General features: G+C 57.2%; 2 protein-coding genes and 1 long non-coding RNA gene across 16 annotated transcripts; 2 read left to right on the top strand and 1 right to left on the bottom strand.

Annotated features, from left to right (window-relative positions):
- The first annotated feature begins 9,847 nt into the window (after nucleotides 1-9,847).
- On the top strand, nucleotides 9,848-95,534 carry SPECC1L (sperm antigen with calponin homology and coiled-coil domains 1 like). Of its 10 annotated transcripts, none has more exons than XM_086346121.1 (17): nucleotides 9,851-10,033; nucleotides 32,932-33,121; nucleotides 36,880-37,033; nucleotides 40,429-40,464; nucleotides 40,546-42,065; nucleotides 43,024-43,231; nucleotides 53,906-53,979; nucleotides 55,115-55,290; nucleotides 57,882-58,045; nucleotides 59,255-59,346; nucleotides 60,788-60,878; nucleotides 66,986-67,069; nucleotides 69,157-69,313; nucleotides 71,578-71,680; nucleotides 90,807-90,923; nucleotides 92,814-92,873; nucleotides 93,922-95,534. In XM_086346121.1, the coding sequence occupies exons 2-17, from the start codon at nucleotides 32,969-32,971 to the stop codon at nucleotides 94,009-94,011; spliced, it is 3,279 nt and encodes a 1,092-aa protein (XP_086202247.1). In that variant the 5' UTR covers nucleotides 9,851-10,033; nucleotides 32,932-32,968; the 3' UTR covers nucleotides 94,012-95,534. The 10 variants fall into 10 exon arrangements, with proteins under 10 accessions (XP_086202243.1, XP_086202251.1, XP_086202247.1 ...); XM_086346122.1 differs by lacking the exon at nucleotides 9,851-10,033 and adding an exon at nucleotides 10,338-11,090; XM_086346123.1 differs by lacking the exon at nucleotides 9,851-10,033 and adding an exon at nucleotides 32,678-32,853.
- Nucleotides 56,490-65,852, bottom strand: LOC147355872 (uncharacterized). The gene is made up of 2 exons (XR_015144080.1): nucleotides 62,449-65,852; nucleotides 56,490-58,170 (listed from the first exon to the last, which is right to left on the bottom strand). It is a non-coding gene; the product is annotated as an uncharacterized LOC147355872 (long non-coding RNA).
- Nucleotides 95,535-99,393: 3,859 nt separating the features above from the next.
- ADORA2A (adenosine A2a receptor) lies at nucleotides 99,394-114,952 on the top strand. Of its 5 annotated transcripts, XM_086346111.1 has the most exons (5): nucleotides 99,394-99,991; nucleotides 100,364-100,549; nucleotides 100,653-100,821; nucleotides 106,872-107,439; nucleotides 113,378-114,952. In XM_086346111.1, exons 4-5 carry the CDS (start codon nucleotides 107,114-107,116, stop codon nucleotides 114,255-114,257), a joined length of 1,206 nt encoding a protein of 401 aa, XP_086202237.1. In that variant the 5' UTR covers nucleotides 99,394-99,991; nucleotides 100,364-100,549; nucleotides 100,653-100,821; nucleotides 106,872-107,113; the 3' UTR covers nucleotides 114,258-114,952. The 5 variants fall into 5 exon arrangements, with proteins under 5 accessions (XP_086202237.1, XP_086202241.1, XP_086202239.1 ...); XM_086346115.1 differs by lacking the exon at nucleotides 100,364-100,549 and having other exon boundaries at nucleotides 99,394-99,451; nucleotides 100,762-100,821; XM_086346113.1 differs by lacking the exon at nucleotides 100,364-100,549 and having other exon boundaries at nucleotides 99,394-99,906.
- The last annotated feature ends 11,178 nt before the right edge of the window (nucleotides 114,953-126,130 follow it).

Here is a 126,130-nt window from a genome sequence, read left to right as displayed (position 1 = left end):
GTGGTTTGCCATTCCCTCCTTCAGGGGAGTCTTCCCGAAAGTCTAGTTGTATCTCTCTACTCCTGCCTTCCGGGTCCTATTCAAAAACCTTTGATGAAAAGCTCCAACACCTCTCTCTCATGAGGAATCGATTTGGGGACAAGCTGATGGTTCCCCATTGTTGCTGAGAGCAGGGGCTTTGTCCAGCCCGGCCCAGGCCCGTGGCATGGCCAGGGAGTGGGACCGTTCGCTGCTGTGGGGTCTGAGGCCTTAGACCTCAAAGACCCTCGGAGTCGATCCCTTTGCTTGGTAGGTGGGTAAACGGAGGTTGCACGGAGGCCCCCCGCCGCTGTCTCTGCTGTTTGAAGAGCAGAGACAGGCTGGGGACACGAGGTCTCCATGTTCCCCACAGGCCAGCTCCCTCTCTCCATCTAGACGCTAGACGTGGTCAACCATGCTGGCCTCGAGCCAAGGCCTGGTGTCACGCACGTACCCCGGGCTGATGAAGACGGGCAGTATTTTGTGTAGAGACCTCAGGAGAGCCTGTATACCCCTCAGCCCCCCAAAAAAGAAAAGAAGGCCCCAGTGGCCTTAAAAGGAATTATTTCCATGATGGAGCAAATGATGGGCTGTTCCCAACAACTCTGAAAAGATAAACAGAAAAAGCGAGGGGCGACAGACACAGCGGCTCTTGAGGCCCAGACGGCCTCCCGGAGCGAATGCCCTGGGTCAGCGGGCAGGATGGGGCCCGTGCATCACCCCGGGGCGGGGAGCCCACAGCAGGTAAAGCGTGGCCGGCAGGCGGCCACAGTCATGGTCCCATAAGACGGGGCCCTGCTGCATCTGAGATGTCCCAGGCTGGGAAGGGAGACTGCTTGTGGGCGGCGGGGGCAAGGCTGCTCCTCCGTGTGTCCCGGTATCACAGGCCACGTGTCTTGGGACAGACCTTCTGGGAGCCTCTCTGGCCTGTTCAGCCAGACCACTGAGAGCTCGATCTGCACACCAGCTCCCTTCCGTTCCCCTCCTGTGGCGGACCTGACCGGAAACTCTTCCTTGGGATTTTCAAGTCCCTTCGTCCACGGGGATTTTCCAGGCAAGGCTGCTGCAGTGGGTTGCCACATCCTCCTCCAGGGCCTCTTCCCAGCCCAGGGATCGAACTTGCATCTCTTGCATCTCCTGCGTTGGCAGGCGGATTCTTTTACCAGGAACACCAGCTAAGAAGCGCAGCTGCTGGGGAAGGGTAGATTCAGATGGGATTCTGGCCGAGGAAGGGGCCTGAGGGGCGGGGTTTACAAAGGAGCAGCCCACCCCCACCCCTGGGGACGGGGTGGTGGGGGGGGTGCCTGGATGGTGGTCGGCCCAGACCTGGGGCCTCCCCAGGACTCGGGGGTGTGAAGCTGTGACACCTGACTTTTGTCTGTGTTCCCCAATTAAGATAATGCACCCCTGAGGGGCACTCCCCACGCAGGGTGCTTTACAGTGACCGCCAGGAAGAGACTCCGAGGGCTCGTGGTCGGTGGGAGGCAGCCGCAGGAGCCTATCCACCAGGCAGGCTGGCCTCTGGCCGTTTGAGTCTCAGGCCACCTGGTGTAACCCCGCCTCCAACACCCGCCCCAACCCTGCACCCCTCCCCGGGAGTTCCAGCCTCCACCGCTCCAGGTGGTTACAGATGGAGCTGTGCTCCCAGCTTCAAGTGCTGAAGCCCTAAGGCCCAGCAGAGGTTAAGGGTGAAGCCCTGATCCACAGGCCTGATGGCTTCATAAGAAGAGGACGAGAGAGGGCTGCCTGGCCGTCCACTGGTGGGACTTTCAGTGCTGAGAGCCCAGGTTCGATCCCTGGTTGGGGAACTAAGACCCCATAAGCCATGAGGCATGGCTCGAGGGGAGAAAAAGAGCGTGAGAGACCAGAGCTCTCTCTCCGCTGCTCAGAGGAAAGGCCGTGTGAGGACACGAGAGAAGTCGCAAGCCAGGAAGAGATGCCGGGGGAGGAACCAACCTCGACGGCACTCTGACCCTAGGCTCCAGATCCATGGGACACCCGCCGGCTGCGCGAGCCCCTGGCCGCAGTTCTCACTGTCACGGCCGCCCGGGTCTGCCCGGGCCCACCGGCCGGAGGCCTTTGGCTGTTCTGACCCCTGGCTGCGGACCCAAGCCTGGGACCCGTGTTCTCCCCGTGCCGCGCCGGGAGCACGGCCGTCTCGCCGGGCCCCAGGGTGGGCAAGTGACCGAACTGAGCTCGAGCAGTGCTCACCCCCACCCCAGGCCTGGGCCAGGCCAGCGAGCCTCATGGCCAAGCCCGCTGCTCCCCCAGCCCCTCGCCGCCACGGCCCACTTCCCTCACCAGGCCCAGGCCAGCCTGGTTCTGGCTGGAACCCCGGGCCTCCCGCGGCTAAGCCAACCCACTCCCGGCCCCTCTTGTGGCTACAGGTGGGCCTGCTGACCCAGTGTCAAATGAGCCCCCCAGGGTGCCTTATGTCTCCTCAACAGGCTGGTCCTTCCTCCGGGTCTTTCCAGAACTCCTCGGAACCACCTTCAGGGCTTCCTGCAACCCCGGCGTGTTTACACAGAGCCGTGCTTTGGGTTCCACGCGGTGTAAGGGGCTCTTACTCTTAGGTCCGCCCTCTTCACCCCTTTGCTTAACATCTCCCCAAATTGAAAGCTACCCTCGCAGGGAGAATTTTTCAAAAAAAGGCCTGTGAGCCTCGAGATTGATTCTCAAAGAGGAGACACGGGTGTGTTGGGAGCCTTGGGGTGTGTACAGGCTTGTTGGGAGGCTAGTTTGCAAGGCGGGCCCTGGCGGCTGAGGGAGGGGCTCCGGGGCCCACAGGCCGCGGCGGGGGCCACTCACATAGGTCCTTGGGCCCCACTCTCCTCACCCGCAAAGCGGATTTGTTTTGGGGTTTTTTTGGCCGCGTGGTGGCTTGTGGGATCTTAGTTCCCCAACCAGGAGTTAAACCCAGACCCTCGCAGGGAACGCGCCGAATCCTGACCACTGGACCGCCAGGGAGCTCCCTCCTCACCTGTAAAATCGGGATTTAATCAGACACTTTGGCACGGGAGAGGGCCTCAGCCGGAGGAACAGGAGTGGAGGCTCAGGCCCATTTCGACGGAATCCCTTGATGCAGTTCAATATCCCTCCGCCCCTTCCATGTTGTTGTTTCTCGGGGTCTTCGTGGAGGTGGAACGGGAGGCTGGACCAGAGTGAGTGCTTCCTGTGGACGGGGACCCAAAGCTGCGGGCAGTCAGTTCAGTTCAGTCGCTCAGTCGTGTCTGGCTCTTTGCGATCCCATGGACTGCAGCACGCCAGGCCTCCCTGTCCATCACCAACTCCCGGAGTTCACTCAGACTCCCGGAGTCCATCGAGTCAGTGATGCCATCCAGCCATCTCATCCTCTGTCGTCCCCTTCTTCTCCTACCTTCAATCTTTCCCAGCATCAGGGTCTTTTCCGATGAGCCAGTTCTTCACATCAAGTGGCCAAAGTATTGGAGCTTCATAGCATCAGTCCTTCAGTGAACACCCAGGACTGATCTCCTTTAGGATGGACTGGTTGGATCTCCTTGCAGTCCAAGGGACTCTCAAGAGTCTTCTCCAACACCACAGTGCAAAAGTATCAATTCTTTGGCGCTCAACTTTCTTCATAGTCCAACTCTCACATCCATACATGACTACTGGAAAAACCATAGCCTTGACTAGATGGACTTTTGTTGGTAAAGTAATGTCTCTGCTTTTTAATATGCTCTCTAGGTTGGTCATAGCTTTTCTCCCAAGAAGCAAGCATGCGTCTTTTAATTTCATGGCTGCAGTCACCATCTGTATTGATTATGCAGCACCCCAAATAAAGTCTCTCACTGTTTCCATTGTTTCCCCATCTATTTGCCATGAATTGATGGGACCAGATACCATGATCTTAGTTTTCTGAATGTTGAGCTTTAAGCCAACTTTTTCACTCTCCTTTTTCACCTTCATCAAGAGGCTCTTTAGTTCTTCTTCGCATTCTGCCATAAGGGTGGTGTCATCTGCATATCTGAGGTTATTATTTCTCCTGGCAATCTTGATTCCAGCTTGTGCTTCTTCCAGCCCAGCGTTTCTAATGACGTATTCTGCATATAAGTTAAATAAGCAGGGTGACAATATACAGCCTTGACGTACTCCTTTTCCTATTTGGAACCAGTCTGTTGTTCCATGTCCAGTTCTAACTGTTGCTTCTTAACCTGCATACAGATTTCTCAGGAGGGAGGACATCTCTTTAAGAATTTTCCATAGTTTGTTGTGATCCACATAGTCAAAGACTTTGGTGTAGTCAATAAAGCAGAAATAGATGTTTTTCTGGAACTCTCTTGCTTTTTTGAAGATCCAGCAGATGTTGGCAATTTGATCTCTGGTTTGTCTGCCTTTTCTAAATCCAGCTTGAACATCTGGAAGTTCTCGGTTCGTGTACTATTGAAGCCTGACTTGGAGAATTTGGAGCATTACTTTGCTAGTGTGTGAGATGAGTGCAATTGTGCGGTAGTTTGAGCATTCTTTGGGATTGCCTTTCTCTGGGATTGGAATGAAAACTGATCTTTCCTAGCCCTGTGGCCACTGCTGAGGTTTCCATGTTTGCTGGCATAAAGGAAGCATTTTCGGAGCCCTGGTGTGTGCCAGGTTCTGCCCGTGGGATGCTCTCTGTCTCCAGGGCCGCAGACATTACTATTCACTAGCCGTGTGACTGCGTGTGCAGAGAAACACAGTGTGCAGGGGGTGCTTTCTGAGATGGGGACCTATTATTTAGTTCTCCAACATCCCTGACCGGTGTGGGAATACCGGTATTCTTCAGAAAAGAACTGGAGGTGCAGAGAGGTTGAGGGCCATGCTCGAGGTCACACAGCTGTCCCAGCCAGAGTTTGGGCTCAAGTCTGGGGGCCAGCAGAGCTGTTACATAGGCCCCCTTCTTGCTGGCATCAGTCTCCCTGACTGTGAAGTAAGGGGCCTCTTTCTTTTTCTGGCTGCGCTGGGTCTCAGTGGGAACACTTGGGATATCTTCGCTGCCACGTGGAGGACCTTTCGTTGCGGCGTGGGGCATCTAGTTCCCCGAGCAGGGATCAAACTCAGGCACCCTGCGCTGGGAGCATGGAGTCTTACCCTCTGGACCAGCGGGGAAGTCCCTAAGAGGGTTTCACGTTCTCTGATCTTTGTGGGCCATGAGGAAGGGGGGCCACCTTGTCCTGAGTCGCTGTCCCTCCTGTGTCTCCTCTGGACTGCCCCCCTCCCCTCCCCACCAGGCCTCAGAGCGTGGCCGCCGGGACGTGAGTCCCTTCCAGGGCCAACAATGCAGCTGCGGAGGCCAGGCAGCCCGTCTCGGTCTGCAGACACTTCTTCGCTCTGCTGACAGCTGCACATTTCCTGGGACGCAGAGCACCCCTGGCTTCTGGAGAGGCATGAGCGGAATTCCGGGCTTGCTGTCCTGGCATGCTAGGAGCCGACGATTTGCTAACTGCTAGGGACACCTGTTTTCTGATGAAAACTTGGCCTGTGGGCCCTGCCTGTTGGCCCCTCCAGCTGTGGAGCAGAGGGAGCAGCTGGGCCCCAGTAGGGTGGGCGTCTGGGGGAGCCGCGTGGTCAGCGGGGAAACTAGAGCACGGGGCTCAAGGGCGTTCCAGGTCGCAGAGCTCCACCCATCTCAGCTGCAGGGTTGACAGGGCCTGACCAGGGAGCAATGTCCGCCTCTGAGGCTGGTCGTCACAGCGTCCCAGATCCCGCCACTTGGTGGTCGGGGGCAGTGGAGGCTGGGCCCTGGGAGGGGTTCCCATGGTGACAGATGTTCTGGACAGCCCGTGCTGCTGTCCAGCAGCGGCCCAAGTTGCCTGCTCTTTCTGCCCACTCCATTCCTGGTGAGCCGAGGAGGAGGAGGGGACAAGGTGTGGTGAGGCCCAGCCACAGGCCGGGGTGAAGTCTGGCCAGGTCTGTGCACCCCACCCGCAGACCTGTGACCTCTCCTCTGACCCCAGCGCCCCGCCAGGCCTCCCGGCCTCTCCAGGTCCCCAGGCTCTCAGGGCCTGCCTCCCAGTCTTCCTGAAGACGATCTCACCGCATGTCACTTCCCAGTCCCAAAGCTGCAGTGACCGGCTTCTGTCCACAATACAGAAGCCAAGTTCGAGATCTAGCGGGGGAAGCGCTCTCTGCCTCAGATCCTCCTCAGTTGCCATCTCCTCCTGGAACCCTGCTCATGCCTCCAGGACACCTGAGCCCCATCTCACCTGATTCGGGACCAAGTTACACGGCTGCCTATCCGGAGAAGGCTGTTGGAGACTAGGGACCTGGCCAAAGCCCTCTCTCACGCCCTCCCACCCCCTGCACAGGTGTGCAGACCTGGTTGCTACTCAGAAAATGTCAGCAGCCCCTTTTACTTTGGAATTTCAACGGCAGAAAATCTAACTTCGTAGTTTTGACTCATGAAAAGTAATTTGCTGTGTATCAGAAGGTTCATGGGAACTTGATTCCTAATGTTAACGAGTAATTTTTTTAAAAAGTAAAATCGTGACTCTTATACAAATATAAAATAAACATATATCAAAGAGTCTACTGAACTCATTCATTAAGTGAGGGAACCGGCAAGATGTTACCATCAGTTGAAAGGAGACACAAGGTCAGACACATTTACGGAATAGAAATGTTGAAATGAACTTGGAGGCAAAACTGGTTTTTCCACTGTGGGGGAGGGTTGTCCCAGGACGAGAATTATTTGCATTGCTATCAATCTTCTATATTGCAAAGGAGCTCAAAGACAATACAAGGCCCAGGAAGTGAAAAAGCGAGAAAATGTTAGTGGCTCAGTCCTGCCTGACTCTTTGCAATTCCAAGGACTGTAGCCCTCCTGGCTCCTCTGTCCGTGGAATTCTCCAGGCAAGAATATTGCATTTGGTAGCCATTCCCTTCTCCAGAGTGTCTTCCAGACTCAGGGATCAAACCCAGATATCCTGCACTGGATTGAACCCAGATCTCCTGCACTGCAGGCAGATTCTTTACCACCTGAGCCACCAGGGAAGCCATAAGGCCCAGAAACCCCAGAAATCAGAACCAGATAACCTAAGGGTGTGTACCAAGGATGCATATAGCTTCCCATTGGCGACACCAGGAATGGTTTTTTTGCTTAGCTCAGTGTTCATTCCACAAATAGCTCACAACTGGAGACAACCCAAATGTCCATCGATAGAATAGATAAACCATACAGGGCAGTGATACTCATTTCGCATGCCACAGATGCATGCAACAAGACGGATGCGTCCTGCAGACTTAATGTTGAATCAGAGTGACACAGGAGGATACTTGCTACAGGCTGAACACTGTCCCCTGAAGATACCCAGAGCTTCCCTGGGACCTGTAAATGTTAGCTTATTTGGAAGGGTCTTTGAAGATGTGCTAGATTAAGGATCATGAGATGGGGGGTTTATCCCGGACTATCTGGCTGGGCCCTAAACACCAGCATGAGTGTCTTACCTAAGAATCAAAGGGAGGTCTCACACAAACACAGCAAAGACCACAGCCCAAGGCAGAGGTTGGAACGAAGCAGCGACAAGCGAAGGAGCATCAAGAAATGTAGGCAGCCGGCAGAAGGCAGAGGATACAAGGACCTTCCAAGGAGACTCAGAGCTGCTGACTCCTAGGGGTTGGTACTTGCCGCCTCCAGAACTGTGAGATGATATGTTCCTGTAGTTGTAAGCCACCCAGGTTGTGGTAACTTGTTACTGCGGCCCTTGGAAATCAATACGATAGAATTTCGCATGTTTAAAGTTCAAAATTGGCCCATATTCATCCTAAGTTAGAGGTCAGAATGTGGTGAGCCTTGGGGAAGTTGCAGTGTTGGCAAGGGAGAGGGGAGACTTGGCAAACAGCTCCACTTCTTTTTCCTGACCTTCAGATTTTTCTATTTCATTGATTCGTATGCTTATTTTGCATATGTTTATATTCAGTTCAGTTCAGTCGCTCAGTCGTGTCCCCGACTCTTTGTGACCCCATGAATTGCAGCACGCCAGGCCTCCCTGTCCATCACCATCTCCCAGAGTTTACTCAAACTCACATCCATCAAGTTGGCGATGCCATCCAGCCATCTCATCCTCTGTCGTCCCCTTCTCCTCCTGCCCCCAACCCCTCCCAGCATCAGAGTCTTTTCCAGTGAGTCAACTCTTCACATGAGTTGGCCAAAGTATTGGAGTTTCAGCTTTAGCATCATTCCTTCCAAAGAACACCCAGGGTTGATCTCCTTTAGAATGGACTGGTTGGATCTCCTTGCAGTCCAAGGGACTCTCAAGAGTCTTCTCCAACACCACAGTTCAAAAGCATCAATTCTTTGGCGCTCAGCTTTCTTCACAGTCCAACTCTCACATCCATACATGACCACTGGAAAAACCATAGCCTTGACTAGACGGACCTTTGTTGGCAAAGGAATGTCTCTGCTTTTCAATATGCTATCTAGGTTGGTCATACCTTTTCTTCCAAGGGGTAAGCGTCTTTTAATTTCATGGCTGCAGTCACCATCTGCAGTGATTTTGGAGCCCAAGAAAATAAAGTCTGACACTGTTCGCACTGTTTCCCCCTCTGTTTCCCATGAAGTGAACTACAGTCTAATATATTTGTCTTTTATATTAGATTGTCCTCCTCTGCGCAGTTCTTACAGGGCTGGCATTAGGTCTAAATGATGTTGAGACCTGTTTGAACTGTAAAGGCCAAAACGGATGCAACGCGAATGCTCTTCATGGTCACCAGGCATTTGCTGGCTGCTGGGCATCACACCAAGCTCCCTTCATGCATTATCCCACTTAATCCCCAAAACCTGTAACAGCTCCCATTTTGTAGATTAAGAAACTGAAATGCAAAGACAAATGGTTCGAAAGTGAGGAAGCCAGGATTTAAACCCAGGCTGTCTGGTGATGAGGACCATGAGTCAAGTCCTACCCACATGTTGGATTATCTCCAGGCTATTAAACCGTCGTGGCTATTCCGATTTTTTTTTAAAAAGGTACAGATCATCATGTAAAGTAGGCCATCAGGGAAGCCCATAGTAGACTACCATTTGTGGTATATATAAAGAGAGAATCAAAATAACCAATCTGGTTATTTTGGATATTTGCTTATATTCATAAAATTTTTTTAGGAGGGTATCAAGAAACTCAATGCAGTTAGTTGCAGCTGGGAAGAGCAACTACAGCAAGGGAGTTGGGGTGGAGAAGGCGCTTTCTGAACTTTTAAACATGTGAATGTATTAGAAATTTATTCAGAAGCAAAAAAGGAACAAAGATTTATATTAATAAAAACCACCAGAGAATTACGTGAACAACTTTACGCCAATGGTTTTGAAAACATGAACACTTTCCTGCAAACATATAACTCTGTAAAAATGATATGGGAAGACATTGTCTAGACTTAGAACGGTTAATGTTGTGCTTATTTTAAAACCTGCACCCCATCTCTTCCAAGACCTCCGGGGGGTACCGGGAGGGCAGGGCTTCTGTGTTTTTCTCACCACTGTCCACCTCAAGCCCAGCTCTGTCCCTGGTACGCTGTAGATACATGCTGCATGAAGGCTGGACCTTTGGGCTAAGCCGAACCTTGGGACAGGTTGGGGGGAGCGCTAACGCATCACTGGGCCACACTCGGAACAGCCGCCAGGAGAATCCAGCGCCGAGCGCGTCCATCACCCGGAGCGCCCGCGAGAAGCCTTACGCATGCGCACTGCTGCCCGAGGCCAGTCGGACGGTACGGCGCCTGCGCGATTCCGGGCCGGGGGGAGGGGGGACGCGAACGGGGCCGAGCGGCCGGCGCCTGCGCAGCGGTGCTTATGGGCGGGACTTGCGCTGCGCCTGCGCAGTCCTCGGCGGCCGTGGGGGGACGGACAAGAGGCGGGCCCGGGGGCGGGGGCGCCGTGAGGGAGGCTGGGCCGGGCCGGGCGGACGGCGCCGCGGGGTTGGCTGCCGCCCTGAGGCCGGACTCAACGGATTCGGGCCGCGCCACCGGGCGAGCTCGCCGCCCGGCCCCAGCCCGCGGAGCCAGCGAGCGAGCGAGGCGGCGGCGGCGCGCGGTAAGAGCCTGCTCCGGGCCCCCTCAGCGCGAGCGACGGCCAGCGCGCCTCTTCTCCGCGCCGCCCGCGCGGCCCGGCCCCGGCGGCCCCGCGGACCCCGGCGGCCCGCGCCTGCCCGCGCCTGCGCCGTCCCCTCCCGGGCCCCCCGGCCCGGCGCGCGCCTGCGCCGGCCGCTCCCCGGCCCCGGAGCCGCCCGCGAGGCCGCCGCGGCCGGTAGCCTCGCCCCCCGACCCCGGCCGCCCGGGGCCAGGCCGGCTCCGCGCGCGCGCCCGCCGCCGCCCTCCCCTCGCGCCCCAGGAGCGGCCGGGGCCACCACTCCACAGCCCGCGGCCAGCAGTGCTCTGGCCCCCCAGCCCCCGGCTGGCTCCCTGGCCCGGGCCTCTTGCGGGCTCCGTTTCCGTCGGCCGCGCGCCTCCCCACCTGCGCCCCGCTCTGTGCTGGCAGGGTCAGCCGGGCGGGCGGAGGGTCCTTAATTCTCCAAACCCGGTTCATTGCCTCCGGTTGAACGTGAATACTCTTGTTGCCGAGGACATCTTTGCATTTCCTGCAATCCGGTCATTGTATGGCTTCAGTGGTTAACGCTTAAGGCATCGGAGTTGGTCTCTGGGCAGCTCCCCTGGAGATAGATGACTTGGGAAAAAGAAATCAGTGACCACATAGTTTCGGCCTGCTTAACAAAACCGAGGAAGAATCCCTGTGATCAGTCAAACGCAAGAGAATCTGGGTTTGCTGATGCCCTTGGTAATTCTCCGGCAAGCACGCGAGGACCCGAGGGAAATGACCATAAATTCGTCCTCCTGTATCGATTATGAGGGAAATGTCTTTTTTTTTTTTTTTTTAAGGCATCTCCAGACATTGACAATGTTTCGTAAATTGGCAAGAGATGCAAGAAACTACAGATAATGTTTTGCTATCACCCCGGGAGCTGCATCTTGAGATGAAATCAGAGCCTGGGGGCTTGGTAGATACAGCAGACATCAGTACCTATGGATAGCTTATCAAATAAAGACATCGATGAAGGGTGTAGGCTGTGAGGAGAAGTGGGGTATTGGCCTGGGTAAGATTTTTTTTTCCTATAAAGAGATAGCTGGTCCGCTAATTTTTTTTCCTCTCCTTTTCTCCTTTGATGGCACTCCAAGCAGCCTTTAAAGACTCAACTTGAGACAGCTGGAGGATGCTCTTTGCTCAATTGCCTGTGTGCATTCTTGATATGTAGGGATTTTCTTGACGTTCATTTTTAGTAAGACAGTGAACATTGTGCCGTGGTAAAGCCTTATCGCCACGCACCTAGGCAGCAGTCCAGATACCTGAGTGTCCAGTTCAGCATCGTAGTGAGTGGAAGGTGATTACAGTGGTTGTGGCTGAGGTGAGGCCTGTATCAGAATTTCTGTTTTAAACTCAGCTTCTGGGGGTGCGTATCTGCCTTGCGTCGTCTTGAGACGGGGTTTCTGTGAGGCACAGGCTCTCTATAGCTGACTCGACCCAGCGCATCTTGTATTTCAGATCACGTGTGCGCGCTCAGTCACGTCTGACTCTTCACGACCCAGTGGACTGTAGCCCGCCAGGCTCCTCTGTCCGTGGAATTTTCCGGGCAAGAATACTGGCACGGGTTGCCATTTCCTACTCCAGGGGATCTTCCCGACCCAGGGATAGAACCCCTGTCGCCTACATAGGCAAGAGGATTCTTGACCACGAGCGCCGCCTGGGAAGCCCGTATTTCAGATGACTCAGGTGGTAATACTGCTTTGGTTCAAAGTAATTATCAGGGTTGGGTTTCGTAATGCATTCAGACTTGGTGTATAGCCATACACATTCAAATCACGTGGCTCACTTACGCGTGGTTATTACGCAGTAGAGGAAAGGCGACAAGGCGTTAGGCGAGTAAATGCTCTTTGTGGCTTCGGGCAAGTCAGCTTTCCTTTCTGGGTGCCATTTCCCCACGTGTAAAGGTGGCATTTGGAAGTGGAGATGGAAGGGCTCTGCTTGAGGTGTCGGCTTTAATGTTCAGTGGCTCCTTGGCTACTTAGTCCTCTCCAGCCAGAGGTAGAACTGGGCCTTCTCACCAGTTCCATGACACTGTGGTCCTTAAAGATTGGAGAGGTGGGGTTGGAAAGCTGCGGTGAACAGACCGTGGTCAGGCCATGAAACGAAGTGTTGAGTGGGCTTCAGTGTGTTAAAGAACAAGGACAGTGTAGAGAGTTCTTTGTAAAACTAAATTTATTCGGTTAAAAGGCTGTTCTTTCTAAAAATGTCATTTTCTGGGTGTTAAAGCATCTTTTATGGCATGATGGGGATAGTAAACGGTGGTATATGGGATTGTAAATGGCAACTACCAGGTTCGTTTCCTTATCACAATAAGATTTTTTTAGAAAAAAAGAGAACCTAGAATCTATTGTTTTGCTATTGCAGTAAGGGAGTTTAGGAAAAAGTTCCTGGGGCTTTTGCTGCTAAGAAGATTACTTTTGAAGAGTAAATGTGAGTTTACTTTGTGGTTTGTCACAATCCACAGGCAGGTAAGAAGGCTCTGTTACGTATTAACGATACTTCTATTCTGATCACCCTTTCTACCAGATATAAAATGTCAGGATATTCGTGGGTGTGTGTGTGTGAGCCCAGGCAGGGGAATTCCTCCCGGTGGTTGGAATTGTTCTATTGAATAGACTGGCTGCTGAGGTAAAGAACCCCTGTGGGGATTCGCAGTCAGCTGGGAAATCTTTCAGTACGGTGGCCCCAGTCTTTGGCTGTGAAGCACCGTGACCATCAAGAAGGCAGGCTGTGCTGCTGGGAGACATGGCCGGCGTCATCCGTTTTAGAGTGCGTGTGTAACCGATGGCCTTTGTGTCCAAGAAATCTTAAGCATTTTTAAAGATTTAAAACTCTTAACAGATTTAGAGTTATCGTAAATTTTTTTTGTACATATAAAACTGCAATGTATAATGTGTATCAGACATGCATTTTTAAGGTGTCTCAAAATATTATAATCTCTAATTCCTGAAATACTCATTTTCTCCTTGGAGGACGGACTGCTCTCACTCACCTCTGAGTGCTCCAGTTTCGGAGGAGAACGCGGTAACTCTGTAACAGACATTTGTCCACAGAAAAGAGGGCAGATGTGTTTTTCCTGACCTTTCCTCACGTCCTCATTGTCCTGGCTTTATTTTTTTGGTTAAATCCTGAGGTTTGCTCCTGCCTGTCTTTCTAAAATGTTAATCTGCTGAGTTACTGCCCCACCCCGGCATAATTTAAAACCCTTCAATGCCGCCCGCCCCGCCGGTACTCACACATCTCCTGCTGGAACGCTCTTCTTTCACCTCGTCCTGCAAACTCGGCTCAGAGTCCCTGCCTGCAGGGCCTCCCTGTCTCCCGCAGGCCCGTCCAGCCCCCTCGCCGTAGGGTTTGGCCCCTGGTGCCTGACGCAGAGCAGGGTGCAGAGACCCTCGGGCCCGGCCCCTCCAGAGGTCCACTGGCCTTGCCAGCCCTGCGACACCTCCCAGCCACGCACGCCAACTTGCGGAGTCCATTTAATTGTGTCTTAGCGTCTCCTTCAAATCTGGCTTCTTGGTAGAGGAGACTCGGTAATGTCTGTTTTATCAATAGAAATGAGGCGGGCATCATCTTTACTTGTTGCATATTGTCTCTTTTCCCCTCCTTGCGAACCTTCTGCCTTGTGATTTTTAAAAATCTGATGTTACTGAATGGTAAAATTTTAAGAAATGAAGATGTCAAATTTCAAGTTTGTCTTTTGTGCATATAGCCCAGGGAAAACAGGAATGTTAAAGGGGAAAAAGTACTTTGTCTTTTAAAAAAAAAACAAACCAAAACCCATATTGCACTACTTTTCAAAAGAACTGAGTTTATACCAAAGAAAAAAGAGAGAGAGATCCTGATTAAGTTTAGAAAACAGGCAAAGAAACTGGCAACAGGGTTAAAATTTGTCAAGAAATACTTGTTAAAAATGAAAGTTGTCCCTTTCTTCCTCTCTCCCTTCTCATGTTCTTGGAGAAAGTCCCAACTCAGCCATTTTCCCGGGACACCTTGTCCCCCAGGAAGTCTTGAGGCAGTTTGTTAAAGCTGCTTTTTCCACAGCAGTCACAACTGGACTCCTTTCTCCCATGAGGGACCCTTTTCCTCCCACGTAGGAGACACCAGTGTCCCGAGTCCCACTCCTTTCTTTCCCTGGAAGCGTCTCCCGGTCACAGCTGTTGTGCTCACCAGGCCCAAGAGTTCTTGAGCAGGAGAATACAGAGTTTTCTCCTTGCATACTTTTTTGGAAAACGGAAAACAAAACCTTGATGGGTTTGTCTCAGTCTTTCCCTGGCCTCACAGCTCGCCAGATCTTAGTTCCCCAACCACAGATTAAACCTGGGCCCCCAGCAGTAAAAGCACCAAGCCCCAGCCACTGGACGCTGGGCAGTCCCGTGGTTCAGGTCAGTCTTCAATCTTCCGTCCCGGCTTCTAGTTCTTCTCTCTTCCTGGGGTCGGCGTTTTCTGCAGACCCCATCACTCCATTGCACTTGCTCAGCTGTGCTTCACCTCTCCTGTTACACATTATCTGCTGGGTTTTTCAAGCCTGGTTCCTTCATTTATATTGTGTTTTTTGGCCGCGCTGCGAGGTTTGCAGGCTTAGGTCCCCAGCCGAGGGTGGAACCTGCACCCCCTGGATTGGAAGCTCAGAGCCGTAACCGCTGGACCACCAGGGCAGTGCCTGGTTTATTCCGCTTTCGGCTGTTACGGGTGATGCTGCTGTGACCTCCATGTACAGGGTTCTGTGTGGACAGATGTATTCTCTTGTCTCAGGTGTGTGCCTAGGAGTGGGATCGCTGGGTCTCATCGCAGCAACGTTAAGCCTTTAGCGTCATCACCAACTGTTCTCCACAGCTGCTCCATTTTACAGCCCCTCCAGGCCACGTCACGTTCTGAGTTCTCCACTTGCTAATCAGTGTATGGGTATTCAGGGGGTACTTTTAAAAACATGGGACATTTTTGGTCCTTCTGCTTTTTGTTTTTCTCACTCACTTGATACTTCTGGAAATTCTATTAAATTAGCTCGTACCAGTCTGACTCACTATGATGAATAGCTTCATAGTCTTGATAATATTCCATAGTGTAAATATACTGTGTATTCATTCAGTTCAGCAGATAGTAAGAGGCTGCTATGTATCAGGCACCTGTTTAGACTCGGAGGCGATGAAACATGATGCTCTGTGCTCTTAGAGTTTACTTTCTAGTAGGGGTGGGGGTGAGACCTCAAGAAATAAACAGGTAGCATAGCCTAGGGTTTCACCAGGGCAGTCTGAGTCTGTGGCAGCTTTCTGAGGAGCACCTATGAGCTACCAAGGCTAAACGGCCCTAAATGTTGTTGCAGGTTACTTTAAGGAGAAGGTAGAAACATTTTAGTAAAATAAAAAATAGGAGAAAATAAATAAAAGATCTAACTGCTTAATGTGGCTGAAGAGTTCTGGGCGATCCACTGATCTGTGGTCGGGTGGTCAGGGCAGGAGTCCTTGGTGAGCAAGTTAGCACGTTTATGAATTGCATCCAAGTCCTCGTACTCCAGTGCTTTGGCCGCCTGATGTGAAGAGCTGACTCACTGGAAAAGACCCTGATGCGGGAAAGATTGAAGGCAGGAGAAGGGGACGACAGAGGATGAGATGGCTGGATGGCATCACTGACTCGATGGACGTGAGTCTGAGTGAACTCTGGGAGTTGGTGATGGACAGGGAGGCCTGGCGGGCTGCAGTCCATGGGGTCGCAAAGAGTCGGACATGACTGAGTGACTGGACTGAGCCTCTTACCCTGGTGCCGAGTAATAGATGCCCCTCCGCGGGGGCCAGGTGAAGGGCGTGGGGGTGCTTTCTGAAGGGCGCCGCTGAGAGGACTTTGGGGGACGTGGCAGAATTTCGCACCCCAGTCTTGTTTTCTTCCTGAACTTTCTGTACTTACTATGTGGCCCTTTGAATTATTGAGGTTATCCCTCCAGTAAAGCCTAAATTACTCGTGGTGAAGCCTAGGGAAAACAGTTTGGATCATCTGAAATGGTTAGGCCTGGAGGGCATTCCCTCCAGCGAGGGCAGCTTTGTATTGATATGCAGCCTAGCTGGGCCTGCTCTGATCTTTCTGTGTTGGCCCTGGGGGTCACGCAGGTAAAATAAATGTTTGGTTCTGATTTTGGTTTTTTATTTGACTTTGAAATGAAGTTAGAAATGCACACCTTCGTGTTACCCATCCAGGTGACAGGCCAGCTCCATCATCAGGGGATGCTGGTCATCATGAATAATCAGAATGTCACTCTAATGAGTAAAATATTATCCTGCAGAAGTTTTGGGGGGCAGTTCAGTTACTAATGAGCCTCGTATTTTGAAAAAGCAACAAAACAAAACACGCCTGCAGGCTTGTGTTGCAGTAATGTTCCCGAAGGTCTGGTGTAATGTCATATACTGTACTATATATAAATGCCAGCCTGGTGCTGCCTCGCTGCGCAGGGTCTCCCTCTCCTCCTCCCCTGGTTCTGCTTCTGGCCCTCCTTCCCACCCCCAGCACCACATGTGCTTACTGGGGTTGGGTTCTAGCACTTTATTTACAAAACTAGTTTAATTCATATGATTTATGAGGTTTAGGTTATTAGTAGGTGGAATCTAGTGAGCCTCCACGGCAGCGTGGTTGAAAACCACACATCCCACCTGTACCGTTCGTTATAGGGTCCTCTCACAACACATTGTAAAGTAGTTAGCATGACTGTTATTTTCCTTATTTTATAAATGAGGAGACGAGGTTAAGAATGCAGAGTTCACCAGGGGCCACGCTCGGCTTTGAGCCCAGGTTTCCCGTGTTCTTTCCACTGTGATCTGCTTTTCAGCTGGAATGCTCTGCCCTGCGGTTGAAGGAGCCGCAGCGCCCTCCCGCCTGGAGCACAGAAGGTGGGGCTGGGCATTGTTCCTCTTGAGGTTGTACTGTTTGAAGAGCCTTCACGTGGAAAGAGCACTGGATTGATTTTGTGCTGCTTTGGCAGGTCCCCTAGTAAATGGCAGTCACCGTCGCACTGACGTTCGGCTCCACATGTGAGAACCTGCCCGAGAACTGAAGGGGCCCCTGGTGACGAAGGCTGGCGGGCGGGGCTGGCCGCGGTGCCCCCGGCCTCGCAGGCCCACCCTGCTTCCCCTCCTCTCCCGAGTCTCGCCTCTCCTCCCTGCAGCCCCTCAGAGCCAAGCTCTGCGTACGGGACTGTCGTCTGACAGTTACTGGTGACTTTGGTTCATTTTTCTCACGTATGCAGTCCGTCTTCACTCCTTCCATGTTTTAAATACAGTGACAGGTATTAATTTGGAATTTGTCATTTTTTTCTCCAATGCTGTTTCTGTAGGGATTTTTTTTCTTAAGCTGGAAATAAAAATTGAAGGCGGGGGATTTATTGCATGAGAGTCTCTGCTGAACGGCTAACAGAGGGTTTCCTTTCTCCCCCAGGGTTTAGTATCCTCAGAGCTAACCCCTCAAGGCCGCTGTGCTGTCCCAGTCCTCGCCGCACGTGGCTGCCCATTGCGTGGGCGCTCTGTCTGTCCGGCCAAGGCGTCCCGCAGGTGTGGAGAGGGTGCTCAGCCGCGGCCGCGTCTGCATCGAGGCCACAGAGTGGCTTCAGACAAGGGCTCCCGTCCCTGAACTGCCTTGCAGGTGAAGCTTCAGAGTGTGGTGAGGTCAGGGAGAGGCCTGCCCCCCTCTAGCCGCTGGTTGCTTTGTGCACAGCAGTTACTGTTTCGTCTGCCGTGCTGTCGGGAGCCTGGAGCTTAGACCTGTTAGCCCTGCTGCGTCTCAGGAGGGAACCGGGGCGTTCCAGGTGACTGGGGCTGGAAGGGGTGACGGGCAACTGCCCTGAAAAGGAGATTCTCTCAGGAAACAGGCCAGTGGGAAAGTGAGGCCGGCAGACTCCCCTGCGAAAAGTTCCCTGCGATGCTCGTGAAAGCCGGTGACGTTCCCCCACTGTTCCTGGGGCCCCGAGAGCTGCATCACGGTGCCTGTCCGAGGGTCTTGCCGACCCAGCCTAGTGCGGGAAGCCCCCGTTTACCTGGTGTCTGCTGCTGACCTCCTGGCCCGGCCCCGCGCGAGTGGGAGCCTTTGCTGAGCGGAGGGCCCGGCCGTGCGGTTGGCGTAGGGGCCTCGCTGATTGTTAGCTGCCTCGGAATCTGTTGCTGGGTAACTTTCACTCACTACTGCTCTTCCTGCTTTCCTGGACCTTGTGAAGTTTGAAAACGGCTGTTTGGAAAGAGGAAGTAAGAAGTCAGGATGAGGGAATTCGCCTCTGTGGGGCAGGGAGGAAGTGTGTGCAGCTCACCCTGTGGTGGGACTCCGGGCCTCCACCCAGAGGTGTGAGAACTGACTCCTGGACGTGAGTAGCGTGTCCAGAGTCGTGCGGCTACTGTGTGGTGGAGCTGGCACTTGGACCCAGGTTCCGCCTGAATGACCCACGTCCTCTCCTGTAGTGCACGGTCTCTCTTGTGTTCTGGAGTCCTTAGGAGGGATGATTGTTTTTTTAAAGCTGAAATAGTTAAATTACTCATTTACAGTAAATCAGGTTAGATAGGCAAGGTTCTCAGAGATAGGATTTGGTCCTTGGGGGAAATGTTTTGAATTTAAGAAATAGTTTTGGAGGGATAGAATCCGAAGACCCTCCCACCAACTTGAGTTTGGGGTGAGCTGCTGTGCCCTTTGTAGGGATGTCTCTTGTCCCTGATATTTGTTACTAGTAGCCCAGAGTCTGCTAAGTCAGGTAATGTTGTTTTCAAGTTTTACTTGTTAAGAATTAGAATGAAGTACTAGGAAGAAAGATTGATCTCACGTGTTCTGTTTTCTTGACACACGATTGGTTGTGTCGTACTGAATTTCTGATGCGTGATTGAGTTTGGAGTTCGGGTGTGAGATCGTTACTCACGCAGTAAAGACAAATGGTGTGACCCTCGGTTGGCAGCAGCGGCCGGTGTGCTTGGGTACACGGTGCGGCTCAGCGTCTCACGCGGAAGCATGCGCCGTGACATTTGGATCTCAGAAGGAAGTGCTTGCCTCGGCCTTCCTCTGTCCCTCCTGCATCCTCATCCTGCCACTGATAAGCGCCCAGCAGAGTCCTTCACTCGGTTGCAGGACGTGGTGAGGGGCCGTGCTCTGTGTCACAGGGGTCTGGAGTGCGCTTCCAGGATTTCCCCTGACACGCAGGTCCCTCCAGCGGCGGATTGGGCCCCTCCGGTCCTGGCTTCGATTCCGCCTCGGATATTCGGCTCCCCCTCTCTGTGTGGTCCTTAGAAGATGCGCATGGCACTGGCCCTGCCTCGCCTCGGGTGTGGGGCCCGGAGAGGCCTGCCCGTGCCGCCCTCGTGTTCACTGTGCGGGAAGGCGCGCCTTCCTGCCGTCCGGGGCCTCTGAGCCACGCCTGTCCTGAGACTGCTTCCAAGGTGGGGGGCTCTCACCCGGCGGACCCTGGACTTGGGGATGATGGGCCAGCGGGGAGCGCTGTGGTGAAGCGGGCGCCGGGCGCAGCGCTGGGCCAGCTTTCGAGGCTTGGAGGGGCCCCGGCGCACGGCCTCGGACTCTGGGTCCGGAGCTCTGTGGAGGACTGGCTGACCGCGCCTGCCTCCCTGCTGCCGAGCCTGTGCCCAGCTCCGTTTGCCAGGTGAGCTCCTGGACGCCAGCTGCACTTACGTTGCGGGTTAAGAGCGAATACTTTCAGGTCCAGGTGCGTTGCAAAGGTTGCGGGGCAGCGTGCAGTGAGGCCTGCTGTGGTCCCAGTGCCGGGGGACGGGGCTGGGCAGGGGCGCAGCGTGGCCGAGGCGGGCTCCGGCCTGAGGTGTGCAGGGGAGTGGGCACGCCCTGAGGGGCTGTCCCGCCTGAGAGGCGGGTGGTGTGGAGTGCTGGGGCGGAGACAGGGGCTCCAGGCTGTGCTGCCCTCCTGGCGTAGACGCTGGAAGAGGGCTGCAGAAGGGGTGGGCAGGGAGACAAGGGTTGTGTTGGCTACCGCCTGCCTTGGGGGCTGGTACTCGTCTCCACTGGGGTTCAGCGTCTCACCACGGCCGCGCCTGAGACTGAGGAGGGCGGCCCGTCGTGGGGAGCCTGGTCGACACTGCTCATGCCCTGCCCTTGGTGGCCGTCCGCGGGAGGCTCAGGTCTGCTCGCCTCCGATGAGAGTAAGGAGGTGACCTGCTGTGCGTGGAATCCTGGGCAAAGCGCCCCGCAGGCAGTGGACCCTCAGGGTTTAGTCCCCCGCCTTCCCTCTCACCGGTGTGCTGTCGGGGCACCGGACCGTAGTGGCTTTTCACCGTCCGTCTGGGGCCGTGGGTCTGCCCGGCAGCCAGCGAGGAGACCGCAGGAGGCACAGGTCAGCGCGAGCCCCTGTGAGCCCCTGCAGCTCCGAGCCGCCTCCGAGCCGTTGTCCTTTCCCAGAAAACGTGGTTGGAAATCAGGGGTGTAACTGGCCCGTGTCATAACTGTTCCCTGTTCTTCCAGCCAGTTCTGTTGGGTTGGCTTTCTCAGCTCAACAGGATGTCTGTGCAGATGAGGCCCTATCTATGGTCTGCTGCACAGAGACGAGCATCTTCCTTCCCTCCTGGGTTTAAACCAGGCTTTTCGTGCCAAAGTCAGCCTTGACGCTGTTGATTTTTGGAGTGAGGAGTGTCCTTGAATTGTAGGATGTTCAGCAGCACCCCAGCTGTGACACCAACAATGTCTCCTGACGGTGCCGAGTGCCCCCTGGAGGCCGGAACCGCCCACGTGGTGACCACTGCCTGATCCTCCATGGACAGAGGAAAAAGTGATCCTTTTGGTTTTTCATGAGTTTTCATTTTATCTAATCAGCAAAACACTACTGAAAAAAGATTTCATTTTTATTAAACTGAACTCAAGTTCTAATCTATTTTAATTTGGAAAGACTTTCTTTGTGCTATTGGTAAAACATTTCTCAAATCTGAAATTTTTAGCTTTTATTTTTTTAAGGGATTTATTATATTGTTGCTGCCCCTGCTGCTAAGTCACTTCAGTTGTGTCCAACTCTGTGCGACCTGGTAGATGGCAGCCCACCAGACTCCCCCGTCCCTGGGATTCCCCAGGCAAGAACACTGGAGTGGGCTGCCATTTCCTTCTCCAATGCATGAAAGTGAAAAGTGAAAGTGAAGTTGCTCAGTCGTGTCCGACTCTTTGTGACCCCATGAACTGCAGCCCATCAGGTCCTCCATCCATGGGATTTTCCAGGCAAGAGTACTATTGTTACATTTGAATAATTAGCGAATTACAAAAAATGTTTCTTTCTGTATTTCAGAGTTAAAAATGTTCAAATATATCGAATTGGTATTTTTAATTAAAAGTATGACCGACAGTTAATTTTGTGAATACAGTATTGTGTCGTTTTGTAACTGCCTGCCAAAAATCTGAGCATAAAGCCATGGTTTGAAAGGATCATGAATAAACATTTTCTTTTTGTAAATATTCAAAAACCTTGGCTGAGCAGGGAAAGGAGGCTCAAGTTCTCTTGCATTCTGGGAGTTTGAACTTTGGGAACCGATCTGTTCTGGACTGAGTCTGGAGAAGTCATTTGTGCACCGCAGCCAGAAACTCTTCTGGGCTGTTTTTTTCCAGCCTTGTCACTCATCTGGAATGGTAAGCATTGGCAGTAGTTAAGCGGTCTTTTAGCTGCTTATATTAAAAAGAAGGCCTCCAGGATGGATCTGAAGCGGGCTTCGTGTAAGATTAGGGTTTGTTTGTTTGTTGATTTTGTTGTTCTTTGCAAAGCAGTAAGAAGACTTACAGTTCTCCGTTTGAAAAGATGCAGGGAGCTTCTAGTTGTTTCCACGTGTTCCCTTGTGTTAAACCCTGCAGAACAATAGAAGCGCTGAGTGCGTGTAAGTGGCTTTTTCTGTGACCAGAGCAGAGAGGCGGACTCGCGCTTGTTGTGGTTTTTGTTGCTGGTGGTTGGTGCCTTTCTCCTAGTGTCTGGTCAGTAGTTGGAGTTTAGTGGCGAGCTCAGACTCAGGGCAGGCTGCTTACGTGCCACTCCGGCCTCAGTCTCCTCTTCTGCAGGCACGTAGGGTGGCTTCTAATCAACTGTGCTGGTCTGGGCAGCACAGCCCTCCCCCGGCAGCCTGCTCTGGGCTTAAACAGCAACACCAGCAAAGTGTCTCAGCCGCCTCATTACTGTCTGCCTCCCTGCCCTTCACAGAGCTGCATTTTTGAAATGTTCTTCATCCTTGTCTCCTACTCAACCTTTTATTCCATTCCAGTGACATCTGACTTCTCTCCAGCCGTCCCCGCGGAGCGCTGTTGGCCCTGCTTGCCATTGCCCCCTTCTGGTCGACTTCAGCGTCCACTCGGGCACGTGGTCCTGTGGATTTGCCCCCCAGACCCCTCGCCGCCAGCGTGGCCAGGCAGAGAGGAGGTGGCTCTGAGGGGCTGGAAGCGGGAGAGGGGCTGCTTTTTCCTTTCCCTTCCTCTGTGGCCAGGAGAGCGTTTGGAGGGGGGCGCACACTTGGGGTTAGTGGTGGAGGTGGAGGAGAGGCCCGCCGGAAGGCCGCCTTTCCGCGGGGCCGGAGTCTGCGTCACTGGTTTCTGGGAGCAGGGAGAACGACTCCTAAATGTGCGCATTAGTCGATGGGCCACACCCTAATTTTAGGCAGGCAGTAACATCTGTGTTAACATGAGAAAATTTCATTTTCTCTACCCTTCCCCTTCCTCTGCCCACTGCCACTCATGGTTTGTTCTCTGTGAGTCTTTTAAATGTTTATTTTTATTATAACATGGGGTTGCAAAGAGTCCGACACGACTGAAGCGACTGAGCGGCAGCAATATAACCTTTAAAAATTGTGGATCATGATACTAGACATCTGTGGTTTGTGTAATGTTCGAGCTAAATCGCTTCAGTCGTGTCCCACTCTTTGTGACCCCATGGACTGTAGCCTGCCAGGCTCCTCTGTCCATGGGATTCTCCAGGCAAGAATACTGGAGTGGGTTGCCATTTCCTCCAGAGGATCTTCCTGACCCAGGGATCAAACCCACCTCTCTTAGGTCTCCTGCGTTGGCAGGCGGGTGCTTTATGACCGGCGCCACCTGGGAAGCCACGCTTACGTAACAGTAAGTGGCGGCTTTTGCTCCTGTTAGCAATGGACTTGAAGGAACTTCCCTGGTGGCTCAGTGGATCAAAACACACCCGCCAGGGCAGGGCACATGGGTCTGATCCCTGGTCTGAGGAGATGCCACGTGCCGTGGGACAGCTAAGCCTGTACGACATGCCTGCCCTTTAAAGCCTGAGCTGCAGCACTGCGGAGCCTGTGACTCTGACTCCCGAAGCCTTGCAGTCGCACCCACTGCCTACCAGGGAAGGCCTTCCAAGTCTGTCTGTTTTTTTTTAAATGTACGTCTTTAAATGTACTTTCTGGTTGTGTGTTAGAATTCACAGAAAGATTTAAAAAATGTGTATGTTGAGGAATTCAGAAGAGAAAGTCTGTTGCATTATGATTTACTTAATCAAAACATTTCTAATTGAAGTTCTTTTCAACATTTTGTTTGATTTTGTAGTACTCATGATTTTATCAATTGGTTATTTGTTTTGATACATTTAGCAACATTTGCTCACAGGCTTCAATTTAGTTTGCTAAATTTCCATTTTCCCTTGACAGTGATTCTTTCTTAGTGTTTTAAGTCTCTTTTCTTAATTTAAAATGTTAATGTTCTTACATTTTGAATGTGGAGTTTGTGAAGAGAGAGAGAGAGATTTAGATTGCTTGGATTGAAACCTTTTTTTGAATTTTAGTGGAGTGTTATCAATATATAACATAAAAACACCATAGCTAATACCAAACACCATAATTTAAACACCAAAGCAGTTTCCTTTTTTTTTTTAATGGTTCTGATCCTGGTTCTGAGGGTATGAATTATGAGATAGAACGTTTGAATTTCTTTGCTCCTAATCCGTCCTCCTGGCCTTCCCAACAAGGCCAGCAGAGTCAGCGTGACTTCTGAGGGCTGTGCGGGCGGGCCTGGGGCCCCAGCGCGTCTCCTGCTCACCTTTCCAGGGAGCCCCCACCACGCACTGGCAGTGCCTCTGGTGTGTGGTTTTCAGTGGGAAGGAACCGGAGGCAAGTGCTGTGTGTTGACATCTCCGTGCCACAGTGTATAATTTAATGCAGTAGTGAGTAAAAATACTCGTTAGTCATTCCTGATGAAGGGTTTCTCTGACAGAGAGTCCTTTGAGTTGCTGCTTTTGTTTTAACAAGGCATTAGTCATACTTGGGGCATGCAGTGTGTTGTTATAAATCATGCCAGCTCACACTTGTGCCATCCTTGCTGTGGGCCACCCTGCTGAGCACCGGGGCTTCATTATTTCATTTAATCCTCCCCAAATCCTTATCAGGTGGGTAGTATTATTACCATCCCATTTTATAGATGAGGAAACAGATTTCAGAGAGCCTGACTTACCTGCTTCAGGATACAGATTTGATCAGACACCGCAGGTGGGGCAGTCTCCCAGTGGTGGTGGCTTGGTCACTAAGGCATGTCCGACTCTTGCGAGCCCATGGACTGTAGCCCTCCAGGCAGGAATACTGGAGTGGGTTGCCATTTCCTTCTCCAAGGGGTCTTCCCGACCCAGGGATTGAACCCACATCTCCTGTGTCCTGTATTGCAGGCAGATTCTTTACCAACTGAACCATTAGGAAAATCTCCCAATACTGTTTTTTTTTTTAATAACACAGTGGATTTAATTAATGATCTTTTTTAGGGACTCCCTGGTGGTTCAGTGGTCAGGACTCCATGCTCCTGCTGCTGGGAGCGTGGGTTCTATCCCTGGTCGGGGAACTAGGAAGCTGCGAGCCTCGAAGTGTGTCCTAAATAAATAAATCAATAGAAACTATCAATTAAGTAACAAATCCATTTTTCTTTACTGAGCCATGCGGCATGTGAGATCTTAGTTCGCCCAACCAAGGACCAGCCAGGCCCCCTGCAGTGAAAGTACAGGGTCTTAACCACTGGACCACAGGGAGGGCCCCACGGGTCCATTTAAATAGTTGTAAATACCAGTGCCCTGAGTGTAACGGGAGAGTGGTTCTATTCGGAGGGGCCTAGGCGGAGCACAGAGGCCTTCAAAGGAAGAAGTGGTGAGGGGTCGGGATCCTGGTGCGGCTCCCCGCGGGAGGCCGGCTGGCCCTGTGGTCACCACGCGGGCTCCGTGGGCGCCGTGCCGGGCCTGGCGGAGCTTCTCGCCAGGGATGGCCTCAGAGCTCCCTCGTGGTTCCCAGGACAGTCCTCTCAGGGAGGAGCCTTCCTGGTGCAGGGAAACGACAGCTAAGGTGAATCTTCCGGTCCTTTCGGCATTATTTCTGAAACATGGTTAGTGTGTTTTCTATGGGTGGATGGTTGGGGAGGGTGGAGTTTCTGAATCACTGAGAAAAATTGCGTCCCCAATCCTGGGTTCTTGCTACACTTTTCTGACCTTTGAGCCCTGGTGAATAACTTCCTGAACAAGGATGGTGGGATTTTTGTTCTCTTCCTTGGTCTGCACATGTTGTTTTGTATAGTAACTCTGTAAATTGGGTTTTATCAACTCTCCTTTCTGGGAAAGGAAGCAGCCCGAGTGGGAGCCCCGCCAGCGCTGTCTGCTGTCCTGAGGCCAGAGGTGGGGGTGTAAGGTCTGCGATTCAGCCCGAGCCCTCATCACTGTTTTGTTCTCTACCTGTGACATTGTCATCAGGTGCGAGAATTGCATTAAATTAGAAGGATTTTGGAGTCAGGAGGTAACCGTCGAGATTCCTTAAAATTCAGCCTCCTTTTATTTTAGGTGAGGATCCTGATTGGACAAATTTCTTAGATTGAAAATAGCACTTTTTACAGGGAGAGCTAGTGGGTTTCAAGTCAAAGTCAGAATTTCAGAACGTCCCAAAGGCTGGACCTGCAGCTGAATTTGACCAAATGATAGTTTTGACAGATACAAGTGTAGGGCTTTCTCAGAATGTGAATGGCGCAGCGGTGGAAGGAGAGTGGTGGAGTGTTTGCTGTCCGGTTTCTTCAGCGTGTCTGTGTGTTTGGAGAGATTCATACTAAAGTGTTATCATTGGGGAGAAAGGAAAGCAACTCAGCAGGACTGTGTGTGAGAGGACCTTGTAGTGTTGGTGAGGGCGAGGCCCCGCGTCTGGAAAGGGGAGGTGGAAGCAGGCGGGCTCTGCTTGCAGACTGGGTCCTCCAGCGTCTGGGAGGCGGGGTTGCGGCCCTCAGGTCCGGGTGAGCCTGGGCCTAGGGCGCTTCTGAGCGTGGATCTCGCTCCGGGGGCAGCGGGGCCCTTCCAGCCCCTCTCCCCGAGCGCCTCGGTGCGGCCTTCGGCCTGCCCTGCGCGGCCCCAGGTTTCTCTGTGGGAAGGACCCCAGTCAGGGCGGCGCCGCCTTCAGCCCCCTTCTCTGTTCGGAGCAGACGTGGGTCTGCGGGGGCCTGTGCGGGCGCCGCCTCTGCCCTGCGCCGCCGTCCCTGCTCCCGCCTCAGCCTGCACATGTACAGACCTCGGGTTTCAGTGGGATTTGTAAAGGGTGGCACCTGTTCACTTAGGCACCTCATTCTTCCGCCGGACTGTGAGCCCCTGAAAATTAGGTGCAAGTGAAGTCGTGTCCGCCTCTTTGCGACCTCATGGGCTGTAGCCCGCCAGGCTCCTCCGTCCGTGGGATTTCCCAGGCCAGAATACTGGAGTGAGTTGCCATTTCTTTCTCCAGGAGATCTTCCTGACCCAGGGATTGAACCCGGGTCTCCCACATTGTAGACAGACGCTTTACTGCCCGAGCCACCAGGGAAAAGTAGGTATTTGTGTCGTAATCGGCTTAGGGCGTCCATGCATTTATTTGTGCCTTGCTGCACTTGCTTCCTCTGGTGACCCAAGGCGAGAGCAGATGAGTCCAGGAGGGCCTGGGAATGAGGAGCGGAAGCCCAGACTCTGACTGTCCTCCCCTTCCCCACGGTGTGACTGGTGACGGAACAGCATCACCTGTCTCCCCTCCTGCCCCCCAGGGAGACGGCGTCTGCCCTGCTCGTCCAGTCATCAAATGACCGCAAGACCCCTGTCCCACTCCCTGTGCCCTGGGTGTAAAAGTCGACTAAGGACCCCTGTTCAGTCGGTTCTCCCTTGAGCTGGCCCGCTGTTTTAACAGCATCTCCCTCTCTAATAAACTTTATTCCCTCTCATTGTGTCTCATATCTGGAAATTCTTTTCCAAACTGCACCTGGACCACGACACTTAGCAGAGAACTGGTGTTTGGCTCGTCTTGGAACAAAATACATGTTCAGTGCCTGTTGAGGAAGCAGTGCCTTGCCTCCTGACTTAGTGGTCAGCACCCTCCGCTTCCTGGGGGCGGGGGGGGGAGGTGGGGGGGGGGGACACGCTGCTTGTGGGTTTCCTGTAAGTGGTCTCCAGGATCCTCTGCATTTTTAAGAGCCGTGGTTTGACTTGTAAGCAGTGTTTGGTCTGCCGCTTGTGGGAGGTGGGGTGGCCCTTTGTTTTCCTTCGGGGATTCCTGGTACCTGAAGAGGGCACGCCCACTTCCTGTGTGTCTGGGGATGTGTAATTAGCTTTAGGCCGGGCTCCTGGAGCGGTCAGTCCTGTCTGGGGACATCCTGGTGAGAGGTCTGGCCACCCAGGCTGAGCGCGGGCGCTCCTATAAATGGGAGCAGTTGTATCTCTGCCCTTGGCCTAGCAAAGAGTTCTTTTAAATGAAACAGTCGCAGGCCTCTGCAGACGAGCAGGATCGTGGCACAGGTGTTCACATTCACAGCTGTAACATAACACGTACTGATTTGGACCTGGTGCTAAGTTTTCTACGATCTCTCCGAAAGGTAGCTTTTATATTAAATAACGTAGTAATTAATCACACCTTCAAAATGAAAAAGATGGGTCAAGAGTACCAGTACTGACCCCTGGGACAAGTAGATAAGTCTAGAAGGGGAGACTGAGGATGTAGTTTCAGGTTGTTGAAGTGAAGTCGCTCAGTCGTGTCCGACTCTCTGGGACCCCGTGGACTGTAGCCCACCAGGCTCCTCCGTCCATAGGATTTTCCAGGCAAGAGTACTGGAGTGGGGTGCCATTTCCTTCTCCAGGGGATCTTCTCAACCCAGGGATCGACTGCCAACCACTGTAGGCAGACGCTTAACCATCTGAGCCACCAGGGGATCCTTGCCCTTAATAGGGGTCATTTTAGAAAATTGTGGCCTTTTTTTTTTTTTTTTTTTACTGACCTGTCTCAGCAGTTGGTGGACACTGTTGACATTTTACGGGTGGGGGCCCTGGAATTCTAGATGCAATGAGGTGACAGTTCCGGGTATAAAAAGTCCTCCTGAAACCTGAGAAACTCGGGAATATCTTCCTAAATTATTTATGTGGATAGAAACAAACTTATGACTGAGTCTAGAATCTTATTGTACCAAGAAAGCTTTTTTAAAGTATATTTTTTTGATATACGTGGAATTTTCCAAGATTGCAATTACTGTAGACACTGAGGGGAAATTGTTCTGTTCTCAGCTTTTTGAAGTATGTTAGGGTTCTCCGGAGAGAGAGATGGAGAAGGAAATGGCAACCCACTCCAACATTTTTGCTTGGAGAATCCCATGGACTGTAGCCTGTCAGGCTCCTCTGTCTATGCGGTCGCAAGAGTTGGACACAACTTGGCGACTAAAGCACCACCACCACCGGAGAGAGAGCCGGTGGGGCAGAAGCAGGCTTGGTAAAAGGGCTTGGCTTCCGCAGCGATGGGGGCTGAGTTGTCCCGAGGCCTGCAGTTGGCAGGCCGGGCCCCCCTGCCCAGAGAGTTGGTAGCAGAAAACACCAACGTCCCACCTCAAGCCAGCGAGGAAGAGTTCCATCAGACTCCAGCCTTTTTCTATGCACGTCTTCACTTAGTTGGGTCAGGCCCACCGACACTAAGGAGAACAGCAAGCTTCACCCACCCAGTGAATTCAATTATTGATCTCACTCAGAAATGCCCTTACACGCAGAATACTGCTCGACAGAATGTCTGGGTGCCCCGCGGCCTAGGTGGACAGATGAGCCCAATCCCACGAGTGTGGCTTCCGCTCTCGGAGCTGACACTCGAGCGCATGCGCGGGGACAGCGTGCGCGCGAGCCGCGGGACCCCGGGCGCGAGGCGGGGCCTTGGCGCCTGCGTAGGGTTCCGCTCAGAGCCGTGGGTGTCCGACTGTTGAGTTCCTAGTGTGCTCTTGCTGGAGCAGCTTCGTGGCGAGACTCACGTGCGCGTTACTGTGAATCATCCTCACGTTGTCGGCGCGTCGTGTGGACGTTTTTAGGAAGAACGTGTGTGATGAATAGGCTGTCTCTGGATTTCATCTCAGCAGTAAGGGTGTGCTTACGTATCTGTTGGAGAGGGGGACCCGGGTCCGGCGGTGAGAGCCGCTGGCCCGAGAGCGTGCCCGGACCCCACGTTGCCCGCGCCCCGGGCGGTCTGTCTGCGCCTCAGCCCCGAGGGCCGCTGCCGTGCTCGTCTCCTCTCAGGCGCCTGCGCACCGCAGTCCCCCCTTTACCTTGCCGGGCTCTGCACAGCACTGGGGCCTGCCTTCCAGAGGTTCTGGTTTGCGGCCGTCGGTTTCCCTGAAGAGAAGCACTATTCAGAAGCGATTCACGTGCCACACAGCTCACCCACTAAAATGTAAGATGTGGGAATTATCTGGCGATTCAGCGTTTAGAGCTGCATGCTTTCACTGCCGAGGCCGAGGTCAAACCCTGAGCTGGGGAACTGAGATCCCGGAAGCCTCACAGTGCGGCCAAAAAAAAGATGTAAATTCAGTGGTTTTTAGTGTATTCACAGGGTTACCACCGTCACAAGGCGAGTTTAGAATGTTTCATCCCGAAGAGAAACCTATAACCCGTGAGCGGTTAGTGCTCTGTCTCCTTCCCCTAAGCAGCCTCTGTGCAGCTTTCTGCCTCTGGGTTGGATTTTTCTGGAAAATTTGTGTAAGTGGGGGTCACAGAGCACATGTTCATTTGGATCTGGTCTTTTATCGGGTACAGTGTTCAAGGCTCATTGTGTTGTGCCAGTTATGAAAGAGAGAGAGAGTGTGTGTGTGTGTGTGTGCGCGTGTGCTCGCGCGCTCAGTCGCATGTGACTGCGGCCCCGTGGGCTGAGGCCCACCTGGCTCCTCTGTCCATGGCATTCCTCAGGCAAGAGTACTAGAGTGGGTTGCTATTTCCTACTCCAGGGGATCTTCCTGACCCAGGGATCAAACCCACCTCTCCAGGTGGATTCTTTACCACTGAGCCGCCTGGGAAGCCCTTACATTCTGTTGCTGCTGCTGCTAAGTCGCTTCAGTCGTGTCCGACTCTGTGCAACCCCATAGACAGCAGCTCACCAGGCTCCCCTGTCCCTGGGATTCTGCAGACAAGAATACTGGAGTGGGTTGCCATTGCCTTCTCCAATGTGTGAAAGTGAAGTCACTCAGTGGTGTCCGACTCTTAGTGACCCCGTGGACTGGAGCCCACCAGGCTCCTCCGTCCATGGGGTTTCCAGGCAACAGTACTGGAGTGGGGTGCCACTGCCCAATTAATGGACATTTCAAATTGAAACAAAAAGTTATTTCGTATGTAGAAAGCATGTAAACACAGAACTATATGATAATGTATATTCCGTAAGTAACAAATACATGCTAATAAGTAGAAACTTATTTAAATGCTAGCAAAGAATTCTGTCGTTGTTTAATTGGTCATTTTTGAGGGTTTTAAAAACCTTTTTTTTTTTTTACCATCATGCATACTATTCCCATGGACATTTGTACATAAGTTTTTGTGTGGACACATGTTTTCATTTCTCTTGGGTATGTATACGTATTTGAACCCAGGACTGTGCTGGATAATTTGGAAAGCGTGATCCCCGTGGAGACCCAGCAGTAGAATTGCTGGGCCTGTGTTTACCACTTGAGGAACTGCCAGGCAGTGCGTCTCTGCCAGCAGCCTGTGAGGGCTCCGGTCACGCCACGGCCTCGCCAGCGTTTGTCAGCGGCTGTCTGCTCGCTCGTAGCCACCCTCGGAGTGGGGAGCGGCTGCTCACTTGGCTGTACCTCTGGGCAGAGGCAGTGACAGTCGCACTAGGCGGATTTCAGGTGCCCAGGAGCCACCCGTGGGCAGCACAGGTGGGCACAGGGCAGCTTCATTGTTGCAGTAAGTTCCCTTGGGTTGTGCAGACCAAGGAAAAGTTTAGGGACTGGGAGTGGGGCTGAGTGGTGTGGGAAGGAGGGCTGCCCTGGAATTTGGAGCAGAGACACTTCGGGGAACCATTGACAAGACAAGAGACTTAGAAAAGAGAAGGGGATACAAAAGGAAGGTGAGAGGCTGAAGGAAAGGTTCTTAGGATCTTGATTTTTATACACAATCGACTTAGTGACAGGTCCAACCCAGCTCTCTGCTGGTACAGGTAGGAGTCGCTGGTCGGCAGGGTCAGCATAGCCGTGTTGTGTGTGTCCTGGGAGGAGTCTGTGTCCTGGGAGGCGTCTGTCTGGGTTACTTTCAGTGTCCTCCGGGGGCCTGGAGGGAGCCTGGAGCGAGCAGCTGCTGGGTCTGAAGTCTAGGGAGCGTCGGCCTTGGGCCGAGTGCTCATGGGGTGCGGAAGAAGAAGGCCTCAAGCTTGGGAGCAGGCAGACGGTGATCTGATCACCGAATACGGCGTTTTCTGGAAGGAATAACTGAGAAGTTGGGGGGAGGCCAGAGAGGAGCCTGAGGTCTCGCTGTGCTTCCCTTGTGGGGTGTGGTGGCGGTCACAGCGTTCTCTTTGCTCTGAGGCCTTACCGAGGAGAGGTGGAGCGGAGCCCCTCTTCTGTCTCACTGTTCCTGCCACCAGACCAGTTGGTACAGTTTGTGTCGGGTCGGGCAAGATGACTCTGGAGCATTTGAGCATAGTCTGGGGGAAGTGGTCGTTGAGGCTGTTGGAAGGGAGCTTTTCTCTTCCAAAAGGTCATTCTGTAACTTTCCTTTATTTCTAAGTGTGTAGAAACCTTCCTGAAACAGACCAGCCTCTTTTTTGTGCTCGGCGGCACCGAGTGTAGAGGCCCTTCTGTTCACAGCAGACTTGCACTTCTGTTACTTGTGTGACTCTTTTCCCAGGCCCGGCCAGCGTGTCTCCCCAGACACGATCTTGCTACAGAGACTGCGTTCCAGCTCTGCTGATAGAGGTTGCTGGGCGGCTGTCTGGCCACGGCTCTGCTGCTCTCTGTTCCTCCAGGTCCTCTGAGCTGTGAAACCCAGTCTGTTCCAATCAGGTGGGAGGTTTCCTGTCACGGTTCTCACAGGTGTACAGAACGCCTTACTTTCTGAACGAAGCGTCAAGTCTTACGTTCTGATGGGGCATTTTGGAGCTTCCTCTTGATAAAAGAGAGATGCTGGGAAACACTTAGGTCCTGATGCTGGAGTTTCTGGGCTGATGCTGGGAAACATTTAGGTCCTGGCGCTGCAGTTTCTGGGCTGATGCTGGGAAACACTTAGATCCTGGCGCTGGAGTTTCTGGGCTGTTCTGCTGGTCTCTGTGCAATGTCATGACACGTATTTGAACCCAGGACTGTGCTGGATAATTTGGAAAGCGTGATCCCCGTGGAGACCTGTAAAGCGGCTCGTGCTCACTGCCGGGACGGTTACTGCTTCTCTGCGCGTGCGTTGTGTTGGCCGCTTCCGTTAGAGGTCTGGGGTCTTCTTTGTACTGAGAGAACCGGAATGCAAAGAGTAACTTCCAATCAGTAGTGTTCAAGAAGGAAGTGCATTCTGATTAACTAGTCTACGAATTTTTCCTCATTTTCTGTAACGACATCTAGCTTTCAGACATTTTTATTTCATGGTAAGATCCTTCGAAAACAAATTTCTAAAGCGCTTTCTTGCAGTTTTGTTCTCGGGATAATGCCGTTTCTCTCCACAGATTTGCCTGTAAATGCATCGCGAAGAGGCAGCCCAGAATGAAGAAAGCAAGCAGGAGTGTCGGCTCAGCGCCTAAGGTGTCGGGGACAAGCAGAGTGCAGGCAGCGGACAAAGCCAGGCCCGAGAGCAGCTCCTCAGCCTCTGCGGGCAGCAGGCCCGTGAAGCCTGGGGCCGCAGCAGCGTTGTCGAAGGTATTCGTGTGACGTGTTTGCGCGCACGGCGGGTGTAGGAGGAGCGTGTCTCCCTGTGTTGGGCCCGTCTACCAGCGATGCGGGGTGGCAGCTCACTTGTGAGCAGAGCGCTGTGCCTCCGGGGCAGGGCCCCCTTCCGGGAGCCCCTGGAGCGTGGCGTGGAGGCGAGTCATTTGCAGGAAGAGCTCAAGTACCGAGAAACAGTCGGCTGTCTGGGAGAGCAGGAGCGTGGACTGCGCCCTTTCCAGCAGGGAGACGCTGCTGCTGCCTGAGGAGGCTGATGGGGCGCGCACACGTGCAAGGTCTGGCCGGACGGCCAGTGCGACGTTCCCAAACCTCCGCACGGGTTCTTCCCACCCCACCCTTTATTACACTGCTCTGAAGACTGTGCTGATTAGTATTAATCCCTCATAGAACTGGGTGGTATTGGTGTAGTTAGAGCGTGACTCGTGTTCTCTTTACACCCCTTTGTTTGGAGGCTGGTTCGCTCCCTGTCGGTCACGGGAAGTGAGGTGTTCGAGCCCCGGCTTTGGGGACAGGCCTGCCAGGCTGGCTGTGTGTGCCCTCGAGCTGCAGTCAGATTGCAGCGGCGCGCAGGGCCGGGCCTTTGTGAGCAATGGCAGCAGGGCTTCTACGGCTCAGCCCAGGAAGCATCCTCGGCCCGCGGTTCATCCCTGACAGTGCCGGCCTCCCCGAGGTGCTCTCGGTGTCTGTGGGAGGCTGCTCCGGGCCTTTTTCTGCTGGTCCAGTGTTTGGTTCGGTGGGCAGAGGGCCCCACGGTCTTCCTCCAGACTTTCTCAGGCCAGAATTCATCCTGCCTGTTCTCTGCTTGCTTGTTTTGGGGTGGAGACTTTGCCTCTGCGGAGAACTTGGAGCGCGTTGCTGCTTGTCTGATGGGGAGAAGCCAAGCAGTGCCTGAAACACAGGCTGTCCAGAAGCCTCTGTCCACTCAGGGCTTCACGGACTGTGACCTAACTATTTTAAGGAGTGCCTCGCAGGGCGCCTCTCGGGAACAGCTGATGAGGGACTTCCTCGTGTGCGTGGAAAGATCTAGCAGGATCTAGATCTAGTTTTTCTACCCCAAGGTTGTCGAACCTGAAGACAGACTCATTCCAGAGGCTGGGAGATGCCCCCGGGTTTCTCCTCGCTGGGGCCCTGCTGAGTGGCTGGGTGTCACCCTGTGACCCTGGGGTGATACCGGAGTTGACCTCTGCCCCGCTTCCTCAGTCTGAATCAGCACACTGAGCCATTTCCTCTGCGACAGAGCTGCCTCTCCTATAGGAGAACCGGGGTTTTCTGCCGGCCGCTCAGTTGCTGGGCTGTCTTTTCAGCGGAGCGCCTGTGTAGCCGGGGCTGGAGGAGCAGGTTGAAGCTTTGGCTTGGGACGTGCACACGGCCAGCTGGGTTGCCTCTTCCTCGCTGGCAGGCAGCGTCTGTGCGGTTCATTCTGGAGTGCGCCCTGAGCGTGTCAGGTCTCGAGAGGCATGGGCCCCGTGGATAGCGCCTGGTCTTGAGCAGTGAGTCCTTCTCCACCGTCAGGCGGAGAGAGCCGTGTTCTCGCTGTGTGCCTGTGTCTGTGGCCTGGGCTCCGCTCAGCTGGCTGACTTCTGAGTGGCTTTGTGTGTGTGCGCCCTGGGGAGGGGCATGCAAGAGGCGATGCTGTTTGGGTACGCGTTCCCTTTACTGCAGCAAGTGCTTTCACTTAAGAAGAAGAAAGGGTTGTTGAATAGAAGTTGGGGTGAAAAGGTAAGAAGGAAAGAAGAAAGTAGTGAAAATGGAGAAATTGGAAAAAGCAGAAGGGCTTGGAGAGCCCACAGCCCTAAGCGTTTCTTTGTCTTTCTTCCACGTGTCCCTGTGCTGCTTCAGTAGGTGCCCACTTCCCACGACCCGGATTCATTCCTGTCGCTGATGAGCTTAGGTGATTAACCCCAAGAATGAGGTGTTCGACTTGTAATCACTTAGGTGCTGTGTGCACACACCCGCTCCCGTGGACACCCACGGGATGTGTCGCTGCCCAGCACTCATGACCCACGTGCCACTGTTCCTGCAGTCGTGGGCTGTGGAGATGTGCCTTTTTCTTCCTTAAGAAATAACGTCTTAGGTTTTTCCGCCCTGGGCCTTCACTGCCGTGTCCAGGCTTGCACTAGCTGCAGCGGTGGGCGCCCTCTCGAGTTGCGGTGCGCAGGCTTCTCTCTGGGAGTGGGGCTCTGGGCCCCCAGGCTCCAGCGGCCGCAGCGCGGCTTCCGCAGGCTCGGGCTGCAGGCTCCCAAGGGCACGGCCTGCAGAAGTTGCGACACGAGGGCTCCAGTTCCGTCGTGGCCGGGGCTCTTCCCAGACCAGAGATGGAGCCCGTGCCCCCGCGTTGGCAGGCAGAGCCTCGTCCACTGCAGTACCAGGGAGGTCCCGTTTCTTCCTTTTGTCTTTTGGCCGCAAACAAGGATTGAACGCAGCTCCAGCATGGGAAGTGCCGGTTCCTAACCACTGGGCCGCCAGGAAGCCCCTGAGTGCACGCGTCTCTGCTTCTTATTTCAGTTGTTGTTTGTGGCTAGGCCTAGTAAGATGCAGGGGAGGGCCACTTCACCTTAGTGGGCAAAACTTTTGGATCTTTATTTATTCAAAAAATGATTTCAGTTATTTTTGGCTATGGTGGATCTTCCATACGGTTTGGGCTCTCTGGTTGCGGTGCGTGAGCCTCCTGCTGTGGTGGCTCCTCTTGTTGCAGAGCGTGGGCTCCAGGCACCGGGCTTCAGTAGCTGTGGCACGTGGGCTCAGCAGTGTGGGTCCCGGGCTCCAGAGCACGGACTTAGTTACTCCAAGCCATGTGAGATCTTCCCAGATCAGGGATCAAAGCCCCATTTCCTACGTTGGCAGGTGGATTCTTTACCACTGAGCCACCGGGGAAGCCCTGGTCCTTTGATTTAAAAGCACGTTTTTGTGTTTTTTCCTCCCATAGATCTTTAACTCCTCTGTGTTCTCTCTCATTTCTAGGAGAAGTAAAATCAGATTTCTTCACTTTTTTTTCTTAAGTAATAATTTTATGCCCAACCCAGTTATCTAGAGTACTTGTTTCCTTTTTAAAAAGCTCACATGTTTTTCAGTCATCTTCATAAAGCATAAGTAAATCAAATGGTCTTTCTCAAGTAGAATGATCATTTAACCCTCAGTGTAACCATAAAGTCTCTAGTTTTTTACTTCTATGTTATGTGGGCTTTTTAAAAAATCCCCTTCTTTCAATTTTGGCTTAGGCTACCAAAAAAAAAAAGTAGATAAACGTTAAAAAAATAAACTTCAGAGAAACTTCTATTAGATGTTGGCTCCATCACTGGATCACTTCAGAGCAGTGGGGGTTCTTCCTCACTCTTAATGCTGCTTCTCGAGAAGCTGCCAGCTGGCGCGCGTGCTGGCTCCGCTGCTCCTGCTTGGTGAGTCACAGCCGAGATGAGGGGTAGCAAGTAGGGTGTCCTCACTTCTTCTCACCCCTCACTGAATCTGGCACGTGGGGGCATACGGTGGGCTCCCATGACATCTTTGAGTCCATTGTGATTTTCATATTTTTAGAAAGAAGTTGCAGCTGTTTGTGAGCCAGCGAGAAGGTTCTGTTTCTGCAGCACCAAGGCATGCACTGCCTGGTAGCTGCCAGGAGGTCTTTGCAGAGGCCCTGGACTCAGCCTGAAAGTCAAGGACTCTGGTTAGGGTCAGAATGTTATTTAATCTCGCTTTATCTAACCAGCTTGTTTTTAATCTTTTGTTGCTTCTAGACCAAGAGCAGTGATGACCTTTTAGCTGGGATGGCTGGAGGGGTGACCGTGACCAATGGTGTCAAAGGCAAGAAGAACGCCTGCTCTTCGGCCGCGCCGGCCGCGCCCGCGCCTGCCGTGAGCGCTGCAGAGAACAGGCCCAGGACCAGCACAGGTGTGCGCGCGGCGGGCCCCGCGGGCGGGGTGGCGGGGTGCCGGGTCTGCCGTTCGGTCCTGGGGAGTGTCTGGCCTGGGCACGGCGGTCTGGTACTTCATCTCCACATGCTCATCACCCTGTCACTTGAGGGCCGCTCTCGGCGCCCTGATGCCCACCCTCAGCTCCAGGTATCACCCACACACACCTGATCATCTCTGAAGGATAACTGCGTGTTTAAAAATATATTCACAATGCCATTACCAGGCCTTAAAATAATCACTTCTCGTATCATTATTCAGTAAATATTTAAATTTCCAGCTGTCTTATAAGTGTTACATACATACACTTACTTATTTGTCTGGCTTAGGATTTACCAGGATTCACTTAAGGTCCACATATAGTAATTGCTGGTGTCTCTTAAGTCTTCGTTTTTAAATCTGTGAGTTCACCCCGCCCCTTTTTTCCCTCGCAATTTAGCTTTTGTAGAAACTGGTTGTTTGACCTGTAGAGTTTCTGGATTTTATTTCCTCCTTTTTGGCCATGTCATGCGGCTTGCAAGATCCTAGTTCGCTCACCAGGGATTGCACCCAGGCCCCAGCGTGAAGGCACGGAGTCCTGACCACAGGGCCTCCAGCGAGCTCCCTCTAGCGAGCTGGATTTTGGTATCGCACTCCTGTGATGCCCGTGGCCGTGTTCCTGCGTTCTCTCTGCTCACTGTCAGTGCCCCTGGATTTAGAGCCTCGATGGGGCAGATTTAGGGTCCTCCCCTCCTCTCGCCCGCTCCTTCATGCAGGACTGCCATCTGTCCATCTGCCCATGGTGTCTGGCTGTCTCCCGCTGCCTGACGTCAGCAGCCTCTGATAGTCGGTGCCTAGATCCATTCATTCCAGTCCTGCCTTTCTTTCTTCCTTCATTAGCAGCAGTTGTTTTTTTTTAAGGTCTCCTTCTGTAATCCAGAGAGTAACGCTTTCATATGTGGCTTCTTCCACCGAAAGAAAAAACCTGGAAACTTCAGTAGTCTTAAGATACTGTGCTTGTAGTAAGTGTGTGAAAGAAGATCGGCAGAAACTAGAGCAGGCCCTCCCTTGCTCTCGTCGTTCAGGTTCTTGTCCCCTCTTTGTGTACTGGACTTCCTCCTCGGCTGGCGTGCCAGCTGTGCCCCCGCCTTGACCCCGTGTGGCCTCTTCCTTCCGCCCAGACCCCGGCCCACGCCGACTGCAGCGCTGCGGTCAGCAGGAGGGAGCGTGGACGTCCTTGGCTCAGTGACAGGTGTCACTCCATCTTCTCCTCACCGCAGCCCTGGAGGTCAAGGCCACCCTCAGAGGTGTCATTTAGAGGCTCTCAGCTCAGCGTTGTGAGAGCCCCACGCAGAAGCTGCAGTGCCCCGCCCAGGCCGTGCACCCATTTGCTCAGCGAATGCTTCCTGGGCGCCCGTTCTGTGCCAGGCCTCAGAGCTGGTGATGGAGCACCCTGGACTGTAGGTCTCTGCCCTGGAGCCCGGGTCGTCACCACATCTAACTCTCTGGCTTGTAGGAGGTCGAGTACTCTGAGCCCTCGTACCCCTCCCTCCCTGGCCTTCAGGGTTTCCCTGTGTACAGACACCCGCTTCCCTGCTGGCCTGCCTCCCGCCCTCACGGGCTGCCTTCAGTGGTCACCTCCCGGGCCCTTGCCCTGTCTTTCCCCTTCCCAGCCTCCGTTTGCAGTCACTCCTCTGCCTTTGAAATCTAGTGCAGATTCGTAATCCCGTCTCTGTTCTTGCGGAGAGCGGGCTCTTCTCTGCGAGCGTAGCCTCCCTCCACTTCACTGCTCTGTCTTCCCACGCTCCTCCTGCTGCTCTTCGTCCTCCTCCTGCTTCACGAGGCGCCCTCTGGCTTACTCTCCGCCACGGTGCTCCCCTGGGTTTCTTTCCTGCTCGAGAAGATTCACTGAACATTGCCTCTGTGACTCCCTGGATTTGCTGGCGCTCAGGGCCTGTGGAAGCCTTCTTCTCCTGCCCCATCTGCCACGTGGCCTTCCTTTTCCTTCCTGCATGTGATGCCACGCCTAGCACCTCGTCCCTGTCTGCCGAGGCCTCCAGCACCCCCTGCCTGTGCTCCCCGAGCCGCGGCAGAAGCAGGGGCTTCCCACAGCGTCCCCCGTCAGGCAGAGCTTTCGCCCTCCGCCCCCTGGTTAGCCTGGTGCTGACACGTGAAGAACCAGTTGGCTCGTTAAGAATAGTTATTGATCAGGTCTAGAACTTATTTTTCAAAGTAAAAACGAGTCTGATGATTTCTTTAAGTGTTTGTGGATGAGCACGGTCTTCTTACGTTAATTAAACACACGTCATGTCAGTTGTTCGCACAGGTTTGCCTTTAGCAGTTGGTGACACTGGCTTGTTGCATGAAAGTGTCGCCAGGCCTTAGCGGCGATGCTGCGTTGTTTTCTAACACCGATAAAGGCCGAGCGGGTCCTGGTAAGTTGCAGGTTCTGCCGCACGGCCTGCCTGTGTTTGAATCTTGGCTCATCCATGTATTACCTGTGGGACACTGGCAGATGGCGTATCATCTCTTCTTGGGTTTCTTCATCTGTAGAACAGGATGACGGTAATGAAGCCGGTGTAAATTACCGTGTGTGAGCTGCTAATGCGTGTGTGTAATGAGGATACGTGCACGCTGCCTGTTTGAATAATTCCTGTTACTGGTGCTGTTTGCGCGACACTTCCAAGTGGTGCAGCGGCAAAGAAGCTGTCTGCCAGAAACGCAGCTTCCACCCCTGGGTCGGGAAGACCCCCCGAGGAAGGGGAAGTGGCGGCCCCTCCAGTGTTCCTGCCTGGACAGTTCCTCGGGCAGAGGAGCCGGCTGGCCTGCCACCCGTAGGGTCACCGGGGCCGGCCGTGACCGAGCGACGGCACGCACACGTGACGCTCTGTGACGTGAGCGTGTTTGCGCTTTCTGTGATCACAGCTCTTGTGTTTGTTGTGGGCAGCTTAGGGTTTTGTTTGTCCAGAGGCTGCCCCTCCCTCTGGTTGCCCGTGGTCTTCCTCCCTTCCTGCTTCTGCAGGTGGTTTGCTGTGTGGCTGGCTGTCCCTCAGAGCACCTTCCTGCAGCCTCCCCGGACGCTGGGCTCCGGCCGCCTGTGGAAACCCACGGCTTGGGATTCAAGTCCACGTGTACTGAGATGCGACTCACAGTCCTTAAAACTGTCCCTTCACAGCATGAAGCCCAGTGTGAAACGTCTTTTTTCATTGACAAATAAAGGGTGATTGATCTTCCTGTTTGGAGGGAGCTGAACTTGACAGTAACCAGACTCTCAGGCAGGGCCAGCGTGACAGTCCCTGTGCAAATCCTTAGATCATTCCTCGTTCCCTTGGGGCATAGCTCTGTGCCTGTCTCTTGCTAATGTTCTGCCTTAAACTCTCTGTCTTAATCACGTAGGCACGAGTTCTTCAACCAAGCGGAGCACTTCCACAGGTAATAAAGAGTCCAGTTCTACTAGAGAAAGATTACGTGAACGTACCCGACTAAACCAGAGCAAAAAACTACCTTCTGCAGGTCAGGGGGCTAATGACGTGGCGTCGGCCAAACGCTCCCGCAGTCGCACGGCTGCGGAATGCGACGTCCGCATGAGCAAGTCCAAGTCGGACAATCAGATCAGTGACAAAGCTGCTCTGGAGGCCAGAGTGAAGGATCTTCTCACCTTGGCCAAAACCAAGGACGTGGAGATTTTACATCTGCGGAGCGAGCTCCGGGACATGCGTGCTCAGCTGGGTATCAGCGAGGACCCCCTCACCGAGGGCGCCGAGAGGTCCGAGGAGAAGGAAGCCAGCATCGTGCACCAGCCAACCGACGTGGAGTCCACCTTGCTGCAGCTGCAGGAGCAGAACGCCGCCATCCGCGAAGAGCTCAACCAGCTGAAGAACGAGAACCGGATGCTGAAGGACCGGCTGAACGCGCTGGGCTTCTCCCTGGAGCAGAGGCTGGACCATTCCGAAAAGCTGTTTGGCTATCAGTCCCTGAGCCCAGAGATCACCCCTGGTAACCAGAGCGACGGCGGCGGGACGCTGACCTCCTCGGTGGAGGGCTCGGCCCCTGGCTCGGTGGAGGATCTGCTGAGCCAGGATGAAAACACGCTCATGGACCATCAGCACAGCAACTCCCTGGACAACCTGGACAGTGAGTGCAGTGAGGTGTACCAGCCCCTCACGTCCAGCGACGATGCCCTGGACGCGCCCTCGTCCTCGGAGTCAGAAGGCCTTCCGAGCGTAGAGCGCTCTCGCAAGGGCAGCAGCGGGAATGCCAGCGAAGTGTCTGTCGCGTGCCTGACGGAGCGGATACACCAGATGGAGGAGAACCAGCACAGCACGAGCGAGGAGCTGCAGGCCACTCTGCAGGAGCTGGCTGACCTGCAGCAGATCACCCAGGAGCTGAACAGCGAGAACGAGCGGCTCGGCGAGGAGAAGGTGATTCTCATGGAGTCCCTGTGTCAGCAGAGCGACAAGCTGGAGCACTTCAGCCGGCAGATTGAGTATTTCCGCTCCCTCCTGGACGAGCATCACATTTCCTATGTCATCGACGAAGACGTGAAAAGCGGGCGCTACATGGAGCTGGAGCAGCGCTACATGGACCTCGCTGAGAACAGCCGCTTTGAACGGGAGCAGCTCCTTGGCGTCCAGCAGCACCTAAGCAACACCCTGAAGATGGCCGAGCAGGACAACAAGGAGGCCCAGGAGCTGATCGGGGCGCTCAAGGAGCGCAGCCACCACATGGAGCGGGCCGTCGAGTCCGAGCAGAAGGGCAAGGCGGCCTTGGCCGCCACCCTGGAGGAGCTCAGAGCCACCCTGGCCAGTGACCAGATCGAGATGAATCGCCTGAAGGCCCAGCTGGAGAACGAGAAGCAGAAGGTGGCGGAGCTGTACTCTATCCATAACTCTGGAGACAAGTCTGACATTCAGGACCTCCTAGAGAGCGTCAGGCTGGACAAGGAGAAAGCAGAGACTCTGGCCAGTAGCCTGCAGGAAGACCTGGCCCACACCCGGAATGATGCCAACCGGCTGCAGGACGCCATCGCAAAGGTACCGTTTCAGTAGATAGAGGGCTCTGGAGCCGCATGGAGTGGCTGTGGCACACGGCACGCTTCCCGAGAGCCGGCAGCCGGGTGGTGTGCCACTAGCTCCTCCTGAGGGGATCTTTTTCTGAGCTGCTTGTCTTGGGCGGGAGTGAAAAGTGTTCTTGTAACGACGTCACTTCCACTCTCACTTCTCCACCGTGGTCCTGCCTGTGAAAGGCTAAAGCTGGGGTCACGCCTGACGGAAGTTGTCCCCAGTTCTGGGGGTGCCCGGGGGAGCGTGTCACGCAGTGTCACAGCACCCTCGCGGCTGTATTGACACAAGGAAAATGGAGAGCCAGAATTGCGGTCTGTGGGGCCAGCAGCGTCTGCCTCCTCTTCTGTGGTGTGGTTTTTCAAGTAGGGTTCTAGGAGTTTGGGTTAAGCTGCTGTGCAGTTTGTATGAGAGTCTGTTCTTAATATGTAAATCTTAATTTTTTAAGGGATGACTTTCAGAGATGCAGTTTAGGAGATATATTTGTTGGTGCGTACATGTTGGGGGCCCCCGTGAACTAATAGTTTGACAGTGTTTGAGGATTTTTGGTTTCTGTTTTTAATTTGATACTGAAACCGTCAGAAAGCAGACATCATTTTTGTGGGAAAGCATGTTAATTGTTGATGAGATGCATGCCTTCAGTCTAAACTTTGGAGAAGGGGAGACTTCCAAAACCTCTTCGTAAGTACTGTAGCGAGATTCAGTACTCGTGCTGTGATGTCAGCGCGAGGTCAGTGGTGTGGCAGCGCGCCGTGCTGAGGCATGTTGTGTGATGTCCGAGGCGCTGGACGCCCACAGTGGTCACACGGCCCTCCTCACTCTCGCAGAGCAGTGCCCACTTCTCGCCCAGCCCAGGTGGCCTGTGCGTCCGTCCTGGGACTTAGCTCAGAACGGCGCTCCCTTCCTGACCTGCACCATCGGTTTCACGCAGGTGGAAGACGAGTACCGAGCCTTCCAAGGGGAAGCTAAGAAGCAGATAGAGGACCTGAACGTGGCCGTAGAGAAGCTACGCTCAGAGCTGGAAGAAAGAGACACAGAGAGGAGTGACATGAAGGAAACGATCTTTGAGCTTGAGGATGAAGTGGAGCAGCACCGGGCAGTGAAGCTGCACGACAACCTCATCATCTCGGACTTGGAGAGTAAGTGACGCCCCCGACCCGTGGGACCGTGCACGCTCGGGACAGACGGGGCGGGTGGCTCTGCCTGGGCAGGGTGCTGGGGCAGCCGTGCTGTGGCTGGGCAGGCACGTGTGGGCTGGGGCCTCATGGCACCGCCCGTCTCCCGGCCGCTGTTTTGCTCCTGAAGGACTGTTACACAGAAGCATCTCTTTAAAACTGCGTAACTGTGAACAAAGTCATTTCAGTGAGACGTTAGTGGGGCTGTTACCTTTCTAGATCTCAGGAAAAGCCGTTTATCACCAGCATCTAGTGGTTGCAAGTGTAGGGAGACCAAAGCTACTGATATTTAGGCCTACAGCACAGGTTTTTGTTTATCTGTTTAATTTTCCTCCTTTCCATGAAGATTTTATGGTCAGGTAGATTTGGAATTCGGATTTTGAGTTGCTCTGTTTGCTTTTTTAAAGGATTTTTTAAAACTATTTTGTAGTTATTTCAGACTTATAAAAAAAGTTGCAAAAATAGTACAAGCATTTCTGTGTGAAAATTTGCTGAAGAGTGGCAGTTCGCATGAGCCTCTCACAGACTGTGCTACGCTGGAAGCGAGGAAAAGGTACACGGTGGAGCAGTTGGGCAGCACTGTGACAGGCACGCGGCTGTGCCGCGACTCATCTAGTCACAGAGACACGTGTAGGCAGAAGGTGAGGAACGTCGTGCTGGCAGGACTGAGTGGTGTTTCCCCGAAGACGCCGCTGTCGTGAAGCGCCGAGGCCGAGCGGGAGTCCCAGGCTGCAGGAGTGGGGAGGGCCAGCCCCTGCCCCCTTGCCTGCCGGCCCCGGGCTGCCCTCAGGCTGTGGGGACGGGCGTCGGCACCAACGCGTGAGGTGGACAGCCCCGGGTCTGAGTGCTGGTAGGGACCACACACCGCATCGTGCCGGGGTGAGGGGCGTGGCTCGTGTCCCTAAGGAAGGATGAATGCAGGCGGATGGGCAGAGAGCGGAGGCAGCAGAAGCCGGAACACGGCGCTCTGTTAGGTGGGCAGGGCTGAGTAAGAGGCGCGTGGGAGCCAGGTCCTGGTCCTTGTGTCACATCCTGTGTCTTTTGTAACTTTCAAGCTATTTCCAAATGATAGGTTTTAAAAGTTCTTCTGTACTCTTTACCTGGATTCCTTGAATATCAGCAAATTTTAAGTAGTAATGGCTGCTAAGGATGGCCTGGTGGGGATGGGGAGGATGGAGGTAACCTTTCTGGATGCCTTGGTGGTTTTTCAGTCGCCCATTCGTGTCTGACTCTTTGTGACCCCATGGACTGCAGCATGCCAGGCTTCCTTGTCCTTCACCATCTCCCAGAGTTTGCCAAAACTCATGTCCATTGAGTCCGTGATGCCATCCAACCGTCTCATCCTCTGTCGCCCCCTTCTCCTCCTGCCCTCAAACTTTCCCAGCATCAGGGTCTTTTCCAGTAAGTTGGCTCTTCACATCAGGTGGCCAAAATATTGGCGCTTCAGCTTCAGTCCTGCCAGTGACTATCCAGGGTTGATTTCCTTTAGAATTCACTGGTGTGATCGCCTCGCTGTCCAAGCAACTCTCAAGAGTCTTCTCCAGCACCATAGTTCAAAGCCTTAATTCTTTCGCGTTCAGCCTTCCTCGTGGTCCAACTCTCACATGCATAGACGACTACTGGAAAAGCCACAGCTGTGACTGGATGGGCATTCATGGGCAAAGCGCCGTCTCTGGTTTTAATGCTCTGTCTGGCTTTTCATCCGAGGAGCAAGCATCTTTTAATTCATGGCTGCAGTCACCGCCCACAGTAGTTTTGGAGCCCAAGAAAATAAAGTGTCATAAGTCTGTCATGGTTTCATTTTTTTCTCCATCTATTTACCATGAAGTGATGGGACCAGATGCCATGATCTTAGTTTTTTTGAATGTTGAGTTCTAAGTCAGCTTTTTCGTTCTCCTCTTTCACCTTCATTAAAAGCCTCTTTAGTCCTTCTTCACTTTCTGCCATAAGGGTGGTGTCATCTGCATGTCTGAATTTATTGGAATTTCTCCCAGCAATCTTGATTCCAGCTTGTGATTCATCCAACCTGGCATTTCACATGATGTATTCTGCGTAGAACTTAAATAAGCAGGGTGACGATACGCAGTCTTCACGACATACTCCTTTCCCAATTTTGAACCAGTCTGTTGTTCCATGTCCGGTTCTAACTGTTGCTTCTTGACCTGCATACAGGTTTCTCAGGAGGCAGGTAAGGTGGTCTGGAATTCCCATCTCTTTAAGAATTTTCCACAGTGTGTTGTGATCCACAGTCAAAAGCTTTAGTGTAGTCAAGGAAGCAGAAGTAGATGTTTATCTGTGATACAACGGATGTTAGCAGTTTGATCTCTGGTTCCTCTCGTATGTCTGTACATCTTGTAAATCCAGCTTGTACATCTGAAAGTTCTCGGTTCAAGTACTAATGAAGACTAGCTCGAAGGATTTTGAGCATTACCTTGCTAGCATGTGAAATGAGCTCAACTGTGTGGCAGTTTGAACATTCTTTGGCCTTTCTTTGGGATTGGAATGAAAATGGACCTTTTCCAGCCTTGGCTAGAGCTGTTGAAATTTCGGGTCATGCTTCTTTGTGGACCGACAGGCAGATGCAACGTGGAGCTGGAGCACCTGTGCCCGTGGGTGCAGGGGTTGGAGGGGGTTGATCTACTCCCAGGAGAGCGGGGGTTGTTTGCATCAGCCCTCAAGGTGTCTGGTGGCGATTCTGAGCTCTGGCTGGTTGACCTGGCATTTGTAGGATGACCTCAGGGCTATTCAGACTATTCCAGAGTGTGAGGGTACTGGAGTGGCTTGTGGGACTGCATTCCTGAGGGACGTGGTGATGCACTTTTTCATCTAAAATTTTAGAAAACTTTTAGTTTAACATTTATGTCCAGTTTGTATTTCATTGTCTGAACTGAGAGAGTTAACTGCATTTACTTCCTAAATACAGATGGTTCTAAAGTTTCAGATTAACTTGGGAGTTCAGTGTCTTCTTTTAGTACAGATAATAGCCTTTTGCCTTGCAAACCTTTTGCTTTGAATGTGGAAAGAGTGACACCTTGTGGTAATTGGGGTGATAGCTAGAAAAATGTTAGAGGTTTCCAGGGACAAAATTTTCCATATCAATGCCAAAATAAACATGACATAAACAGGGTATGGATTTTAAGTATAAAATGGCTGAAAATCCTTAATAAAATCTTTTTGGCCATGTAGTTTCTCTCCCCAATTTTAAAATAATTTTTTATTTTGTATTTGGGTATTGCCAATTATGGAAACAGTAACAGGCTTTATTTTCTTGGGCTCCAAAATCACTGCAGATGGTGACTGCAGCCATGAAATTAAAAGACCCTTGCTTCTTGGGAGGAAAGGTATGACCAACCTGGACAGCATATTAAAAAGCAGAGACATTACTTTGCTGACAGAGGTCCATCTGGTCAAGGCTGTGATTTTTTCCAGTGGTCATTTATGGATGTGAGAGTTGGACCATAAAGAAAGCTGAGTGCTGAAGAATTGATGCTTTTGAACTGTGGTGTTGGAGAAGACTCTTGAGAATCCCTTGGACTGCAAGGAGATCCAACCAGTGAATCCTAAAGGAAATCAACCCTGAATAGTCACTGGAAGGACTGATGCTGAAACTAAAGCTCCAGTACTTTGGCCACCTGATTCGAAGAACTGACTCATTGGAAAAGACCCTGATGCTGAGAAAGATTGAAGGCAGGAGGAGAAGGGGACGACAGAGGATGAGACGGTTGGATGGCATCACTGACTCGATGGGCATGAGTTCGAGCAAGCTCCGGGAGTTGGTGATGGACAGGAAGCCTGGTGTGCTGCAGTCCATGGGGTTGCAAAGAGTGGGGCATGACTAAGCAACTGAAGTGAACTGATAGCTGATTAATGGGCTTCCCTGATGGCTCAGCGGGTGAAGACTCCGCCTTCAATGCAGGAGACACAGGTTCAATCCCTGGGACAGGAAGATCCAGTGGAATAGGGAATGGCAACCTGCTTCAGTATTCTCGCCTGGGAAATCCCACGGGCAGAAGAGCCTGGTGGGCTGCAGTCCACGGTGTCTCGGGGAGGTGAGCACGACTGAGTGCGAGCACAGAGACGGCGGCTGATCAACAACACTCTGAGGGTCCCAGGCGGACAGCAGGGGACTCGGCCACACGCATGCATGTGTTTCTTCCTGGCCGCGCAGACTGCCACGCTACGTGAGCAGAGCTCCCTGCACCGCATAGGAGGTCCTTGTTGGTTATCCGTTTTAAGTACAGCAGTGTGTACATGTCCAGTTTTTTGAAATAAAAGTTGAAATAGGCAGCCGTACCTGGAGAGCTGGGTGGCCGTTGGCAGCTCCTGCCTGGGTGTGGCGGTCAGTGGCATTTCTGGAGAGCTGGGTGGCCGTTGGCAGCTCCTGCCTGGGTGTGGCGGTCAGTGGCATTGCGCAGCGTTTGCCTTCTGAGTGTGTGTTTAGCTGGACCGGTTGGCAGTGAGCTGTGGACACTGACCTCTGGAATGTGTCAGCACATCTCCTGTAACCACAGTGCAGGGTCACAGTTAGCAAAGCTAGGCGTGAGCTCTTAGCATCGTCGAACACCCCACGTGCAGATTTTCCTAGCTGACCCTAGAATTCCTTTATAATTGTTTGATAGGATCCAGGATCCAGACACATTTCATGTAATTTCTGTTATAGCTACATAATCTGATAGGAGTTAGTTTTTTCCTCAAGAATTCTAGCCTTTGGGATGCATGCTAAGTCAGCACTTGATTTAGGGGCGTCCAGGAAAGGGAATGCTGCTAACTGGGAGATGAGGGGTTTTTCCTGTGGAATGAAAGCATCCCCATGGTCAGTGTTAGAGCCTGTTTAATCACCCTCCTCCAAAGAAATCCTGCACCCATTAGGAGTCGCTGATCATTCACCCCAGCGTGGTTCTGACTTTGGTATTAATAGACAAGATTTCAAAACAGCTTTTGTGAATGTACTCAGGACGTGGAGGAAAGCGTACTCGTCATGATGAGCAAATAGTAAATCCCCAGAGGTAAAAACTGTTAAAAAGGAACCTAGTAGGTGTTCTGGAACTGAAACATTAAGACAGCAAATACAGGAAGTTACTGAGCCATTTAAACTGCACATCAGAGGTGTGGAAGACCCACTGGCCTCGGGCGTCAATCCGCAGACATTACCCAGGGTCTGCACGGCCCCCAGAGCTTGGCGCCGGCGCCGTGCAGACCTGGAGGGCGTGCCGGCCTGGCCTGGCCTGCGGTGTCCTGGCCGCACCGGGACATCACATCTGAGCCGGGAAGGTCTGAGTAGCAGCTCTCCCAGTAAATACTCTTTAAGACTTCCAGCTCAGGACGATGGCACCTCTTTTCCCTCCCACAGTCCTAGGGACACGGCGGGAGAGACATTATAAAAATACTCTGAACAGTAGAGCAAAGAGAAAACGGGAAGGGTCCTGTCCGCAGGCCAAGAGTTCTAAGCAGTCTCTGGAAGACTTCATGTATCTATAAAGCCGATGGAGTTGGCCGTGGGTATCAGCGGGAATAGAGAGGTCTGCGGCCTAGAGAGCTTTGCACCTCTCAGTAGTGATGTCCCCACCGTGCCCTGGGGCTGAGGGCACCATCCTCCCTGTGGGGTTTGAGGCCGAGGGATCAGGCGCTGGGGGTCCTTACACGCCCTCCTCTGCTGGGCACCGGCTCTGCTGCTGGCCCGACGCTGCCCCTGGGCTCGTCTCTGTCTAAGGAAGGTGGGACTCTGGGCCCGGGGGCCCCCAGCACCACACCCTCCGTACTGTGCCAGGATAACTGCCGGCTGCTGTGTTCTCTTGAAAAGGAGACCACACAGAGGGCAGGGCAGCTCGGCCCCACAGTGAAATGGGCGCGCGCCTGTCGCCTCCGCAGAAACCACCTTTTCCCTCCTGTTCATCCAGAGTGTGTCCCCCCACCCCCAGCAGAGGCTCCTGTCGTCAGCAGAGCCTTCTTTAGCCAGTGGTCCGTCCAGAAGCGTGCAGGAGTCTCTGATGGGAATCATTCTTTGTAAGTAAGAGAGACCAGCCAGGACTTACTAGACGTTTTAATACCTTCTTGTTGCTTTGTCAAGTCCGACTCTCTGCGACCCCATAGACTGTAGCCCGCCAGGCTCCTCCATCCACGGGATTTCCCAGCAAGAGTGCTCGAGCAGGTTGCCATTTGCTTCTCCAGGGGATCTTCCCGATCCAGGGATCGAACCTCTGTTTCCTGCATTGACAGGCAGATTCTTTACTGCTGAGCCACCAGGAAAGCACCTTTTAACATCTTAGAAGAGCTTAGAGGAGAATAGCAGAAAGAAACAGCTCAACAGAGCCTCCAAAACAAAGCTGCTAACGTGCCGAGCGAAACACAGCTGACTGGTATCAAGAACAGTGGTGCCAGCCAGACCTCAGGTCCAGCTTGACCGCGACCTCACCTCCCACTCGCTGTCTGCGTAGCCCTGAGCCCTGCACACTTACAGCTGCGTTCTGCCCTCTGCAGTTCCTGAGGTTCAGGCCAGCTAGGGCCTGGCATCCTGATACATGGAAGTTGATGACCGTGGTGATCATGGGCGGCTCGAGACGAGAGAACGGGCAGGAGCAAAAGGAGGAAAGCTGTGTCCTGCTGTGATGAGACGACCTGGAAGGCACGGTGCTGGGGAGCCTTCGTGGAGAAGACTCATGTTGACTGTGAATGATTAAAACTTTCAGTGAAGTATCAGAATTATTAATAAATGGCATTGGGAGAAGTATTTTTAACATATATCAAATATGTAGAGAGGTTCAGTAAGACTAGACTAACCCGTTAGCTAAATGATGCGTGTGAATAAGTAAGTCCGAAAAAGATACAGGAAGATGCTTGACTTCTGAAAAAGGCAGTGAAACAAGACAAGATGGGGGTTTGAGGAATTTAAGAGCTAACATGTAAGGGAGGAGCAAAGGGTCCCTTCTGGAGCACTGATCAAAATTCTTAGGAGGATAACAGTGCCACAGCAACCTGCTTGCAGAAACCTGCTCTTCAGAGAACCCTTAAGGCTTGCAGCTGTACGCACAGATGTGGATGCTCCCGAGTTGCAGGTCACCAGAGACCAGGAAACGACCTATATTTTCAACAGTCGAGGTCCAGTTAGAAGCCCGTGGGCTCGGTGTGTCCCTGCCTCGCTGCTCTTTCACCAGCCGGGGTGGGCACGCCCGGTCGGCGTGCGCAGGCCAGAGAAGCGTGTGCGTGAAAGAAAGCACGCGCCAGAGGATGAGCCGGGGGTGTTACCTGCGATGAAGACCACGGCGGTTTCACTACAGCGTCACACTCGGACTGTAGCCAGCCGTAGTGGCGTTCCTGAAGAAACACCAATCTCCGTGTATCCCATCCCGTGGAGTCTGTAACTTGGTGACTTCTCAGAAAGAATTCTGTACTCTAGAGCGAGTGGTTGGCCTGTCCCTGCTGAGTTTCAGGTGGTCCTTCAGTGCCTGTCCTCTCTCTGGGGATGAGTCCTCAGGTAACGCCTGAGACCCGGAGGCGCTCGTGGTGCTTATGAGACATGCTGGAGCCGTGCTGACTCTGTTAATGGGAGGTTGCTGAGGCGAATCACGATATTTCCAGTTGATGGAGTATGATTCTGGCCATCAGAACGCTGCTGCGGGTCCATATTTATTGGTAAAGGTGTCCAGTATCTACTGACTAGTGGGAGAGCTTATAAAGCAGTAGAAATAGTATAATTTTTTTTTCTTGTAAACATGTATTACTTTTAGAATCAAGGGGTAAAAGTTATAGCCACATTTTGGGGGGAGGGATAAAAATCAGTAAAATAAAAAGCAGTAGGGACTTCCCTGGCAGCCCGCTGGATTAAACCTGCACACTTCAAGGCAGGGGACGCGGGTTCAGCCCCTGGGTGGGGGGTTAGAATCCTGCATGCTGTGAGGCGTGGCCACACATAGAAAACGAAGACAAAAGTAGTGAATGGTTTATTCTAAACTCACGCGTATCCTCCTCCTGCATCGGGGCTCTGTTTTGGGGGTACAGCTGTGGCCTGGTGGCTGGCTGCCCGCCGCCCCACCCACCCTGAGGGGTGCAGCTTTAGCTGACAGGTTCCCGGGTCCTTCCTGCCTCTGAAAACGGCGCCTGACGGCCGTTGGCAACACCAGCCAGGTACAGGGCCGGCTGAGCACTGGGCATCTTCTGGCATCAGAGGGAAGGGGAGCTTGCGGGGACTTTGCTCCCTTCACACCACAGGGGTCGTGGGGGGTCCCATAGCGAGGCTGCTGACCACAGCGCCCGCAGGGGGACGGGCCCGTGGCCGGAAGTGGCGCAGAGGCCCAGCTGATGGTTCTGGTTTGTCGTCGACGGTGGGAAGGTTGTGAAGCCCACTGTTAGATGGGCAGGCTGGTGCCCGGGATTGCTCAGAGCAAGGTGGGCCCAGTGGCAGCGACAGGAGAGAGACGCGCCGATTCCCAGAGCGGAAGCGGCGCTGCAGGTAGCCTTGGAGAGGGAGGGCGGCGCGCTTCTGCTCTTTGAGAGACGGTGGTGCTGCGTGCGAGATGGAGGCAGTAGATGGCAGCGTCTCTCCCACTCAGGCTGTGAGGCGGGAGCTGTGTCAGGGCCCGGGTGACCGAGGCCCACGCTGCCCCGTGTGACAGGCCGCTGCCCAGCCTCCTCACCACGCGGGCTGGGCCACCGGCGCCCGTGTTTCCAGGGAGGAAAGCCGGTTGTCACTTTTCCTGCTTCTGTGAAGCGTAAATAATAGAGTTCCCTGGAGACTCCTGAGGTCCTTTATTCCGCCTGAATATGTCCACTGGCCGTCAGCGCCCTTCTGTTTAAGTGGGGACGCGACCGCAGCGGGCTCGCGGTGCTGAGGGTAAGGGGTGTCCTCTGAGAGCCACGGTCCCGTGAGTCCTGTGGCCGTGAACGTCGAGGCTGCTACAGAGGAGAGGGTGAGAGCAGAAGAAGGGCGCCTGGGGTCTTACGGTGAGCCTGAGACGGCCACGTGGCTTACGTGTCGCCTGAGGGTCAGGGCAGTAAGACCGGCAGTCGCGCGCCTCGTGTGTGTCCCCTTACACGACAGGCCGCCTGCCGCCAGCAGGGAGGGAAAGCAGTTTTCAGCAGAGGAGAGATACACACTTTTGTCTTGCTTGTTTTAACTGTAAAACATCTTTTGCGCATAAGTGTAGTATAAAGGATAGGTGTGTGACCTCTAGTGTTTTCCACGCTAGGCATGTTACAGCGTCTGTCCTTGTTCCTTGCCCGTGTCTGCTGATAACCACCAAGACCCCGATTTCATCCACACGTAGGTCAGACAGAGCCCAGTTCCCTCTGGTTCCAGAGTCATCCTCGCCTGTGGTGCTGGACTTGCCCGCTCGCCTGTGTCCCCTCTTTGCCCTGACCAAATGGGATGGCCCGTGTGGCCCCTAAGTTCCAGGTGAAGTGAGGTCCGAAGCAGCTGTGTAGAGCCAGACTGTTAAAATTTAATCCTTTGCAATGAAAACACCCTCTTTTCTGTCTCTGAAAGGGTAGGAACTACACCCATTTTTCCTTTCCTTATATCTCAGGCACCTTGTGCAAAAACTTAACACAAAAGCAGGTACTTATGGGCAGTTTCTTGAATTACTGAGTGAAAGTAATTAACTTTTTATTTTATAAAAAGCTGACTTTTTGGAATAGTAGACAATGATGTCCCTGTGCCTGCCTGGCCCTGGGCCTTGGCGTGCCTGCGTGCTCCTCTGCAGCCCTGCTCTGTCCTCTCTGGGCCGTGGCGTGCCTGCATGCTCCTCTGCGGCCCTGCTCTGTCCCGCGTGGCCCTGGGCCGTGGCGTGCCTGCGTGCTCCTCTGCAGCCCTGCTCTGTCCTGCCTGGCCCTGGGCCGTGGCGTGCCTGCGCGCTCCTCTGCGGCCCTGCTCTGTCCCGCGTGGCCCTGGGCCGTGGCGTGCCTGCATGCTCCTCTGCGGCCCTGCTCTGTCCTGCCTGGGCCGTGGCGTCCCTGCGTGGTCCTCTGCGGCCCTGCTCTGTCCCGCCTGGCCCTGGGCCGTGGTGCGCCTGTGCGCTCTTCTGCTCTGTCCAGAGCGGCCTTTGCACGTTCGCGGCACTCGTCAGGTGCTCATGGTGCAGGACACTGTTTGAGGGAAATTCACGTTATGCAGGAAATAATTTGAGGAGTATTGGTTTACTTAATCCTTTGTGAAAAGACTTTTCTATAGAATTAAATAGCAGGTCCCCAAGTTATTAAATAATTAGGTTTGTAAAAACTTTAGTAAAGTCACGACTTTTCTGGAATTTGTTCCAGTGTGCAGAGTTAGGTTACGCTTGTGAAAACGGGTTAATAACCCTTTTGATTACAGCCCCCGTTTTAATTGCAGTCAGCGTTGTTTTGATTGGTTCTGAGCCAGCAGCGTGTGCGTTTCCAACAATTGATTTAACTTAGCTTTTTGTTTCAGAATTAGGACGCTGCGGAAGGAAGTCATCCAGAAGTCGCAGTTTAAATTTGATTTTTTCCTTACAGAGTCATGCTGGTTTATACTTGGATTGGAATTCCTTTTCAAGTTTTGTATTAAAAATAGAATGTCTTTAGGTAGGATGACTTTTTGAATAGCATATTTAAGTATCCCCTCCCTTTCTATTTTTCCTTTTAAACGTGGTTTAAGAATAAATAGTTAAACTTTTGTGGTCTTTTCAGATACGGTTAAAAAACTCCAGGACCAAAAACATGACATGGAAAGAGAAATCAAGACCCTGCACAGGCGACTGCGGGTAGGAACGCGCGCACGCCGTCCCGTCGGGAAGCGCGGCGCCCCGAAAGCTGCGTCCGCCGCCTGCGCGCAGCCACGGAGGGGCTGTGACCCAGAGCCGCCGGGCTGCGGGCGGGGCGGGGCGCCCCTCAGAGAGGGGCTGGCGCCGGGTTTGACGAGCGGCACTTGGGGAGCAGGGGTTATATCCCGGGAAGAAACGTCATGAGCCCTTGATGAGGAAGGGTCCCAAGCTAAGCTGCCTTCTGTGGGCTTTCTGTCTTCTGTGGATGTGATCTGTCTGCGGCGGCAGTGACGCTCTGACGCAGAGGGCGGGGGAAGCTGGTCTCGAGGTTTGGGTTGACCCTGCGGTGCGGAAGACCTGGGTTCAATTCCTGGGTCGGGAAGTTCCCCTGGAGAAGGGAATGGCAACCCACTCCAGTGCCCTTGCCTGGAGAAGCCCACGGACAGAGGAGCCTGGCGGGCCACACGAGTCGGACGTGACTTGGCGCCTTCTTTCTTTCTTTCTCTCCGTTGCTCGGGCTGTGAGGGGTGCTGGGCGCTGCCCCTGGGGTTGGTGGCCGTGGCTCCGGGGGCGCCTGCGTCCTCCCCGCTGTGGGAGGCCACCCAGCGGACAGTCCTGAGCTCCTCCTCCTGTGTGTTTTGCCTGCTGAGATTGAACTTAGTGTTTTCCTTCTGCTTCCTCCTCCTTCTGATTTTTTTCCTGTTGGTTTTTGATGTCAGGATGTATATAGATTTTCACTGTAAGATCTTTTAGTGTAGTTTACAGACCATGTATCTACCTGCTCGAGCTCTTCACAGGCATATTTTGGATGATATGTTTATTTTCACAAGACTAACTTTGAAGCTTGCCACAGGGAAGGGCGGCCTGACCTGATCATGCTTACTGAGCAGTCCATGTGCTTGCTGCCTCAGGAAGCAGGTCAGCTGGCCGCTTTTCCTCACCAGGAACACCGCTCACTAAAAGTAGTTACGTAACCTGTTAGAAATAGGTAACAGCAGTTCTCTGGGATTTAAAGGAAATCAGTCATCACTTGAGACAGTGCATTACAGCAGTCTAATCATAAGCACATTTTATTGTTTTAAAGTACGTCTTCATTGCTCTCTTTTGGAAATAAAAACGTAGTTTTTTAACGCAGGAGGAATCAGCAGAATGGCGGCAGTTCCAGGCTGATCTGCAGACCGCGGTGGTCATCGCTAATGACATCAAGTCTGAAGCCCAAGAGGAGATTGGTGACCTGAAGCGCCGCTTACATGAAGCTCAAGAGAAAAACGAGAAGCTCACGAAAGAATTGGAGGAAATAAAGTCACGCAAGTAAGAGTCGGGAAGCCAGCTGTGCCCCTCAGTTTCCACAGGGAACTCATGAGTCCTGGTTCTGTGATGCGGCTTTTCGGGGAGACTGTGTCCTGACGCTGCTGTGACTGAGTGTGGCTCCAGTGGACGTGACCCAAGTCCGGGCTTGTTCCCGGGCTCCCAGGAGCCCGTCAGTCTTTGAGTAGCCCTGTGAGGTAGCACGGGCTCCGTGGCCTTCCCGAGCTGTCGTCAGCGTCCACAGTCCCCGACTCTGGAGGGGCTGGAGTGGCCACCGCACCTGGTCCATTGCGGTTCCCGCCTGTCCTCTGCCCCCGTCCCACCCCCTTGCTTTTCCCTGGGCTGTCGTCGTCACGGAGGGTGCAGACCCTGGAGACAGACAGACTTGGCCCCGTGCAGCTCTGCTGCTGCTGGTCTTGGGGGTCTCGGTCAGACCTCAGTTGGCCCATCTCTGCAGTGGACACAGTGCTGCTTCCGTCACAGAGTCGTGGGGCTGAAATGAGATGCCCGGATGCCGCTCACGGCCATGGCCGGTGTCCGTCAGCGGGTGTCTCAGAGACTCGAGTGAAGAACGCAGGCCGATTTCTCTCTGCTGCTCACTTGAAGAGTGTCTTGTGCTCATAACCCTGGAGTTTCTCCCATGTAACATAGACATTTTTGGAATCCTGTGAAAAGTCTTAGATGATGCACCCCAAGTTCCTAGGGAGACTGTCTGTGAGGGGAGAGACTGGTTTTTGAGGGTTTTTTTTTTAATTAAGTATAAGTGAAGTGAAGTGAAAGTTGCTGAGTCATTTCCGACTCTTTGCGACCCCATGAACTATACAGTCCTTGGAATTCCCCAAGCCAGAATATTGGAGTGGGTAACCTTTCCCTTTTCCAGGGGATCTTCCCAACCCAGGAATCCAACTGAGGTCTCCTGCATTGCAGGAGGATTCTTTACCAGCTGATTCACCAGGGAATCCCCAAGTATCTCTCTCTAAGTATCAGAGTTGGAGGTTATTATTAATAATGTGATTGTTCATTACGTTGAACAATTCTTAAATAGCCGTAGGGAAAAAATTTAGAAAGATATTTAACAGGCCAACTTGATAAAGCTGTGGACTTTCATCGTTGCCCAGGTCCAGCAGATGGCCTGGTGGAAAGTCACGGTGAACTGTCTTTCTTTGGCATCTTTGCTAAGCAGAACATGCAGTGAGTGGGGCGGTCCCTGCTGCTTTACTCGTACACACCCTCCTCCTTGAGGCTCGGGCTTTGTATAGGAGCGCAGACGCGCGGCGTGCCCCCCGCACTGTGCTGCCTCTTGCCGTCGAGGAGGAGACGGGCGTGAGTGCTGGGGGACCCGGACCGTGGCTCCCGGCTGTGCTGCGTCCCAGCCACTTGCGTCTGCACAGTGCGGTTTCCCTTCCAGTCCTTGGTGCGACAGCGAGTTCCCCATCCCGCGTCTCCGTCCTTGAGGTCCAGGTGCGAGCCGTGTTGCCACGCACCGGTGTTGGGGGGGCTGGCGGAGAGCCCCGCGTGTCTTCATGGCGTGAAAATGCTTACTTGAGAATGACTGACTCGAGCGGTTGGTATTCAGACTCTGGTGCTTGGTGGGTATTTCTTGAAAATGATTAAAGGAGCCGGTCACTTCAAGGAAACAGCTGACAGTGTGTGGCACCAGTGATGAGACGTGGGCTTCTAAGTAAATGTGAGGATTTTGGGAAACTCGTATCTGCCACTGCAAGCTCAGCAGCTCCCCATAACGGGTTTCCCAATGAGATCACTAGTGATACTAACAAGAGACTTTAAAGATAAATTGTTTAGTGACAGGCATCAGCGTTTGGGGAATACGTGTAACTCTGTGAGCTGTTATTTCTGTATGACCAGTGCAGTATCACTAAAATACTTTTCCCTTTTCCAACTACATACCCACGAGGCTGCTTTTTTTTTCTCATATCGCAGTAGACTGAATACAGGAGGAATGAGAGTCCGGCCGTCGTCTCAGCCGAGGCCTTGAGGAGGTGCAGGAGTGTGGGGACCCTGCTCTTCTTCTGTTTGTGCTGTTAAGTGATAAGCTGTGTCGGTCTTTGTGACCCGTGGACTGTAGCCCCCAGGCTCCTCAAGTACTGGAATGGTTGCTGTTTCCTCCTCCAAAGGATCTTTCGGACCCGGGGTCTCTTGCATCTCCTGCATTGCATGCAGATTCTTACTCCTGAGCCACCGGGGAAGCCTGAACGGCACATTGGATAGAGCCAGACTTGCCCTCCTGGGGCAGGACAGGCCTTCCCAGCAGCCCAGACGCCGGCCCCCCTGTTCTGAGTCAGGGTCTTCAGCCAGGCCACCTCCCCTCTCACTGCTAATTGATTACCAGTGTCCTCACCTACACTTAACACAGATGGGAATGGAAACCGATGGTTACTTAATCTAGTTAGAATAAGCTGATGTAAAAATTTTAATATCAAATCTAATAAGATTATCAGACCAGGTGATTTACTCAGCTCAAGTGATACGATTGTTTTTTAGCTTATACTTTCTAATGCTTCTCAGCTGGGAAAGGGAAATGTGTGTTTTCTAGAGCATGTTCAGAAATGCCCTGACTCGGATGTTGTTTTCAGGCAGGAGGAGGAGCGTGGCCGGGTGTATAACTACATGAATGCTGTGGAGAGAGACCTGGCGGCCCTGAGGCAGGGCATGGGGCTGAGCAGAAGGTCCTCCACGTCCTCGGAGCCGACGCCCACCGTGAAGACCCTCATCAAGTCCTTCGACAGCGCATCTCAAGGTAGCTCACGTGCCGTGCCGGCGATGGCGCACTCACGCACACGTGCTCTCTGGGCTGGCTGGCGTGCCGCACCGTCCTGCTCTGAGTCTCATCGCACTCCAGGCAATGTCAGGGCATCAGTCTTCCTGTAAGGAGAGTTTTAACAGGAGGTTTGGGGTCTGTTCGGCCACAGAGATCTCGGTGTCAGGCTCGGGCTGACCCCACGTGGGGGTCAGCTGTCTCCTCTGAGCCGGGCAGCCTCCAGGTGTGGACTTGGGGCCCGCTCGTCCTCCGAGCCCCTCGGGCGCGTGTGCTCAGGTGCTGCCTGACCCCGACACCCGGCATCTCCAGATGTCGTCTCTCGTCCAGAAGCAGACCTGGCCCCTCAGCTGCCGTCTCTCCCTGTGAAGGCAGCGCCATGCCGCCCAGTTACCAGGCCAGGAGTTTCGGAGCCTCCCTCCTGCTCACCCGGCGTCAGTCCGTCATCAAGCCCTCTTACCCAGCCCCTCGCACACACCTGCTCTGCCCTCTCGTCTCTGGGAGCGCAGTTGGCGGCTAGCTCAGGCCACCATCCACTGCCGTTCGGTGGCCCCTTTTTTTTTGTAATACAGATTTTTTCCTGTTTTTGGCCACACGGCACACAGGATCTTAGTTCCCCAACTAGACACTGAACCTGGGTCCCGGCAGTGGAAGCACAGAGCCCTAGCCGCCGGCCCCAGGGGCTTCCGGAAGCCTCCTTCTGAGCAGTTCATTCCAGAGAGGGAGGTTGACATGCGAGCGGCTATTATACACTGTGCGTCAAACGCACCGCCTGTGGAAATCCACGTGAGGGGACGTGCTGAGCCCCACAGGGGCGGGGAGGAAAGCTGCTTTGAGCCCGGCTCCCCTTCATGTAACATGCCCAGAATGTCCACCACATGCCCAGCCTCTCACCTGATGCAGCCACAGAGGCTCTGCTGAGGTTTTTCATGTGGAGTCCTCGGTTTGTGGAGTACTTAACCATGTAATTAAATGGCAAGAGTGATGTGACCGGCACAGCCGGGCCTGGAAGTCAGCACCGCTTGTCTAGGGAGCAGACTGTCCCCCTGGCGGCAGGGCTGCTGGGGCTGAGGCGGTGGGGCGGCAGCTGTTCCCGGGGAGCCCTCGTGCTGGCTGGGCGGCGCTCCTGGGGGGTGTTTGAAGCTTCCGCCCCGTCATGGCCTCGCTCACCGTGCGTTTGCTGTCTTCCAGTGCCCAGCCCTGCCGCGGCAGCGATGCCCCGGACGCCTCTGAGCCCAAGCCCTATGAAGACACCCCCTGCGGCCGCCGTCTCCCCCATGCAGGTGCGTGCCTGTGGCTTTGTGTTTGCGCCTGCGTAGGAAGCGCCACGCTCTCCGTTTGGAAGGAGGGCAGCAGAAGCGCCGTGTTCTATCTGTAGGGAGCTTTTTCTTGCCCTCTATTCATCAGGTTTTTTAAAGGCGTGAAGATATAAACGAAAGCAAGTAAAGGCATTAAGACGTGATAGGCGTCAAATCCGGTGGACTTGCTCTAAGTGGCTGTCAGCTGAGGCCTAACGTTCACGATGTCAGCTTGTAAACTTCTGTAAAGATAAGTTAAAAAATCTCATCTCTCCACCTTGGAAAACAAACCAGTAATTATTAATTGAAGCCCCAGTCAGTAGCATTTCAGCACTTGTATAATGTCCCAGCACACACTCCTCAAGCCTGATTGTGCACGAAGGTCGTGTGGAGTTTTACACACGTAGACCCCAGGCCTCCTCCCACTGAACAGGTGTCCGGGAATGGGGCCCGAGATGAGCAGTGGTGGTTCTTCAGGCCTCGCTAAGGCCGTGAGGGGTCTGGGCTTGGTGGCCCTGCGCCATGGGCAGCTGGGAGGCCGGACCAGGGGTTGGAGGCCGTTCTGTTCAGACGTCATTGGACAGGTGGCGTGGGGCTGAGATCTGTGGTTGGGACACGGGCTGAGCCCTGCTGCGGGCCAGGCTGCTCTCCGTGGCGACCAGGGAGGAGGCACCCACACGGAGCAGGGAGGCTGCCTCTGGGGAGGCCAGGAGGGAGCACGAGGGCTAGGGTGGGGTTGCCCAGGGCCGAGAGCCTCATGGACAGGCCGCAGCCCGCAGGGCTCCCCCAGGCCCCGGCCGAGGGCGTCCACTCGCGCGGCACAGGGTGGGCCCAGCCGGCCGGGTGGGGGCTGCTCTGCAGGGAAGAGCAGCTCCCGGGGCTCCTCAGGGTTTGCGCGGGGCAGGGTTTGTCTGCCTCTGGTCCTCTGCCCACTGTGGGAAGTCCTCTCTGAATCCTTGGAGTGTTCATTAGGGCCCTCAAGGGCCGCACCACGAAGTGGAGCTAAACAGCCCTGCCCTAAACGACCTTAGAAGCAAAGGGCCAAGGAGATCCCTCAGTCACGGGGCAGCGGGCTGTGAGCTGCCCCCGCGATCCTGGCCGCTCTGCCCCGCTCGCGTGTCGTCTGCCCCTCCCGGGGGGGCTGGGCTCAGTGACTCGCTTCTGATGAGCAGAGTGAGGCAGGGTGATAAGCAGGGAGAGAACCCGGTCCTGTCTGGGAGACTCCTCTCTCTGTCTCCTCCGTGGTCCTGTGGAAATGGATGGTTTCATGCGGTTTGTGTGGAAACTTGAAAGACTTTGAATATCCCAGGCCTCTGGGAGGGGGCTGGTGGGGGAGGAGGCAAGTTTGGGGGGCGTCCCCTCCGTGATGCCAGCACTTGAGTGACCACGACAGGGCCGTCTGACACCCTTTGTCCTGTGGTTTCAGAGACATTCCATCAGTGGACCGATCTCCACGTCCAAACCCCTGACAGCCCTCTCAGATAAGAGACCAAACTACGGGGAGATCCCTGTGCAAGGTACGGCTCGCGCACTGCGCTTCACTTCTGTTGTTGACTTTCATCTGACTCTCTTCATTTGTTCTTGGCGCTGTTTCCGCCACCCTGTTATACGTCTGTGTCACGGGTTTACTAAGAACGTGCCCTGGTTACAGACCAGGGAGTAGTTACTAGCGGACGTTGGAATGCGACGCTCCTGGTGTCACCGTGGGCAGCAGCAGTCCGCTCACTGCCAGGCCCTGTTCTCAGCACTCCGTGGGGCGTGTGCCGTTAGCCCCACTCTATAAGTACCTACAATGAGGCTTCAAGCAGCTGAATGTCTCAGGAACACAGGTTCACGTAGCCACTGAGCGGTGGAGCCGGGCAGCCTGGCTCCAGAGCCCGCTCCCCTGGCCCCTGTGCTCCAGGGCACTTGTGAGAGAGGGGACTGAGAGCCGGGCCCCGGGCAGTGCCATCAGCACGGGCTCTTCATGGCGCCCGCGTCGGGGGTCGGGTCCCTCTCCTCCCCGCTGCCTCCGTCGGGTGGGGCTAAAGTGCTGTGGGGGCGTGCGGGGCGGGGCGGCCGTGGAGACACTTGGCGGGCCCCGCCGGCCCCCGACCTCCTGGGCCCGCACAGCTGTGGGGCGGGGGCAGTGGGGCCCAGGGCAGGCTGCTGCCGCCTCCACTTCACCCGCCGGGGGGACCTGGGGTCTCCCCTCCGCCCGGAAGGGCCTCCCGCCCAGGGAAGGCACGTGGCGGTTTAAAGGGCCCCCTCCTGGCCCCGCGGGGGGGTCCGGGATCGTGCGTGTGCTCACAGGTCCCGGGCTGACTCTTGATGCTGCTTCCTGGTGAGAGTCGGGGTCATGGGCACACCTCGCTCAGGGCCTCCTCTTCCTCAGGCTCACGCCCCTGCGGTCAGCCTCGCCCCTCCCCGTCCCTGAGCAGCCGTGCTCCACGTGGCGGTGGCTGCGAGCGCACTCGGTAGTGCTGAGCGCCGCCCCGGACACTGCCTGGTTCCTTCACGCTGATTCCGCGTGTGCCCGGCTCCTCGCTTGGCCCTTCTCCGGGGCCCGTGTGGGGTGCTTGGGGCCCGTCTCCTGTGTGTGATCACTCTGTAACTGCGTCCGAGGGGCCTTCTCCAGGGCCTGTGCGGGGTGCTTAGGGCCCCGCTCCTGTGTGTGGTCGCTCTGTAACTGCGTCCGAGGGGCCTTCTCCAGGGCCTGTGCGGGGTGCTTAGGGCCCCGCTCCTGTGTGTGGTCGCTCTGTAACTGCGTCCGAGGGGCCTTCTCCAGGGCCTGTGAGGGGTGCTTAGGGCCCCGCTCCTGTGTGTGGTCGCTCTGTAAGTGCGTCCGAGGGGCCTCCTCCAGGGCCTGTGAGGGGTGCTTAGGGCCCCGCTCCTGTGTGTGATCACTCTGTAACTGCGTCCGAGGGCCCTTCTCCGGGGCCCGTGCGGGGTGCTTAGGGCCCCGCTCCTGTGTGTGGTTGCTCTGTAAGTGCGTCCGAGGGGCCTGTCCCCTTCGAGGCTGCCATACCGACTCACCTTGATGGGCTCACAGCAGCACGAGGTTTATGGGGAAGCCGTGCTGGCACCAGCAGCGTTTATCAAACTTACCTGTTGATGCGCTTTACCCGGATCCCTCGATAGAATGTGGACCCCTGGGCCTCACGTCGGGTGTGTGGCGTGGAAAGGGAAGGGGCGTGGACACTCTTTTCACGAGCACCGCCAGTGGCTCCTAGGAACGGAGCAGCTTGGGGAACTGGGCAGAGATTGCCGTTGAGTGTCCCTGTGACCCTGGTTCTGTTGGGGGAAAATGGGAGTATCAGGTCTGTGGGCTATTGAGACACAGACTAGTGTGGTGAGTGTCTCGGGGCTTTTTCTGGCCGCCTCTGTTTGTCTCCTGGTAACGGTCGGGTGACGACGCCACCGCGCACGCGGGTCTGCGGTCCCGCTGCGAGAGCCGCCTCACCCTCCACGTCTGCCTGCTCTGACGCCTTTACTGGGCTTGCTTGAAACTGCAAATACAGAGAGCAGGAAACGCCTCTGGGTGACTTCTTACCGGAGACTTTGTTGATAGTGTAGCCTTTTATCTTAAACACTCAGTAGGGAAAGCAACCACTTACAAAACCAAGAGCCAGCAGCTGAGTCTCGGTCCTCAGAAGCCATCGTGGCCCTCCAGGCCGCCTGAGCGGGAGGCCTGAGCGCCGCTGCGCCGCGTCCCCTGTCCCGGCGTGGCCCAGGCGGCACAGTCTGCACTTACAGGGTGAAGAGCCCAGAAACTCGGAGGCGCTGCCTCCGTCTCCTGCGCGATAGTGGGTAATTTGCTGGTTTCTCCAGTGAGTGTGTTATAAAAGATGTAGCTTTTTTGGTCTTTTCTTCGTCATGCTTGTATGTCAGGCACAGGAAGGTGTTTCACACCAGAGACCTTGGTGTAAGTGGACTTCTGTTGGTATGGTTGGCAGTTGAATTCGGTGGTCTGGGTCGTAACAGCTGGGCCTTTGTAGACCGCGTGTGAGCTCGTGTTTGTAGCCTGAGCAGGCACGTGGGTCCAGGTAATTGGGAGGGTCTTTACTGCCCCCTCGCACAGTGATCTTTAAGGCCCATGGTCAGGCGGAGACCTTGGTTGGTCCTGCAGATGGTTGGGGAGCTGGGGTTGCCCAGGGTCAGCGTGGCCTGAGGGTCGTGTTGGTGTCATCAGATCAGACGTCCAAGAAAGCGGACCGGTCCACGGATAGTCACCTTCTGCAAGGAGACATGCTGTGATCGTCCCACTGAGTTGTGTTATTTGTGGACAGAGATGTAAACCTTTTAAAAAATTCAGTATTTTGGAAAAACTGATTTATGATAAAGGGTACGTGTGACAAGTGTCATATGAAGTTCAGAGGTTTCTCTAGAAAGAAAGCCAAGTCTCTTAAGTCAGAAGGAAGAGAACCTTTTATTGAAAAGTTTCCCAGCAGTTTGCCTTCTTCAGAGGGTGGACCCAAGCCCGATTCTGGGGCGAGCGGGGAGCTTCCCAGGAGAGGCTGAGAGAGAAACCGTGCCCTGCTGTGTTTGCAGCCTAGCGTGCATCCGTTCACTTCTGAAGGTGCTTCTTGCTGTCCGTCTTGATAAACCAGACTGTCCAGGTGCTCATGTTTTCTCCAGCATATTGTCAGAAAAGTGGAAAGAAATCACGTATTTCTGTTTTGTCACAGGTGTTTCTTTTCTTTCGGCCCTGCCCTGCGGCATGCAGGATCTTAGTTCCTGGGTCAGGAATCTAATGGGTGTTCTTGGGGGAAGCACAGAGTCCTGCCCTTGGACCTCCAGGGAAGCCCTCGGCTCCCTGCTGCCTGTAAGTTTGATGAGGGAAGCAGGGACAGCTGCCAGTCTCAGGCGGGAGGACTGAGGAGGGGGCCCGTGTGCCTGTGCGTCGAGGGTGGGCGGGGGTCTCTGTGCGGCTTTCTCCCTCCGCCTGGGCCCCAGCTCACCCCTCGGGCGTCACTAGAGCGCTCCTGCGGCTGCTGCGTGGCCGGCCCCACGGTTCCTGCCGCCTCTTCACCTCGCACACCCACCGCTTCCCGGCTCCACTCTCCTCAGCACGCTTGCACCTCTCCCTGTCCCCAACGTCTGCAGTGGCTCCGACCCCGGCCACCGTGGCCTCCTGCCACCAGGTCGTCCCCCTCTCGTCCGCTGGGTGCTGAGCTGGGTGTGTTCACCGCTGTCCCCAGAACGCGCTGACTGCCAGCTCCGGCGGCCTTGGGCATCTCCCCGGCTTTCAGTGCGGCGTGTGCCCCTCGCTTCCCTCCCACAGCCCTCTTCCTCGCGCATCTGCGCACGGGGACCCTCCTTTCTCTCACCTGCTTGTCCACGTGGTCAGCAGTGTGCGAGTCTGCTCCTGAGGAGCCTTGAGCCCGTTTATGTCTCCCCTGACACGGCCCACGTCCAGGCAGCCTGCTCTCTGCCCTGCAGTCCGCTCACACCCGCCCCCCACACCCCACCCCCCGGGACGGAAGGGTGTCCGCCTGGGACAGTCCCCGGCGCCCCGCCCCAGGGGTGGGGCTGCGCTCCTCAGCCCTGCCCTCCCAGCACTGCCGGTCCTGGCGTTTCCTGGGCATTTCCTGGCGTCTGCTGAGCACTGAGGAAGCCCCTCTCCTTTGCCTGCGTAAAGGCTGTCAGTCACTCTCGTGCTCGCTGCAGCGTCTCTCCCCGGGGAGGCCTCTCCAGACCCTTCGGGCAGCTCTCGGCCCGGGGCTGCTGCTTCCCTGTGTCCCTCACGTGGGTTAAAGACGAGAGGGTTTCCGAGAACAGACCCGGTCACCGCAGCGTCTGCTGTCTCCTGCCTGCCGCCTCTACCGTGACGCGCTGGCTTGCCTTTCAGAGGGGCGCGCTGGCAGTTCACGTGTGGCTCTGACCCACACAGCAGAGCGGAGGGTGTGTGCGTGTGGGGGGTGCAGCCGCCCCCCTGGCCCTCGGGAAGGTGCCTCCTCAGAAGGGAGGTGTCAGCCTGCGCTGAGCTGAGACGACGTGGGTCCTTGGACGTGCGTGAGCCGGCTGCAGCGGGCGGGTGGGCTTCAGTGCGCTGCGCCCGTCACGTGCCCGGTGGCCCTCGCCCTGCATCCATGTGTTTCTGTCACCTGGTCTCACTGTCGTCTCCTGGGCGATGAAGCCTCTGGGACAGGACCCGTCTTGTGTCTGTGAAGTGGGCACTTGGGCTCCGTCTAAAATGTCGACTCCTGTTCCCTGCGGCTTCCGTGTTCCCCCAGCTCTGCTGAGTCCATCTGCGTGCACGATGGGTGCTTCTCTGAGGGCACGCGCAGCCGCTCGGGGCTCAGGGTGCGTTGGTTCAGCACGAGGAAGGGGTGGTGGCTCTGGGCTGGGTGGACCTGTCTTCACGGGGCGTGAGTCCAGCTGCCCTGCCTCCCCTCCAGGGCGCTGTGTGGGCATGGCCTCACGTACGTGCCTTACACACTCGGGAAGTACGTGTCAGAGTGAGAGATGCTCTGTCCTGGAGAGACAGCTGACATCCTGATGGCTGAGAGCGAGTGTGTTTTAAGCGGGCAGTGCGCACGGGGCTGTCTGTGTCGGTCGCTCTCTCCTTTCCCATCCGAGGGTGTTGCTCTCAGAAGAGGTGAGCAGTCTTCACTGGCCCCACCTGACACGTGTCCTGGGCACATGCAGCACGTCCGGCCCTCCTGTGCCAGTCCTCCCGGCCTGACTGCAGTGGCGCCGGGCACAGAGGCGAGCTGGCCTGGGTCTGGGGCGCCCACTGTGGAAAGCAGGTGCCAGGGAGGGGGTGTTGGAGCTAGGCCCCAGTGTGGTGAGATGGCTGGGCCAGGGGACAGGGGAGCTGCTGCCCCAGGGCTGGGGACTCCAGAGTCCCCCGACCCGGCCTGGTGTGGCAGAGCAGGGGACAGGCGGCGGTGGGGGGACTGCTTCTGTCCTCCCTGGGGGTCCTTGCTGCCCCCAGACTGAAGTTCACACAGTGGCCAGGGAGGCTGTCGTCCGTCCCCCGCGGCTATCTCTGCTCTCCACCAGCCCCGAGGTTCGGCGGCTGGGACTGTGGCCCCGACCTTTGCGGTGTGTCCTGGGCTGAGTGCTGCTCCCCAGCCTGTTCTCCAGCAGCACAACCGGCCAGACAGGGTCTCGTCAGGACGCTGCTGAAGGCTTCCGGTCGCCCCACGTCGTGGTGGGTGGGCTCTCCCTCTGGCTGATGACCCTGAATCATCCTGTACTCCCGTGTCTGTCCTGACCCGCCTCTGGCTGCGGGCTGTGTGCCCCCGACACGCAGACACGCACTGTGGGCTCCCAGAAGGTGTGGGCTTAGCGCCTCCAGGCCCTGGTGCGGCAGAGCGTCCTGACTCCTGGATGAATTGCACCAGACGGAAGTAGCTCCCAGTGGTTTGGAAGCGTTCGCACTGATGTCTCATCCCTGGAAATACAAGTGAATGAAGTGGCCCTTGTCGGCTGGAGGTGTTTGTATTGGGCAGTTTGTTTGGGAGCCGTCGAGGGGCCTGGGCCGGGAGGAGGGACTAGCCTCGGGGCGAGAGGAAAGCGTCCTGCTCCCTGTGCCCTTGAAGTCCGGGGTCAGGGGCAAGAGGAAAGCGTCCTGCTCCCTGTGCCCTTGAAGTCCGGGGTCAGGTCTCCTCACTGTGGCACTTCCCACCCTGTGCAGAGCATCTGCTGAGAACGTCTTCGACCAGCCGACCTGCTTCTCTGCCGAGAGTGCCTGCCATGGAGAGCGCAAAGACCCTCTCAGGTACTGCCCTTCATCTGAGCCTGCCTTTAGAGGTGCGTCTGGAAGGTCCGCTGATGGAGCTGAGTTCCTTCTCTTTAGGCTCCTTTAACCTTACCTGTCTCTCTGCCTCTTTAATTGATCATTTTTCACTCTGAATTTCCCCATTGTATCTTACAGATTTCATAGAAATCATATTTCATGGCCCTGATTTCAAAAATAAAAAGAGCTAGATAGTTCCATTCACATAACAAATGTGGGATCTTCCCAAGCCAGTGATCAAACCCAGGTCTCCTGCATTGCAGGCGGATTCTTTACCAGCTGAGCCACCAGGGAAGCCCAAGAATACTGGCATGGGGAGCCTATCCCTACTCCGGAGGATCTTCCCCCTCCAGGAAATGAACCGGGGTCTCCTGCATTGCAGGCAGATTCTTCACCAGCTGAGCTGTCAGAGAAGACTGTAGTCACGGACAGTCGGGATATTTATCGCAGGATGTGTTGTGACTGTTCTGGAGGTTGTTTCTGAGCACAGCAGAAATGCCCTGCAGCCGGAGCCTGCAGTGTGGCGGGCCGGGTTACAGTGGTGTGTCTGGTGGGCACACGCTGGTTTCCTTGAACTGACATTCCAGTTTGTGAGCATCCTTGTTAATTTCCCTTTGTGGCTTTTTTAATCCTCAGTATCTCAATGAGAAGTTGGACCAGCAAAGGAGAGGTTTTTTAACCTGCCTCCTGTGGGCACCGTCCCACTTGGATGTGAATTTCAGTTGGTACAGTTTTTGGACACCTTAGCTGAGTGGAAAGTGCAAGCAAAACCTCTCCTGCAAAGCCAGGGTCCAGAGCGTTTTCCTGTAACAGATTCTTCCCATTCTTCCTTAGTCTACATCTTGTGCTTTATATAAAATTACGAAGGCTTCTCATCTAGTCCTAGCACAGCGCTTGAAAGAAACTGCAGGTTTATACAGAGATTTGACAGTGGAAGAAAAAGGCAGAATGATTACAAAACTGTGTTGGACGCACAAGCGCTTCCTTCTCCTAAGACCTTGTCATCAGAGAAAGCGCGTCTCCTCAGGCCTTGGAGCACGTGACTGTGCGGATGCAGAGCTGCAGGCCCTCCACCGCCAGGAGGTGCCAGCCGGCCGGCTGGGGAGGTGACTGGTGCCCACAGGGCTGGCACCGCCGCGCTCCCACTCCAGCGCCTCTGAGGAGGCCCGTCTGGGACCAGGGCCTGGCCTCGTGCCTCACGGCTCTCGTGCTCAGCCCAGCGCTGTGAGCACCCGCTGGTCCCCTGCGCCTCGTGGACAGAAAGCTGCCTCCCCTGTGGCCCCACTGTCGGGCTGCTCCACCTCTGGTTCTCAGGGCTTTGTGAGTCCAACCCGGCGCACGCCTGGCTCTGTCGGACTCTTCAAGTAGGACTTTCCTGACACTTCTCAGTAGTTGACATCTTTTGCTTTTCAGTCTCATTGATTCCTGTTTTTGTAAAATTTGGCTTGACCGCAAATCACGCGTGGCCCCTGTCTTTCCTTTCTGTCTCCTCAGTTTTTGGCCAAGTTCAGGAGGGTTTTGCTGATTGCAGTTGAGAGCAAGTGTTACTGTGGTCTTGGTCGTGTTTGTGATTGAACCAGGTTGGGTGGGACTCACTCTGGGCCAGGTGTGTGCTAGAGTGTGGGCTGGGCTTCTGTGCACACTTCAACAGCTATACCTTTTTTACAGTGTTTTTCAAGTGAAAAAATAAGATCCATTCACGTTATCAGTCAGATAAAGACCCTTTCCCATTATCAGTCAGATAGAGACAACATCGGTTCTTCTCCTGTGTGGGAGTGTCTGGCCTCCCCTTGTGGCTCAGAAGGTAAAGACTCAGCCTGTGATGTGGGTGAGACCCGATCTGGTCCTGCATCAGGAACATCCCCTGGAGAAGGGAATGGCAGCCTGCTCCAGTATTCTTGCCTGGAGAATGCCATGGACAGAGGAGCCTGGCGGGCTGCAGTCCCTGGGGTCACAGCAGGACACGACTGAGCGAGGAACACACACAGGGTGGTCTCTGCTCTGTGGAGGACCTGCTGAACGAGATGTCTCAAGAGCTCAGTTTAAACTGCTTCTGCTCTAACCTGTAGTGTCCAGACGAAGCAGCGAGGAGATGAAGCGCGACGTGTCTGCTCCCGAGGGCACGTCGCCCGCCGCGCTCATGGCCATGGGGGCCACCTCGCCGCAGCTGTCGCTCTCCTCCTCGCCCACGGCCTCCGTGACCCCCACCGCCCGGAGCCGCATCAGGTAGAGGGTGCTTCCTGCGGGGGCACTGCCCTCGGGCCATCCCGGGCCTTTTGAGAGTGAATGATGGGGTTGTGAAAGTTTCGAGCCCTGGTGTGTGTTCTCTCTTTGTGAGTTAAGTGTTTTCTGATCCACTCTGCTATGCCCAGAGTGGAGAAAGATGATAAAAAGTACAAAAATAAAACAAAGTTACAGAGATAATTATTTCCCCCAAGCAGCGGGTGTTTTTATTCTTGTTTTTGTGGGGTTTTCTCTTTTTTTCCCAGTTTTGCTTTTTTAAAGTAGCAAACAGCTGAGTACAAAAGTGACTTTGGTGACACTGGAACTCCAGCTGTGTGTGGAGCGCAGGGTGGGGAGGAGGGCGGGCGCTGGCAGGCCCCGAGCCTCAGTGAGCGCGCGGGCCGGACTCCTCCTGGTTGTTGACCTACAGGTCTGAATAAGAGTGGACTCTTTGGGCTCTCAAACTCAGATTATGCTCTCAGGTTTAACGCCCTTCCTCTCGGCGACCAACCTCTTAGAAGAGCGGCCCCGGGCGCAGTGAGCAGCGGGGGCACCCGCCTCTCTGGCCGAGCAAGGGGAGCACTGTCCACGTGGGCTGTGTCTCGTGCCCCAGGCGGGGGCGCCCACTCTCCTGGCCCCTCTGCGAGAAGCCGTGCGCCTGCCCAGGACCGCTCCTGGCCTCGGCTTCCTTTCCTGACAGTAAAGTTACAGGAGACGACCCCTCCCCCTCGGAGGCTCCCTCCTGCAGCTTCTCGCCGTGCCCGTGGGCTGCACTGGGCTTGGTGCTGTTCTAGGCTGTCTCTGGCAGGATGGCTGTGTGAGTAGAGTAAACCTTTCACGGTGATTGTGACAGTTGCTTTTGTTTTTCTCTTGGCGTGCTCTTTTGTTTTGTTCACTTCTCACCTTTATCTTCATTCTCATTTCCTGTGTTCGGTGGTGTTGTGACAAACCTCTTTGAGCCCTTTAGCTAGAACAGGAACACGGTGAGCCAGCACACGCATAACAGTGTCGTTCTTCGAGACAGGGGTCTCGGTTGGAATATTTTTGTATTTTACTTTTGGTTCTAAAATAAAAATTGGTGCTATTTCAGCGCACCTCTGCACTGGAAAAGCTTCGTTCTTCACGCGAGCTCTGGTGTCCTGTCATCCTTTGTAGGGTGAATGCAGACGGAAGGGTACTGTGCCGCCTGTGACATCTAGGACACGGGCTGGACGTTGTGAGGCTGGAATCTGCTTTACTTGCAGTCATGGCTGGAAATCAAACCAGCTGTGCAGAGGGCTCTGCTGGTCAGGGATGGCTTGTTCTGCAGAGCTTGCTGTCCACAGGCCCCTGTGTTCTGTCCTGCCCCTGGAGTGGTCCCTGGAGGGAAGCATTGGTGCTGGAGGGGTTGGGTTCGGGTCTGCCTTGCTCCATTGCCACGCTGGCCACAGTCTCTTTAGACTCGGTGTCCGGTCTGGGGCAGGATGTTCTTCTGCACCCACGCAGCGGACAGTGCCCTGAAGTGCCCACGTGGAATCTTCGGGGCTGACCCGTGTGGCTGTTGGCTCCTCCTGAGCTTCAGTGAGCTGTCCGCCCCGTGTGCATGGGGATGTTCCCTGAGGGCAGGCCCCGTGTCGCCGCCGCCCGGTCGAGCCTCGCAAGGAGGTGCCGAGTGAGTGAGTGTACAGAAAACTCAATTTTTTATGCAAGGGAAAATGCTAATTACTTGCAGTCAATAAAGAGTGTGCAGCTTAGCAGTAAAGACTTGGAGACATGCTGCGGGTGGTGTCCTGCTTGCTGCTCTTTTGTCGTATCTGCCTCCCCAGTTGTGTGCTCTCTGAAGGCAGCAGTGATCCTTCACCTGGGTTAGCTCCATCCTTTGTGATTATAGTCAGTGCTTTAAAAAGAAGGTGAAGTGACCAAGGACATAGACGTTGCGTGAGATGAAACGTAGCCACAAGGAAGGCCGAAGCCCAAGGGGAAGGAGCCATGGCGGCTCTTGCACGCTGCCGGCGCGGCCACTGCACCCCGAGTGTCCCGGGCCGCGTTGCGCTGGCCCTGCACACGGCTTCCCTGTGGGTGGTGACAGGGCCTCCCTTCAGGCGGCTGAGCCCCCGACAGCAGGGGGTCTGTGGGACCCATAAAAGTTGACAGAGGAATCAGACCCGTGCAGATGCCTCTGGCTGTTGTCCGCCTCCGAGGGTGCATGTGTTCTGTTGGATTTCTGGCTTGGAAGGGTGCTCTGATAAGGAACACGAGTTGAAATGTTTCTTCTCTCCACTTCCCAGGGAAGAAAGGAAGGATCCTCTGTCGGCCTTGGCGAGAGAATATGGGGGTTCCAAGAGGAACGCCTTGCTGAAGTGGTGTCAGAAGAAAACCGAGGGCTATCAGGTAACTGCGTCCTTCCGTCCAGAGGAGCCGCTGCCGGCGCAGCCCGCTGAGCAACACGAGCCCCAGACGTGGGGGGTGTCCCGGGAGAAACTGCCTTCCCGTCCAGAGCAGCAGACCGTCACGCTGCTCCTGTTGAGCTGCTGTAGCATTTCTCGTCTAAGTCCTGGTTGAGTGCTCTGTGAGGCCTCACTAGACTAAGAGTGAAAATCTATCTTTCTTTAAATGAAGATGTCACTTATCATGTTTAAAGTTTTCGTTCCGCTGAGTTCCATCTCAGCGTTTCCGCTTCCCCTGTGCGGGCTGTGCCCGTGTCGCCTCTCAGCCGGGCTCTTCTGTAGCCTGCGCTCCTGGCCCTCTGTCAGCCTCTCTCTCCCTCTTTTGGTATTATTAGCCTGACTGTAGAAATTGAAGTATGACTAGTTTGTAATGTGTTAGTTGCAGGTGGACAGCAGAGTGATCCAGTGATCCGTGCGACCCTTCTCCATCGCAGGCCCCTGCTCGGCCCGTGCGTGGCTCCCCTTGCTGTGCAGCAAGGCCTTACTGTCCGCCTGGCTTACGCACAGTAGCTTGTGCCTGCTAACCCCGCTCCTGGTTTACCCCCTCCACCACTGTCCTCTGCTGACCACAAGCGTGTTCTGTCTGCTTGTGTCTCGTGAGTGAGTTCCCCCGTATCGTTTTTGTGGATTGCACGTAAGTGATGGCACGTGTGTGTTTCTCTCTGGCTTTCTCCACTTAGTACGACAATCTCTGTGTCCGTCCCCGTTGCTGCAGATAGCATCATTTCACTCTTTTTTGTGGCTGAGTAGTACTCCATCGTGTATTTATACCCTGCGTCTTCATCCATGCATCTGTCGGTGGGCGTTGAGGTTTCTTCCGAGACATTATGCTGAACTCAGAAGTACAAATCTTAGGTGATTCCACTTATATGAAGTCCCTGAAATAGATTCATGGTGACTGAGAGTAGAATGGCGGTTGCCAGGGGTCTGTGTCACGGGCAGTCATTGTGTAAAGAGTAGAGTTGCCGTCATGCATGAAGAAAGTTCTAGAAATGGATGCTGGTGATGGTTGTGCAACAGTGTGAATGAATATACTTGATGCCACTGAACTGTCCACTTATAAAACAACCGTTCAGCGGAATAAGCAGAGCAGTAAATGATTGGGATACAGCCTAATAGAAACACCTAGCCAAGGACACAAGACCCAAACCGTAGACAGTATTCATAAACTGCTAATCAGACCTGTGCGTCTCTCACAGGCTGTCCATCAGTAGCAGAATACACATTCTTCGCAGGCACCCCTGGAACAAATGTCGATAAATTGTAAAACGTTGAGACTATACAAAGTATCTTTTCTGATCACAGTGGAAGGAAGTTAGAAAGTAATAGCGAAAGAAATACTCACAGCACGATATAAGGAGACTGGGGAGATGCTGGAAAGGAGCTCCCAGGGAACGGCTAGCTGCGAGCACCGGCCTTTAGAAAGGAGAAAAATCCCAGATCAGTGGCCTAACCATCTACCTGACGAGAGTAGAAAAGGAAGAAGAAACTCAGCCCAGAGCAGTCAGAGCAAGGAAATGATGAAGATCAGAGCAGGAGTGACAGGTACAGAATCAGCAGAGGAGATAACTGACACCAGCAGTTGGTTCTTTGACAAGATGAGCACGTGTACAGACCTTTGCCTAGATGGACAAAAAAGAAAAAGAGGAGGCTGAAATTACTAGAATCTGGAATAAAAGCAAGGACTTTACTAAATGACCTTATAGAAACGGAAGGGATTAAAGGGAATACTGTGAACAGTACACCAACGAATTACTTAACCTCGACGATTTTGATTCCTTGCAATATACAAGCTATAAAAAACTGACTCAAGAAGAAAGAAATTCTGAATAGACCTATTGCAACTAAAGGAACAGAATTCGTAATCAAAACAATTTCAACAACGAAAAGCCCAGGGCCAGATGGCTTCCCTGGTAAATTTTACCAAACGTTTACAAAGAATTAACAACCGACTTTCTCAGACTCTTCCAAAAATAGAACAGAGAACATGTCCTCGTTCATTCTGTGAGGCCAGTATTACTCTGATTAACAAAGCCAGAAAAAGACATCACAAGAAGAGAAAACTACAGACCGATATTTCTTATGCAGAAATCCTTAATGAAGTACTGACAGAATCCAGCAGCAAATAACAGGACTTGTGCACCATGACCGAGCCTGGCTTGTCCCAGGAATGCAAAGCTGGTCCAACGAACAGAAAGGAAAAGCAACACACCCTGCCACGGAGTAAAAGGGAAAACCCGTTCACAATGGAAACGCTCAGCAAACCAGCTGCCCGTGGGCTGGGAACCCGGCGCTGCCGTCACGCTCACTGGTGAGCATGAGCAGGAAGGACGGCTCCTCGCCGTCTACTCGACCTTTACTGCACGTTCCCCCTGGGGCAGCGGTGTGTGAGGAAGGGAGAAAAAGGCATTGGAAAGGAAGAGGCAAAACTGTGTGTGTGCAGAGGACCTGAATGCCACCTGGCAAACCGCTAGGATTCACAGAAAAACCGGTGGAGCTAGTGAACAAATCCCGCAGTTACAGGATACACTTCAGTGCAGTTGCTCAGTCGTGTCCGACTCTCTGTGACCCCATGGACTGCAGCATGCCAGGCCTCCCGGTCCATCACCAACTCCTGGAGTTCACTCAAACTCATGTCCATTGAGTCGGTGATGCCATCCAGCCATCTCATCCTCTTTCGTCCCCTTCTCCTCCCGCCTTCAATCTTTCCCAGCGTCAGGGTCTTTTCAAATGAGTCAGTTCTTCACATCAGGTGGCCAAAGTATTGGAGTTTCAGCTTCAGCATCAGTCCTTCCAGTGAGTGTTGAAGACTGATTTCCTTTAGGAATGACTGGTTTGACAACCTTGCGGTCCTATAAAAATTACCTGCGTTTCTCTATACTAGCAATGAAAACTGAAAATGAACTTCAGAATTTCCATTTATAGTAGCGTCATAGAGCGTAATAGATCTGGGGGACTTCCCTAGGGGTCCAGTGGTTGACTCCGCACTTCCACTGCAGGGGACACAGGTTTGATCACTGTCCAGGGAACTAAGACCCCACATGCCTCTAGAGAAAAACACGGTTCAGCAGGACACACATACCCCGGTGTTCACTGCAACGCTGTGAATAATCACCGAGACACGGAGGCCACCTAGATGTCCATCAACAGATGAGTGGGTGAAGAAGATGTAGCATGTGTATACAACGGAGTGTTACTCAGCCATTAAAACCAATGAAATAATGCCATTTGCAGCAACTTGGATGGGCCTGGAGATTATCATACTTAGCAAGTCAGAAAAAGACAGATACGGTATCGCTTATATGCAGAATCTAAAAAAAAACACAAGTGAACTTACTACAAAACAGAAATGGACTCACAGACTTAGAGAAGGAGCTGATGGTCCCCAGGGGGGCGGGGAGGGTGGGGGTCAGGCGTTCGGAGCAGTGCCCACTGCAGTGCTCACGGTGGATGAGCAACGGAGACCTTCCCAGGTAGCAGAGACTCCGCTCCATACTCTGTGCTCTAACAGAAGAGAATCTGAAAAAGGACACGTGCGCCTGCCTGTATAATCGGATCACTGTGCTGCACACCTGAAAGTAACACAACATGGATGAAGTAAAAAGTTTAAAAAACAGTAAAATATTATAAGTAAATTTAACCAAGGGGGCACAAGGCTTGTTTGCTGGAAACTACAGAACATTGTGAAGGAAATTGAAACCTAAGTAAACGGAAAGATCCTTTTTTCGATGGATTGCACGATCCACGATACAACAGGGATGAATCCTGGAAACGTGCTGAGTGAAAGCGATGTCAGTCCTGCACCCTGACAGTGGCCGAGCCGCGAGAACACCAGCGCCGAGACCTGGAGCGTAAGTCCGTACTGCCCGGCCTCTTACGTTCTTCCTTTACGTCGTTTTTACTGGGCTGTATTCACATGAGCACCCAGCACCCACTTACAGGCGTACCTTCTGGTGTGTTCCCAGAGGTGTGCGGCCCTCACCACGGTCGGTCTCACAGGGTTTTCATCAATCTGAAGGGAGGCCTCGAGCCCGCCAGCAGCCGCTCCCCGTTTGACGTGGGCCCCGTGGGTCTGCTTGCTGCCTCTGTCGCGAGCCTGTTCCGGGCGGGTGACGGCGCGTGGCCCTCTGACTGCTGCTCTCATCCAGGGCCGTGCTTGCTTGGCTCGCCCGTGGCGTGTGAGCCTCCGTGGGTCGCTCCCGTGGCTGCGCTGAGCTCCGCCCTGTGACCCCCTGTGGTCGTCCCGTCTCCTGCTGATGGTGTTCGGTTGTTGTGGGCCTTACATATGACGCTGAGGCTTTGCGTGGACATAAGTCATTTTCTCATCCTCCTGTCCAGCTTCTTGGCTGCTGGAACGGTTTGAAATTGCCATCTGGTTATTTCTCTGTCAGCTACTTCCCCTCTGCCATTTGGTTAAAGCCCCAAATCCTTGGTGTGGAGAGCAAGGCCTCTGGTGGTTGACCTGGCCTCTGTGTAGTCTGGTCGGCTCCTCCACCGCCTCACCTCGGCCCCTGAACCCCCCACCCTCTCACTGCACTCCCTCCGTCCAGGGAGCATCCGCCCCTGCAGCTTCAAAGGCAGCATCTGTGCGACCTGCTTCTGCCCTGCCCCGCCCCACGAGGGGTCATCCCTCAGGGCCCCCCCCCGCAACCTTGGAGCTCATGCTTCCTGGCCTCGTTCACCCCGAACCCCAGTCCAGAATGGGTGCTTTTCTGCATTTCAGGGCATGTGTGGGGGGCTCTCTGTATCTGCAGTTCATTTTCCCATGTCACAGAGCCCTGCCTGCCAATCCTGAGGGTACTGACGTGCCAGCGTGTGTGTCTCCTTGTCCAGACTGTGAGCGCCTTAGAAGGGCCTATCTGTGCCTCCCAGCGCCCCGCAGAAGGCCCTGCACACGGCAGAGCTCAGTGGCTGTCTGAACTTGTATATCAAATATCATGGGACACGTTGGAGGTTCGTGTTCAGAACAGCAGTTCTCAAGCTTGTCTGTACAACCCTGTGAAGACTGTGGGGAAGGCGCAGATGCCTGAGAACCAAGCCTCAACATTTACACCTCGAGAGGTGCTTAGTGAGACTGGAATCTGCGTTTCTGTAGGCGTCGCGCTCGATCCATGGACCACGTTGTGAGAGCCGCACGTAGAGCAGTGATTAAGACCTTGGACTTGAGGGTCCATGAGGCCTGCGTGTTAGCTCTGCCTGTTTCTGTGCGACCTTTAGCAAATCACTTAGTCTCTCTGGGCCTCCCTTTGCCTCCTAAACTCCATTCCTGTAAAATGGAGGCTTAAGTGAGGAAGTCGTACACATTCTAGCATTTGCTGCATGTTTAATAGATTTAAACTATTATTTTTCTGTTACTTTCTGTCATCTTGTAACATGAGCTTTAAATTTTTCTAGGCCATTACATAAATTGACTAATTTGAGATAATTAGAAAGTACTTCCCCCTAGATTATGGAACTTTGCCATATATCAAGTTGTTTAAAAATTTAAGTAACCAAGTTGATTGAGATCATTCAAACATTAAATCAATGAGTTAACTAATGTCTCTTGCTTCCTTCCCACTTAAATTCTCTGATTCTGTGATTTTAAGGTACATTGCCTTAGGTTAAAAAAAAAGCGCAAACCAATTCTTTAAAATCCTCCATTAATAATTTAAAATTTTTTTTCATTTCCTGCATACTTAAAATGAAGAGGAAATACAATGCACAGCGAAACGGGCCGCTGTACGTAAAGAAAGGCTCTTCCCTACACTGGAGAGTCTGCTGCAGGCACGCTTCCCCTTGCTCCTTGTGCAGACTTCTGCAGTGGTGTCTGCAGAGGGCTTTTCTCTTTGTCTGGCTTTCGTTTCCTGTGAAACTAACATCTGTTTTGCTGTTTAAAAGTCAGGTAGGATGCTGGCTGTTGTATTTTCAAGGTCTGTGAGTTAAAATTGGATATAATTTTATATGCATAATCTTTTTAAGCTGAGAGATGGATCTGATAGAGCTCCTAATTCGTCGAGAGCTGTGTCGGACGTGCCAGAGCCCTTTCCTCATCTGGCCTTAGGTACTGATGAGCGTCCCCTCCCTGAAGCCCGCCGCGTGGGACCCACCCTGCAGTGGCGGTCCCGCAGCCGGCAGGAGCGGGGCTGATACGTGACCGGCAGCACGCCGCCCCCTCAGGTCCCGACCGCCCTGTGAGCGGGCCTGCTGCCCGTCGTGGGCGCGGCCAGTGAGCGGGGGCAGCCTCCCCAGCCGACACCTGGCTCGCCTTCCGCTCAGCCTCCTGAGAGGCGCCCTGCCGCGGCCGTGCTCGCCGCTGTAATCTGAGTAACTGTCCATTACACTGCACGGCCTTGTGACCTTCCTTTTATCTAACACGTTTTCCTCCCTTAAATCGCACCCCGCCAGCAGCTGTTCACTGAAGTTTTAAATACGGGAGTATCCCCATCGGAGGGGGCTTGCTGTCAGGCTTGCAGACGCGGGCCTGAGCCCCCCACCCCCACCCCCAGGGACTGGGACAGATGGCTCCCTGAAGGCCGTGTGGTGCTTCTGAACATTGCTCTACAGATGGAGGCTTTTCTTTTTCAGTTCTAATCAGCGCCTCAGCTTGTAGACAGTCGTGTTTTAAAGCCGATTTAAGTACACGGTTAATTCCTTAGCGCTCACGGAGAGAGGTGGTGACCCACCGCCCTCCGCCGTCGCCCGTGCACGCTGCTGCTGGAGTCGCTGGAGTCGGCGGCCCAGGTCTCTGACTGCCCCTCCAGGGCCTGGCAGTGTGAGCTGACCGCAGCAGAGGGACGGGCAGCGGGGTAGCTCACCCTCTCAGCGTGCTTTCCTTCGGTTCTAAGTTTCGTATTTAACGGCTTCTGTTGTACCATTGTTTTCTTGTTCTTGGAAAACCTAATTGAATACAATCAAGGAGCCGCTAAAGGTAAATTTAAGAGCTTTCCTTTGAAATCTCATTGTTCTCTGATAAAATGCCAGGCCTGGAGATGGATTAGTTAATCCAAAGATGATGAAAACACTTAATCTACTACAGAATGGTTTTAATAAATGAGCAGAAGCTTTTAGTACTGCCCGAGGTGACTTAATCTCAAGCAGTAAGAATACAGTTTTATTGAAGGATTTGCTCATTAGCGCATGGACCGAAGAAGGAAAGACGCTGCGTTTCTGAGTGGAGGTGAGCGGAATCAGAATCGACGGACACGAATGGTTTCACAGGGATGTGTGCTGTGCTCTCCTTGCCTTCTAGCGATGTTTCCCAATATAAAATTAGGTTATCACATACACACTAAGCCCTGTGCCAAGTCGTGTGCTGGGTGTTGAAACAGGAGTCTAGAAAGAGAAAGGCGGTCCTATCTCAGGAAGCTCGTGAGCTACAAGTCAGTAATTAAAGTTCTGGGTGGACTTGTGTGTGACTGACAGATTCTCAGATCAGACTCTGCCAAGAACTTCGATTTTGTGTACAAGTGTCATTTAAATATACATTCAATACAAATGTGTGCCAGTTCGTTTCCAAGCACTTAAGGATTTTCCAGAGAGCTTTCTGTTATCGATTTCTAACTTAATTGCATTGTGGTCAGAGAACGCACTCTCTGTAACCTGAGTCGCTCTCAGATTTTTCGAGACTCGTTCTGTGGCCCAGGACATGGTGTGTAGTTTTTAAAGGCTGTTCTGCTGCTGTGGGAGGTCGGTCAGAGCCGTGGGTTGCCTGCCGTCCACATCCTCTGGCTCTGTCGGCTGCTGAGTGAGGGGCGGGCTCTCCGTGTCTCCGTGCGGGGCTGAGGGTGTGTGCTTTGTGTGTGTTGCAGCTGTGACTTGGTGCATAAATGTCGAGGATGGAGGAACTGCCCTCCATCCTGAAACGGCCTTCGTCCGTGCTACCCCTCTGTGCTCTGCAGTGCCCTCTGGCCGACACCCCACCCGGCTCTCTGTGGATTGCGTTCAGCACGGAGTGTATCTTTCTAGTGTTTCTGGTGGGTGGGTAGCGTAGAGCCAGTATTGCCATATCACTGTTTTAAGTCGTTTTCCTAACAGTTGCTCTAGAGATTACAGAACGCATCTTGCCACCGTTTCCCTGAGGTTTTTCTGACTCAGCTTGGTAAACTGCTGCAGGCTTGCTGCATGCGGCCCCTGTCCCCGCTCTGTCCTGCCGATGTCCTGGGTGTTGGATTTGTGTTGTCAGCCCAGCCGTGCGGCCCCTGTCCGCCCTCTGTCCTGCCCTTGTCCTGGGTGTTGGATTTGTGTTGTCAGCCCAGCCGTGTGGCGTTGCAATTAACTCCTATATACAGTGTGCTGTTTTAAAAAGCCTGAGAGGAGAGAGTAATGAGTGCGACTTCCGGCGGGGTGGCTGCCTGCTTTCTGTTCTTCCCTGACATTTTAGTCCCTTTTCCTGAATAATTGCCTTAATGTATTTCCTGGAGATCAGTCAGCTCTCCAGAGCCCTGAAGCGGTTGTTTTTGACCAGCTTGTCCAGTCCCGTGATGTTTTTTAGGAGAGGCTTTGTCGGCCCCTGCCCCACCACAGGGAAAGTCTCCCAGCGTGCTTCCTTCTGGGTTCTTCTTTTATTCCCAACTGTTTTTCACTAAGAACCAGCAGATTCTCCCAGAATTGTATGTCCCTGTGGATTGAGGAGAGTCTGCAGAGTGAGAACGAATGGACAGATAAAAATAGCCAGGCCTTCCTGGCTTCCTTTGAAGCAGGGTACAGTCAGTAGGCAAAGTAGGAAAAGGAAGTTCCCTTCGCAGCTGCGTGTGTTCACGGAGCGAGCTGGCGTCAGCCCAATGGCCCCTGGGCCCTGCATGGAGCTGCCCCCAGCCTCTGCTGGTGCCCCCCACCCCGGCCCTGTTCATGCCCCCCTGATTCTGCACAGAGAGACCCCCCCCAGGCTCTGCTCCACACCTGGGAGCTGCAAAGACAGCTTTCCTGCCCGACAGGCTGGCCCCAGAGGCCCAGGTTCCCTGTGGTGCCTGATGGTCACCACATGCAGGGGGGCGGGGGGTGTGATGGGGGAGGGGCGGGGGCGGGCGGGGAGGGAGAGCCGCGCCCCTTCCCACGCCTGTCCGCCTTCCGTAGGAGGCCCTGGGTCCCTGGGAGGCGCTGCGAGCATCCCTGCGCCATCCTTTCCTCTCCCTCCTACCCTCATTTTCAGTGACTCAGGGTGGGAGGCTGGGAAGGCTGGGGCTCCTGCAGTCGAGGCTCCTGAGCCAGGCTCAGCGTTGCTTCACTTTCCTCTGCTATATCTGGAGGCTTATGTCACAGGAATGGCTTCCCAGAGGTGAAAATCCAACAGGTGCAGGCAGCAGATAAGGGTTTGATCTGAATCAAATCGAGGTTGGAAGTCTGAACTTTTTTATTGTACATTGTCAGTTTGCACGGAAACTGAGTTCCCATACAAAAAGCTCTCATTGTTTGTAAATATCACCGTGTCCCAGGGTTTAAAATACTTGAACAAAGGGAAACAAGTGGCCAGATTTGTGGTCCCACCTGGTCTTTATGTGGACTCACACACTCACAAGTTCCCGCCAGTGAAGCGATGGAAACTGCTGGTCTGACCGTCCTGACCTGGTGACAACGCCGTCTTCGTCCGGAGCGGCGGCTGGGCCTGGGGCTCACACGTCCGCCGGGTGCCAGCGGGCTCTGCGGCCCGGGCTCGGCTCCGCGTGGCAGCCACAGTGGGTGCGTGGGCTGCCTCCTGTGTTCAGGGGCCCTCTGCACGCCGAGCACAGCAGCTGGAGACCAAGTTTTCCCTGAACCACGATGTACTTCTGGTGCTCTGTGGTTTAACCATGCTTTGACAGCAGCTGCTAACATGCGTTTCCAGAAATGTCAGGGCTCTAATTTTTAAATTAATTGCTTAGTTAGCATTTCGATAAATTAGCTTGATCATCGTTTTAGTGTGAGGTAGGAGAAGGCAATGGCACCCCACTCCAGCACTCTTGCCTGGAAAATCCCATGGACGGAGGCGCCTGGTAGGCTACAGTCCGTGCGGTCGCAGAGTCGGACTCAACTGAGCGACTTGGCTTTCCCTTTCAGGTGACACTGCCCAGCCAGACTCCCCATGACGCACTCAGGGTTTCCCACACCGCTGAGCGGGTCGGAGAGCCCCAGCAACCCCGGTTGAGCCCCAGTTCCCGCTTTCCTAACCGGGCATGTTCTCCAGGGCCCGTGCACTCGGGAAGGCGCTCAGGAGGGGTGGCTGCCCCCGGCCAGGCAGAGCCTCTCAGACGCGCCTGCTGAGGCTCCTCCGGCAGGAGGGGTCCATGGGGTCGTCAACTCCAGGACTCAGGGTCCCTCCCCTTGGCCTTCCTCCTCTCTTCCCATGAACTCTGCAAAAACAGAGCAGCCGCTGGGTGTGGCTGACAGCCTGGCCACCAGCGCTTGGTCAGCTCAACGTCTCAGGAATGAGTGTGTTCATCGGAAGCCGCACCTCGAAGGTCACCCCTGAGACGGCCCTGGGAATCGTGATGCGGGGCTCCCGCTCCGCCAGCCAGAGGTGCTTGCAGCCCCTGCGCTTGCCCTGGGGTCTCTCAACACCCAGACCCAGGCTCTTCCCGCCAGACAGTGCCCTGGGCTCCAGGAGGTTTCCAGTAAGCAGGCCTTTTTATTCTATGAGGAATGCTGAGAAATAAGAGAGAAATCAGATAAGCAATGTTTTCAAGAGCTGTGTAATTTTTTTGCTAAAAGCAGAACCATTAAATTGTCTGGGTCACATAATCTCTATGTATCATCTCCAGCAGCTCGCACAGTCCTCAGTTCCTTCCATCGTGAGAAGCCTTTATTCTCTTGTGCTTCAGTGACTTTGCACGGGAGGCTAGCTGAACTGTGTGAAGGCCACAGAGGAGTCGAGGTCTGACAGGTTAATTTCATCGCACGCGTGAGTTTAGCCTGAGGTCCGTCGGGAAGTTTGGGGTGAGCGCCCCGTTGGTGGAAGCTGGTTATGTGTGGAGGTGCTTCACGGCCGTGGGAAGGGTGGCTGACCTCCAGGCGCCGTTGGGAGGGGAGCTGGGTCTCTCGCCAGCGGGCTCTTCAGTGCAGGACACAGCAGGCTGGCTGCCACCCAGCCAAGAGGGGGCAACACAGGCTCGCCGGCACTGACGTGGGTTACGCGTGCCCGTCGGTAGCGCGCAGGAGGCACGGTTCTCTGCTCCGTCGGAGGCTCCTGCCAACACATGTCTGGGTGGACCCTGACCAGGGCTATCAGTGGACACCTCCCTGTGGCCAGGGCTTCCTCACAGCATGCTGGCCACGGCCCCAGGGCGGGCATCCTGAGAGGAGGACGGGTAATGGCCCCTTGCTTCTCATGACCTGGCACAGGGGAGGGACATGGAGCCCACGCTGATGGGCAGCAAGGCTCTGAGGGGGACTCAGGGCAGAAATACCACCAGGCCACTTCTCAGGAGTCCAGGCTGTCTCTTAAAGAAATGGAGACACTACTCATGCAACGCAGACCCCAGGTGAGAGGGACCTGGGCAGAGCCTGGGTCAGGGAAGAGGGGAGGGGCTCCTGCCGCGCACGCAGGGTGCCTGCGGGCTCCCTGGGGACCCCGCCCACGAGCAGCCAGCAGGTGGCACCCCTGTCAGCCCACAGGCTGGGGCTGGCTCTGCTGTAGTTTAACTGTGCTGTGTTCAGTCACAAAATGCAAGACACTGGGGATGAGCTGCAAAGGTAGGAAGCTGCAAGAGCTCGTGTAGAGCCTGGATCTGACTGTGAGTGTGGTCTGGGCTCCCCTCGTGTCCTTTAAGCAGATGTGGTGAGGTGGGGTTGACCGCGGCACAGATAAACATCAGGTGTGGGGCAAGATGGTCCGACTACACACACACGGAGTGTGACCACAGGAAGCTGAGCGAGCCTCGTCTCACATATGTGCGGAGCAGAAAGGTGTTCCGTGATGAGAGCTGTGAGGGCCTCTCCACGTTCACGCGTGACACAGTGGTGTTAGGTCCCCGCCGCTGCTCAGCCGTGCCTGACTCCGTGCCACCCAGGGACGGCAGCCCACCAGGCTCCCCGTCCCTGGGACTCTCCAGGCAAGAGCACTGGAGCAGGGTGCCATCGCCTTCTCCAGTTACATCCCCAGGACCTGTTTATCTCCAAACCGCAGGTCTCTGCCTTCCGGTTCCCCTCCCCCACCCCACCTCTGGTGACCACAGATCTGATCTTTTTCTCCAAGTCTATTTGTTCGTTTTTGACGTATAGCAGCCCCAGCACAGCGAGGGGCGTAGCTCAGTGGCTCGGTGTTACTGTGCAGTAGTGGCCGCCACTGCTGCCCGGGCGTAGGTTTTACAGCTTGCTGACTTTGGGTCCACGTACACGCCCGGGGAACTGTCCGCACGTGGACGGACGTCTCTGTCTCCTGAGGAGCGTCTGCCCCTGGCCTGCTCTCGCTGCAGGGCTCTCACCTTCATGGTTTTGTGCAAACGGAACCACGTGTGCAGCTTGGGGAGGGTCTGGCTTCTCTCATCCGGCGTGACTGTTCTGGCATGGGTTTGTGTTGTTGGGTGTCAGCAATTCACCTCCTTTCCCGGAGACTCGGCGTTTACGGCTGTGTCCCCATTCGTTACCCATTCGGCTGTCGGTGGACATGGGCTGTTTCCCGCCGTCGCTTGCTGTGAGGAGAGGCCCCCTGGACTGTCTGTGTGGGCGTGTGTGGAGGCCTACGAAAGTGGTGGTCAGAGGGCCGGGCCCCGTCCTCCCTGGCCGGGGCTGGGCACGGGCAGCCGCAGTCCTGTCCTGCGTGTGTGGTTTGGCTTCAGTTCTGCAGGCGCCTCTGAGCCCGTGATGTTGGGGGTCTTTGCACATGCTCCCTCGTGACACGTCCAGGACCCTTCTCGGTGAAGTGTCCATCGCGAGGTCACTCACTCCAGGGGAGATGTCATGCCGTCTGGAGCGTGAGCCCTGCCCTCAAGGAACTTCCAACATTTGTTTTGAAACAGTATTTCCAGGCCTGTTACAGCGGTGCCTTTTCCTGGGCGGTAGGCCCCCTTGGGATGACTGAGACTTGTGGGCCTGGCGTTCAGACTCCTGCACACACCAGCTCCTCCTCGCGGCCCTCAGCCTCTCTGGCTGCGTCCTGAGCCCTGTTACCTCAGAAACCAACCTGTGTGCAAACTGAAACCAGGGTGGGGGCGGGGGGCCAGAGCCCCGGGAGGGCGCAGGCGTGGCAGGCTGCCCCGCCCCGCCCCGCCGAGGGTCCCGGGAGCCACGCCCCTCTGGACGGGTGCCCTTGGTCGGTGTGTGGAACGAACCTGTGGAACGAACCGCCGACAGCCGGGAAAGGGCAGCGGTTGCTGCTGGAGGCCGTGAAGTGGGCTCCTGACCAGGTGCGTGTGCTGAGCGGTTGTGTCCCCGCGTCGCCGCTTCCCTTGGGGCCCTGAGGGCGGCCTGGTCAGACAGAGAAGACCCCGCTGCTTCCAGGCCCCCTCCTCCTCGCACGGTTCTGAGCATGGGCTGGCCTCCCCGCCGGGCCCAGGGCTGTGGTCGGAGCCTCTGCTCTTCTCTGGCGGCTGAGCCCTGGGCCACCGCCTTGCGCGGACTGTTTCTCAGACGTAAGGTGTTTGAATGAGCCCAGGTGTCCATTCTCTGTAAAGTGAAAGTGAAAGGGAAGTCGCTCGTTCGTGTCCGACTCTTAGCGACCCCATGGACTACAGCCCATCAGGCTCCTCCATCCATGGAATTTTCCAGGCAAGAGTACTGGAGTGGGTGCCATCGCCTTCTCCAAATTAACCTAAGAGTTCATCAACAGATTGTTGGCTATAGAAATGAGGAGTTATCTGGGTAGTGATATTTTATAGAGCCATTTGAAATATAACATTAATCTGTGTATCACCATGAAAATAACTACAATATAGTAATTCAAGGATACTTAACAGTATAACTTCTTCTCAGTAAAAATACCCATCAAAGTATCAGTGATGGCTACCTCGAGAAAGTGAGGTTTTTTAACTTCCTTCACTTCCCTACTACTTGTCCTTGTAAAGTGGTGTCTTATTTCCACCAGCCTTCATGTTCAGAAGCTGAAACTTGTGTTGTAAAGCCCATTCGGTGCTGAAGCCTCTGGATCCCCTGGCCTTTTCCCCTGGATTCTCCCTCCTTCCCTTCAGGGTGCTCCTAAGCCAGCCCTGGAGCAGCCTCTGCAGAGCCTGGCCCGGGGTCGGGGTCGGGCATGGCGTTTCCAGGCGCCTCCAGCTTGCCCTGCGTACCCTTCCCCCACCCTGTGGGCGTGCCCATCACGTGTCCGTGTTCCGCTCGGAAGACGTTTGTGTTGCTTCCGCTTCCGGCTCCCGTGCTGCTGTGAACGCTCCCGTGGGGACTCGTGTCCGTGCTGTCGGGGGGTGGCCTTCCCCGGGCCCGTGGTGACGCTCTGTGTAGGTGGCCAGGGGTCATCTCCCTGCCCCGCAGCAGCCAGAACGGGGCTCTGGCTTCTCCTCGCTGTCCCCAGCTTCTGGGGTTCCAGCTCTCGGGGTTCTGTGCAGCCCGGCACAGCACGGGAGGCGGTGGTGTGGGACAGTTCCGGCCTGCAGTTCCCTGGTTACCAGCGGCATCCAGCTTCTTGTGCTGCTGGTCATCCGTCGGCCTTGGAGACATGTCCGTTCAGGGCCTCTGCCCCTTTCCGTATTTGCACCATTGGGTTGTTTGCTGCTGAGTTGTAGGTTTGTTTCTCAAGGAAATTTTCAGATATGATGCGCTAAAGCAGTGGGAACAGTAAAATGACCCTCGGGGACACACCCCAGGCCCAGGTGTCCTGGTTACTCCCCCACCCCGGGATTCCATGTAACATCACCACTCGTTTGAACACCATCCCTGGTGGCTCAAGTGTAAAGAATCCACCCACAGTGCGGGAGACCTGGGTTCCATCCCTGGGTTGGGAAGATCCCCTGGAGAAGGGTACGGCGACCCACTCCAGCATTTGAGCCTGGAGAATCCCGTACACAGAGGAGCCTGGTGGGCCACGCGAGCTGGACACGGCTGAGCACGCACACACACGCATGCGCTCACACGTCTGGACAGAGTTCAGAGTTCCCAGCTGAATCCCGGTCAGCCTTTCGGTTGATTTGCTTGAATTAAGATCCACACAAGGTTCGCAGGTCGCCTTTTTTCCTTTCAGTGTCTGTCTGGAAGGAACTGCACAGAGTGTCTGGTGGAGCGTCTGTGTTTGGGCTTGGGGAGGCTAGCCCTGCAACGCTGTCCGGGGTTGAATTGGCCGGATCTGCCCCTGGCTCAGGTGTTGGACAGAAGCCCCTGAGCTGTGGGGTTGAGTCCGTCCGTCCGTCCAGGCGGCGGGGTGGGGCCGGCGTGGAGCATGGTCGCCAGATGGAGCCACTCCAGCCGCCTGGCCCGGGGAGCCCTTTTCCCAGATGGGCTCCTTGATGGCCTTCTGTCCCACGCTCGACCCTGGCCTGGCTCCCCGGCGGGCGGCGTCCCGGGTGGGGTCCGGCGGCCGACGCCCTCGTGCTGTGGCGTCCCGCCGCACGTGCCTGCAGCCACTCTGGTCTCCGGGGCAGTGGGCCTGCCTCCGGGCCGCACACTGGGGCCTCCAGATCTTGGAGAGCTGTGCCCGACTGACGACCGGCTCCCTGGGGGAGGGCAGGCTGGGGGCACCTGGACGGGCCTGGCCGGCCGTGCTGAGGCTCGGTGAGGGGCCTGGGGCCTGGCTGCCCCGCCCCCACAGGGCGCAGGAGGCTGTTCATCCTCGGGCCAGCGCCCGCCCCGCGTCTCCTTCCCGCCTCCGCTTCATGCACAAGTCCCGACATGGACGGTGTGACGAGCAGGCCTCCCTCCCTCCCTCCCTCCCCTGACCCGGAGCAGAGCCTGGCCAAGGGCCCGGGCAGACGTGCACACAGCACCACGGGCTGCTCCTCCAGGGCCAGCGGGGCCTCTGCTGACCATCACTCGGGGGTCACTCGTCACTTGGGGGTCACTGGGGAGCCACAGAAACCGCCTCCTGCCGGCTCTCCCTCTTTGGGCCCTGCCTCCCCCCCGTCCGCACCCAGGCTCTAACATCCCCAAACGCTGCCCCTGGCCTGGGCTGAGGCCTGGAGGCCCCTGGGCAGGGGCTTGTCTGTGGCTCTGTCCTGCCTCTTGTCACCAGGCAGTGTGGTTGGCGGGAGAGCCCGCCGTGATGGCTGAGCTGATGGAGGAGGCTGTGTGCTGCAGAGGCCAACCCCGCGCTCAGGCCCTTTGCCTACTGCCTTAAACATGAAAGTGTCTGTCGCCAAGGCGTGTCCAGCTCTCTGCAACCCCCTGGATGGTATGCAGCCTGCCAGGTGCTGGAGTGGTTGCCATGCCCTTCTCTGGGGGGTCTTCCCAACCCAGCGGTCAAGCCCGTGTCTCCTGCACACGAGGTATCTGGGGTGCGTTTTGTGGCCCTTAATTAAAAGTCAGACAAGTGACGACATGTTACGATGTTCCTGACACACTGCTGGTGCAGCTTGTTGACCCTCAGAACCCCCCCCCACCCCCGCCCCCAGCGTCAGTGCACGGAGGTGGGTCCCGCCCGCTGCAGGGGGACGGGCTGCGTCTGAGGTCAGGAGGGCCGCGGGCAGGGCGGCACCACGGGTGAGTCTGCGGGAGCTGAGACGGCAGCGAGGGCCCGGGCACAGGCAGGCTGGCTGCCCGCGGGGCCCGGCGACGCTCCCGGGGTGGGCAGAGCGCCCTGTGTGAGCCTGTGCTCGGGGCTCTGTGAGCTTTCCCTCCGGCTCGTCCAGTGACCCCTCGTGCTTGTCCAGACTTAGACTCATCTCACACGGCGGGAAAGCCCTGAAGAGAGCCCCGCAGGAGCTGCAGTCGTTCATTACAGCTTGTGATTACCTGTGAGTCTGTCTTAGGAGAGAACCGTTCCTTCTCGGAGGGCAGACTAGTGAGCAGGCAGAGCTGCTCCATCGCGGCGGGCTCCCCTCAGAAGGCGTGGCTTTGGGCTACGGTGTTTCTGGGGGGGTCAGCTGCGGTGGGGGGTCAGGACCCGCTGGGAGGAGGAGCCGGGCTGTGCAGGTGGCCCTCCTCTGCCCTGGACGAACCGCTTCCTGAGACGACGAGTCCCCGTCAGACGGCTTGAGGACGTCGGTGCAGGCCGTGTGGCCGCGCAGGTGCTGCCCCAGTCCTGCTGCGTCGGGGGTCCCTGTCTGCTGCCCCACGCCCTCTCCCTTGGGCTCCTGGTTTGTCCGCCCATGGGCCCTTCCCCGTGTCCACTCAGAGAAGGTCCACGTGGCCCGTACGCCCAGGAGCCCCGAGCCCCGGAGACAGGGGCCGGCGTGCCCCACCTGTTCCTCAGCTTTGGGGACAGTGTCATCTCCCTGCTGTCCGTGCTCTGTCAGTCCATGTACTGTGACTTTTCCGCCCAAATGTGAAGAGGCGGACGGTGAGACGGAGCACAGGTGTGGCCTCCCGCCCCGTCTCAGGGCCGGGCTGCCTCCCCAGGGTTGCTGGTTGGGCCTCCGGCTCGTAGGGGCCGCAGTGGGGGTCTGGGCTTCGGTCGTTTCGATATGGAAGTTGGTGGTCGGCGCCCTGGGACCTGTGTGTCCGTGGGCTTTGAAGGCTCTGGTGGGCCTCATACCCGGTGCTGCCTGACCGCGGGCCCAGCCACTTCCTGCGGAGCTGGGGTCTGCCGCGCCGCTGAGGCCAGGCACGTAGGCGGCTCTGCTAGGCCGGCCGGTCGCTGGGCAGGAAGTGGGGCGTGCTTCCTCCAGGCCTGCATGAGTGGCCGGGGCGTGGCCTCGCCCATGCAGAGCTGGACACGTCGTCAGGTGCTCCGTCTCTGCTGCCCACAGGCCACCCGTGTCCTGGCTCCTGGTCGGGGCACCGCACCCCCAGGACTGGGCGGAGGGGTCCTGTGGGGGTCCTGTGACCCGGGCCTCTGTGGGGAGCGTGCGTCGGTGTGTGGGAGTGCGGGGACCCTGCTGTGGGGGCCCTGCCCCCCAGGGGCCGTGGACAGGTAGCCTCCTTCCCATCCTGGTTTCTCCCACTGGCTGTGTCCTGAGATCCCCGGGAGGTCACAGGGGCAGGTTGGCCATGGTGGTGACTGCGGGCGTTGCAGAGCAGAGGCCGTGAGGCGGCCAGCCCGCCAGGACTGTTGCGTGGTCACGGTGGGGACCAGGGACACGGGGCTCCCGGGCCTCAGCGTGGGGCCTGGCTCTGCCCTCCGCTGGCCGTGGCAGGCCCACCACAGGCTACCGCACTTCCCCAGGAACTCTCGGCAGGGCTGTGCCCCCATGGCGCCTCGAACAAGGCCTCCAGGCTGGATTGGCAGCCGCTGGGGGAGTGACCTCCGGCTCGTCACTCCAGCAGGCAGTTTCCGGTGCCTGTGGTCAGGGCCCAGGCGTTCCTTTTGGCAACAGAGCTGGTGTCCACGCCCTGCGGCTTGTCAGGAGCCCCGCCCTGGGCCCCGGCCCCGTGTGGGGTCAGGAGCTAACCGTCTGCACAGGGGTCGGTGGGCAGCCTTGGTGGAGCTCCCTGCAGACACAGGACAAGCTCCGTGACCACTGCTCTGGGAGACGGGCGCGGTGCCCCAGGCGGCCCCTAGGAGGGCGGCCCTGAGACAGCACCCAGGACATACCAGGCTGGGGGCACTCTCTCTTTAGTTCATGGCATTCTCATAAAGCGTGTGAATTTCTAAATGTAATCGTGAGTTTCTGCTTCAAAAGCATTCTTGCCAATAAGGGTAAAGGCTACTTTCTGGCTGACCTGCTCTGTCATGTGATAAGATATTCTGAGGGACGTGTTGCGTCTGTAGTTGGAAACAGTGCAACCTGGAGATGAAGTTGGGTACTTGTCGGAGCCAAGCTGACCCTTGGACACGCGCTGCGGGGGCCTGCCGCCCGTGTCGTCGGCTCTGGGTGTCCCCACTGCAGACGGGTCCATGCCCTCGCTTTGAGGTGGGGTGTCCTGTGAGTCGTGGGGTGAGGGGCAGCTGGACACAGCTCTTCCTAACACAGAGCTGCTGCTCCCATGGCCCCTGACACCAGCTGGCCCGGGCCCAGGCCCCCAGCCCACAGCAGGGGCTCGGCTTGCCGGGACTTGAGGGCCTCCACCCCCTCCACCATGACCTGAGGAGCCCGGGGGGGCGGTGTCACTTATGTGCTTTCTTTCTTTTCCTGCAGAACATTGACATCACCAACTTCAGCAGCAGCTGGAACGATGGGCTGGCCTTCTGCGCCCTCCTGCACACCTACCTCCCCGCACACATCCCCTACCAGGAGCTCAACAGCCAGGACAAGGTGCCAGCACGTGGCCGAGGAGGGCGGCGCTTCTGGGGGTGCGGGGGGCGGGCTGCCGGCTCACCCTATGGCTGACGACGCAGGCTCAGGGCTTGGCGAGGAGAGTGGTCTGGGCAGCACCACCCACGCCAGGCCAGGCTCCTCCCCATCCAGCCGGGGCCAGCTCAGTGCAGTTCAGTTCACTCACTCAGTCATGTCCAACTGTATGACCCCATGGACTGCAGCATGCCAGGCCTCCCTGTCCATCACCAACTCGTGGAGTTTACTCACACTCATGCCCATTGAGTTGGTGATGCCATCCAGCCATCTCATGCTCTGTCGTGCCCTTCTCCTCCCGCCTTCAATCTTTCCCAGCATCAGGGCCTTTTCCAGTGAGTCAGTTCTTCACATCAGGTGGCCAAAGTATTGGAGTTTCAGCTTCAGCATCAGTCCTTCCAGTGAATATTCAGGACTAATTTCCCCTAGGAAGGACTGGTTGGATCTCCTTGCAGTCCAAGGGACTCTCAAGAGTCTTCTCCAACACCGTAGTTCAAAAGCATCAATTCTTCGGCGCTCAGCCTTCTTCACAGTCCAACTCTCACATCCATACATGACCACTGGAAAAACCATAGCCTTGACTAGCAGACCTTTGTTGGCAAAGTAATGTCTCTGCTTTTTAATATGCTGTCTAGGTTGGTCATAACTTTCCTTCCAAGAAGTAAGCATCTTTTAATTTCACGGCTGCAGTCACCATCTGCAGTGATTTTGGAGCCCAGAAAAAGAAAGTCAGCCACTGTTTCCACTGTTTCCCCATCTATTTGCCATGAAGTGATGGGACCGGATGCCGTGATCTTCGTTTTCTAAATGTTGAGCTTTAAGCCAACTTTTTCACTCTCCTTTTTCACTTTCATCAAGAGGCTTTTTAGTTCTTCTTCACTTTCTGCCATAAGGGTGGTGTTATCTGCATATCTGAGGTTATTGATGTTTCTCCCGGCAATCTTGATTCCAGCTTGTGTTTCATCCATCCCAGCATTTCTCATGATGTACTCTGCACCTAAGTTAAATAAGCAGAGTGACGATATATAGCCTTGACGTACTTCTTTCCCAATTTGGAACCAGTCTGTTGTTCCATGTCCGGTTCTAACTGTTCTTCTTGACCTGCATACAGGTTTCTCAGGAGGTAGGTCAGGTGGTCTGGTATTCCCATCTCTTTAAGAATTTTCAGTTTGTTGTGATCCACACAGTGAAAGGCTTTGGCATAGTCAATAAAGCAGAAATAGATGTTTTTCTGGAACTCTCTTGCTTTTTTGAAGATCCAGCAGATGTTGGCAATTTGATCTCTGGCTCCTCTGCCTTTTCTAAATCCAGCTTGAACATCTGGAAGTTCACAGTTCATGTACTGCTGAAGCCTGACTTGGAGAATTTTGAGCATTACCTTACTAGCGTGTGAGATGAGTGCAATTGTGCGGTAGTTTGAAGGTTCTTTGGGATTGGAATGGAAACTGACCTTTTCCACTCCTGTGGAAAGGGATTCGATCTGATAGAGCACCTGAAGAACTGTGGATGGAGGTTCATGACATTGTACAGGAGGCAGGGATCAAGACCACCCCCCAGAAAAGAACGGGCTCAGTGCAGCTGAAGCCTGCTGCTGCCCCCAGTGCCCCGCCTCAGGGCCCCTCCTGACCTTCAGATGACTTTGAAGACCCCAAAAGGGGAAAACTATAAGCGTTTCTTACTAGCTTTGGGGGTGTCCAGGCAGCTCAGGCCGACCCTTGTTTGGGGGTCACTGCACAGCTATGAGGGCAGGAGAAGGGCGGGAGGGCCCGGGGTGGCAGTCAGCGCAGCAGGTGCGGGCGGGCTGGCGGCCCTGCCTGGCCCGCTCACGCACCCCTCCCATGGCTTCTCTTCCAGCGGAGGAACTTCACGCTGGCCTTCCAGGCGGCCGAAAGCGTCGGCATCAAGTCCACACTGGTGAGCCCTCACCCTGAGGGGGTGGCTGCCGGGCAGGGCCCTGCGCAAGCTGCGGGGACTCCCTCCGGAGGGTGCGGATGCCCCCCCTCCCCGCGCTGTGCACCCTCTGCCTCACACTGAGCACCCGAGGACGGACCCTGAGCTGGGTGGTCAGGGTCACCATCGGAGGCGCAGCCCAGCAGCCCGGCCTGTGCCACGGTGGAGGGCGGAGGCCCAGAGCGCAGGGCGCCCGGGGGCGAGGTCAGGGCGGGGCGGGGCTGCCCTGCTCAGGGCAGACTGTTCCTGTGGGGGCTGCTGCCTCGTCGGCAAGTCTGACTTCAAGGGAGAAAACGCTGCATCCGAGTACAAAGCCCGCCCCCCCCCGCACCCAGAGACACACAGCTTAGCGTGTCCGCAGAGTGAGGGACCCCCCCGGGGCCAGGTCAGGAGCCCGCAGGGCTGCCTCCCAGTCCGAGGGTGCCTGCCACCTGCCTGGTAGCAACCGGTGGCTTTGAGCAAGTGTTTGCGCTCGTGATTACCCTGCAGGAGTGCCTGCGCAGAGTCCGTAAACGTCTTGCGAGCTCACAGAAGCACGTGGCTGTGAGTGGCTTCTGTTCGATTGTAAACGTAGAGACAGGAGTTGTGGTTATGCAGGGGTTCCCTTATCTGGAAGGTTCACGCCACGTGTAAAGTTCTGATGTCTAAGAAGCGCGCAGTCCCTCACCCTGACAGCTTCCCGTTGCGGCTCTTCCGCTGAGCTCACGCGTGCTCCTTCTCCCCATCCGGCTGGCCTGCGCTCCCCGGTGGGGGCCTCCCGGGGCCGGCTCACAGCCCAGGTCCCCGCCCGCTTCCTGGCAGCATCGCCCGCACCTGCAGGCCCCGGGGCCTCCGGACCACGGCTGGGGGCTGTGGGGTGCACATGCGTGGGGATGAGCCCCATTGGGCCTGGGCGGCCCCGGGCACCCGGCGGGGATGGAGCCGCATCCTGCCCTCTGGCGTGTGTGACAGGCGGGGTGGGGCCTAGAGCCTGCGGGCCAACCAGGCTCTAACAGCGTGTCCTTCCCGTCAGGACATCAACGAGATGGTGCGGACCGAGCGGCCCGACTGGCAGAACGTGATGCTCTACGTGACCGCCATCTACAAATACTTCGAGACCTGAGCGCCCGCGGCCCATCACCGGGGCCAGCACCCGCCGCTCCGTGCCCGGCGAGCTTCCTGCACCCGGCCGCCCGCCCCGTGGGGACTCGGCCCGGGGCACGCAGCTTCCTGCGCCCGCAGCTCCGGGGAGCATCTCAGCCGCCCACCTGAGACCTGGGGTCGGGAGCCTGCCAGGACCCGCCCGCCTCCCGCCCCCAGGCTCCCACTCGCAGACATGTCGGCTGCCCTCCAGCTCCAGGGGCCTGGAAATGCGGTGCCGGCTTCAGGGTCCTGACAGAGGAGTCCTCCACAAGCAGTTCTTGAGTTAAAAAGTGTTTTTCTTATGAGCAATATTGGGGGGAAGAGCACCTGTTCTCTCAGTACCAAAGTTAAATCGTTTTACTAAGCATAGCGATGAAACAGCGTCCGGACGTGAGGTGGTGAAAGCCAGGACCAGCGTCACGAGAAACAGGAGGAAAAGCTGAGCGAGCCGAGGCCCAGACACTGCGACTTTGGCCCCTGCGGCGCTTGGACATGGCCTGCCTCCGGCGGGCGGACGGAAGTGCCTTAGCTCTGCGGGCCGGGCCGGTGACCAGCTTCAGCCCGTCCTGGGGCCCAGGAGCCGCTGGGGTGACCCACGTCCAGAACCCAGACTGACACGGGCCCGCATCCCAGGGGCTCAGAGTGAGGAAGCAGCCGGGTGGCGCACGCTGCGGCTCCATGAGGCAGGAGGCTCTGGACCAGGGCACGGACGGGCCGCCAGCCAGGCAGACGTGGCCGGGATGGGCCGCTGGCCCCGCTCGGCAGCTCCGCCTGGGGAGGCTTTGGGTGAAGCGCCGCTGTCAGTCGTGGGCAGCGCCCGGCCAGAGCCCAGGGGCCCCCGAGGACGCTTGCCGGCCGCCCTGCCAGGCCTGCCCTTGCGTCTGCTCTGCGGGCGCCACTGGGCCCACCCGTGGCCGTCGGGGAGAAGGGCCGCCTTGCACGTCTCTCCCCTCGGCTCCTCTCTCCCCCACGCTCACGGCGGCCTGCGTGCCTGGCCTGTGGCTGCGATGGAGCCTCTCAAGTGGGGACCGCTTTCCTGTCCAGTGGAGACCTCCCAGGGTCTGCAGGCTGCTTGCTTGTTGTCCCTGGTGGCGCCCGCTGCAGGGCCTGGGGTGGGGGCCCCATGTCCCCTAGGGGAGGGCCCGGCTTCGGCCCAGGGCTGGTGGGGCTACAAGGGGTCTCCCGGGGGCCCTGCTGCCTCTGACGACAGCCCATGTAGCCAGGCCCTCGGTCCGCACGGGGGTCCCATGAGGAGACTGCAGGAGGCCCGTTGGGACTGCGGGCTCTAAGGGGCGGTCTGGATGGCCTGGTCCCGGATGTGCCGCCAGGCCCAGCCTGCCTGCAGCCAGGGTGCCAGGGGCCGCCTGCCTCCTCCCACCAAGCACAAGCTTCCTGCAAAAGGACCCGTGGGCTTTCTCTTGACAACAGGATTCTGCTGACTGATGATACCCTAAATTTTGTTGTATTAAATACTCTTGAATGTATTAAAAGTGTTGTAACACATCGGCTTGGGCTTTTCTGGGTCTCCTTGAACAGGACAGGACGCTCACTGCTTCCAGGGTCTGGCTGTGCCAGGAGGACAGGTGACCCGGAGCCCATGGGCGAGGAGGTGTCCCGGGGCCCGTGGGGGGCCCGGCCGTCTGCCTGCGTGGTGGGGGGCACGGCCTGGGCAGGCGCTGCTCTGCTGGGGGAGGGTGCCTTGAGGCTTGCTGGGTGTTTTCAGAAGTGTATCTTCTTGGGGATATCTTGAGAATGTATAAAATTATAAAGAAACAAAGCCAGCTCTACCATCACAGTGCCCAAGCAGTCAGCCTTTCTTCCTCATGTGGAGGAGCTGAGCCCACGGCACAGCCACACCACGCCTGTTGGTGCGGGGCAACGTGGGCGTCCCTCCCGGGCCCGCGGCCCCTTCCCCACGTCAGAGCCTCATCCGGGGAGGCCCGGAGCCCCCTCTGCTGCTGCCCTGCCGGGGACCATCCCACAGCAGCCAGAGACTGCACTGCAGGCCCTGCTTGAGGCAGCAGGAGGGGAGGCACCACCCTGGGCCCCGGGCGGCGTGGGGCAGACACCCCTCCTGCTGCTGTGCCAGCCTCCTCCATGGGGCTGGGAGGTGTGGGCGCCCCGGGCTCGGGGAGGCCTGGCTGTCGCGGGGCTGGGGGGTGCGGGCGCCCCAGGCTCGGGGAGGCCTGGCTGTCCGAGGTGGCCCCTCGGTGGGGGCTCCGAGCCTGCAGGCCCCGGATTCTGTCGGGGGCGAGGAGGGTGAGCGGGGTTCTCACCAGGGCCCAGGTCTCTAGGAAAGCACCGATAAGGTCAGGACGGAGCTCTAGGCTTCCTGGTTCTGAGACCTGCCCCGTGGTTGGGAGCCCTTGGCGTCTGGAGGAAGGGCCAGGAGCTAGGGGACTGTGGGGGAGGTGTGGGGGGTCTGCCTGCAGGCTGTGCCAGGCCCAGGGCACTGGGGCCCCCAGATGGCGGCGTCTGCGTCCTGTGTGTGTCCAGGGTGGTCAGGGTTTCAAGGAGGGAGCCACCATGAGGTCTGGAGCGTCAGCTGGCAGACCAGGAGGGCCGGGGAGGGGCCTGGAGCCACAGGTCACCAGCACCCATCAAGCAGGACGCAGGGACGCCCGGTCGCCCCCAGGTCTGCCTCCAACTCGCGGGAGGGACCGCCTCTGCAGCAGGGTAAGCCCAGGAAAGGCCCCCGTGCACCCTGCTCCCCGTGAAGCGCAGTGGGGAGCTGCCTGCTGGGGTGGGGCAGCTTCGATAACCTGGCTGCTGCTGCGGGCAGTGCCGGGGCTGCCGTTGTTCAGGACGAGGCCCCGCTTCCACCTGAGCCTCAGGTTCCCCACCCACAGGGACGCGCCCAGATCCATCAGAGGCATGGGATTCCTGGAGCGCTCACCTCCTGGGCCTGGCCGGAGCCGGGGTCTACAGTCACCTCCCATGTCTGCTCTCCAGGGCCTAGGAGCCCAAGCTGGAGGCCCACGAGGCCCCCGCCTCCACAGTTCCAGAGCCTCCCCCTCGCAGAGGAGGGCTTGGTGGGCACTCGCGACGGCCTGGCAGCTCTCAGGGACCCTGGCCCTAGCACCCTCGGGGTGCTTCACCCCACGTCTGGCCTTCTGCTCCTGGTGCAGCTGTGCCGCCCCAGAGCCAGCCCAGCTGGGGGCCAGAGGCCACACAGGTGCATCGTGGACAGAAACACACAGCCCATGGGAGTGGGCTGGGGGACACCCCAGCTGGCCCCCCGCCTGGCCCGAGCAGGTGGGCCCGGACGGAAGAGTGGGTGCCCACAGCTTACACAGGCTGGTGTGGGGCTGGGCAGGAACGCCACGGCCCATGAGGGGCCTGCTGGGCACCCTGCCCCCATCACCTTGGTGCGGCCATGGGCTTGCAGGGCTCCCCGGGCTCCCCTGGCCCGGCCCGGCCCTGGAGGAGCGCGCTCAAGGCCTCCAGGTGGCAGGCAGCAGAGGATCGCCGTGGGGGACACAAGACCTGCTGAAGGGCCCCTCTCTGTGCCTGCCTCCTGTCGTCCACTCTGGGCAGAGGCTGGTGGCAAATAACACGGGACCACAGGAGCAGACCCCCTCACCCCCGCCCCCGCCTCTGCGGGAAGGCTGCCGACCCTGCTGTTTGCAGGGCAGGTGGGTTCCGGTGCCTGGGGAGCTGGCTCTAGGGCTGGAGTCCCACCTGGCCCAGCCCACCACCCCTGTCTTCAGGACACAGCTACCCCAGGCCTGGGGAACCCACGCAGAGGAGGGGCTTCCCACTGGGCCCCGCGGGTGAAATCCGAGGGCTTTGGTCCTCTGGCCCACGCCGGCTTCAGCCCCTGGGCGCTGGCTGGTGCCAGGCCACACCTGTGGAGGTCGGCAGGAAGGCCACTGGGCCCTGGAAGGGAACTGGGGACCCACGCTGGGGGGCTCGGGGGCGAGCGTGACCTGGGGTCGGCTGAGTGTTCGTCCCCGCCTTATGAACCCCCGCCAACCCGTCTGGGCCCCAGGTGACTCTCAGGCAACTCCCTGTGTGTCTGTTGAGTGAGGACTTGAGTGAATTTGGGCCGATGGGTGTGGCCAGGAGGGTTTTGTCCCGCTGTAGGAGTTTGTCCCACCGGAGGGCCTAGAAGCCAGGGAGGGAAGCCGAGCGCCTCCTCCGTGGTCTGAGTGGTACAGCTCCGTGGGCGGCAGGACAGAAAGACAACAGCTGTACTCTACAGGGGAGACAAGGGGCCCCCCGGGGCCGGCGGGAAAGCCACAGCACCGGGGTCCATGGTGACTGCCGGGGAGGGGGAGACAGAGCCAGCTGGGCGGGACCAGGGCCCAGGCTGGGGGGTGGGCCAGGGGGCTGAGCCGGGGGTCATGGGGGCACGCTCCCTCGCCTCTCCCCTGAGGCCTCAGGGTTCCATCCTGGCTCCCCCAGCCCTCCTCCTCTGCCTCCCTGTGCCTGGGGAGGGGGCCCCTGGACATCAGCGGAGACAGGGAGCAGGGTCCCCTCTGGCTGAATGGGGCGGGGGACGAACTGGGGAGGCTGCACTCCCGGACGGAGGAGCTCCCGCTTCATCCCGCGCTTCCCCCAGCCCGTGGGCTTGCTGCAAAGACAGCTGCCCGCCCCCAACCCAGCCTCCACCCCAGGGGCCAGCAAACAGCGCCCCCACCCCGGGGTTCCTGTGAACCCTTGGCAGTGACACCCTAGCCTCAGAGCAGCTTGTCCTGCTGTGCTCAGGACTGGGGTGGCCCTGTGTCTGTCCAGAGTCAGGGTGGAAGGGGGCTCCCCTTGAGTGGCTGAGCTGGAGACGGATGGACGTGGGGCGTTCCCATTCTGAATCGACATAACCCTCCTTGAGGCGGGATTCCAGGGGGTCGAGAAGGCCGAAGGTGATTCCTCCTCCTTCTGCTCAGAGAAGTTGGGGAGGGGGAAGGACCTGACCTGGGGAGGGCTCAGAGGGTGGCATCTTGGACCAGCGCGGGGCCGGCGGGACTCAGGGAGGGCGGGCAAGGCTGGGGACCAGCCCCCAGGACCCTGGTTTGAGGCTGAGCTTTCTCCTTCCGGAACGGGCGCCGCGGAAAGGACCGAGGGGCGCCAGGCACAGGGCACTTCCCGTTGGCGACACGGTGACACGGGGCTGGCGCGCCTGGGACTTCGCGGCGGAGGGGAGCGAGTGCGGGCCTGCGGCCCGGGACGAGAGAATCGTCGGAGGGGACGGGGCAGGTGGCCTGAGCGGACGCGGGAGCCGGGAGCGTGGAGGGCGCGCGGGGGGCGCGAGCCGCGGCACGGGGCGCCCCGGCTCCGCGCGCGGCGGGGCGGCGGGGCGGGCGGGCGGCGGGGCGGGGCGCGGGCCGCGCGGGGCTGGAAGCCGCCGGCGGGGGGCGCCCGCGGGCGGAGCCGGAGCCCCAGCGACGCCGAGACCGCGGGTGCCGGCGCTCGAGCAGCAGGTCAGTGGGGGCCGCGGGTCTGGGGTCGCAGGCGGGCGGCCAGGGTCGTGGGGCCGGGAGCGCGGGCGGCGCGGACCCCCTCCTTCAGGCGCGCAGCCGCTGTGTCTCTTCCCGCCGCTCCGACAGCCGGTTCGAGGGCTGTGGTCCGCGCCCCGCCGGCGGCGGGCGCGGGGGCAGCTCGGGCGCGCCGCCGGCTCCCCAGCCCGGTCGGGGGGCGCTGCGCGGACCCCTCCGGGCCGCCCCCCGACTGGACCGGAAGGCGCGCGGGGCAGGCGGCGAGGGGAAGGGGCGAGAGCGCGCGGCCCCGCGCAGGGGCGGGGGCGGCCCCGGTGCGCCCGGGGCCCCGGGCCCTCGTCGAGCCTGCGGGGGCCGCAGAGGCCGGCCGGAGCGGAGCGGGCGGCCCCCGCGGGCCGGGACTTCCACAGGCGGAGCGCCCGAGCGTCCCGACGTCCCGGGTAGGCAGGCTGAGCGGACGGCGTCCGAGCGCCTGGGGCGCGGCGAGGGACGGAGCTGAGCGCTGGCCGAGCGCGGGCGCGTCCGGTGGGCGCTGGTGGCGGGAACCGGCCTCGGGGACCCGCCCCGGGGGAGGCCGGGGTGGGGACAGTCCTGGCGGCCCGCTGGGGCCGCCCTGAGCCAAGGCGGAACTGGCGGGAACGGTGGTGGCCCTCGAGGGGCTTGGCTCCGGGTGCCCAGGGGATGGGGGGGCCCGGGCCAGCGAGCGGAGATGTCTGCGCTGGGGCGCGGCCACCGCGATGTAGACTTCAGTTTCCCCGACTGTACAATGGGAGGAAGGCGGGGGCCAAGGGCTCCGCGGGGGAGAGGAGAGAAGCTGGGAGCGGAGGGCGTGTCCCCACCCCCTTTTCTCTGTACCGCAGCTGACCCCCGGGGGACGGCTCCTTTCCCCCATTTCAGGAGGCCCCGAGCCTGCTTCCACCCGCGGGACCTGTGCCCCTTTTCTGCGGGGAGTCCAGACTGCTCCCCTCCCCCTGCACCCGCTGTTAGATCCTCCATGTCACTGCCAAGCCCAGCAGGGCTGCCCCGTGTGTCCGGCCCAGGGCCCGCGATGGACGGTTCTTGGGCGCACAGCGGGCCGGGCAGGTGGGGTGCTGTCGGGGGCTCCTCCTCCTGGGGTGGGCTGGAGAGGCTCTGCCCCTGGGGCCGGGCCCCATCCTGAGGTGTCCGCTCCTCCTCGCTCCGCCAGCGTCTTCTGGAGGTCCCCGGGCTCTCCCAGGTCCCGGATGTCACTTGGGCCGCTGGCCCGTCCCCTTAGAGCAGACCGTGTTCTGGGCTGACACGGTCTCCCTCTCCAGTGCTTCAGGAAAGCGGAGGACTGCCCACACACGGCCGGTGGGAGACAAGACTTTGGCCAGGTGAGTCTGTGTGGGCTTGCGCATTTCCTTTCTCCCGGGGTCCTGGGATGTGCAGGCCCCCAGCCAGCCCCCGCCCCAGTCTGCTCCCTAGGAGCCCACAGCTCGCGAGGGCCGTGGGCGGCTTCAGGAGCAGCCGGGATTGAGAGGCCCGGACATCCAGACATTCTGGTCTGGATCCCTCACTGGGCTTCCTGCCCCGGCCAACCTGCCTTCTCATCCTGTGAAACGTGGGATGGTGCGTGCTGGATTCATGTTCGGGGCTGTGTATGTTGGGTGGTGCAGGGGGGCAGACTGGGGCCTGTGCTTGAACTGGGAAACCCCGGAGAGAAGCTGTTAGGCTTGCAGGGCTAGGGGGCCATCACAAGAGACCGCTGTCAGCAGAGGGCCAAGTGACTAGCGCCGGGTGGGGAGCAGGCGCTTGGCTCCCGGGCATTGTACCCTGCAAACTGCGGGGCCCTGGGGTGGCCTTGGGCGGCGTCCACCGTGCAGGGCCGTGGCCCCGGGGGCTCGCAGCGCTGATGTGAAAGCTGCGAGAAGCTCTCGTTCCACCTAACCTGCCTGACTCCCAAGCCCCCTGCCTCTGTGAGCTGGGACTGGTCTTGTGGGCTCTGCCTGTCTGCTGAAATCTGTGCACCCGTGAGAGTCCAGGGCAGCAGGGCCAGAGAGCAGGCGAGGGCTTGAAGGCTGGCTTGAAAAGACATTCTGGGCGGTGTGTGTGTCCGGCGGCCCCGAGGAGACCGCGGGCCTCAGGTGCTGAGCTTCTGAAGGATGAGCTCCAGCCCTCAGGCCTGGGGAGTGTGGGCGGCCACAGGAGGGTTTGCCCTGGAAGCGGAGGGACGGCAGGAGCTTGGAGCTGCAATGCCGGGAGACACCCTGCCGGGAGACCCGTGGCCTCCCAGGCGGGGCTGGGAGGAGGCCGGGTCCCCCCATCGCCTCCCACACTCGTGGGAGGACCCCCCGGGCGTGGAAGCCATGGGATCCTGACAGGGGCGGGAGGGGCTGAGTGGAGGGGGGCTGCCCTTGCTCTAGGGGCAGAGAGGGTGGGGGTAGGGGAGGCAGGGCGCTCCAGCTGTCCAGCCCCCCACCACCCCAAGCCTTCCCTGACGCGTCTCTGAGCCTCACACGTCCCCGGAGGGCTCTGCTAGATGGTTCTGGCCCGCACCCGCTCCTGCAGGACAGGCCTGAGTGAGAAGTTGCTGGGCAGGGTCCTTCTGCGGCTCCGACCTCGGATGCTGCCCTCGTGGGTCCAGCCGTCTGTCCCCTGGAAGAGAGGGTGGGCCTTGGGGTGTGCCAGGCAGAGGCAGGCAAGGGCCACCTGGGTGCCTCCCCTGCTGGCAGGGCGGTGGTTTCTACCCATCTTCACAGGAGGGTTCGCCTCTGGCTCCTCAGTAGCCTCTGCAAACTGCAGGCGGGGCCGGGGGCCACTGAGGGGTCAGGGAGCCAGCCGCTCTGGCCCACCCACCCCCATCCGCCCCCGGAGCTGTGTCAGCACGTCTCCACGCCTCCAGGCCCAGAGGTGGGTCTGCCTCTCCCACCCCCCATGTGGACACCTCTGCAAGCCCCGGGCACCGCCCCTTGAGCAGGCCAGCCCCCAGCCGGGCCCGCTATGGTCTGTCCCCATTTGGAAAGCACCCCCCACCTTGCCCTCTTTAAGCACAGGAGCCGGTCCTGCCAGTTGAAGATTCGCCTGGGAGGGCTCTGGGAGCCAAGACCCCCCAGGGATGTGCAGAGCCTGGGGGACACCCCTTACTCAGGGTCTCGGAGCATGAGCTGGAGGAACGGGCGCCCAGGGCCTTGTGTGAGGAGCGGCCCCTTGGAGGGGGTGTTGGGGAGGTGGCCAGGGGGCGCCATCTGAGGCTGAGGGGCCGGGCCTGCAGCCTGTCCAGCGTAGGCCTGGACCCGAGGGGATGGAGAGGGGCCCTGTGCGTGGCCCCAGGGCCTGCTGTGCGGAAGCCCCGGGGGGTGGGGCCCAGTGCAGGGACTGCCCTCAGCCCTGCCCCTCACCACATCCTGCCCTCAGGCTCCGAGAGCAGCAGCTGCACCCCGGGGGCCCTAGGGGAGGGATCGCCGGCCGGTGCCCACCTGGGGGCTGCCCTTGCTGAGTTCCTCGGGCTGGCAGCCCTGCAGGGCCGGAGGGAGGAGGCCCCCTGGCTCCTCCAGGCAGCGCTGGAGTCACTGCTCTGCCCCCGCTGATGCTTTTGGAGGGGGGCCGGGCGGGTCCCAAGGCCCTGGGGGTTTGGGGGAGGCGCGTGCCCAGACTCGGGGCCCCCCGACGGCCAGCGAGGGGCCCACGGTTGGAGAGGAGTGCAGCTGCCCACCAAGCCCCCTCCGTGAGACGGAGGTCGGCGTTGCCCAGGCCACCTCAGGCTCTCGCCCTCCTGCTCTGTGAGGCCTGCGTGACGGTCCTCGGCGGTCCTCACACCCTGACATTCTCGGCTCGTGTGCGCGTCGCACAGCAAGCCGTGTGCCTGTCGGTCCCTCTGTGGTTCCCTCCCAGGGTTTTCATTTCTGTTGTGTCTGCCTGTTCTTTTCGGTGCTGCCGGGAATTCTCGTTCTTCTTTACGGACGCCTTTCCTTTCCCTCTCTGAAGACCTTAAGTACCTTTGATCGTCGTTTTCAGTTATTGCATTGCCTTCGTCTCTTCTGGAACAAGTCTCTGTATTTTAGCCACTGGTTGCTTATCTGTCTTGCCCTTAGTTTTCCTCCCGTGCTTTGAAACTGTGCTTCGCAGGCTCTCGGAGTGGAGCTGAGGTCTTGGAGGTGGAGCGTGACCCGCACACCAGCCTGGGCGGCAGCTCTCGGGTCGGCCTCCCGGGACGACAGCGCCTTAAGACCCCGGCCGTGGGCTCGGGCCAGGCAGCGGCTGGCAGCAGGCTCCCTGGGCTCCAGCAGGCAGGGTGCTGCTGGGCACAGGGTCAAGTTCTCAGAAACACTTGCTGAGAAGCTAGTGGAGGGGTCTCAGGCTGGGGCTCTGGAGCCCAGGAAGAGGCCCAGCGTGGCTGTGACAGGCCCAGGCGGTACCCCACCCTTCGCGATACTCAGGAGCAGGTGTGCAGGGAGCTGTGTGCTAGCTGCCAGGCACCTCCGTCCAGCAGGCCCTGGGGGCCCACCCGCTACCTGGCCATGCGCAGCACAGAAAGCCTCGCCAGTGGGACGGACGAGGAGCCAGGAAGCGTGTGCGTTCTGATTACACAGAGGTTTTAATCAGAGCGGCCAGGCCGGTGAGGGTGAGGACGAAGGCGGGACGGAGCCTGTCTGCTGGGGAATCCTGTGGGGCTGCCCTCCCCAGGCTTAGCATGCTGCTTCCCTGGCACGTGACTCTGGCCTGCCATGGGATGGCTTCTGCCCTCTGCCCTGTCCCCGGCCGGCGACAATCACAAGGAAATACTGCATCATTAATACTTAATTGCCCCTCTTGGCTAGCGACAGATGACTCAAGGATTAACGAGGGCCAACAGAAAGGGATAGGAAATTGCCAGATCCGGTCCCAGCCCCAGCCCCAACCCTGGGCCCTGGGCCTCCGACCTTCCTGTGGCTCTGGGACGCCTCCGAAGGCGGGGCGGCAGGGAGGCACCCAGAGGCCCCAGGAAGCCTCCTTGCTGCCGTTTTCCATGGGCATTTCCCCAGCAAGGTTCATGGGGGCTCTTAGGCCCCTGCAGCCTCCTTTCCTGAGCTCCCCAGCAGGCCGCTCGAGCCTGGGCTCTGAGGTGGAGTCCAGGGGGAGCCCTGGGACAGCTCAGGTCTGGGTGGTCAGCGGGGGGCTGGAGCCTGGTTCTCCCCAGCTGTGCGCATTGATTCCCGGTTCCCGTCAGTGACGTGTGACTGGCTTGAAACAGGCCGTCACAGGAGCATTGATAAGCAGTGAAGTCCGGCAAAGGGCCCAGGCTGACTTGGGTCTGACGGCAGGGACGCTCTGGCCGCCTCCAGCCCGCCTGCCCCGGGCGCCCCTCACGCGCTCCGCTCGGCGCTGGAGGGCCGGGTCTGGCCGACGCCCGGGTGGTCTGTGTGGCCAGGGCTGTGCTTGCAGCTGCGGGAGGCAGACGGGGTGCAGGGGCGCGCTGGCTCCTCGAGGGCCGACCTGGGTGGGAGGGCGCCCCCGGCCCCTGGTGGACGGCAGGAGGGTGGCTCCAGTTTAGAGGCCTGGGCACCCTGGGTGCAGAAGGTGATGGGGACGCCCTGAGGATTAGAGGTCCCGGGAGGCGCTCATGGAGGGCTTGGCTTAGGGGCCCCAAGGCCCTTCCGTGCCAAGCATCCTGGCTCTTGTGGGGTCAGCCAACATCTGGGGCATGAGCTGGTGGTATTCCCCCATCACTGGGGCTCCAAACGAGGCCCAGACAGTCCAGCTTCAGCTCCCCAGAAACACGGTACCAATCTGGGTCAGCCGGCCCCGGGGCCCTCGGTCTGGGAGACGGGCTGGGCCCGAGTCAGGCTTCCAGCGTGGGCCGTGCGCCGCCAACGCAGCTTCCCCGGGAGAGGCCAAGGCAGGGCAAGAAGGATGGCAGGGGGTCGGCAGGAGGCCGGCGGCTCACTGGTGGGGGACACAGGTCCCCGGGACCTGGCGCTGGACCCGAGAGGCCCCCCAGAGAGAAGCCTGCCCCTTCGCTCCAGTGGGAGGATGGCGAGACCTGGACGCAGAGCTTCAGCAGTCAGGTGCCCCGGGGGACTGCTGCTTTGGGCTGCCGGCCAGAGGCGCCAAGGGACACCACGTGGCCGGAGGTGGCACCAGGAGGCTCGGTCCGCCCACCTTTGCTGCTGGCCAGGTCTGTAAGCCGCTGGCTGGCACGTGCCCTGTGTTCAACAGGGGCTCGGTGGGACTTGTTTGTGGCAGCTGGCAGGCCTGGGAGAACCCACAGGCTGCAAGGACCCCTCGGTTTGTCAGGGGCTCCGCCTCGTCTCTCCTGCTCCCTGCTGCTGTGTCACGGGGTGCCCACCACTGGCTGCAGCTGCCGGAGGCAGGGGTGGAGCTGTCAGAAGGGAGCTGCGGGGTCCTCTGTCTCAGCACCACAGCACCTCCTGGACCGGTGAGGGGACCCGGCCCTCTGAATGCAGCTAGGGGCCACGAGGAGCCTTCTCCCAAGGTGGCCTGTCCAGCCGATGCCTCGCATCCTGGAGGACAGACGGGCCGGGCAGCCCCCAGCCCTCATGCAGACACCTGTCCCCGCGGCCGGCGGCCACCACTGCCCGTGTGCACCTGGGCCCCCAGCAGGGGGAGCTTGGGGCAGGAGGAGGGTGGACTTGGCACAGGGGACCCTGCCGGGCAGCACGACGGAGTGTGGCAGGGAAGCCAAGGCGGTGGGGAGAGGCCTCTGAGTGTCGGGGGAACTCAGGGGCCCCTGGGAGGCAGGCTGCTTCTCCAGAGTTGTCGCGGATTCTTGACACCAGGATATTTTGACCGGGTTGGGACGGGGGCAGCTGTTTCACGCGTGCTCATTTCCTGCTCGTAGAATCACGGGTGAGAGCCTAAATGGCCCCCAGAGGCGACAGGGGTCCAGCCTTCCCACTGTGTCAGTGGGGAAACCGAGGCCGGTGCCCGCCGAGTCCTGGCTGAGCACCCCCGCGGGTGGGCGGAGGAGCGGGCTGGCAGCGGGCGTGGGAGGAGGCCGCGGGCGGGGCTGAGGAGCGCCCCGCCCAGACGCGCCTCCGCGGGCGGGGGCTGCTGGGGGCGGGCCCCCTCCGAGCGCTCCGGCACCCCGCTGCACTCCCAGTGGGGCGCCCCGCAGTGCGAGCGCCGGGGCCTCTGGGCAGCTCCCGGCTCAGGGACGCTGGGCAAGGAGGGTGGTCCCGGCAGACCCAGGGGTTTCCAGGAGGGGGGGTGGGGGGGGCTGCCACAGAAGGCTCGGGAAGCGAGCTGAGCCCCGGGGGCGACAGCAGCGATTCACCTCTGCGAGGTTTTGCTCCTCTGGGAGAAAAGCACTCGGGCTGACCCCCGCCTTCCCCGAGGGCCGGGCAGGGTGGGTCGTCCTCCGGCCGGTGCCTGCCTGTGGGGGGCTGCCGGGTATCTCTGGCCGTGCCCGGAGGTCCAGCTCCTCACGAGGCTTCTCCCTTGGCAGGTGTCTCAGGACCTGAAGCAGAGCTGAGATGCCACCGGAGCGCCTGCAGGGCGTCTGCGTTCTGGAGCCGCGCCGTGGGCGGTGAAGCGTGCTGGGGGAGCCCCCCGACCGACGGCAGGGTCGCCCCGCTCCTGCGAAGAAGGGGCTCGGGGCCTGGGGGGCCGGCCGTGCCGCAGCTATGGACGGAGCGCTGGCGCGGCCCGCGTCCTCGCTGAGCCCGCCCGCCGGCCGCCGCGCGCGCCATGTCCGGCTTCTCAGTGTACATCGCGGTGGAGCTGGCCATCGCCGTGCTGGCCATCCTGGGCAACGTGCTGGTGTGCTGGGCGGTGTGGATCAACAGCAACCTGCAGAACGTCACCAACTACTTCGTGGCGTCGCTGGCGGCAGCCGACATCGCCGTGGGGGTGCTCGCCATCCCCTTCGCCGTGACCCTGAGCACCGGCTTCTGCGCGGCTTGCCACAGCTGCCTCTTCTTCGCCTGCTTTGTCCTGGTGCTCACGCAGAGCTCCATCTTCAGCCTGCTGGCCATTGCCATTGACCGCTACATTGCCATCCGAATCCCGCTCCGGTGAGTCCTGCTCCCCGGGGGTGCCTCGTGCCGGGGGCTGCACCCGTGAGGGGCTGTGCCGGGGGTCAGGGTGAACCAGGGATCAGGGTGAACTTGGGGGTCAGGGTGAACTCGGGGGTCACGGTGAACAGGGAGTCAGGGTGAACTCGGGGGTCAGGGTGAACTCGGATCAGGGTGAACCCGGGGGTCAGGGTGAACCTGGGGGTCAGGGTGAACTTGGGGGTCAGGGTGAACCGGGGGTCAGGGTGAACAGGTGTCAGGGTGAACTCGGGGGTCAGGGTGAACTTGGGTCAGGGTGAACCAGAGGTCAGGGTGAACTCAGGTCAGGGTGAACCGGGGGTCAGTGTGAACTTGGGGGTCAGGGTGAACCAGAGGTCAGGGTGAACTCAGGTCAGGGTGAACCGGGGGTCAGTGTGAACTCGGGGGTCAGGGTGAACCAGAGGTCAGGGTGAACCAGAGGTCAGGGTGAACCGGGGGTCAGGGTTTGGCATGGTGTCATTGTGTTCAGCCGGGGCCGTGGGGCTGCCCAGGGCCTGGCACGGCCGGCAGTCGTGGCGTGCTGGCTGATAGCCGCGGGTGTGGGCCGGGCTGGTCCTCCCCAGGGCGCCCGGGAGAGGCTGTCGTGCTGCAGCTCTTGGTGAGCCGTGTGTCCAGGCCTGGGGGTGGCTGCGTCTGGGCCTCCGGTCACAAAGCGTGATGCTGGGGTGGGGTGGGCCCCACGGGAAACCACGGGCCTCGGCTAGAAGCCGCCTTCTTCCAGCCCCTCCGGGCCAGCCTGCACTTTGCAGGTTAGGAAAATGACCCTGAGGGGAAGTGACTCGGCCAGATGCCTCGGGTGAGTCATCTGGACCTCTATGCAAATCATGCTTCTCCCTCACGGCCTGGTTGGGGCTGGTGGGGTTTTCCTGGTGAAACTCTTGTGAAATGACTTCAGGCGAGTGTTGTGGAAACAAAGACTCTCCCCGAGGCTGAGTTCACTTAAAAGCAGCCTCCACCTACACCACCACCGACCCAGAGGGGGTCGGGGGGCTTCGGGCCTGCCTCCCTGCCCCTCCGTTCTGGGACTGAGCCCCACAACCTTGATGGTGGCAGGCCCGAGGGAGGTGGTGAATACTAGCAGGTGGCGCCTGCTTACGGAGCAGCCCCACGCTGGGCTGAGGGTGCCTGGCCGGGCCGGGGAAGAGGCTTGATGAGCAAGTGGAAATGTCAAGTGTGGAACCCGAGGGCACGCTCAGAGGTCATTTCTTCCCATCATCTGGGTGGGAAAACAAGACTGAGAAGCACCAGCCCCCAGGGCCGCGCAGCAAGCTGGCAGCACAGCCAGGCTGGGTCTGGGAAGGAGTGCGCCTGCCGCCCCGTGACTGCGGTCCTTTGCGGGATTGCTCACAGGGCGGCCCCAGGCCCCCAGGTCAGGCGGCCGTCACTGCCCCGGGCTCTCGGGGGCCAGCACACGCCCACATCCTGCTGCTCAAACAAAGGAGGACCCGGGCCTGCGTGGCCATCCAGGGATGCCGTGTCCCGGGAGAGCCTAGGACCCTCGTCAGAAGGAAAGGCGACCCCGGCCCTAACCGAGGACCAGCCTGAATGGCGGGCTGGAGTCCAGGCTGGTCCAGGACACAGAGGCTGGTCTGACTGACGTCCCTTTCCAGGCCAGGGCCAGTGTGGGCCTGATGCATGCAAGGGACGGCAGGTCTGGGGGCGATCAGGGTTAGCCGCTGATCACGAGAGGCCTGTGGCTTCTTGTCGGTTCTCTGAGAGTCACAAATCCCAGCCTCCTCCCCGGCGCAGGCGGGTGGCCCGTGCTGTGACAGTGGGGGGTCCGCTGCCCCTCTCTGGGCCCGTTTTCCATCCGTCCCAGGGGCCGAGGGTATGAGGGCCCAGTGAGTGGACTGGAGTGGTGGGGCCCTGCGGGAGGATGGCAGGAGGGTGGATGGGGATTCAGGCCTTTCTGAAGCTGCCGGAGGCTCAGAGCCATGGGCCTGGCCACACCTCCCCAGCCCCACGCCCTTCAAGAGCGGGGCCTAGTCCCACCCCGACCCCGGCCGTCTGAGCTGCGCGAGGCAGGGCTCTGGAGGGGCCGGCCTGGCTGCCGGGTCAGGCGGCCGCGGGCTGGAGGAGGTGATATGCGTCCCTCCGGGCCGGGCGCTAGCGCCGCCAGGATGTGAGCTCACGTCTCCGCTCATCCCGGCCAGCGGCGGCTGTGACCCTCCTGTTGCGCAGGAGGATGCCAGCGGCCGCTCCGAAGGAAAAGTGTCTCCTGACCCTGGGACTCAAGGGCCCTGGGATGTGAGGGCCAGGGGACAAGGCGTGGAACGGTGTCTGCTGGGGCGCCCGAGGACAGGCCGGGCGTGAGGGGACGAGACAGAGGCAGGCGGGAGCCCGGAGCTCCGGGCAGTTCCGGGGGCTGCCCGGCTCGGGACACCTGTCCCTGCCCCCTCCCGTGGGAAGCCAGCCCGGCCCGTGTGCCATTTCTTGCTCCGCTCAGGAGGCCCACTGGCTGCTCTGAAGTCCAGCCGCTGACGATGCTCTAAGGTGCCCGTCCCCAAGCCCGCACCATTCACCGTTAATTTCTCTTTAAAAACGAAGAATGCAGCTTCAGAAAGATCTCCATGTGCCTCCTGAGTGCAGGGCCTGCCCAGGGGTGGGGACAGGCGCTCTCCATATCCCCCACGGACAGACTCCCAGGGGAACTCCAGGGCCGCCTCCCTCCTCTCTCGTTAACCCCCACAGACCCTGGGGAGCAGCCTCCTCGTGGGGCAGCAGAGTCCCGGGCCCGGGTGCTGGATCGCCCCAGAGGTCAGACCCGAGCACCCTGGCTTCTGAGTGGGTGCTGGAGAGGGCGCTCCCTGCAGGGCATGACACCAAGCCTGCCGGGGCGTACCGGTGCTGGGGGGCAGGTGTCACGGGGGGCCCCGCCTGGACGGACGCCCCGGGGAAGGAAGGAGCCTGCGGGCAGGCCCTGGGCAGGGAGAGGGGACAGGTGCACGGGCCCACGGGGCTTGTGCGGCGGCTCAGGCCTGCCAGAGCCTGAGAGGGAGGGTGGGTTCCAGCCGTGAGCCGCGGGCGCCTTTGGGCTACTGGGAAGGCTCTGCTTTCTCCCGGCCAAAGGGCAGGTGTGCAGTGAGTCCCACCGAGAACTGGGGGGCATGACTGGATCAGAGGGCAGCCCCCAGTGGGAGAGACGGGGGCCCCCAGCAGGGTCAGCACACAAAGTGTGGGGGGGTGCCAGCGCCCTGTGACGCCTCCGGGCCCCCAGGACCACGCAGCGCTGGCTGGCCTGGGCACACCCCCGTCCGGCAGGCAGGCAGGCTGTCTGAGGCCCCGTGGGGCAGGACGCGACCACCTCAGTCACAGACACAGCCCAGGGGCTGCCGCTGGGCCAGGCTGGGGCGTGGCCGTGGCTCCCCGTTTGAGCCCAAACATTGACCCGGTCCCCTGGGAGCCTAAGAGGCTTTCTTTTGAGTAACAAGATTAATCTGTCCGGGCGCTCCTTGAATAAAGAACTGCACGTATTGAAAACATCAAAAGGAAGAGCAGCAAGCACGGTGAGGGGCTGCGCCCCCCCCGCCTTCCGGGAAGGCAGGGCCGGGGCTCCCCCAGACATCCTCTGCCCACAGACGGGTGCCATCAGCGTCTGCTCCTGCCCCCAGGAGGGGCTTCCCTTACAGGATGCAGCGGCAGACTTCCTCTCCTGGGTCTCCTCGTCTGCATGGAGACAGCTGGACAGCGTGGGCTTTTTAAACCGTGTCCCCAGCAGCCTTCACGCTGAGCCCCGGCTTCCCCGGCACCCCCCAAGTTCATTTACTCAGGGAATACCAGTCAGCCTCCTCTCCCTCAGCAGCTGCGCGCTGGGACTGCAGCTGAGGTTTACTTCTGCTGATTGCCTCCAGTGGCAGGAGGGTCACCCCTGCCCGAGGCAGCCCATGTCTCCTGTGAACAGCTCCCTTACCCTGAACCACAACCCACCTGCCTGTGGTGTCCACCCACTGACCCTCTGTCCTGCCCTCATGGGACAGTGCTCCAGGCCCCGCGGTCTTAGCCCCATTTTAAGACGAGGAAACTGGGGCTCAGAGTAACAGAACATGGCTAAGCAAGAACGCACCAGCACTAGGCCCCAGAGAGGGGTATGCTTTGCTTCCGGAAAATGTCAACATTAAAACAGCCTCCTATTCAGTGAGACTATTTAAATCACTGTTTGCGGAGTACTAGAAACAGTGCCTAGCACACAGCAAGTGCTACCTAAGAATTAAGTGGGGAAAAAAAATAATAACCTCTGGCCTCACATTTGAAGCTCCAGAACCGGAAATAGGGCAGTGTAGGCTTTCTGTGGCGTGGGCGAACTGGGCAAGCCCGTGACCCTCTTCCTGCCAGAGGCACCCAAGTCCGCGCTGACTGGGGCCGCAGAGCTCGGGAGAGTGGGGTCCTGCTCGGGCACTGTGTGGGCTCAGAACTGACAAACTCACCTTGGCCCGAGTAGCCTCCGGGCTCCTGGCGTGTCCACGGCAAGGCCACGCCTCTCCTGGGGTCTCAGGAGAGGAGAATGAGGGGTTCGATGAGAGATCAGAGGTACCAGCTTTTCTTTTTCCCTTAATGTGAATCAGCTGACAAAATTTAACCCGTGGGCGATTTTACCCAGAACAGTGGGCTCCGGCCCCTGAGATCCTGCAGCGCCGGGCAGGCGTGTGTGGCGGTGAGGCCACGGGGGGAGGGGGGGGGCGCGGAGCGGTGTCTGGAGCCTCCTGCGCACTCGGTGACGCGCAGCAGCCCGCCGGCCTCGCGCCTGTGTGGCCTGCACTGCAGGCCCCCGGGTCTGCTCCCCCTTGAGCTAGTTTCTGCAGATACTTCCAATCCTGGAATTAAGGGAAGCGAGCTTCCCCTCGACACCTGTTACAGCTCTCTCAGTGATGGTGATGCAGAGATGCACGCAGGATCCACGGGGCCCCCAGCCTTGGGAGCCCAGCTTGGGTGGGATTCGTTGCACTTGATACTCCTCTGGGAAGACAGCTGACCTGAACTTTAAAGGGATGGGTCAGGTTTACTGGTAGAGGTGTTGGGGAACCAAAACCCTGGAACGCAGCTCATCCCTCGGAACCCTGAGGCCGCCCTCCTCAGTCTGGCAGATGAGTTTTTTCTGCCTGTTCTTTAAAATCTCTGCCGTCTTTTTTTCAAACTGATTTATTTGGCTGCTCCGGGTCTCTTGTGGCACGTGGGATCTAGTTCCCTGACCGGAGATAGAACCCAGGTCCCCTGCATTGGGAGCTTGGTGTCTTACCCATGGGGCCACTAGGGAAGTCCCTGCCATCTCTTTTCGTTGGTGTCACCTTCTGGGCGGGCGGGTCCAGCCTCTCCCCAAGTGTGGAGCCCTCCAGAGTATGGAGTCATTCGGGCCAGATTACTTCTCTCTGGACCTTAGGATCTTGGGCAATGCGTCCTCTTGAATGTGAAGGCTGCTGTGCAAACGTTAAGACATCCAGACCCCTCTCCAGAGGGCTCTGGGCAGATTTGGAAGAGATGAGCATCTCACCTGGCCTGGGACCTCCACGCTTCCCCTCCCTCCTGTGCCGCCTCTCCCTGGGGGGCTTCTGGGGACCCCAGGTAAAGTAGGAGAGGAACAGCATGGAGCACAGGACGTGTGAGCCCTGACAGGCTGGATCTGGCTGGTGCTGGCTCCAGCCGGTGACCACCCTCCCGGGCATTCCCGCACTGCAAGCAAATGCATTCTCGCAGCGCCCAAGATCAGCATGGAGGTTATAACTTCTCCCCTCCCCCTTCCCAAGTCACATTAGCCCCTTCAAACCAAACCAAGTCAAGCAGTACAGCCATCAGAGGACACTGAGGCCAGGCGGCAGGAACCGCCTGGCCCAAGACCTCGGGGCCAGTGGACGGGTCGGGCGGCAGGTGCCCAGGCTCCTCTCTGATGCGGGTCCCCTCTCCCCAGGTACAACGGCTTGGTGACGGGCACGCGTGCCAAGGGCATCATCGCCGTCTGCTGGGTGCTGTCCTTCGCCATCGGCCTGACCCCCATGCTGGGCTGGAACAACTGCAGTCAGCAGGAGAGCCGGAACAGCTCCCAGGTCTGCGGGGAGGGCCAGGTGGCCTGTCTCTTCGAGGACGTGGTGCCCATGGGCTACATGGTCTACTACAACTTCTTCGCCTGCGTGCTGCTGCCGCTGCTGCTCATGCTGGGCGTCTACCTGCGCATCTTCCTGGCGGCGCGGCGGCAGCTGAAGCAGACGGAGAGCCAGCCGCCGCCCCCGGGGGAGCGCCCGCGGTCCACGCTGCAGAAGGAGGTGCACGCCGCCAAGTCGCTGGCCATCATCGTGGGGCTGTTCGCCCTGTGCTGGCTGCCGCTGCACGTCATCAACTGCTTCACCTTCTTCTGCCCCTCGTGCGGCCACGCCCCGCCCTGGCTCATGTACCTGACCATCGTCCTCTCGCACGGCAACTCGGTGGTGAACCCCTTCATCTACGCCTACCGCATCCGCGAGTTCCGCCACACCTTCCGCAGGATCGTGCGCAGCCACGTGCTGCGGCGGCGGCGGCGGCGCGAGCCCTTCAAGGCGGGGGACCCCGGCGCCCGCGCCCTGGCGGCTCACGACCCGGAGCGCGTGGGCCTCCGCCTCAACGGCCACCCGCCCGGGGGCGTCTGGGCCAACGGCAGCGCCCCCCGGCCCGACGGCCCCGCCCTGGCGCTGCCCAGCGCGGGCGGCGCCCGCGGGTCCCAGCGGGACGCGCGCCTCCCGGACGTGCAGCTCCAGGGCCGGCGCCCAGAGTCCCCGGGCCTCGGGGGTCCCCGGGGCAGAGCAGGAGTGTCCTGAGGGCCCGCCGAGTGCGCCCCTTCGGAAGGGAAGGGACTTTCTCCTCCCGCGTGGGAGGACCCGTCGTGCTGGGAGCAGAGTGCATGTGCGGAGACCCCCTTTCTCGCGGTCGGTTCCCACTTTGGACCGAGGAGGGCGCCCCCCACCGGCTGGAGCGGCGTGAGGCCCGGCAGGGAGGGTCTGGCGTCCGCGGAGGCGGCCCTGCACCGGCCAGGGCCGGTCCCCAGCCGCTGAAGCACCGCCAAGTGCCGCCGCGTCTCTGCAGAGCAGGCTGGCTGGCCCGAGGCTGGGGAATGGCCTCACAGGGCCCCCTGCACACTCACCCGCTCCTCGGGCTTTCCAAGGGTTCAGAGCTGCTGTGCTTGCTGGCGGCGTTGGACTGTTTTGTTTTTCCAGTAGAAAACGAAGGCCTGAGGAGACCCTTTTTATTTTACCTTCCCTCCCTGGCTGCTGGCTCCGTTTCGGTCCTGCTGCTAACCTGGCCGCAGGCGCCCCCACTGCCCTGAGCGGCCGCGCGTCCCCTTCGAGGACGGGGGTTGGAGCCGAGGGGGCCACGGCCGGCCAGCAGGGGTGAGTCTAGGTGGCTCAGAGCTTCCCGGGCAGAGGCCCTCTCTAACTGCCTTGCCTTCTGAAGGGAATATTATTTTGTTGTTTTTTTCTGAGACAAAATAAAAATGAGCCACGTCGTGTTTCAAGCTCGTCCCATGAGAACGGTGTCTGAGTTCCTTTCCCTGCCCACAGTCCGGCCTACCACACACCTGTGGGTCTGTGTTGCAGGTGTGGGATAGACAGCCTGCCTGGGGCCGCGGTGGGTGGGTGGGCTCTGGGGCGCCCCTCTTCCTCCGGAGCGGGCTGTCTGCTTGCAGCGAAATCCACAGGTCCATGTGCAGTCCCAAAGGAAGGAGGCGCCCTCCCGGGTCCCCTCAGCATGGGGAGCAGACTCCCGCCTCCCCGAGGCCACAGAGGAATCTGGAATCGATGGGGGGTTGCAGATAGAGGCCACACTGCCTTCCCCTGGAGTCATTCCCCACCCCTGCTCCCACCAGGGGGGTTTCCTGCTCCGACAACTGTCTCTGGGCCCTGCCCCCTCCACCAAGGAGCAGGTGCCCCCCTTCTGGAGAAGTCTGAAGTGGGGGGTGCCCCAGAGAGAGCCAGGCCTGGTGTCGAGTCGCAGAGGCACACTCGGGGCAGAGATGGAACAGGAGAAGCCACAGGCGGTGCTCACACAGCCCCAAGAGCTCCCTGTGCAGGAGGCTGAACAGCAGAGGGAGGCTCAGCACCCATCCCCGTCCCCAGCTTGCAAACAGCAGAAGGGAGCTAAAACCCAGGCTTATCTGACCGAAAGTCCAAGGCCTCGAGCTGTCTCAGCCAAACCGAAAACTACGCAATCATGCCGTGCTCCCACCACGCTGCTGAAGACACAAGAGACAGCTGCCTGCTCCTCGTGTTTTCACCCTGCTCCCCGGGTTTCGCGGCGTTGCACTGCACACCTTCCTACTCCTACTAAACAGATGTATGTGTGAGGACCCCATGGCCCCATCCATCAGAGGTCCTCCTGGCTGGCTACACAGAGGAGACACAGGATGACCCCCGAGCCCCTGCCGCAGAGATGTGGTGGACGCAGGCAGTGGCGGTTCCCAGGGGCTCTCACAGACAGCCAGGACCAGAACCGCAGAGACCAATGCACGGCCCACCCTACCCCTACCCACGCTGGCCCGTCCACCCCGCACACCCTGGCATGTGCTGGCTGCGGGCAGAGGGCGGAACGGTGGCCAGCTTGGGGCCTGAAGCAGCCAAGAGCGCAAAGGCTCTGAGTCCTCCTGGCCAGCTGGTAGGGAGAGGCCACCGAGAGACCCACAAAGGCCGGGAAAGAGAAAGCCTGTCTCTCCAGCGTTTGCTGAGGCCTCGGGGGAACAGAGGTTTGGGCTGGGGAGGAACAGAGCTGGGCCTCAGGAGACGTTTCAGGTACCACTGAGCCCCGGGCCTTCGCGGGGTCAGTCCCAGGGCGACGGGACCACTCTCCCCCGGGCCCCCAGAGGGCCCGTGCCCTTTCACCACACGCGACGCGCCTGTGCAGGCTCCCACTGGGAGCCAGGCTTGTGCGTGCGTGTACACAGACACAAACAGATGTGTGTGTCATGCCCTGGCCGTACAAGAACACACACACGTGTGTGCACACAAACGCACATCTGGGCAAAGTCATCCCAACAGCAGCCCCAGCGAGATGTGAGGCCGGCCCAGCCCTGGGGCTGCAGAGGCGTTCCGGCCCTGCACCGAGCGGCTGGGGGCCACGTCGGGGCTGCTTGAAGCCCTGAGACTCCGGCCCGGGGCCACTCTGGCCTCTCCTGGCCTTTCCCGGGGCCCGGGGGTGGGCAGCAGACTTCTGCAAGCCTGTCCCAGGCACGGGGTTCTATCAGAGACCAGCCCTCTCTGTGGTGTCACCAGGGTTCCCCGGGAAGCCTGTGAGCAGAGGCCCGGCTCAGGCTGGGTCCTGGCTCATCACTTGATCCAAGAGAGGCGGGCCCGCTTTCCCCTTGAAAACCTACCTCTGCAACGCTACCCATTTTATTAAGGCCCCTTCCTCTTACCTAAAACAGCTGGGTTCCCCAGAGCCTGCTGTGGGGGGTCGAGTGGGCCAGCCCCAGTTCTGCACATACCACCGGGGGGCAAGCTCCGGAGACAGACCCTGGGCTCAGGGATGAGGGCAGCCTGGGAAGTGAGAGGGAGTGCAGCCCGCGATCTACTGGGCTGGGCTGGGGGACCCCAGAGCTGGAAGCGGGCCTTCTTCTCAACTGTGATGGAGAAACAGGGACTCGGGGGGCTCGTGGAAGCCAGTGGCTTGGGCAGGAGGAGCGGCCCAGCATGGCCTGCCTCAATGCCGGTCCCTAAGGGAAGGCGCTCTGGGCCAAGAACAGACTCCTGGCCCTTCTTGCATGCACGCCCCCAGTGTGGCTGGTCCCGTGGGCTGTCGCCATGGTGAGCGCTTTCCCCAAGCCCCCTGCCGGACCCACATGCTGCCTGAGCTCTGGGACAACCTGTGCACATGGCGGAGGCTGTGTTAGGGGAGCAGGAACTTGGGGAGGCCTGAGATCTGCGGTGAGGCAGGCCGCCCCCTCAGGGCCCCGTGTCCTCTGGAAAGTGGAAAACGTGGTAATCCGGAGGTCGGATTACCACGGCCCCCTCCTCCCTTCACCCACCTCACCCCCGGCCTAAGGCATCCCTCACTGCACCGAAACTCATCAGGAGCAGCAGCTGTCACGGCTGGGACAGCCCCCGTCGGGCTGCAGGGCTGGGAGGGGCGGGAGAACGTCGGATGACTTACAGACTCTGAGGAGAGGGCTGGACACGCAGAGCATGGAGCCTGGGTGTGCAGGCACCTTCTGAGGGGCTCTGGCTACACCCCGTCTTCTGCCAGAGGGGAAAGGGCAAGTTGGCAGAGCTCCCCGACAAGCCTGTGCCCTCCTGTGAGTCGGGCTTGGAGAGAGGCTCCGGGGCAGGGGTGACAGGTGACGGGTATGAGGTATCCGTCTCCTCTGGGGGAAGGATTTTTTTCCCTGCCAGTAGGAAAGGCTGGATGCAGAACCATCCATGCGCCTCTGCCTTGCCCAGGGAAGTGTGTGTGTGTGTTAAGAGCCACACAGAGACTTGCCATCTGGACCGGCGTCTAATGGCCAGGAAGTGTGCAGAGCCTGCTGGGGTGGGAAGGAGCACGCTCGCCTGGAGCCCCATCTCCTGCCTCTCTTCCTCTCAAGCACTTCCTGGGCACCTGCTGGCGATGCTGGGGAGGGGCAGTAGGGGGTGGGCGGGCAGAGGTGCTGCCAACCGGGGCAGCAGAAGGACACAGGCCCCGGGAGTGTGCTGGGGACACTGGGCACCAGGCCAGCCGACGTGGGTTCATCTTTCCAAGACCCTTGGTCGCGTCCAGGGACGTGCCTTCCGGGTGTTTGTCAAGAGCTGCGGAGGAGGCTGAGCAGACACACGCCTGACTTGCATCTGCCCACGTGGGATTACGCCTCCCGTTTGCAGGCAATTTTCAAGTTAAAATGTTGTCAGAGGCTTGTCACAGTTTTGATCTTTCTTTTCTGCTCTTTCTCAATCCACCCACGCTCTCTAGTTGGGTTGGAAGGGAGAATGAGGGTGACAGAAACTGGTTTAGATTCAGAGATTTTTTTTTTTTGAAATATCAGGTAAAAATTATAAAGTTTTATAAAATTATAAAAATTATGTAGTTTTCTCTTGGGAAAACTCATGCCCAGAGCCCGTTACAACTGTTGGCAGCTGCAGAATCTTTAGGGGACTGGAGAGACCAGGCCAGGCCTTCTGTGGTCATCCCTAGCCTACCCGTTGGGGTTTCGGCTTGACTGTCTTTTCTGCCTCATCCAGAGATGCCAAAAAATCCCCCGGTTCACTCCTGGAACCACCACCCTGCCTCACGCAGCTCTGCGTGGGGGTCAGTACCAGGTTCAAACAGCCTTGCCGCTGACTTCTTTGACTGCGGGCGAGTCCCCCTTTGACCTGCCATGCCTGCATTTAGATAAAACATAATAGCTGTGAAAGTGCTTTGGAAGGGATGCTCCACAAATGCCCAACTGTGAGATAAAGAAACGTGGCAAACTTCTCTGGTGGTGCAGTGGGCAGGAATCCGCCCGCTGATGCAGGAGACACAGGTGTGATCCCTGGTCCAGAAGATCCCACGTGCCGCACAGCAGCTAAGCCCGTGCCCCCCAGCTCGTGAGTCAGAACCACCGAGTCCACGTGCTGCGGCTGGAAGCCCATGCGCCCAGAGCCTGTGCTCTAAACAAGAGAAGTCACTGCAGCGAGAAGCCTGTGCCACGCAGTAAGGAAGAGCCCCCGCTCTCACGACTAGACACAAGCCTGTGTGCACGAACAGAGACCCGCCGCAAACACAACTCAGGGAGGCGGCAAGCATGGCTTTAACCCGGGCGCCCGGAAGCCTCTGGTTCCTGTGGGGCTGGGAGCAGACACCGGCTGACCGCCTCGGCGAGGAGCACGAACAGCGGTCATCTGGGCCTGGGCCCCCTCCCGTCCCATCCAGCAAACGTCTCAAGTCCAGGGGAGCCACAGCTTATCACAGAGGGAGCACAGAAGGGATGCTATACGTGTCTGGGCTGCCAAATTGGGGTTCAAAACGACCTCAGGGGCCAGGCAGAGAAAACTGAGCAAAGATCAGTGGAAACGAAGGACAGTCCTGTAGCCAGTCCGAAAAGGCAAGCGTGCAAGGGCGAGTGGGAAGACGGAGCCCAGCCAGCAGCGTCAGTGCCCGCCGTGACGATGGACGTCGCCACCGCTAAGGTCAGCAGTGGCGAACTCTGTGCAGGGTGCCCCACAAGGAAACGGCTGCAGCCTCCAGCGGCCTCACGTTTCGGCTGACGGGAGCCCCAGGGAGGAGAAGGAGCCCCACGGGGTCTGGGTCCCAGCTCAAGGCAGGAGGGTGGTCCAGTCTCAACATCACAGCCGACCGTCAGCAAACTCAAGTCCCCAGTGAGCACGCGCCCGCCTGGAGAAGGGAGTCTCAGCGACACCCGGCGCAATCAACGAGTGACCGCAGGAAGGTGCTCAAGACCTCCGGGGTGGGCGGGCACTTCGAGGACACCCCTGCCTTGCTGGCCTGCAAGGGACACAGACAAGGATCCTCTATTGTCTCCAGCCCCATCCTGTCCCGCACAGTTAAAGGCTGGGGCCGGGGGAGTGAAGGCTTCTCTGAAATGCACTGCCGTCTGCTGAGGTCAGCACGTGGACGTCTGGAGAAGCCCGAGGAGCTCGGATGTGGGGTAGGGAAGGCATCACGCAGCGCAGGTTAAGCAGACTTTGCCAGTTTATGACATACTCCACCTAACGTGTGCCCGAGGGTGCAGAGGGGAGGGTCCTCACCCACCCCACCTCCTCTCTGCCCAGTTCTTCCCACTGCTGGGATCCTTGTCTCCCCAGACCCAGTCTATGGTATTGTGCCAATTCCTCTTTCCAGACGTCTTCTGAATCTGTTCCATCCATCCTACCTCCAGGGATCCCCCCACAGTCATGGCGTTAGCAAGGCCTCATCCTCTCACCCACATAGATGAGCTCCAGACGGACCTCTGTTTTTGCCGGCATACTTGTCCCCCAGCCGCCCCGAATGAGCCAGCTGAACCGCTCTCCCCATCCTAACCCACTCCCCGTCTCTCCCTTTCAGGGAGGCCTCTGCCGGAACGAACGCGGACCTTCTGAATCCCCCTACTTTCAACACAGCCCATGCTCCACCACGACCTCCTCCAGGAGGCCTTCCTGACCCCTGCTGGGAGCCTCTTCGCCCTCCCCAGCGTGCACGGGACATCTACTCCCGCTGACATCTCTTCTGCTAAGGTGACTTAGCTCCTGGGAAATGTGCTGGTTTCCCCCGGCGCGTGCTCTCTCAGACCGTAACTTCTCATCCCAACCACAGATTTCCAGACAATGTAGTGGGAATAGTTTCCCCTCCAGCCCAGGGTCGAGCACGGTGAGCGCCTGATACAGCATGGTGCCCGGGTGCCGTAGGGACGAGCACAGCCGTGAACGTGGCGCCTGAGGCCTGCGTGGGGCCCAATGGGTTCACGTGACTTGAAATTCGGCGGCCAGCTTCCTTCCGCCATGCAGAGTGCCCCTTCCAGTTCTGGGGCTCCCCGAGTCTGTGTGACTGGGGGCTGACCCAGCCCTCAGCCTGGCTGGGAAGGAGCGACAGAGGCTGCAGACCGGCCCTCGGAGGGAGCGAGGGAGCGGGAGGGACGGGAGCTAATGGCTCTGGAGGAAGGAAGGACACGCTGGGCTAATGGGATAATTGGATAATCCTCCGAGCAAGGGGCTGCCGGGCTGGGCCAGCTGTTAGCAGCAGACACAAATAGCACGAGCGAAACCAGGCACCGGTGCAGGAAGCTGGTGCGGAGAGGTCCTGGGGGAGGGGCGGCGTGGCTGGGGGGCTGGGAGGGAACCTGCAGAGAGGTCCTGGGGGTTAGCGAGGACAGGCCCTCAGGGACCCGTGCGCTGACTCTATAACAGAGACCCCATGAGGCATAGCCTGAGACCCCGGACTTACTCTGGCCTTGAGGGTGTCCCTTCACCCGACAACCCTTGGGGACCACGAAGCCCTCACCCCTGCCCGCTGGAGTGGCCGCTCAGACAGACGCTCAGGCGGACGGGCCGCTTGTCTGACGAGCCTGTGAAGACACTGCGGGACTCCTGAACAGCAATCCTCCTGGATGTGGGTCTCAGGGTTCCCCTCATTGCAGTGGGTCTGTCAGGGGCTTGGGCAGAGAACAAAAGCGACTTGGAGGGGGCTCAGGTCTAGGAGTCAGATGCCTGGCTTCCAGTTACACGATTCACGATGGGACTTCCCTGGTCCTCAGCCCGACCTTAAATGCAGTGGTTCAGTCGCTCAGTCGTGTCTGACCTTGTGACCCCATGGACTGTAGCCCGCCAGGCTCCTCTGTCCACAGGATTTCCCAGGCAAGAATACCGTAGTGGGTCACCGTGCCCTCCTCCAGGGGATCTTCGTGACCCAGGGATTGAACCCAGGTCTCCTGCATTGCAGGCGGGTACTTTTCTGACCGAGGGGCAATAACCAACACTCTTCCTGCGAGGCTGCTATAAAGGCAGAAAGAGACCATGAATGGGAGAGAACTGGAAGTTTGTAAGTGCTCTGCCAAGTACTTTAGTCCCAACTCTGTTTGTAACTCTATATAATTTTGGAAAGGCATTTCCTTTCTCTGGGTTCCAGTTTTTCCTTCTATAGTGATATGATCGAATGGGATGCTCTTTAAATTCCCTTCCAATTCTAATGGCTCTAATCCTTTTAAAAATAGTTTACACCTCTAAACACTATAAGTATGGAAAAGGAAAACTTGAGACCAATATTATCCACAAATTTAGACACAAAATATTCAGTATTAGCAATGTACAAAAATAAATCATGACCCATTAGAGTTTATCCCAGGAATGCAAGGCTGGCTTAACATTAGACAATCAGTCAATATTATTCACATTAGTAAATTAAAGAGAAATATCTCAATAGACACAGCAAATTATTATGATGTTAAAAATTCAACATCTACTTGTAGTGAAAACTCTTTGTAAACTAGAAATATGAAAGCATTTCTTAGCCCAATAAACAGTAGTTTGTGAAACCCTACGGCAAACACCATATTCAGTGCTGAAATATTAGAAGCCTTCTCTTTCTAGTGAAGACTATTCAATATTGTAATAAAGGTCTGAGAGATCACAGTAAGCACGAAACTGATGCAAGACTGCGAAAGGAAATAAAGTGATACTAGTTGCATTAACTTTCTATATTGAAAAATTCAAAAAGTTTCTTTGGAGATGACTGTACTAACAAGAGTGCATCAAGGCTGCTGGATAGATGGCCAATATTTAAAAAATACAGCCTTCCTATATACCATCAAAAACTACTATAAAAGGACTTCCCTGGTGGCGCGGTGGATAAGAATCTGCCCGCCAATGCAGGGAAACGGGTTCGATCCCTGGCCCAGAAAGATTCCATGTGCCACAGAGCAACTAAGCCAGCAAGCCACAGCTAACGCGCAGCTGTGCTGCAGCTACCGAAACCCACGGGCCCCAGAGCCAGCGAGCCGCAACCACAGCCCGTGAGCCCGCACGCCTCGAGAGAAGCCGCGCAACGAGGAGCCCGCGCACGGCAACTGGAGAGCAGCTTCCACTTGCCGAACCAGAGAAGGCCCTCGCGCAGCAACGAAGATGAGGTGCAGCCGAAAATGATAATAAAAGAAATAAATTCAAAATAACGATAAAATTAAAAGCCATTCTAAGAAACGATTTACAAATACATCATTTACAATAGCAACAAAAACTAGAGGGTACCTAAGAATAAATCTAACAAATATGCACAGGAAGAGAAGACTCTAACCGAGGCAGAGACGTGCCGTGCTCGAGAGCGGGAAGAGTCGATATTATAAAACTGGCAATCATTCCCAAATTAATTTGAAATGAAATACAAACCTCTAAAAAAGCCCAAGAGGGTTTTCATGACATTTGACAATATGGATTAAAACAAAAAATCATGTGAGGAAAAAAAAAGGACCAAAAAGAGCCAAAAAAACTTCCCTCCTTTTGAAGGTGAAAATGTTCCTTAGCAGATATATAAAGTATAAAGCTCAAGGCAGACAGTACAATAGGCAGACAGGCAGACAGACAAAGTGGGTGGGATCTGAAGGTCGGAGACAGAGGTGTCCTGCATGGGCAGCCGTGACATTACAGATCACAGAAAGAGGACAGGTGCTCATTCAATGGCTCGGAGACAACAGAGCTTCTTAATGGAAAAGTAAGACTGCAAACCAAATAAAGGTGGCTAAAAAAGCTTTAACTCTGAACAAACACGAAACAAACAAAAAAACAAAGATAACTTTATGATCTCTGGGGAAAGACGGATTTCTTAAAACACAAAAGCTGTAAGAGAAAATACTGCGAAATCTACTTATTTAAAATTTTCAACTTTTTTTTCCACAAGAAACATTCAAAAAGTACGAAGGAAAGCCACAGACTTGGAGAAAGTAACACAGTGCAGGTAGCCAACAATCCGTAAAGGCTGAGGGTCCATAGGACGCAGCTCCTGTGAAAATCACCTGTTAGCTAAGTGGGCGGGGTTACAACCAGACAGCTTAGACGAGGAAGTCCAGCTGATCGATAAGCATGTGAAAACACATTCCATCCCTTTGTACATTATTGGTGATTCCGAATGTAAACTGGCCCAACCTCTATGGAAAACATTATGGAGGGTCCTCAAAAACACAGATTCACCCTGTGGCCCAGCAACCCATTCTTGGGCACACAGTCAAAGGAAACGAAAACAGGATTTCAGCAAGACATCTGCACTCCCACGCTCATCTCAGCGCTAGTCACAACAGCCAAGAGATGGAAACAACTCAAATGCCCATCGATGGATGAATGGGCACAAAAGACGCAGCACAAACAAACCCCGGAACGTGAGGGCACCCTGCCGCTCGAGCACGGGGCCTTGAGTGAAGGACCCCCATCGCGGACCTTGAGGCAGGTCACACAGAGCAAGAGGAGCACTACAGACCCCTCGCAGGTGGAACCTAGAAAAGTTAAACTGTGAAAAGCAGAATAGATGACGGTGCTAGGAGATGGGGGGCGTGTGTCTGTGGCAACGCTGCTGGTGTTGAAGAGGACAAACTCGTCTTTAGTGAATAAGTCGTGGAGTTCTAACACACGGCCTGAAGAACACAGAGATAGTTTGCCTTAACAAATACAACCATGTAACGTGATAAATATCGCTGCGTTGGCAATTGTTACAAACCGTAAGTGCATAGGCCGCATGTCAAAGTAAGCCTGGCTCCCCCGCTTCCGCCCACGATTTCCTACCAGCGTGTCCCCGGCGAGGGCAGCGGCCTGGGGTTCCCCTCGGACGGGGCCACCGCTGAGCAGTGCGTTGAAGTTAAGATTGTGCTACCCCTCTTTTCTCGTGTTTAACATGTAGAAATATTTCCAATTCTCCTCCTTCACAGCACTGTCAAGAATGAAATGTGTATTAACTGATGAAGAATTAAAGATTAAACGTGCAAAGAAGGAAGGGCAGAACCGGGGCACCTCCAGAGCCAGGCTGGTCTGCCGGCTTCAGACTTTGGTCTGGCGGCCCGGGACCACTTTCGGTGGCCAGACCAGAGACACGGGGACAAAACACGGAACCTGCCTTCACGAGTGACCTCTTATCGCCACAGGGTTTCTTTCTCTGCCAAACAGACCGAAAGGAAGGAAGGCCAGCAAGACATTAGTCCTTTTTTTAGCTTCTCAATGGCTGACGTTTCAGGAAACCAAAATTCTGAATGGAACCAGAAAGGATTTCAATTCGCGGGGATTCTGCTACCAGGGTGCAAGTCCAGAGGTTCAGGGGAGGCCTTTGTCCAAAAATCTCTCCCGAACTTACGTGCTCATGCTCAGAAGTCCATCAGTAGAGCTTTACTGCTTGGGCACAAGCCACACGTGAGGTTTTGTCTTCTGTACAATCACCCAAATCATACATATAGAATCGTATCAGTCACCTCACTGTGGGTGTTAATTCTGTCCTTTCCTGCCTACAGGCTTGGGTGCAGAAGGGAAGGCCGGGACACTGCAGTGGGAGCCCCTGTGGGACGCGAGATGAGGGGCGTGTGCAAGAGGAAGGCTGTGGAAGGGGTGGAGCTGGGGAAGCCGTCTCACCTGGACAGCCAGGCGTGGCCGCCAAAGGACCCAGCAAAACCAGTGCAGAAAAAGCCGGACAGAAAGACAGACCGCACTCTGTGATTCCATTTATACTGAGCAAATGCAGACTAACCCACAGTGACAGAAAGCAGGCCCCCGGCTGCCTGGGCAGGCCGCGGGAGGCGGAGGCGGGGGTGACAGCGGGGATGGGGGCTCTGGGGGGTGATCGGTATTTCGACTGTGATGATGGTTTCCTAAGTATGTGCGCATATATGTGTGTGGGCCATATGTGTGTGGGTCAAATTGATCAAAGCACACACTTTAAATATGTGCAGTTTATTTATTATATGTCAATTACAAATCAGTAACACTTTTCGGGAAAGAGTAAACATTTAGTGTCCTACTCTTTGCGACCCCGTGGACTGCAGCCCGCCAGGCTCCTCCGTCCATGGGATTCTCCAGGCAAAAGTACTGGAGTGGGTTGCCATGCCCGCCTCCAGGGGATCTTCCCGACCCAGGAATCAAACTCACATCTCTTGTGTCCCCTGCATTGGTAGGTGGCTTCTTTACCACTAGAGCCTCCTGGGAAGCCCAAACAAACGAGGTACGGAGTATAGTGAAATCATTCCTCTCACCCGCCCTGGTGAGTTCTGGCGGAAACAAGTGTTTTCCAA

The sequence above is a fragment of the Bos grunniens genome, chromosome 17 (assembly GCF_055505025.1).
Source record: "Bos grunniens cultivar Pamir isolate PY7600 chromosome 17, Bosgru_T2T1.0, whole genome shotgun sequence".
NCBI lineage: Eukaryota > Metazoa > Chordata > Mammalia > Artiodactyla > Bovidae > Bos > Bos grunniens.
The sequence above is the reverse complement of the archived record's forward strand: the minus strand, read 5'-3'. Positions and strand labels throughout refer to the sequence as shown.

Excerpts from the sequence above, each read along its gene's own strand:
- SPECC1L (XM_086346117.1), top strand. The coding sequence starts at position 32,969 with ATGAAGAAAGCAAGCAGGAGTGTCGGCTCAGCGCCTAAGGTGTCGGGG. Across the intron at positions 37,034-40,428 it reads CAGGCCCAGGACCAGCACAG|GCACGAGTTCTTCAACCAAG; the intron begins GTGTGCGCGCGG and ends TTAATCACGTAG. Across the intron at positions 90,924-92,813 it reads AGCTCAACAGCCAGGACAAG|CGGAGGAACTTCACGCTGGC; the intron begins GTGCCAGCACGT and ends CTTCTCTTCCAG.
- ADORA2A (XM_086346116.1), top strand. The coding sequence starts at position 107,114 with ATGTCCGGCTTCTCAGTGTACATCGCGGTGGAGCTGGCCATCGCCGTG. Across the intron at positions 107,440-113,377 it reads GCCATCCGAATCCCGCTCCG|GTACAACGGCTTGGTGACGG; the intron begins GTGAGTCCTGCT and ends CCCTCTCCCCAG.